The following is a 136,006-nucleotide window of genomic DNA, read 5'->3' as shown; positions in this document are numbered from 1 at the left end:
CTCTAAGGTGCCACAAGTACTCCTTTTCTTTTTGTGAATACAGACTAACACGGCTGCTACTCTGAATCCTTTCAAAACCTTTTCCTTCCTCAAACAAAGAAGTTTTGAAGAGTTTTCCTCCATTAAAAAGGAATTTCTGAAAGTTCCCATCCCTCAAAAAAAGTTCTCAGGTAAAAAAGTTCTGGGGGAGATAAATATTTGGTGGGAGTTGGATATTGTCTCACTGTTTCCTTGCACTCCCCTGTCGGTCTGTCTGAATCCATATTGTCTCTTCTCTTTTACTTACATTGAAAGCTCTTTGGCATCAGGGACTGTCTTTCTGTCCTGTTTCAGAGTAGCAGCCGTGTTAGTCTGTATTCACAAAAAGAAAAGGAGTACTTGTGGCACCTTACAGACTAACAAATTTATTTGAGCATAAGCTTTCGTGAGCTACAGCTCACTTCATCGGATGCATCGGTTGCATCTGATGAAGTGAGCTGTAGCTCACGAAAGCTTATGCTCAAATAAATTTGTTAGTCTCTAAGGTGCCACAAGTATTCCTTTTCTTTTTTCTGTCCTGTGTTTTGTATGATACCTAGCACAGTGGGATCTTGGTCCGTGACTAGGGCACCTAGATGTTACACCTATCTAAATAAAATAAAAAATAATTAATAATAAATTAAAAAAAAAAAACTGGAAGGGGAAAAAGTTTCGGAAACTTTTATTGTGCCGAGAGTAAGGTTTTAAAAACTTTTTTTTCCACAGGAAAAGTGGTTTAAACTCTTTTGGGGAGATGGGAAAAAATTTGAAACTGTTTTTTTGCAGAGGGAAATGTTTTTGAAATTTTTGTGGAAGAAGAAAAGGTTTTGGAGACTCTTCTTGGAAGGGTAAAGGGTTTTCAAAACTCGTAGTAAAGTTTCAGAAACTTTTTTTAAGAGGAAAAGTTTTGGAAACTCTTTTTGGAGGCAAAAAGCATTTGAAGCTTTCTTTCGAAGATGGAAAAAGTTTTCAAAACATTTGTTGAGCACGGAGAAAAGTTTCAGACACTGTTTGCAAAAAAAGGTTTTAAAACCATTTATTGGCAATGGAAAAAGTTTCAAAAACTTTTTTGGAAGGGGGAAAAGTTTTGAAAGTTTTCCCTTCCCCCTCCAAAAAAAGGTTTCTAAAACTTTTCACTCCCAATGTTGTTTCCTTCCTTCTAAAGTCTTTAAAACTTTTTAGACAGAGTCTGTTAGATCAAGAGGGCTTTGGGCCTGAGGCCAGCAGTAAAACTCCACTTTGATCCCAGTGCTACTGGCCCTGTAAGAAAGAGAACCATTAACACACACACACTTTGCCAGGCTGCACCTGGGACAGTCCATTTCCCAATTATGTGAGGGGGGCGATATTCCAACTCCTTTAAAAAGTTACTTTGGTTTCTCCCACCCCTTTCTCAAGGGTGTGCCCCGGGGCCAGTCCATTTTCATAAAGGGGGGAAGGTTACAATCCTTCCCCCGTTCTAAAGTTACTTTGGTTTCTCCCACAACTTGGTCTAGGGTGTGTCCCTGGGCCAAGTCATTGGCATAGAGGGGAGGGTAAAGCAACGAAGTTCACTCCCCATTTCCAAACTACAAATTGGTTTGCCCCAAGCACCCTCCTCTGGGTACCTGGGCCGGACCATTTTCAAACCCGGGAGGGGGAGGCAGGGAGACAGGTGAGATGTTCGTGTATTTTAAACCCCAGCTTTAAAGGGGAAGGGGGGGCAACCCCTGATTCAAAGACACGATGGAATCAGAGTTGACAGCCCACGCCTGAGGGGCTGCTGCGCAGGAGGGAGGGATTTCTCTTCTCCCCCCCCCCAACTGCCGCGAGGAAGTGGTACGTCCCGCCCCTTGGGCGAGGCTGCAGCACCTGAGCTGGAGACAGACGCGCGGAGCGGGCGGGCGAAGCTATCGGGAGTCGGACGCGGCCGAATCAAGCGGGTAGCGCCCCTCCCCCTTTGGCGGGAAGGGGGAGCCCGACGCGGGCGAATCAACCCGGCCCCGTGTTGCTTGGGGGAGGCGGGGATGGAGACCCAGGGACCCCAGCCGGCTCTGCGGACTCTGCTATGGCTCCTGGTCGGCGCATGGGTCTCAGGTAACGTCCCTGCCCGGAGAGCGAGCGGCGACACCGCCATCCCCCCTCGCCTCTCCACCCTCCTCTGAGGGGGAGTTGCGCTCTGCGGGGTCTCCTGCCCCGAGCTACAGGGGGCGGGAAGGGAGAAACTCGACGGCTGATTGGAGGGGAGAGGTGTGAGGGGGATTAGCTCCGCCCAGCTGTGCCTCCCTCAGGGTGGGGGCTGCTGTGCCCCCGTGGGGGAGGGGGTTGGTGGGGGTCCTTGAGCTGGTCCGCCCCTCCCCCCACCCCATCTGGGTGTGCTCTTAGCCCTACTAGTTGGAGTGGGGGAGTCTCTGGGCTGCCCCCTTAGTGGGTGTGGGCAGGGTTAGTGTGGGTCCCTGGGCTGCCCCTTGCCTGGGGCCCCACTAGTGGGCATGGGGGTTGGCATAGGGGTCTCCTTGTGCTACTGGGGCAGTTCAGGGTGCAGCTTGGGGGTCCCAGGTAGCAGGGTGGGGGAGTGGGATCAGAGACTTCATGCGTCCTTTCACCTCCCCCAATTCTGCCTAACTAGCCTGTCTCTCTCTCTCTGCGCTGTGTGTGTTTAACTTTTCCCTCCAAGGTAAACAGGTAGCACAAGAAGCTGCCAAATATAGCTCCCTCCTCGGCCCTCATCTTTCCCACAACCCTGGGTTTCATGCCCACTGGCCTGTTCTGCTTCCCATGCCAAGTGAGGTAACTGTGGGGTGTCCTGTGTCACATACATACAGCTCTCCCTGGCGCTGGGTGCACCCCAATCCAGAAACACAGGTGTGGCCTCTTTCCCAGAAGGGCATCCACCCTGTCTTGGTGAGCTCACATCTGTCGAAACTCCCTACTGGGTAATGTGCCTCGAAAGAGGGGCTTTCTGTTACCCATGGCTCTGCAGGGTGGTGTGAATGCAGAGTACTGGATCTCTCAGCAGAAGATAGATATAGCTGATATCTCTGGTCAGGATTTCCCCCCTTCCCCTGGAGTGTGGACCCCGGTGTCATGACCATGTTCCTGGTGTAATTGGCGACCAGGCTTTCCTCCTGCCCTTTAAGTGGAATGCATGCCGTACTGTGCACAGAGAACACTGTTGGCATCGTGACCTGGAAAGTGTTGGGGTCAGTGGTGTTGTGGGTGGTTTTAAAATGGCTGCTGTGGGGTCACAGTAGAGGAGGCTGCATTTCCTCACTGAGGGCTTGAGACCTGTTAAATCTGAAGAGTCCCAACTCTGTCTCCTGTGTTTTAGCCCTGGGTTTGGGTGGGGAGTGGGGTCTAGTGGTTACAGCTGGGAGCCAGGACTCCTGGTGTCTCTTCCTAGCTCGGGGAGGGGCGTGGGGTCTGGTGGGTTAGAGGAGGAGGAGTTGGGGGCCAGGACTCCTAAGTTCTATTCCCAGTTCTGCCACTCATCTTTACGATACCTGAGCTGTTTTTAGACATGAAGCTGTGTGGGTTAGTAACTGATGACTTTGAAAAGCACCAGGCTTTCCTGTTTTGAATGCAGTGAGGTCAGGGATTGTTGGGCTAGCAAGGGGCTGGGTGTGTCACAGAATGGCTTATGGGCCAGTGGAAGTGATGGTGATCCAAGCGATGATGAGTTCCTGATTTGCCCTGTAATAAGGAAACAATCCGGTGTTAACTCTTTAGGGGCTGCAGCGTAGTCCAAAAGCTTGGCAATTTACTTGAGACCTCTTACGCTTGACTCTTCAATGGCTGTTTACCCTCAAGGGGGCGGACAGAGAAGTTAGTCTAGTCATGTCTCTGAGTCAACCACTGTAATGGAAATCTGACTTCTAGAGTGACAGGACTGTGGCTTAGTAGTTAGAGCAGGGGGGCTGGGAGTCAGGATTCCTGGGTTCTGCTCCCAGTTCTTGGTGGGGAGTGGTGTCTAGTGGTTAGAGCGGCTAGAAGGCAGGACTCCTGGCTTCTTTTCTGGCTCTTTCACTTGCCTGGGGCATACCCTTTTCCCCATCTGTGATCCTCCTTGGCCCAGCTGACCTGACCTCCCAGTTGACCCTGCCCTTTCCCTGTTCCAGGCCCTGCCCATGGAATGCAAGTCACGGTGCTGAACCCTTTCAATGTGGTGATCCTCTTCCAGCCTGTTACCCTGCAGTGCAACTATCAGACCTCAGCCACCCAGCCGCCCATAGTCACCTGGAAGTATAAGTCCTACTGCCGGAGCCGCCTGGCCGATGCCTTCAACCCCAGCAGTCAGGAGAACCAGATCAACAACCAGCTGCAGCAGAACAACCCCGGATACAACCCCTATGTGGAGTGCCAGGACAACACTCGCACAGTGCGGGTGGTGGCTACAAAGCAGGGCAACGCCGTGACACTGGGGGACTTCTATCAGGGGCGTCGGATCACCATCACCAACAGTAAGTTCCAGGGGAAGGATGGAGGGTTTTTTTTTACAGATAGTTTATTAGATAGATTATAGGAGCATGCTGGGGGGCATTGTGCCAGGTGGATGGCTTGTTGTGGTAGCCCCTGCAACTCACTTATTAGGTGTGTGATGGTGTGGCTTTCTTATTAGATGGATTATGATAGCACAAGTAGAGGCATTGTACCAGGTGGAGGGCTTATTAGGTATATTATGGTAATACACTGTGTGCAGGGAACTACAACACTCTGTACTCTTGGGGGAATTCTGCGCCACTGTGCATGCACAGAATTTGTGTCCCCTTCAGATTTCTTTGCTTCTCTGCAGAAAAATGGCCTTCTGATGATGAAGGAAAGGGAAGCCACAAGAGCGGTCATATGACCCTCCCCAGCGGTATGTTTTGGGTGCCCAGGGCAGCTGGCAGAGAGGTAAATCACTGTGGCGCAGGGGGCGGGACTGGGGAAGACCCGGCTGGTGGCTCCTATCCTGCCCTGGGGATGACAGGACTTCCTCTTTCCTTGCACAGCATCTGGGGCTGTCAACCCACCCCCAGATTTCTCCTCTGGCTGTAGGAAGCTCTGCAAACTGCCTCTCTCTCTTCTCCCTCTGCCTTCCCCCCCCCCCCCCCCGCACTTTTGGCACCATCCCTCCCCCTGCAGCTGAGGAGCGATTGCTTTACAGGGAGCTGCTCCACCATCTGCCCAACCCCTGTGCATCCAGACTCTAATCTCCAGACCCTCCCGCTGAGCCTCCCGCACCCCTGACAAGCCTCACTCCCCCTTAACCTGGACCACCCCAGGGAGCCGTCTACATCCGGATCCCCACCCTACTGAGTCTGAACCAGCTGCATCTCTATCTCCGTCCCACTCCCCCAGCATCTGGACCTCCCCACATCCAGACTCTCCCGCGGAGCGGTATCACTCTGATACTGGACCCCCTGCTGAGCTCTGTCCCCCCGCGATCGTCATCTCCCCCCACCCCTCCCCCACGCACACCCAGACCCTCCCTGCTAAGCCCCAACCACTTTCACCTGGACACCCCTGCAGAGTTCCATTACCATTGCGCCCAGACCCCCCACAACAAGCCCCTCTGTATCCAGATCCCCATGCACCCAGATTGCCCCACACAGAACCCTGTCAACCCGCACCTGGATCCCCCCTAATTAAGTCCCTCCACACATGGATCCTGCCTTGCTGAGTCAGCCTGCCTGCCCACCCCTGGTGCACCTGGCAGGAGCAGGGCCCTGGGGTGTTTCTGGGGCAGGCAGAGTCCTTGTGCTGTGTCAGAGTTGGGTGCAGCCTCACTGTTGAGTCTGTGTCCCAGAGTGGGAGCTGTACAGCGATCTCTTCCGCCTCTGTGCAGCCAGTGGCCTGTGCTCCCAAATGCCATGCTGGAGCCTCCACATTTATTTGACCAAAAAATTAGCAGAATTTTTTGGTGCAAAAGGCCCTCAGGAATAACTGTGCTTGTTGTGCTGGTCATTTATTAGGTGTTCCATGGTACCCCCAACTCACTTATTAGGTGTATTACGGTAGCACTCAGGGGACTTCTATGAGTGGTACCTGATCACCATCACCCTCAGTATAAATGAGGCAGAGGGACTGCTGTGTGTTTGCTTATTAAGTGCATTCTGGTGGGGTCCCGCAACTGAGATGGGGATAACAGGAGGTGGGGGAGCAGAGCGTTTACACTGCTTGCTTATTAGGTGTTTTATGGTAGCAGCCAGAGAAATGGGGGCAGTACCTGCCGCAGCTGAGATTGGGGCTGTAGTGCCAGGTGCTGCACAGACACACACAGTGAGAGACAGTCCCTGCCCCACAGAGCTCAGTCTAAAGATACAGAGCGGGGATTATCATCCCCATTTTATAGTTGGGGAAAACTAAGGCACAGAGCGATGTAATATGTCCAAGCTCACTCAGGGTGCCTGTGGCAGGGCACCAACTGAACCCAGATCTCCCGAGTCCCAGTTCAGTGTCTTAACTCCAAGCCCGGATAATTCCTGTTTATGCTAGTGGCATGTCCGTTTCCAGACGGACAGAACTAATATAGCAGTGGCTTTGAAATTGAAGGGGGAGCTCTGAAAAGAAAGTGCTGCCATTAAGCTATTGGAAGAGAGTTCACCGCCACAGAAATGCAGCCACCTCTGGGGCGGAATGCTACAACTCCTTAATAGCCCTTTTGTGTCACTCACCCAGTGCTGAAATGCAGCCACCTCTGGGATTTGGCAAAACAAATATTTAACAGTGGACAATAACAGGGGAGAGTTTAGGGCAGGTAGCAAAGAATGCTGCGTATGACTGGAAGCAGGTGGAGAAGTTGAGAGAGGCAGAATTGAGCTCCCTCTAATAGCAGGAGCCTTGTGGCCAAACTCCAGCAATACTAGGGGATCTTTAACCATTGTGCAAACTGTCACAGCCTCTGTTACACATTTCACCATGCTAGGGCATTCGGGCCAGTGCTGACTGTGCAGGGAGAGCACCCCCACCCAGCTCTTTGCTGCATAGCACTGCTGGGGCATTGGGTTAGGGTGAGGGTGCGGAGTCCCCCATCTGTGACTAGAACTCCTGGGTCCTGTTCCAGCTCTAACCACTCATAGCCCTGCAGTGACCCACACCTGGGTATCAGAACAGCAGTATCTGGTTAAGGTTAAGCTGAGTGCTCTGGTGTCAGATGCTCTGAGCTCCATCAGGAAGGGGAGAGGGATGCTGTCCCTGTGGTTAAGGCATAGACTAGGACTCCAGGGTTCAATTCCCATCTCTGCCATGGACTCCTTGTATGACCTTGGAAAAGTCCTCTCCCCTCTGCCTCAGTTTCCCTATCCGGGGATAAAAAACCTGCCTTTGTGTAGTTTTATTGGAAGCTTTTTGGGACAGGGACTGTCTCTTGCTGTGTCTGGGCAACGCCCAGCATGATGAGGCCTGGATCTCAGCTGGGCCAGGGACTGCATCTCAGCAGTGCCTGGCATGATGGGGCCTGGATATCGGTTGGCTCTACTCCAATACAAATATTTTCAGGTTCTACTGCTTTTGCTGTAGCTTCACAATGTAAATCAACCGCATTGTATTATGGTAGGTCAAAAGTCCACAGCAAAACTCTTTGCCCTGCGATCATGTGTCTAAAATCAACTGGAGCTGTGCTTCAACTGTCTCCAGCCAAACTCTGTTAAATTATCATGCCTTTTCTTTTTGTGTTGTCTTACCCGGAGGCGTTTCTGTGATAACAGCAGCTTTGTTGTAACCTGGCTAAACTGGTGAATGATTCATGCAGCAAAAATCTTCAGTTTCTAACACTCATCTAGAGTCTTGCGCTTATAAACTGTGGATCACTTCCCCCTACCAAAATGCAGCCAGCTCAGGAATGGAACACTGCAACTGGCTAACAGCAGTACCCAACAGTTAAGTCATTACAGCTGATCACAATTCTAATGATTCCCTTACATAACACTTTCCATCCTTGCAGTGCTTTGCAATTACCATTAATTACAATTAATTACCATTTGGGTCGGGAAATGTCAGAGTCTAATTGAAACTGTGGCTGAAGATGCAGGTAAGCAGAATTGAACCAATTAGCTCAGGACTCTAGTGATGTCCTAGTTAGGCTGCTAGGTGTTGTGGTTGGATTTTATGATGATCGTTTGATGTCACAGATCCCAGATTTCAGCATCACTCAGTGAATTGGAACAGCGGGAGACACTGCTTGTTTATAAAATGTAAAAAGCTTGCTGGCTTTAGGGAGAGCGATACTGGAAGGCTGCGTCCAGCTCTGGGGTGCGCTTTTTATGAAGGATGTTGGAAAAACTGCAGAGGATGTATAGAAGAGCTGCAAAAATAATCCAAGGGCTGGAGAAAAGGCCTGAGAGTGAGAGAATGAAAAAGTTCGATCTCTTCAGTTTGTCCAAAAGAATATCAGTGGGTGATTTGATCTTTTTCATGGGGAGAAAATCCCAGGTACTAATGAGCTCTCCAGGCTAGTGGAGAATGGTAGAACAAGAACCAACATATGGAAGTTAAAGCCAGACACACTTCAAGTAGAAAAAAGAAAAGAAGTACTTGTGGCACCTTAGAGACTAACAAATTTATTAGAGCATAAGCTTTCGTGAGCTACAGCTCACTTCATCGGATGCTGTAGCTCACGAAAGCTTATGCTCTAATAAATTTGTTAGTCTCTAAGGTGCCACAAGTACTTCTTTTCTTTTTGCGAATACAGACTAACACGGCTGCTACTCTGAAACCTTCAAGTAGAAAGGAAGGGCAAATTTAACAGCCAGGGTGATTAACCGTTATGACTTCCTCAGAGAAGTGGTGGATTGTCCATCTCTTGGGGTCATTCAATCCAGACTGGAGGCTTTTCTGGAAGATCGTTTTGTCCAACACAATCTGTGGGTAACAGGGTGAAAGTCCCTGGCCTGTGTTATATAGGAGGCCAGGTGAGAGGAGACAACATACAAGATGATCTAATGGGCATGCAGCAAAATCCTAGACCAAGTTTGTCAAAACTCACTCATGGTTCAGGTCCTAAAACCAACGATACACAAGATCTTGGGCATAGAGAGGTGAAGTGGCATGTCTGAGGTCACATGGCAGGTCATTGGCAAGAGCTGGGGATAGAACCCCAGTGTCCTGACCCCGGTCTGATGCACTATCCACTACGCCATACAGCCAGACTAAGTTCCCTCTAAGCCATGTGGCCACACAGCAGGCTATCAAGGACTGCACAGGGGCAAGAGGTGCGTCTCCCCTGGCTCCGGGACTTCTGTGGCAGACGAGGTGCCTCTGCCTCGGGGTGGTGAAAGAGGGCTGCAGGGATTCCTCTCCGCCGCAGCCCTGGGGTAGCCTGGACCTCAAACCCCTCATCCCTGGCCACACCCCAGAGCCTGCACTCCCAGCTGGAATCCTCACGCCCTTGTACGCCAGCCCTCTGCCCCAGCCCTGAGCCACCTCCCACACTCCGAACCCCTCAACCCCACCCACGCCATACTTCACCTCCATATTGGTGCACATAAAATTCATTCCGCGTGTAAAAAATTAGAGGGAACATTGTACATTGGGCTGAAATGTTTCAGACGCAAACTAGTGATTTGCATGGGACTCCTTACAGAGACCTGACTTCTTCTTTTTTGGGAAGCTGAGGGTTGGCACGTTCTGAAAATCCAGTCCCAGAATCATTACCCACTTCTGAAAAATCTTGTCCCAAAGCTGTCCAGGCCGGGACTCTGGACACCTGGATTCCAGTCTCAGCTCTGCCACTGGGTTGCTGAGATCAAAAGGGCTTGTTCCCTGGCTTCCTGCTACTCCAGCCTGTTCCTGACAGCAGGGCATGGTGGCTTGTGTGCATACTTGAGGGTTTAGTGTTCATTTCGGTTTTCAAAGCCCTCAATTGGTGGAAGTGCCATTGTTCGAGATAAGCAGGTGGGGGCTGCAGCCGTTGAGCCCTGCGGGGAGTATTCCGCTTTTAATTTCTCTGCATAACTTGGCCCCACAAGCCCTGGATAATTCATAGATTTCCCCTCCTGCCCCCCACATCACAGAGGCCAGCAGGGATTATCATGCCCATCCAGTCTGCCTTCCTGCACAACCCAGGCCAGAGAGCTTCCCCCAGGGACCCCCTTCATTTTTGTGGCTGTTTCTCTAAACACTGTCCAGTTGGCTGGTATTTTTATCAATAATGTGAAGCCCTGACTTCCAGCCTCCCCAGTTCTAACCCAGTAGACCCCACTCCCCTCTGAGAGCTGGGGATAGAATCCAGGAGTCCTGGCTCTGTGCTCTAACCCCTGGACACCACCGCCTTTGCCTAGACTATGCTGAAAGGGCTTGTTGGTGCACTGGCTCTCCTGCTTGGAGACCCCTCCTGCATGTTAGCCTGTGACCCTGATTCTCTTGCCCTGGCTCTGGTGTCTCCAGCTTTGCCTTCATCTGTCTCCCCTGCAGATGCCGACCTCAGCATCGACCAGACCGCCTGGGGCGACAGCGGCGTGTACTACTGCACCGTCACCTCTTCACAAGACCTGCAGGGCAACAATGAGGCCTATGCGGAGCTCATCGTGCTGGGTAAGTGGCCAGGATTGGGACACAAACAGGTGGGGAGTGGGATGTTCTATTGGGCTTTGTGGGGTGCTGTCAGAGATGGGATGCCAGGCTAGATGGGGCCCATGGGTCTGATTGGGGTGGGTGCTAAGGGGCAGGATGCTGGGCTAGATGGGTCCATGGGCCTGATCTGGGGAGGAGGTGGGATGCCAGGCTAGATGGGCTCACCTCTCTGCTCCAGGGCAGCAGGGATTGGAGATTGGCGCATGGGGCTGGGCAGGGGCAGATATTGGGCCAGATAGGCAGCTACTTCCCTTTTCACACAGCACTCCTTCCCTTTCCTTTGGTAAATCTGTGTGTGCCATTCTCAGCCCTGTGCCCAACTTCCCCGAAGGTGGCTTTTGGACCAGAGTAACAGCAGCACCAATCAGAGGCATCAGCAGCATTTTGGGCTAGGAAGAGGGTAACCAGAAAGAGGAAGCGGTGACTCCTGCAGCCCATGCAGGGCACAGCTCCTGCCTCCTTTCCTCATCCCCGGGGCCTTTCCGATTCTGCCCCACGGCATCTTCCTCATATACCCTTTCCTCTCTGTGCTGCTTGCACTGCTCCGCAAACAGGAATTTCAGCCTCCCAGTCAGGTAAATAGCAGAGAGGACTGAAGTTAATACAAAGGGACTGTTGGAAAAACCTTCTTAGTTTCTGCTCCCTAATACAAAGAGACTTGGGGAGCAGAAACTAAGAAGGTTTTTCCAACAGTCCCTTTGTATTAACTTCTGTCTTCTCTGCTATTTTCAACTAACTCATTCCCATTCAGTGCCATCTGTGAGCTGGCATGTCTGTCCAGCACGGCTGGCCTAGCTTCTTAAAGAGCAATCACTTCAGTATTGACATTACAATAGTGCCAGCTGAGATTGGGGCCCCATTGCACTGGGCACCGCACGGACACATAGCAAGAGACAGTCCCTGCCCCAGCTGAGATTGGGGCCCCGTTGTGCCAGGTGCTACCCACACAGCGAGAGACAGTCCCTGCCCCCAAAGAATTTGCAACTAGACAAAGAGTGGAAGGGGTTGCTGATGCTTGCAGGCTAAGTGACTTGCCCATTTCACGCAGTAGGTCATTGGCAGAGGTTGGAATAGTACCCAGTTGTCCTGATTCCCAGTCACAGTGCCAGCCGTCATGCAGCACTACATAGCAACACTCGCAGCTGGTGTAAGATGTGACTTTCCACACGCCCCTCCCCCCAAATCTCCTGAAGCGACTCTTCTTCCCTGCTGACCATCTCATAAATTTACTGCCTCCCTCCTGGCCTGGTTGCTAACAGAAGGTATGGGAGTTGAAAGCTAGCTTACCTGCTGGAGCTAAAAGGGATTCTGTATTCTGCAGTGGGTTTTATCCCGGGTTCTGAAAGGGATACGGACTCTAGTGCATTAAAGGGGGCTGGGAGCCAGGACTCCTCATTTCCCGCCCCAAACCAGGCATAGAACCCAGGTGTAATGGATTTTTGGGGGGGGGGGGTTGGGTTGGGGGGTGGAATTGAGAGCCAGGACTCCTGGGCTCTATCCCTGCTTTGTGAGGGGATTGGGGTCTAATGGGTTAAAGTAAGGGGGCACCTTGGTTCTATGCCTGGCTGTTCTAGTTTGTTGGGAATCAGGAGCTTTTTGTGCTGATTGTGCTCTTCTCCCCAAATGTCCTGCCTGTTTCAACATTCAGAGAGCAGCCCTCTGGGCACTGGAACTCCACGACGTAATAGTAGTTAGTCCCGGAATTACTCTGATCCTGTTGCGTTTCTCCAGGGTTATGTCATTGATACCAATGTGTCACTCCCATGAGCAATGCCACAGCTCCCTGCCACTAGGGGACAGCAAAGGAGGCTGACACTCAGTTGTGTGGGTGTAGCAGTGCTGCACAGCTCATCTGTGGAGATCTGGTGGGCGGGGGCTGGGAGTCAGGACTCCTGGCTTGTATCTCAGCAGGCATCCCCCTCTCTCTGTGAAATGGAAATGCAGTGATGCAAAGGAGCTCAGTGGTGGGCAAAATATTGCCGTGTCTGGAGATGCTTTTCTGGCACCCTTACTGAGTAGCCTCCGTCCTGGGGGCCTTCCTCAGGACAGATGTGCCTGGTGAGCCCTGATCTGAAAGGAGTAGTCTTCTGTAACCTCCCATCACCCCACTTGGGTATCCCCCTGCAGTGTCCTGACTGCCCCAAACGTCCTTATCCTAGAGCCCACTTGCCCCTAGCAGTCTTGTGCTCATGGGTTGGGCCATTGTGGGGATAAGAGGTGTCTTGGCTGAATGGCTGTTCAGGTGCAGGTACCATCATCCCACCCCCTCCTGTGTGCCTTCGCCCAGCACCCCACCCAGAGCCACCATGGCACAATGGGAGGGGGTGGACTGCTTGGAAGGGAGAGGGGGTGCTGGCTAGATTGGAGACGGAGACCCTATGAGCCACAGGGAGAGGGGAGCAAGACTAGTTGGGGCAAAGGGATGGGTGCTGATGGGGGCCCGGAGGCTGAGGTCAGAGAGAGGCATTTGGAGGAGGAGGATGGAGTGGTCTCTGGTGCTCTGGATAATGTGCCATTGGTCCAAACTTTTATGGATCCTGTTATGGAGGCCCTGGAGAACATAGTGGATCTATAGCCAAATCCATTTTAGATTCAGCTGGAGGGTTCTGGAAAACAGGACCATGTGGATCTGTGGCCAAACCCACCCTGGCTTTGGTTCTCTTCTGGAGTATGTAGCATCTGGCTCGACTTCACCCCTGTAGGATACATGAGACTGCCTGGACGGCTGCGTCAAATCTTGCTGTGGCAAGAGTCAGACGCTGCAGCCGTGAAGTTTGAAAGCCTGGCTTGAGGATTTGTTGCTAGATAAGTGGAAAAAGAGGAGTTCAGTCTCTCCTCCATTCCGGGCACCAAATGCCCACGTGGTAGGGCCCAATCATTGATGATCTGCCTGACTGGCAGGGTTACTCAGCTGTAGCTACAGCCCAAATCTTTTTTTTTTTTTTAATTTCTTCCCTGTGTGAATGCGCTCTCTAAAGCATCAAGCACTTGGGTGCCAGTTTGAATGCCCACCTGGGCCAGTGCGCTGCTTACTATCCCCACCTCCACCCTTATAGCACAGTGGGCTTCAAATCGCTTGCCTTTATGGCGTTCACCTATATCTCTAGTAACTGTCTCTCTCTCTCTCTCTCTTTCTCTGTCCCATAGGCAAATCATCTGAAGTCTCGGAGCTTTTGCCAGGCTTTCTGATAGGGCACATGGAAGGTACTTGCCTTGCTAGATTTGGGGCAGGTAGGATGGGGAAATTATGCCACCACTTAACTTTTATGCAGTGCACATTACTGTTGGATCATGACTGAGGCAGAGCTAGGAGGATGTGAGCCAGTGGGAGAAGAGAAATAGCTAAAGGGGCTTTAATTTGCTCTTTGGGAGAGTCTTTGTTCCATGTCTGTACAGCCCCTGCACAAGGGAGTCCTGGCCCGAGACTGGGGCTCCTAACTACTATCAAAATAAACCTAATAGCGATAAAAATGTACAGTGCTCAGCATAGGGTTGCTGGGCGCTATCGTAATACTTAAGTAATTACTTCATAATAATTATCGATTTCTAGGTAATATCATCCAGCTCTGGTTTTGTCCCGCAGAGGGTGACAGTGCTGTGATTGCCCCATGGAATTCTTTGATAGCGCTGGTGGAAACTCATTTCCTGCAGAACGGAAATGGCAATATTCCGAATTCGGGGTGGGATCTGGACAGGCTCCGGTTTCCCCAAGTTGGGGGCAGAATGCCGAAAACACTGTCTCGAAGCACTTTGTTTCAGTGTTTATATTTCATTTGGTTGGGAGCCAGAGGCTTATATCACATGCTACAAGTCTGAACAGCAGGTACTTTACACGAGTTCGGTAGCTTCCTGCGAAACGCTTTGATTTCATCATTTTCTGATGGAAAACTGTCCTGATGGAATATTTTTGACCTGACTTTACTCCTTAGTGCAAGCCTCAAAGGGGCCAGGCTTAAGGTGACAGTCCCCCCAGAGCAAGGGTGGGCAAACTACAGCCCGCAGGCCGGCTCTGGCCCCTCAGGGCTTTGAGTCTGGCCCACGCGACTGCCTCCTGTGGTGCCACAGGCCCCACGCCGCTATCGGAAGTACTGGCACCACGTCCCTTGGGCCCGGGGGGGGCAGAGGGCTCTGTGCGTTGCCCTGGCCTCCAGACAGTGCCCCCGCAGCTCCCATTGGCCATGAACGGGGAACCGTGGCCAATGAGAGCTTCAGGGGAGGTATCTGGAGGTGCAGCAAGGACGGTGCGTGGAGACCTGTGGGGGGGGGGCCCTCGCCAGGGGCTGCGCAGGGATGTGGTTCCGGCCGCTGGCCAGGGCAGGCATGCAGGGAGCCTGCCCTGGCCCCGGTGCGCGCCGCTGCCACTCCGGAGCCCGAACCCCTCCGGTACCCTGTCCCCCAAGTCCCTGCCCTAAGCCCCCTGCCTGCACATCGCACCCCTCCTGCACCCAGCTCCCTGCCCTGGTTTCCTCCTACACTCCACCACTCCTCTGCCCCAATCCCTTGCCCTGAGCCCGCACCTCCACACCGCCCCCCACCCCCGGCCCTGCATACAATTTCCCCACCCAGATGTGGCCCTTAGCCCAAAAAGTTTGCCCATCCCTGCTCCAGAGCCTGAACTCTGCATCTCCTGGTCTGCTCATGTTTGAGTGTTTAGATTGCGCTCTCCTTGTGGTGGAGCGCAGAGCAGAGTTGAGTATATACCCTGCCTCCCAGCCCAGACCCTATTCCCCTTCCAGAGCCAGGGATAGAACCTAGGAGTCATGGCTCCTAGCCCTCCTCCCCGGCCCCTCCTTCGCTCTAACCCACTTGACCCCATCCTCCTTTCAGACTACAAGATATAAGCCTGATGGAGGGGTCAGACAGACCATGGTGGTGATCTGCTTGCCTGGCCTCCATCACTGTCGTATCTAAGCATCTCACACTCTTCAATGTATTTATCCCCATGCTATTTCAGGGATTTCCCCCACCTCCCCATAGATTCATAAATACTAAGGTCAGAAGGGACCATTATGATCATCTAGTCCCGACCTCCGGCACAACGCAGGACATAGAATCTCACCCACCCACTCCTGCGAAAAACCTCTCACCTATGTCTGAGCTATTGAAGTCCTCAAATTGTGGTTTAAAGACTTCAAGGAGCAGAGAATCCTCCAGCAAGTGACCTGTGCCTCATGCTACAGAGGAAGGCAAAAAACCTTCAGGGCAGATTGGAAGAGGCCCTGGAGGAAAATTTCTTCCCGACCCCAAATATGGCGATCAGCTAAACCCTGAGCTATGGGCAAGATTCACCAGCCAGATACCCAGGAAAAAATTTTCTGTAGTAACACAGATCCCAGGGACTCTGCCTGCCGTGACTCTCTTCCCCACCCCCCCAATGCCAGGAGCTAGTGTGTTCCCAACCATGCTGTCTGGAAGACTAGTCATGCAGGGTGTCTATATGTTAAACTGCATCTGGACACTGAGCTGGGGGCAGGGGAGTTATGCCTGAAGGTGTTAATGGCACCAGAAACTGGTTCCTTCATTTATAGACTATTGCAGAGCTGCTTGAAACTGTATTTTTGCTAATCAGATGCTAGGGCCTCTGGGGCCTCCGTTTTCCCCCTTCTGCACTTCTGATTTCTCCCCAAAATCAATAGGGTTCCATCCATGGATGCCTAAAACATTCCCTGGAGTTTTGGAGTGGATCGCATGCAGCATTCACACTTTTCTGTGTTAGACCAATGCTATCAAGGGCTTTGCCATGGTTGTCCAAACATCCACTCCCTCTTTGGATCTTACTAAATTCTTAGTCTCAACAGTACCTTGTGACAGTGAGTTCCGCAGGCTAATCACCCACTGACTGGCTCTGTTTTGTATACGCCACTTCTCCCAATTTCATTGTCTTTGTGTTGGGAGATGGGGGGGGGGCCGGGGAGGATGTTGGGTAGGGGGTTTCAAAAAGAGCCACAAGGACGATCGGCACTCTGTTAGTAGGAGACTCTGTGGAGTTTCTCCTAGAGAAGGTTCAGGGGTGACTTGATGCTAGTCTATCAGCACCTCCCTGGGGAGCTCTTTAACCTAGCATACAAAGGCGAGCGAGATCTGATGGCTGGGGGATGAAGTAAGACAAATCCAGAGTGGAAATAAGGGGCAGATTTTTCCCCGGGGGCAGAATTAACCCTGGGGACGACTGCCCCCGGGATGGGGCAGATTCTCCAGCCCTCGGAGTCTTTCCACTGAAATCAGGCATCTCTCTAAGCTCCTCTCTAGCTCAACTACCAGATCAGGGCTTGAAATCTACAAAAAGGGTGAAGTTAAGGGTGCTCTTGCTCAACCCCAGATCTAGGCTGCAGGCAGAAATTGCTGGCGGAGGTTCTCACCCTGGGCTATGCAGCAGGGCCGAAGGGTCCTGACTGAGCCTTGAAATCTATGCAAGTTCCCCTGGTGATTTTTCTGTATCTAACTCCAGATGCCTAATAATAATAATAATGCCTATCTCCTTCAGAGCACTCTTCGTCAGCCCATCTTTACGAAGTAGGTCAAGATCATAATCCCCCCTTTAGAGAAGGGGAAACTGAGGCACAGAGCCTTGATGTGTTCAAGTCACCCAGCAGGCCACTGGCAGAGTAGGAATAGAACTGGGTGTTTTCCACTCGGCCATGCTGTCTCCCAGCTGGTCTGGTTTGTTTCCCATGGGGCTCCTCTTAGGGTGTCTTGAACCCAAAGCCCCAGGTCAAACTTTGGCCTTGGTGTATGCCTCAGTGTCCCCAGGGCAGGGAGGCCCTGATGCCAATCTGCTGGGTGGGTTCTGTTGGCGACTGGGTCCATAATGAGAAACCTCTTCCTCTTCGCAGACTGGCTCTTTGTCATCCTGGTGGTGCTGGGATTCCTCCTCCTTCTCCTCCTCTTCGGTATCTGCTGGTGCCAGTGCTGCCCCCACACCTGCTGCTGCTATGTCCGGTGTCCCTGCTGCCCTGAGAAGTGCTGCTGCCCAGAAGCTCGTGAGTTCTCTCCCCTGTCTCGTACTGCACGGCAAACTTGCAAAAGGAGTGGGCGGGGGGGGGGGGAGACAACTCCTGGATTCTATCTGCAGCTCTGTGGGGGGAGTGGTGTCTAGTGGGGGGACCTGGGAGCCAAACTCCTGGGTTCTCTTCCTGGTGCTGGGAGGGCAGTTTGGGGAAGTCCTGCAATGGGGGCTATTTCTGCTGATCTGCATGTTCCGATCCCTCAAACTCCCCCTGCTTTCTCTTTTCAGTCTACACCGCTGGAAAAGCTGCCACTGCTGGCGTCCCCAGTGTTTATGCTCAGAGTGTCGGTGCCCCCAGTATCTACTCCCACCCAAACCCGATGAAGCTAGGTCCTCCTACTACCATGATCCCCATGTCGCCCATGTACAACGGTTATGGGGCAGAGTACGACAGAGCCAGCTCCGGTAACTTTGCATTCTGTGTCAATTATGTGTTCCCACAATAGGAACTGTGTTGGAGTCAGTGACCCCAGCTGGGGGTCTGCCAATTGGCTGCAGCTCCACTGGAGTCAGTGGGACAGATTCCCCCGCTGGTGTCAATTGGCCAGAGCACTGCTGGAGTCAGTGCTGATTTACATCACCCGTGGCTACCCTGAGGGTAGGATGTAAGCTAGATAGCAGCATGCCCAGTCCTAGTTACAATTACAGTGCTCAGCTGATTCATTTTCAGGGGCAGGGACTGTCTCGCTGTGTGTCTGGGCAGCACCTGGCACTACGGGGCCCCAGTCTCAGCTGGGGCAGGGACTGTGTCTCATGCATCTGGGCAGCACCTGGCACAATGGGTTCTACCAGATTATAAATAAATAATAGGGTTCCTGGTCACATGGTAGAACTATGGACCCTGATCCTGCAAACCTGCAGCGCTGGGACTTGCAGGACTAGGGCGCATAGATGGGGAAATCATGGCACCGAGCCACAAGGCTGAAACTGTTGATGTCCTTAATCTCTCTTGATTTCCTTGTAGTTGGTGGGAACAGCTCCCAGGTGCCCCTGCTCCGGGATACCGATAGTGGTGGGAACTCAGGTAAGGAGAAGCCAGGTTGTGACGCAGAGACTTGGCAGATGACAGTACAGCAGCGGGAGTTGGTGATGTGATACTGCTGCCCCCTGCTGGATGGAGTTGGCACGGCTCCCCTGTGTCTCATCGTGTCCCCTTCAGCTCAGGCAGCCAGGTATAGCACCTTCACCGCCTGAGCCATGCTGCTAAGCAGAGTGGACAGTGCTAGGATGGGAGACCTATGGTGTAGGGAGTCGCCAGAAGGGCGCCCTTGCCTTTTGGAGTCGGGCAGTGCTGGGGAGCGCCCTGCTGGGGGGAGGAGTGCTCTCCCCTTGCAGTTAGTGCTGGCCCCAGTGTGGCGGTAGGGGGCGCTGTGTGGAGAGAGGTGCTCGCCAATCAACATAAAGACTGCTTAGCATGTTGATTCTTAAAGGTCTGTAAGTGCCCCATATACCAAACGGCCAAACCCCACACCGGGCAATTCCATTCCACCCCCATTCACTTGGATCTGAGATTCTCCTTCTTTTGCTGTTGTGCAGCGTTATGTGCAGCTGTTCCCCAGCTGCCCCTTCCCAGAGATGGCTGCATCTCAGGCATTGCTATTAAGCTGTACCTGGCTGCCTTGCCTCAGAGGTGGCTGCATCTCACTGGTTGTACCTGCCCCTTCCAGACAGGATTGGCACTAAGGGGGTCTCTAACTCACTCCCCTCTCCCCAGCAGTGCGGAGTGGATACCGGATCCAGGCTAACCAGCAGGATGACTCCATGCGGGTCCTTTATTACATGGAGAAGGAGCTGGCCAATTTCGACCCTACACGGCCAGGCCAAGCCAATGGCAAGCTGGAGAAAAGTGAGTAGCCTCCTGGCTGTAGATTCCTCTTCTCCTTCCACCCAGCAAGAAACCCAGGGGATGCTCAGAGCTCCCTCCAGCACAGCTCCCCCTAGCGCTGCCCTGGGGCATGGGGCCAGCCCTGGCTGCTGAGGAGAACACAGAGGCCTGTTTAACCCTTTCTCTCCCCTCCCAGCCTCAGTGATGAGTGAGATCAGCTCCCTCCATGAAGACGACCGGCGCCAGGAGCTGCGCCAGGGGCTGGGGCGGCTGCGGACCCGGCCCATGTCACCCATCAGCGATGTGGGGGAGGGGGAGAGCGGGCGGGGCAGTGAGGCCCGGCACCACCTCCTCCCCCCTCCCCGGCGGGGCGAGCGCTACGAGGAGGAGCATTATGCCCGGCGGCCCCGCTCCCACTCTGTGGATGACCTGGACCGCGACTGGTCCCCACAGCCGGAGGGACGGGGCAGGGGGCGGGGCAGGCAGCGTCGGGACAGCTCCCCTGACTGGCGGGAGGAGGAATACTACGGCCACCGGCGCAGCCGCAGCAGGGACGACCTGCGGGACCTCGATAGGGGCCACTACGATGGTCGGCTCCTGCAGGAGGCGCTGCACAAGAAGGGGAGGGCCGGCAGCCGTGAGGACCTGGACGGGGGCAGCGGGTCCAGCGCGCGATCAGGGAACAGGAGGGACCGGGATGAAGATGGCTTCCCCCCACCGCCGCCACCCTACACAGAAACAGAGTCGGTCTCCTCCCGGGGCAAGAATGACCGCAAGCTCCGACGGGTAAGCGAATGGGATGCAGGGCCCTGCCCCTCTAGGGGGCACCAGCTGCCATCCCACTCCACAGTGTGGTGCTGGCTCGGGAGGGGGAGCAGGGCGTGGCAGTGAATGGGATATAGGGCGTTTCTCCTCTAGGGGATGCCAAGTTGCAAATCCATGGCAGCTGTGGCTCGCAGATCTAGCTGTGATCTAGGTTCATTGTTCCTCCATGTAAGGGTCTTTGACAGGATGTGTGGGGCAGGAAGCCTTTAACTGCAGGAGGATAAATCTCTGCTCAGGGGATAGAAGAGGGGCAGGCGGATGTACATGGGCCCACATAACTGAGAGCACTAGACTCCAAAACTCCTCCAAGCCAACCGGCAGCTCAGGGCTCTGCTGTCCTGTTCCTCTTTGACTCTGCCTTCCCCAGAAAGCCCCGGTGGCTGGCTGGTTGTTGAATTGGCTAGTGAACAGGTGTTGTGGCTGCCTGTTAGGGTTTCATCGCAAGTCTTCTAATGTTTGGTGTGGGGATCTTTTTTTTTTTTTTTTAAAGCAGTTTTCTTGTACTCATAGGGAGGGAAAGAGGGCTGGGGAGGCATTTTCCCTCACATCTTGGGGCATGTGCTGATTTTTCTCTCTTCCCCCCACCCACCCCTTTTGAGACTCTGGAACTAGACGGCAAAATAAGCACCCAAGATGATGTGGATGTTGGTTGGTTGGTTTGTTGGCTTTTTTTAAAGCCAGTCCCCTGGGGTTTTTTGAGTTCCTGGCCCATGCTGTCTGTGCACGTGTTGGTGAAGGAGGCAGGATTCCAATATATTCCATCACTCCCCTTGTCTCGCTAATATCCTGGGACTCTCATAGCTGTAATGCGAATGCCTTGGATTTTTTCCCAGTTAACGGCCTTTAGGACACCTCCCCGCCACTCCCTGAGGAAATCACCTCTTGATCTTTATGATCAGCTCAACGGGTGGTGTGCTCAGTCTCACTGGAAGGCATTTCAACTCGGGGGGGCCTGTGGCCAGGAGACAAGCCCTCTTTGCTGATCTGCCACATCTGTTTCCTTCCAGAACCACGACCTCAGCAGAGAGAGCTTGGTGGTTTAAATGCAATCCACTTTCCTTCCCGATCGCTTCCACCACCAGTGTGGGAGATGGAGGCCGTGGATCTGAGATGGTCGCGTCTTTCCTCGGAGGGCACACAGGACACTGGCTGGCCCGTTGCCATGAGGCTCAGCAAAGCAGTTCGAGCCTTGTCTACCTGGATGCTTTTATTTTGAATTGGATCAACGTGCAGCCTGAGACTTCTCAAGTCAGGCAAGGGACAGGGGCTCCGGATTGCCACAGAAAAGCAGGGCATTTCCTGGGAAATCTGGAGCCCTTGTCGGGGAAGAGGATGTGTCTAAATTTTAGCCTTAATTTTAATATAGCATTTGGTTGAAATATTTGGGCCAGCTCCTCAACTGGTCTAAATTGATCTCAGTTGAGCGACGTCCACTTGACACCAGCTGGAGACCTGGCCAATTATTTTGGCTCCAATTCCCACAGAACTGTAAATTTTGTTTCTCTGGATATTTTTAAATATTTTGAAGCTTTAAGACTAACTTTTTTTCAAAGCTGTCTTAAAATTACATACGTTTTTTAGCAGAGTTGTGGAATCCCAGATGCTGTACATACTTTTGCAAAAAGCTGTGCCGGTTTTTTATTGGTAGGCTTTTGAGATTTTTCTGATTGTTGTAGAAAATAAAAAATTCAGCTAAAAATGTGTGTGGGAGGGCATTAGGGGAATGGGACATGGGGTCTTTCCCCTCTAGGGGGCAACAGAGCCAGCCACAGTGAGGGGCTACAGACCCCAACATTGTGACTGTAGCTACCCTGATCCAGTGGGCGGGAATAGAATCGCATCAGCTATTGGCACCCACAGCTCAGGGGCAGAGAGTTGGATTGGCTCCAGACACAGAGCCCAGCCTACCCCACCTCGGTTGCTCCAGGGTGAGGCTGAGGCAAGTGGGTGGATTGAAGGGGGCATGTGCAATTCTTCCCTCTACAGGATGGAATCAGCACTGCACGCTGAGGGGGGAGCTTCCCTGAGTGTAACTGGTGCAGGACACTGCCTGAGTCTACAAAGCCTGGGCCAATTGCCCTGGGGGGGGGGGGGAGCTGCCCTTATTGTGAGCGATGCTGCTTCAGTCTGCAGTGACCCTGAGCCCATCGCTGGAAGAAGGGGGAGCTGCCCCAAGTGTGACCAATGCAAAAACACTGCCTGCAAGAGCCTGAGCCTCTTGCTGTGAAGTTCTGGCCGTTCGTCCCCCTGAATTGAGACCTCCATGCCCTGGGGGCAGTGGCTGGGCTTGATTTGTGCCCTCAGCTGGATGCCTGAAGGCTCCAGGGGTTAATTTTTACATCCTGGAGGAGACTGGGCAGGTGCCACAGAGAATGCTCCCCTTCTTTTCCCATCCTCTCAGGCCCCTAATCTGGTTGGGAATAGAGAAATCCAGGAGCTGCTCCGAAGTGGGCTGAGCAGCAGAGACTGGTCACCTGGGCCCAACCTTGTTTTCCTTGTTGGAAAAACAAGGGCTCTGCTGGGGGGCAAATAGAGGCAGGACTGTGCCTGTTTAAAAAGTATTAAAGGGGAAAAAATGGGCAGCAAAAATAGAAAAGCAGAAGCTGAAAGGCAGGAGTTTGAGACTTACTGGCTCTGCCTGGTGATGGCTGTGGGAGCTGCAAGCAGTTGGTAAGGAAACTGAGCAGCAGTGGGGTGATGGGGAAGGCCCTTTTCTGGGTCAGTAACTGGTCAAAAGACAGGAAGCAAAGGGTAGGAATAAATGGTCAGTTTTCACAGTGGAGAGAGAGGTAAATAGCAGGGACCCCCTGGCTCTGTGCTATTCAACATAGTCATAAATGATCTGAAAAAGGGGATGAACGGTGAAGTGGCAAAGTTTTCAGGTACAAAATTACTCAAGCTAGTGAAGTCGAAAGCTGACGCTGGAGGGGTCTCATAAAACTGGGTAACAAAAGGGCAGATGAAATTAAATGTTAAGTGCAAAGTAATGCATGTGGGGAAAACATAATCCCAACTCTATATACAAAATGATGGCATCTAAATAAGCTGCTATTGCTCAGCCAAGGGATCTTGGAGTCATTGGGGCTAGTTTTCTGAAAACAACAGCTCAATGTGCAGCAACAATCAAAAAAGCAAACCCAATGTTAGGAACCATTAAGAAAGGGATAAATAATACAAAATATCATAATGCCACTATATAAATCCATGATACACCCACACCTTGAATACGGCACAGCCTGTGGAATGTTGTGAAGGCCAAAAGTGTAACAAGATTCAAAAAAGAACTAAAGTTCCTGGAGGTTAGGTCCATCGATGGCTATTAGCTAAGATGGTCAGGGATGTAACCCCATGCTGTGGGTGTCCTAAACCTCTGGGTGCCAGAAGCTGGGACAGGATGACATGGGATGGATCAATTGATAATTGCCCTGTTCTGTTAATTCCCTCTCGAGCATCTGGCATTGGCCACTGTTAGAGCCAGGATCCTGGGCTAGCTGGATCATTGGTCTGACCCAGTATGGCTGTTCTTATGACTTCTGGATTATATTCCCAGCTCTGGGAGGGGACTGGGGTCTAGTGGGTTAAAGCAGGGTGAGGGGCTGGGAGGCAGGACTCCTGGGTTCTACTCCTTGCTCTGGCATATAACTGTGGATGTTCAGATTATGCATATAAACATCCCAATCTTTTTGTGAATCCTGCTGAGCTCTGTGCTCTTGTGTGGCCATGAGTAACACAGTCCAATAGAAACGTTCCTAGCCCCTGGTGTTTAGAGTGTCCCGGGAACTGCAACTTTTTACAAGTGTTCCAATTAGCCAGTGGAACTCCAACCCCCAAGGTATTACCCAGATGAAGAGCTCTGTAGGATCCAGGAGAGGATTTAAATTTAATTGGAGAAGGGGAGTCTCTATAAATAAATCAAAGATGCAGGTATAAAATGTAAGCTGTCTCACTTACAGAGGTGTTGATACGCAAACTCCTGCCATTCCAAAAGGCCCTGAGCTACTACAGCTGTTAAAATCCCTGGAGGGGAGTAAAACAACAGCATGCAAGTCTCAAGCTCCCTGGCGGAGGAAGGCTAGGGGCTACTACTGCTGTACAGGGGAGATGGCACTGCAGTAATGCAATGGACGTGCAGAAAGATGAAGGGAGACCTGGACATGCTTGCAGTGGGAGCCCTGGGTTTGCAGCTAGAGTCCAGTGTTGCAATGAAAGTTGCATGCAGGGTGATCATCATTTACAGTCTAGCTGGGCTAGGACTTCACCAAGGGAGCAGCTGCGACTACAGAGGCCAAAGCAGGGGCTGCTCTGCTAAAGGCGGTGAAATGGGCCCAGCTGGGGCTACTCTAATGGCAGCACCCTGCTGGACCCAGGGCTGCGCAGGCAAGATGTACCCACCCAGGTACCTTACCTCCTGCCATGTGGGCTTGCTGCCATCTCTGATTGCGCTGTGGGGGTGTCCCAGCTCTTTCCCCACCCTGCCTGCTGCTTTGTGTGTAGTGCCTGGAGCAATATGGCCCTGGTCTTGGCTGGCCCTTAGTTACCACAGTAATAAATGTGATTAGATCTCAGTGATTCCTGGGGCAGGGTCTGTGGCCTGGACTAGGCCAAGGGGGCAGTCTGCATCCCATCCGCCCTGAGAACCTAGGAGTATACAAAAGCGGAGGGTGGAAATCCAGGCCTGAGCTGTGGTGAAGCCACTTGCTGCAGTTAAGAGGACAGAGGAGAGAGAGGTGCTTGGTACAGAACGAGGGACTGGATCCCAGCGTCCACCACCTGCCGCATAGCAAGGGGGCTGGGCCCTGACTGGAGCACCTAGGTGCTACCGTAATCCACCTAATAAACAGTAATATACAGCACCTAGCACAATAGGGTCCTAAGCCATGATGGATGCCTTGGTGCTACCATAATAAACAACAATGAACAGTGCCTATGTAAGCAGGGGAATAGTCCCGCTCTTGTGGGGAACTTTCCTGGCTTCTGCACTACCCTGGTGAAGTGGGCTAGCGAAAGGATCTGAGTCCTCGCTCCCACTTCCTTTACCTAGTGGCCTCCCTGCCCTTGAGGACTCCCCTTCCATTCTCCTGTCTGGCAGAGTCCTCGTAACCCCAACAAGGCTGGGCCCAGGATTCCTGGGGGGGCTCAACCCCCAACCTTGCTGTGGTCACTTAGGGCAGAGGCTAGGGTGTCCCCACTCCGGGGTGCTCTCTCTGCACTGGGCACTTCTCTGACCCACTGATCATTACATACATGTTAAAGCAAATGCAAGTCATTTAATCAACAATTAATTTTAAAAAGAATAAGGAATCATGGGAAAGGTTAAAGAAAACACATCACGCCACTCTGTGGCAGGGAACATCACAAACAGTGTCTCTGGAACGTCCGGGCAGTTCACAGTCTGTTCCTTGTAAGTCCCAGGCCTTCTTCTCGGGCCCTGGCTGTGCTGCAGGGATGCTGTGGGTTGGACATTTGCTCTGGTGGTGGCCACACGCTCTACGGGGTAGGACCCTTCCCAGTATCGCCCCCGCCCTGTCGGGGTTACGATCCAAGCCTGGCCTGCAGAGCCTCTTGGCTGAGGCGTCTCCCTGTGCTGGGCCTGCTGCCCAGGGTCCCCCTCGCTCTTCCCAGCTGCTCACCGCATCCAGCTCTGGACTGCTCCAGCCCTAGCTCCACCACTCTGTCTCTGCACTGCTGCTGCTGCTCTGCCTCCCTGGGCTGCCTCTTTGGCCCTTCTGGGTCTGGTTGCTGCAGCTCTGCTCCCAGGACAGGTCTGCTCTGCAGGCTGCTTCTGTGACTCTGCTCCCAGCACTGACCTGCTCCCTGGGCTGCTTTTCTGGCCCCTCTGGCTCTGGTTGCTGCAGCTCTGCTCCCAGGGCAAGTCTGCTCTCTCTGGGCTGTGCCTCTGGCTTTGGGGCTGCAACTCTGCTCCCAGGACAGGGTCTGCTCTCTCTGGGCTGCTTTTCTGGTCCCTCTGGATCCGGCACAGCTCTGCCCCCCAGCTCAGCTTGGGCCCCTGCTTTCTCCTTAGCTCAGCCCCACTCTGTCTGACCCAGGCAATTCCAGCTCACATGGAGGACGGGACCTCCCTGGCCTCCTGACTCCCTGATTAGCCTGCTCGCCCTGTCATTCAAGCTGACCTGGAACATTGGCCTCTCCCCATTGTTCCTGGAGGCTGTCAGTCTCAGGGTCCTGATTCCCCATCGACTCTTCCCCATTTTTAGTACTGGGAGCTAGCAACCAAAACACAACTGAATGTTAGTAAGGGAGCAACAGTCCCCTTGCACCTAGCATAGTGGTGTCCTGGTCCAGGAATGGGTGCTACCATAATACACCTAATAAATAATAATGTGCAGCTCGTAGCACAATGGGGTCCTGGTAGGTGCTACTGTAATACATCTAATATACTACTACTACAGTAGACCCCCCGTTTATCTGCCGCTCCATTATCCAGCTCTCCATATTAACCAAACAACGAGCGCACACAGGTGCAGAAGCAGGCGATCTGTCATGTGGCTGCGAGACAGCACTGCAGCCTCGCACTTTCCTATTCTCCACATTACCCGAATGTTTTATTATCTGATCTGGTCCCGGTCCCAATTTGATGGGATAAACACGGTTCTGCTGTACTAGTCCTACTTCTAGTACTGCTAATAAACGTTGTCTCCTCCAGTGATCGAGATGAGGCCTCGTTGAAAAGCGAGGGGGAGCCCCTGCCAGAACCGGGAAGCGATGGCAAACTGTCAGTTGCTGTCTGTGCTGCGGCCCTGCTGGCTGGGAGACCAGGATTTCTGGAAAAGCTCTGCTCTAGCTCAAAACAGTTTCTTCAGGGCAGGTCTTGGGCCTGTGTGACACAGGACGTCAGAGCAGATGATCACAATGGTCCCTCGTGGCCTTGGAATCTATGAATCCGTGAGAGCCTGCGCTATGTAGCAACACGGCACCAGGTCTGGAGCACGGGGAGGGCAACTGGGCACGGGAAAAGGGACCCCAAGTGCAGCACCTCAGGTGCTTCCCCGCCTCTGATAGAAACCCCAATGGGCTCTGTCTTTTCCCTGTGCTTTGGCAGCACTTTGCACAGCTTGGCCTGCCCATAAAACAGCGCATTGAGTCCCTATAGTGTGTCAGCTTGCCAGCTCCCAGGCTGCCCAGCAGAGGGACACGTGTGCGCTCACATGCAGCACTGCGTGACCTGTCGCTGCACAAACAAGCCAGGACCAGGCAGCAGGACACACACACACACACAGTTTACGCCCCAGTTAATCTAGAGCTCACCAGCTCCGGCCTGCAGGAGAGGTGGGACTCTCCATTGGCTTTTAGCCATGCGGGGACATGGGCACACAGGAATAATTGTGATTCTAGCCAAAAGGGGAGTGGGAAGGTGTATTTGTGTGCGCAAACACACACAGACTACCATACGCACAAAGACCACACGCACACGCAGAGAGCAGGGTTCATCCGTTCCAGCAGGGGGCAGCAGGGATGTACACACATTCATTACAGTGACTATATATAATGCAAAATATTCCCAGTCAAAACATCCCTCTATCTATTCATCCATCCCCATACACACCCTTGTATCTATCTTCCATCTCCCTCTCTCTGGTATCACCTCCTTCTGTGTCTGTTATCCATGGACCATTTGATCTCCTCTGTCCATCTATCTTCCTAAAAGCAAAACTAGAACCCAGGAGTCCTGACTCCCAGGGCTTCTGAGAAATAACAGCTCACCCTATAATATCAGATGCAGAGCTAACAAACTGGGACAAGGGTTCACAATGGTGGGCGATCCAAGCCACAGACAACCTCAGCCTGGGGAATTATAGACCAGTCAGTCTAACTTTGATACCTGCAAAGATATACCAGAAGCAATGATTAAACAATCTATTTGTAAGCCCCTAGAGGATAATAGGGTTATAAGGAATAGCCAACATGGATTGGTCAAGAAGGAAACAAACCTAACTAAACTAATTTCCTCCTTTGAGAGGGTAACTGGCCTAGTGGATTGGCGGGAGAGCAGTAGATGTGATATATCTTGATTTTAGTAAGGCTTTTGAGACAGTCCCACATGAGATTCTCATAAGCAAACTATCCTACTACAAAAAGAAAAGGAGTACTTGTGGCACCTTAGAGACTAACAAATTTATTAGAGCATAAGCTTTCGTGAGCTACAGCTCACTTCTTCGGATGCTGTAGCTCACGAAAGCTTATGCTCTAATAAATTTGTTAGTCTCTAAGGTGCCACAAGTACTCCTTTTCTTTTTGCGAATACAGACTAACACGGCTGCTACTCTGAAACCTATCCTACTACACACACCTATCTATCTATCTATCTATCTATCTATCTATCGCCAACACAACTCTCTCTCTCTCTCTCTTTTCTCTTCCATCTCTCTGCATCTCTCTCTTTTCCTGCCCCCTTTCTCTCCCTGTCTCTCCCTCTCTCTCCAGTGAGGCCTGACGATTTATTTTTAGTCTCTTCTACACCGCCTGGGGCCCCACCGGCCTGTCTGCAGCCAAAGCTGCAAATGCAGGCAGTGTCAGAGCGGGGACAAGATAACCCAGGCAACCTCCGGTGAATCTATGTTGAGATGCAGAGAGGAAGGGGGGTTGTCAACCTCTGAGGGTGATCTGGGAAGAGTTCTGCATTTCCAAAGGCACATCCAGGACCAAAGGATGGGTGGCCTGAGTGAGGGACAGGTCATTGTCTCTGAGATGTAACCTCCCAAGGACAGACAGATACCTGGTCATGCTGGCAGTCCATGCTGGAGTTTGCATTAGTGCAGGTTATTGATTTGGAAGCTCGTTCCTCTCTCTTGCTCTGCTTATTGATTGGCTCATTATTTTAGTCTGGCGATGATCCTGAGGTGTCAGTTAGGCCGTTCCCTAACTCAGAGATGTTAAATGTATGTAGGATCTTAATGGTGGTGCCAGGCTTGTCCAACTGAGATCGGGGCCCCATTGTGCCGGGTGCGGTACAGCAAGAGACAGCCCCTGCCCTGGCTGAGATCAGAGCCCCATTGTGCCAGGGGCTGCCCAAACACAGTGAGAGACAGTCCCTGCCCCAGCTGAGATCGGGGCCCCGTTGTTCCAGGTGCTGCACAAACACACAGAGAAAGATGGCGGTCTTCCCCTAACCCCATTCACAAAAGTTGTTGGATTCTGGTCATGGGATGATTTTTTGATAATATTTTTGCCTTTCAGGTCAAACAATGTGGCAGAGGGGAGAGCTACTGCCGAACCCAGGAGTTCTGACTCTCAGCATCTCCTTCTAAAAGCCTTGATCCCATTCACTTCCCAGAGCTGGGGAAGAAAACCCATGAGTCCTAATGCCCGATCCCCTGATCTAACCACTGGACCCTGCTCCTCTCCCAGACCCAGGAATAGAACCCAGGAGCAGGCTCCTAATATTGTCACAAGACCTGGGGGCTTGTTTTTTTTCATTCCAATTCCCCCTCGTCATGCCTCAAACAGGAGGCACATGGGGTCCCGACTCCCATGGTCCTGGCCCATCTCTCTGGCCTAGTCTGGCCTAGCTGGGCCTAACCACCAGGCTAGAGTTGGGTGATCAGTGCTGAGTCATGGCCAGCCTCCTGTAGACCCACAATTCCTCTGGCCCATAGAGGGTTAACCCCCTCATTTAGGGGGGCAGCGTGGGGGTGGAGGCTGCAGCGAATGTATTGGGATGCCAGTGCTATGTGAGTGATGGGCCGGGGGTTGCCATGGCAACGGGATTCTCCTCCAGGCCTGGCCTTTTCAAAGGCTTCAGCCACAGTGGGTGAGAGCATCAGCTGCCCCCCCCCCCCCCGCCGGCTGTCGCCTGAATTATTAACAGCTCAATTGTGCTGGCTCATTTCTCCGGCTGATGTCAAGCGGGCGGCGGGCTCGCGCACGCACCACCCCACCGCCACTGGCGGGGGGGATGGGATGCCTCCGAGCAATTCCAGCATTGGAATAGGGAGCCAGCCGGCACGGGGACCCAGCTACAGTACCCAGATGTCCCTCTGCTTCAGCATCACCCCCATTCATACCCCTCATCGATCCATCCCCCCACACATCACTCATCTATCCATTCATCCCCCCATCTCTCTATCCATCCCCTCTTCTATCTATCCTCCCCCATATACACACCCTGATCTGTCTATCCATTCCCCATACACACCCCTCATCTGTTTACCCATCCCCTAAACACACCCCTTATCTGTCTATCCTCCCCTATACACACCCACTTCATGTCTATCCTCCCCCATACACACACCCCTCATCTATCCATCCCCATACACACACCCTGATCTGTCTATCCATTCCTACCATGTCTATCCAACCTCCATATACATACCCCTCATCTGTCTAGCCATCCCCACCTACCCCACCATCTATCTGTTTATGTATCTGTCCCCACACTACTCTATCTATTTACCTGTCTATCCCCATACATATCCATCCATCCATCCCCATACACACTCATCATCCATCTATCTATCGATTCCCATACATACCCCACCATCTATCTGCACCCATACCCCCTATCTAATCTATCTATCTATCTATCAAAGAATGGCCATACTGGGTCAGACCAAAGGTCCATCTAGCCCAGTATCCTGTTTTCCGACAGTGTCCAATGCCAGGTGCCCCAGAGGGAATGAACAGAACAGGGAATCATCCAGTGATCCACCCCCTGTCGCCCATTCCAGCTTCTGGCAAACAGAGGCGAGGTACACTATCCCTGCCCATCCTGGCTATTAGCTATTGATGGACTCATCCTCCAGGAACTTATCTAGTTCTTTTTTTAACTCTGTCATAGTTTTAGCCTTCACAACGTCCTCTGGCAAGGAGTTCCACAGGTTGGCTCTGCGTTGTGTGAAGAAATACTTCCTTTTCTTTGTTTTAAAGCTACTACCTATTAATTTCAGAGTAGCAGCCATGTTAATCTGTATTCGCAAAAAAGAAAAGGAGTACTTGTGGCACCTTAGAGACTAATAAATTTGTTAGTCTCTAAGGTGCCACAAGTACTCCTTTAATTTCATTGGGTGGCCCCTAGTTCTTGTGTTATGGGAAGGAGTAAATAACACTTCCTTATCTACTTTCTCCACACCCGTCAGGATTTTATAGACCTCCATCATATCTCCCCTTAACCATCTCTTTTCCAAGCTGAAAAGTCCCAGTTTTATTAATCTCCCCTCATAGGGAAGCTGTTCTGTACCCCTTAGCATTGTGTTGCCCTATCTCTCCATCCCTGTACCGCCCCTCTATCTATTTAATCTAACTGTCTATTCATTTCCTTACCCCACCCTCTCTCGTGTTTTGTGCAGTTCCCAGGGAGGTAGTGGCAGAACCCAAGAGTCCTGGCTCCCGCCCTTGCCCCACCAGGGATGCATTGCCAGCTCACATCAGGCAGGGAGCAGTCAGGAAAACTACAATCCCCAGAAGCCCTCGCGAGCAGCTGCGCAGCCGTAGGATGCTGAGGGGGAATCTGCGCATGCGCACGGAAATGGAAGTGGGCGGGGCGGGGGCGTGATCCTGGAGGAGGCGGGTGCCGCGTAGGTTGGTAACCGCTAGCGCGCCTCGCGACAAAGCCATAGCGCCTGCGCAGTAGAGGCCCCTAGCTTTTTCTCCCCTGGCTCCCGTTTCCCATCGCGACTGTTTGACCTGCACGCGCTGTGCGGTTACTAAGGCGCGCGCGGCGCGGAAGGGCGGGGCGGGGACAGCGCGCGCCAGACAGGGCGTGGCTTGGCTAGGGGGAGAGGGAGGCGTGGCAGGGGAGGGGGGAGTATATAAACGGGCGGTTGCGCGGTTGATGCTCTCGTTCGGTGCCATCCAGACCACAGACCGCCTGGTAGGTGGTGCGGGGCTGGGGCTGGGGCTCCAGGTGGGGAGAAGCTGTGGGGGATGCAGCAGGGCTGAGATTTGGGGTGAGGGTGGCTGGCTGTGGTGGGGAGGGGTTGGGTGCAAGGTGAAGTGGGGGGGGCGATGGGGTGGCTCTTGGTGGTTGTGCTAGTGTGTTTGGCTGTGGTGATGGGCAGAGTGGGGTGGGGGAGGGGTTGGTGGCTGCATGGGGTGGGGAGCGGGGGCTAGATGGGGGGTGATGTGGAGGAGGTCTGAGGGGCAGCATGTGGAGGAGTTGGGTGGGGGGGTTAGTAGTGGCAGAACTAGAGGGGCTGTGGAGAGCTGGGGGGTAGAGGAGGCTGGTGAGGGCATGGCTTAGGGCCCTATATATGTGCAGGGAGTTGTGAGGAGGGGTGTCTTGCCGAGGGGTAGGATGGGAGTGGAACGAGCATCTAGGGTGGAGTGTAAATGTTAGGGGGCCCAGGGGTGTATCAGGGAACTGGGGTGTTGGGGGATTCCCTGTCTGGTAAGGGAGGGATGCAGCTCTGAGGTGGGAGTAATTGGGGTGCCCTGGGGTGGGGAGGGGAGTGCAGAGACCTGCTTGGGGAGCAGTTGCATGTGTTTGAGGGGGTGACATCTGCAGGGGGGTTGGGGGGTGATGATGCAGACTGACCTGGTGGTGCCCTTGCACCATGGATCTCTCTAGAAACATGGAAATATCAGGGGAACTCCAATCAGACTCAACCTCCACTCCCCTGCCGGGCAGGGCCGGAGGGGGATTTACCTTCTAGTCACCCCCTGCAGCCATGCAAGAAATGAGTCTGTCCTCCTGTGGGGGATGGGCAGATGCAGTGCGCTTCCTTTGGACCATCCATCACTGCCCCATGTGGGAGATCAATGGGGAGAGTCTCCCTGCTGATCAGATCAAGTGGGTTCTGTGCTGCTTAATTAAAATAGAATCCACTCAAAATAGACTAACCCTGGGGCCACAGCCACATCTCCTGCTTGAGGTCTCATCCCTCCATGCCTCTCTTAAATGCCTGATTAGAGCTGGGTGGACCCCCCCAAACTCAGCCCAGAACACCTCCAGGGAATGTTCCACAGCTAGTGGCCCTCTGTTCTCCTTCCTGTGCCCTGCCCCCTCCGATATGGGAAGCGTTTTATTGCTAGCATGCTTGTCCTTACAGTCGCACCAGACAGCGGGTGCTGAAAATCCCCTGACCCTGGAGGGATTTAAACCGCTTCCTTCCTGACTCTAGTACTTCCAATGAGATTATATTGGTTCCCCCTCCCTCCATGTGATCTAGCTGGGAGTAACTGTTGACAGATAGGAGATGGCATGCTCCCCACAGCAAAATTGCACCTGCATTGGAGGACAGACTGCAATATTATTGCCCAGCCTCTGCTGTATTGCACCACTACCGATGTCATAAGCCCCTCCCCTCTGCAGATGAGGTGGTCTCTCCCTATTAATAATATATGGCAGCTATCTTAAAATCAGCCACTGGTAGCAGGACAAGAAGCATCTGTCTGTAATCCTGCTCAAGACTGATGGTTAAATTGCTGCTCTGTTGAAACCTAGTGTAGACAGTGGGGAGATAGTTATGTGCTCTATCCACTAGGTCCCGGTACTTTGGGCAAGTCACTTCCCCTCTCTTTAGCCCCCATTTCACAGATGGGGGGGGGGGGGGAAACTGAGGCAATTTCTGTAAAGTGCTTTGAGATGTACAGTTGTATTACCTAGCACTTTTAATGAGTACATCAGGCCCCAGAGACCCAAGTACATTTATAGCCCCTCTCCAGGGAGGCTCTCTTGCCTCTGTCAGCATCTGCAGCCAGCAAGCTGTGTTCTCTCCTGCCTCCCCTTTCAGAAGAAAAGGGGGGGTGTGCAGATAGAGCATATTTGTGAGCCTCAGCCATGGTGCTGAGTGAGTATCTAAATTGGGCAGACTTCCTGTCTTTGGTTGCTGGAAGTCTGCCAGAGGTGAAACTGGATCCAGCCTCTGGCGTGGGAAAACAGATCAGCTCTTGCACTTGAGGAAACATAGAGATCAGAACAAGTACCAAGGAGAGTGCCACTTGTCTTACAGAGGCAACACTTTCTAGTGGGAAAAGCAGAGGGAGTTGGGTGGCTTGTGTTCTATTCTGCTACCGACTCTTCCAAGGTCATCTAATCTCTAGCTCTCCACATCCATAAAATGATGCTTGTAAAGCCCCTGAGGTCTGATGCCGGATATCTGTGCCTGAGCAAAGGCTGCAGTGTCTGGCATTCTCGTCTGGTTTTGGCGTTCCGCGTCCTGACCTCTCAATGTCACTGCGGTAGAACACCTGCAGTGGGGTGGAAGTAGCCACATCCTGCCGCCCACCCCTCTGCGGCCAGTACAGACCAGCCAGCTTATCTTGAATCTATATCCAGGGGAGTTGGAGACTGTCAAGTACTGAAGTAACAGGATGACCGCAGTCATATGCCATTAGTTCTGTTAGAACCTTAGCTGGGCTGGTGCAGATGTATGCCTTTAAGATCCCTTGTATTCCTCTGTGCGTAGGCCCTAAAGCGTCACTATGTATTTGGCATTCAATTGGGGGCAACTGGGAAAGGGGCCATGGTGATGAACACCTAGCACAAGGGGGTCCTGCTCCATGAGAAGGAGTCCTAGTTGCTATGGTAAGACAAATCTCTGATAGATGATCAGAGTGCAAGGATACAGAAGGGGCTCTCATGAGTCATGCCAAAACACAGACCCACCTTTTATATGGCAAGCGTAGCTTTGCAGTGATGCTGTAGAAATGAGCAATCCAGTCATCTTGCCTCTAGAACAGTACGTCCTCTGCACCTTCCCTTCCTCGGACAGCACAGGTGTTGGGTCCAAAGCTGCAGCCGTATTAGGTGGTCCTTCTTGCTGCACTCTGCCTGTGTCTACACTAGCAAACTTACAGCGGGACAACTGTACTGATGCAGCTGCACCCCTGTAAGATTGCTTGTGTAGCTGTTTTATGCTGACAGGAGAGAGCTCTCCTGTTGACATAATAAAATAGCTTAAATGAGAAGCTCTCCTGCCACCCTAGTACTGTGCACCCAAGTTTCACTGGCATAAGCACTCATGATGTTCAGAGGGGTGGTTTTTTCACACCCCTGAGCAACATACGTTTTGCCAAATAAGTGATAGTGTAGACATGGTCTTAGATTTCAGGTTTGGTAGCTGTGAGTGAAAGAAAGCTGGCCATGGTCCCTCTGCTGGGAGTGGAAATGAGTCCACCACAATGCAAGTGGGTGTTAGGAGCTGATCCTCACGCAGTGCTGTGCAACAGAATCCATCTTGCAGAGCTGGCCATCTTGAAGCGAAATGCCATCTGCTGCCTCTAGCAGCTGCTGCCTCGATATTTTTTGTACAGCCTCTGATTCTGATGGGGTGGGGTGGGGGGGGCAAATTCTACAATAAATCCCACCCCAGCTTTGCAGTCGGAGGTCTGCAGTTCTGAATGCACCCTCACAAGTGGCTTTGTTCTTTGATGGTGGCTGGATATTTGCACCCCATCAGGACTCTGGGCCAAACCCTCTGCCTATCTGCACTGATCTGCTGCATCTGTGTTTATCTGTCTGCCTTGTTTGGTTTCAAAAAATTGTCTATCAGCAGGCTTGCCTGTAATATTTCTGGGTGTTTATCTTTGCCCTGCAGGACCCAGTCCCTACTGTGATTTATTTTTTTTTTGGGTTGGGGAGAGCTGTTGGCAACATGCAAGACCTAGGTGGTGCCTGTAGTGGTTTGGGTAGGCACTGAGGGTCAGGGCATCTGGACTGTATTCAGTCAGTGCTAGTGATTTGTGCCTTAGTTTCTTGGTTTGTGACTTAATTGATATCTGGGGGGAGTCTGAGACTCTCTAGTGCTGAAGTGACAGGATGACTCAGTCATATGCTATTAGCTCTGTTAAAACTTGGAGCCCAGTTAAAATGGGGAATTCACCCACTCTTGTACAGATAGGGAAACTGAGGCACAGACATGGCATGACCGTGTTCAAGGTCACACCTGTGAGCTAGTGGCAACTGGTACCAGAACCTGGGAGCCCTGACTTCCAATCCCATACAAGAACCCTTGTCACACTTCTGTATCTGAGGGAGGCTGGATAAAAGAGGCTGTCAAACCAAGGGTTGGGGATATGAGCTACTCAAATTGCTTGCCAAAAGCACTGGTCCTTGAAATGAAGTGGCCTGTGATGTACAAATCACTTGCTCTCCTGTTTTTCTTGAGGGGCAGACTCCAGAGGGATTTCTTGGGCTCTCAAAAGGCTCAGGCTCAGTGTAAACACAAAGCAGAGTGCTATCTTCTACCCCAGTGGGGCCTCATGCCAGATTCACCTTTGCCATTTGACCTCATAACTGATGTTGTGGAGAGGGGCCTCTAGAAGTCTTCTGGATGCTATATTCTGCTGATTCAGATGCAAGATGATGGATGGCAGCATCATACCAGGATGTATAGCTGATGGAAGCAGAGGGCTATGTAAATGGGCCTAGCAAAGTACTTGTACACACCAAGCCCTTGATAGCATTGTGTATTTCCACTACTTTAGTAGGCCTCATTCTGATACACCTGCCTAATGACCTGGCTGGGTTTTAGCTTCTACTTACATTGCTCTGGGTCATGAAAGTGCATGCCCCTAGCACAAGTGGCATGGCTGCATCTGAGTCTGCAGGGTAATATCCCAGGCCTCTCTGTGGGGCATTAACTCTGAAATCTCCAGCTCTGGAAAGGTCCTAGCTGGTTTGTCCAGTCAGAGGGCTGGGAGGGGTTGGGGGACTCATTGCTGCTACCCCATTATGGCTGGATTGGGTTGGGGTCTGTGGAAAGGGCCCCCACAGAATCCTCTGCTTAGTTAAAGGGGGTGAGACCTCCCTCAAGGATATCCCCAACCTGCCTGAAGACAGGGAACAGAGGGAAGGACTTGAGCCCTGAATTGTCTTAGAGTTGAAACTGCAATTGACTCTCAAGTCAATCTCACTGGCATTCTAGGTCTAGGCCTGCACTCAGTCCACAAGCCCTTCCCCTGCCTAGCCTCTGCTTGCAAAGCTCTGCTGGACTGACTTTGCACTGACAAAAGAGGCCTTCCCTGAAATATGGAATGCAAGGTCCAGTAGCCGATCTCTCCATGCTCCATCTGAATTTGCTTCATGCACATAAGCACGTGAGTAGCCGTTGCAGGAAAGGGGGCCCAAGTGCTCTGCAGGATCAGGGTTGGTGTCCCCATGATGGGACTAGACCAATGTCAAAGGAACAAAGTAAGAGTGACTTCACTGTCTGGGTCCTTTTTCTAAAAGACCCGCACTAACTGTTATAGCAACATAGATCTCAGTATAGTCAGTGGTTGTTAAAGATCAGTTTTAAAAAGCGTCTTGAACTCGCTGTTTTCAGTATCTCCAGTCAGTAGCTAGGGCAGCCAGCAAAATGCTGCAGCGTTGTAACTCTCCGTTGAACCAGGAGTCAATTGGATCATCTGTTAGTGTCAAAGTTTTCAGGTAAGCTCTGATTTAAGTGAATCTTAGTGGGAGCCTAAATACACATGGGCCTTACTTTGGCCTCCTGAGACTGTATATTTCTGGGACTTGCTGCTCTTTATAGCTGCATGTAGCGATAAGCAAATAACTGCAGCTTCCCTTTTAAACTCAGATTTGATCGGCCTTGGTAGGAGCAGATCTTGACAAATGGCAAATCAACAAAGTTCAGATAGTGAACTTTAAAGTGCAGATCTGCTCTGCATTTTGATCTCTCACAAATGACTTGATCCCAGGAGGTCAGATCCCAGGGTAAATTTGCAGGGCTATTCAGTAGATATTCTCTGTATTCTGTTAGCATCTAAGCCCTTGAAGCACTGGCCTCAAAGTCTCTGTCCCAATCTGGGTATGTCTACACAGCACTCAGAGGTGTGACTGTAATGCATATAGCGTTGATAGGGCCCTACCAAATTCATGGTCCACCTTGGTCAATTTGATCATAGCATTTAAAAATCAATTTAATGATTTCAGCTATTTAAATCTGAAATTTCAGTGTTGTAATTGTGGGGATCCTGACCCAAAAAAGTTGGGGGGCAGGGCAGCTTTGTCACAAGGTTATTGTAGGGTGGGTTGCGGTACTGTCACCTTACTTCTGCACTGCTGCCTGCAGAGCTGGGCCCTCAGTCAGCAGCCACTGTTCTCCAGCTGCCCAGCTCTGAAGGGAGTGCAAAAGTAAGGGTGGCAATACTGTGAACCCCCTAAAATAACCTTGCCACCCCCTTTTGGGTCAGGACCCCCAATTCTAGATACACCGGTCTTCCCTGTGAAATCCCTATAGTATAGGGTAAAAGCACACAAGACCAGATTTCATGGGGGGAGACTAGATTTCATAGTGCCTGATGCGTTTTTCATGTCTGACACCTCCGTGAGCTGGGATCCTGGGTACGGACTTGAGTGGCTAGTCTGTGCTGCGATAACTTTGCAGCTGCTGTTCATCACACTAGCTAGATCAGGTAGGCCTGCACATGCTGCAGTCACACCTCTGATTGCAGTGTAGCCACACCCAAAGTAAAGAAAGCATCTCCTGCAGTCCAAAGCAATGGACTCCTCCACTGGGGCTTCGTTACAAGTTCTGGTGCACGAGCTAGCATAGAATCCAGCTCATGCTTCCCTAGCTGGACCTGCAGGCTGAGTAGTGTAACTTTACCTTAGTGGGGAGGGCTGATAGCTGTGACTGATGGACACAAAGGAGGCAGCATCTTGACTACAGTGTCACTTTATTTATAGTCCGGTGCCTCATTGTGGATGCATCAACAGTGGGGAAAACTGACAGGGAGCTGTTCTGCAGAAGCTATTCTAGATTATCTCCCTGTGAAGCTACTCTGGAATGTGTCCCCCCAGGGAGCCATTCTGGAATAGCTCCCAGGCTTTAAATTCAAACCCTACCTTATTCTGCAACCACTTCCCCTGTCTGGACAAGTCTCGAGATTCCTGCTTAATACACAGTAGCCCCTGGGAAGCAAGTGGTAAGTTATAAGGAAAGGGATAGAACATTGAATTTTGTTGCAACTAAGGTCTGGGGCATGCAGGTTGGCACTCTGTCTCATGTGTCACACAATGTGGCCCTGGTTTTGGATTTGCCCAAGGCACTGCTGTAATAAACACTGTTTGTATAGTAGCATTGTTAGTTAGGTGCCCTTGACTGGATCCCTCAGATCTCAAAGGTTAGAGCAGAAACAGTGTGACCACAAGATGGGCAATGCAAATGAAAGGATCAGGACTGTCCCTTTTGAGGGGTGTCCAGTAATAAATGGAAAAGACTAGAATGGGTGCTGCTGTTCACCTTCTCCCCTATGCAAATAAGGGTGGCACTGAGTCTCAGGCTGCACACTGAGAACCGATCGAATGGTTTTGTTCCAAGTTTCTGGCCTGCGGAACTCAGTCCCACAAGAGGTCACTTTGACCAAGATCTTAGAGGGATTCAGAAAAGGCATAGAATAGCCCAAGTTGAGAGGGCTTCTTAAAATAGGATTTTGGAAGGGATCCAAACCCTCGACTTCAGGGCATAAGCCTCAATCTCTGAAGGAGGTCAGGAAGAAACCTCCTACCATGGGCAGGCTATTCCATCACCGCCCTTGAGGGGGCCTTTCTTGCACCTTCCTTTAACAAAATTAGGCCAGGCCATGGTGAGAGATGAGACACTGGTCTGGATGGACCCTCTGGACTGATATAGTTGGGCAAATCCCATGTTCCCAGTTGCTCTAAAGGAGCTGTGCTTTCCCTTGGAAAAAGGCCTGTTTGCTGGTATCTTGATACTGGCATCTGCTCCAGCCTCTGCTCTGATTCCTTTTTCCTTCCAGACTTGAGGTCTCCCAGCCCCGAAAACTGTCCATTCCGGAGAAAGAACCAGAGAAAGTCGAGGAACCGGCTCCAGTAGAGAAACCAGTAGAACCAGTCATGTCTGAGCTCACTGTTGGGATTAATGGGTAAGGTCCCAAACTCCCCCTTATGCTGCCCCCAGGGCTGGAGTTGTAGCCCATTGCTACGGTGGCACAGATGGGGCTGTCCAGTGCAGTGGGAGTGAAAAGTTCTGCTGTGTATAGTAAGAAGTGGTGGCCATAATTGGCAGCAACAGTAAAATCAACCGTGCAGTGCTTCCACTCATTTTGCAAGTCACTCAGTGACTCCCTGCTGCTCCAGTGGCTGGGGACACACCATGCAGTTGAAATAGAGTCTGGATCTTCACCCTTTTGGCCTCACCAGAACCACACTTACTGGCAGCTGTCTTCATTTCAAGGAAGAGCCAAGCTCATTCATAGCAGTGGTGGTGTTAAATGAATGACTGAGCCTGAAGATGCTGTTCTTGCTTTCTTAGTCAGAGGTGACTACAGGGGTCACCAGACTGTCACCTTGAAGCATTTAACTCCTCTACAGCTGCTGGATTGATGTCGGGGGGGGGGGGTGTTCATAGAGGAACTTGTTCCAAGGTGGTTAGGATGGCTGGCTTGAGCTCTTACTAGATCAGAGCTAGGGGGCACACTAGAATGTAAAGCTAAAGGGGTAGCTTAATGTCCTAGTGATTGGACAGTTGTGGGGAAGCCCTGCTGAGTGAGCTCCCATTGGCTATCCTACAAGTGTGTGTGTGTGGGGGGGGGGCAGCGGCTCTTGGTGACTAAGGAAGTTCAAAAGCCAGCATGGAAGGGATGTCCCTTCATAACTAGCTCCCTAGATGGGACTATGGCTACAGTAGGAGGAACCTATCTAACTACTAACATTCCTGTTCCAGATTTGGCCGTATCGGGCGTCTGGTCCTCAGAGCCTGCCTGGAGAAGGGACTCAAAGTGGTGGCCATCAATGACCCCTTCATTGACCTCAACTACATGGTAACCCTCAATCCAATGGCCAATCTAACCTGCCTACAACACTTCTTCATGTCTCGGAAGCTTAGGCTCCCATAGTTAGTTCTCAGTGTCCCTGGACATCTCCTGCCTCACAACCCTATGTAGATGGTGATTGCAGCATGAGTGAGCTTGACCAGCTGGCAGATCAACATGTGACAGGAGCTGAGGACTGAGGGGCCTTGTTCAGTCCGTGACTGGCTTCCCTGGGGTGTGGCCTGGAACTGTGGTACCACTAACCTCTGACATACAAATCTGGGTCCCCTCTCACTGAGGCTGTGAAAAGCTGCAGCTCTTTCCCAATCCTGCACTCTCACAAACATCTACACAGGGAGGGACATGCCTAGCTGCAGTTACATGAATACTTCTCTCAGCCACTCATGAACAAGCAATAGAGAGGCTCCAGCCAACTTCCCCCAGTGCTGCAGCCTAGGACCCCACAGCTGTACTGTCTTGCCCTAATCAAAAGCCTGACCAGTATAAGTTTATTACCCAGTCTGCCCCTCTCTGTGTGGAGAGGACAATGCACCAGTTTTTGTTCGTGAGCAGATTCCCCAAACACTTCTAAAACAGTATTTTGCTATGTAAAAAAAACCCCAAGAGATTTATTAACTACATAGATTTTTTTGAGTGATTTTAGTGCTTGCAGACTACCTAAGAAATAAAACAAATGCAATCTAAGCTTTATAAACTAGATAGGATTTGAATCAAGGAGAGTCTTGCCGTGTTAGCTAGTATAAGCAGGTTATAGCTTTTGCATACACAGGCTGGAATTCTTCTGTCCTGCTTGGGACCCCCTTCCCCAGTTTTTCAATCTTTGTTCCTCTGGGGTTTTCAGGTGTTATCACTTCCCCTCTTTTATAGCTTCTTCCAGTTTGCTAGAAAGATCTTTGCTCATGATGTGGGGGTCAACCGCTTCTCCCTCAAGCATCCTCATTGCCTACCTGCTCCCTCTGGGAAGCCTCCCTTGTAAACAAATCCTGAGGTAGTCCCTGGGCATGTGTATTCCCTTTAATGGGGCCATTAGCACCATCTAGCTTCATTATCTTACCTGAAAGACTAGTTGTGAGTAATGCATCCGATGAAGTGAGCTGTAGCTCACAAAAGCTTATGCTCTAATAAATGTTAGTCTCTAAGGTGCCACAAGTACTCCTTTTCTTTTTGCAAATACAGACTAACACAGCTGCTACTCTGAAACCTGTAGTTGTGGGTGTTTCCAACTTCACAACAGAGCAAAGCTTCATAGCTCCCCATACAATGACAGCACATACAATCCAACAGGGTATTAATGTTCAACAGATCAAGCCTTTTAAACTGATGCCTCAAGGCAGACTTTGTACAAAACATGCCATAATGATATCACTGTAGTGACTGGGGTGCAGAGTGTCTCATAGCCGTGGCCAACTTTCCTCTGAGCTGCCTCACCCAGGACTTGATCCTTATGTTCCAGTCCAAGCCAGCCCCTGTGGTTTAGAAGCTGGGTGTGAGACTTGGGTTTTTCCCTTGGCCTTGCACATTCAGCAACCACTGGCTGCTAAGGAGCCATTGCATCTCTGATGCCCAGCTTTGTCCAGGACCCCTCCCACAGTCACGGTTGGGTTTGATTGCTCAGTGCTAGGACGCTAAGGACACCATACCCCTTAGCTTTCAGGGAGCTCGGCCCTTCTGCCCTCTGTGCTGATGCATGATCATTCAGTGTCCTCTAGATCTATTTGGAGGATAGTCTTAATGCTCGCTGCCCACAAAGCGAGAAGTTTGCTGCTGATCAGCCCCTATCTTGAAGAGAACTGGTCACCAGCTTCACCTTCTGCAGTTGATGGAAGCAGAGTTGATCCATTGGGGAGATTCCCCTGCTGAATGACAGCAGCTGCCTAGGGTAACTCCACAAAGGCTTGGGTTCTAGGCTGACACGCTCTCCCCTCTCAGGTGTACATGTTCAAGTATGACTCCACTCACGGGCGCTACAGCGGCGAGGTGAAGGCTGAAGATGGCAAGCTGGTGGTGGATGGCAGTGAGATCTCTGTGTTCCAGTGGTGAGTAGTGGGAGCTGAATGGACCTATCCTCCATGACCCATCAATGGCAGTTAGCCAGCATGGGTGGGGATGGTGTCCCTAGCCTCTGACTGCCAGAAGCTGGGAATGGGTGATGGGATGGATCACTTGGATTACAGGGTCTCTTCATTCCCTCTGGGGCACCTGGCATTGGCCACCATCGGAAGACAGGATACTGGGCTAGATGGACCCAGTATGGCCATTCTTACATAGCACAGGGTGTGGGCTGGCACCTCATCACTGGCATAGTGCTTGAGATCTTGCCAGCTAAGCAGGGCCAGTCTCCTCAATAGTAGGAGGGGAGACCTCTGAGCCCAGTGCATGGTGCTGTAGGAAGTGATGGTCCTTCAACAGTGGATCAGGGCTAATAGTTGCCAAATTGCTGGAGGGCTGTCTTCTGTTGGCTAGCTTGGGAAACTGAGGCACTGAGCATTGAGTCCTGACACCTTTCTGCACCATGGTGGCATCACTCCAGTGTTCTGATTTAGGCTAAAACTCCTTCCACAGTTTCAGCTGGCTGTAGTAAACTTCCTGTCCTAGACTCTAGCATTGGCATTAAATTAGCTGCCATGTGCCACTTCAGAGGTGGTAGCATTGCAGTGTGTACAGAGCAACTCCTGTACACCATATCCTTCAGCACTGTCTAGAGAAATAACTGCTTTCCCATATACCATGTCCAGCTACTTGACTCATACCAGTCTAGCAGAGCCCAGATGTGGCTTCCTAGTCTGCCTCCTGCATCAACAGACCTGCCTTCCTCCAGATCACCGAGTCTCCACTCATCTGTATCTCTAGGTCACTCTAAATGAGATGCTCAAAGGAAGAGTTGGGTGTCAAGGGGCTGGTATATCAGGGTCCTCAGAGGCTGGGGGTCCCACACCACTCCCTCAAGCTGTATAGAATGGGGACAGTCCTCATCTGGGCTCAGACATGTGCCTTGACCTCCTGAAAGTAGCTGGCCCTTGGGGCAGTAACCCTGGTCTGCTGTCTGTTACAGCATGAAGCCCAGTGAGATTCCCTGGGGTGACGCAGGAGCGCTCTACGTTGTCGAGTCCACCGGAGTCTTCCTCAGCGTTGACAAAGCCTCAGTGAGTGTCTGAGCTGCCTAGCTTGGTACAGGAGCTGCAGGGCCCAAGTCTGACTGGCATGTGGGGCTCAGACACCGGCTTCTCCTCCTTCATTGGGAGTTGGGTGAGAAACTGTGGCTAACAAGCTGAGCCACTACAGGGCTAGGACAGTCTGGCTTTGTCTGGGATGCCATTCTCCTGGGCAGCCTTTGTCCAAGACCTTAGTATGATGGAGTCTAGGCCTGCTAGTGCTTAACTCCTCCAGAAGTTGGCCTGGCCTCCTCCATAGCAGGATCCTCCATGATTAGCCTCCTCTTCCACAGGCCCATATACAAGGTGGAGCCAAGCGAGTGGTGGTGAGCGCCCCCTCCCCTGATGCTCCCATGTTTGTCATGGGTGTCAACGAGGACAAGTATGACCCATCCAGCATGACAATTGTCAGGTAAGACCTGCCCCCCCACACATTGTGCTCAGGGGGAGTTGGACAGTAGGATGGGATGACTTTCTGAGTTGCTCCCCAGACTAGCTTGGGGTGATCTCCTGAGTCTGGCTGCCTTGTACATGGCCAAGGAGAGAGGAGGGCATGGATCTGCCATTCAGGGTCAGAGGGATGTTTGAGAGAGCCTCCATTTTGTGGACATGTGCCTGAGGAAAGGGCCCAAGACAAGAATTTAGCCACTTGTGCCATACAATTGGGAAGCAAGAGGCCTGTAGACAGCTTGGGCTGGAAGATTGTCCCCTCAAGAGGAGGGCAGGTGGACTTCCACTTTGACATGTGAGCAAAGACTATCCTAATTAGCATGGTTTCTATTGTCTCCCCTACACCAGGGAGAAATGGAGGTGGTGGTGGGAATGGGAACTCACCTGCTACTGGAGTGCCAGTAGCTGGCCTAGTTGTCTTCTAGACATCATTCTGTCTCCCTTCCCTCCCCCATGTAGCAATGCCTCCTGCACCACCAACTGCCTGGCGCCTCTGGCCAAGGTGATCCATGACAACTTTGGCATTGTGGAAGGACTCATGGTAAGTCTCCTGTGTGCTGTCAACCCCAGCAGCTCACCTGTGTGCAGGAACAGGTGACTGTCTCTCTAGCTTCTACCAGCTCATAACCATAATTCTCCTCTCAACCTTCAGACCACAGTGCATGCCTACACTGCCACACAGAAAACTGTGGATGGGCCCTCTGCCAAGGCCTGGCGCGATGGAAGAGGCGCCCACCAGAACATCATCCCAGCATCCACTGGTGCTGCCAAAGCAGTTGGCAAGGTCATCCCAGAGCTGAATGGGTATGGGCCATGTCTCTAAGCAGACAGCAGGAGAGGTCTCCACTTTAGGTGTTCCTGTAGCAATCCTATCCCAGGTGGCTGGGTGATGTCCCACAGGCCAGATAGTGACTAGGAGAGAAACTCTGGCTCCTAGAGGTGGCCATGGGGATGGGCAAACCACATCTGTGTGGAAGCTTGTACCATTCATGGTGGCTGACTAGCAGTGTTCACTAAGCAAAACCTGAAACGTCATCTCTCAGTTGGGAGTCTGGGGGTCTCCTTTCAGGGGTCCGATGCCAGAACCACAGACTGATCTTCTAGATCCATTGATGTCTTGCTTACAGGCAGTCCTAGTTGGTTCTCTCATTGGCTGAACTTCCTCCCCACAGGAAGCTCACTGGCATGGCGTTTCGTGTGCCCGTCTCTGATGTCTCTGTCGTGGACCTAACCTGCCGCCTTGCCAAGCCGGCAACCTATGCTGAAATCAAAGAGGCCATGAAGAAGGCTTCCGAGGGCCCCATGGCTGGGATCCTGGGATACACAGAAGATGAGGTGAGCAGGGAATGTATCCACAGAGCTGTATAGGGCCTGCTCACAAGGAAAGAACACTGGTACAAATTGGCCTGGCATGTTGCTACTGATTTCTTCCAGGCCTTCTGGGTACTCTCCATTCAGTACTTTAGCTGGTTACATGATGGAATCAAGAAGGAATTTTTGGATTAATTTGGACCTTCTCACTTTCCTCTGAAACATCAGCTGGGACCCCAGGCTGGTAGGCCAGAGAATCCCTTTTGAATGCCTGGCTGGTGTCTTCACGTGCTCAGGATCAGACTGATGGCCACATTTGGGTCAGGAAGAAATCTTCCCCTCCCCCTCAAGCCCATTAAATTGGCAGGGACTTGCATTTTTCACCTTCCTCCCCAGCATGGGGTATGGATCATCTCGACAGGTCTCACCAACCCGTTCCCTGCCATGGATGGGACCTCCTGCATTGGTGGCATCTCAGTCTCTCCTGTTCTCTGCTGGTGGCATGTAACAGTGGAGTCTCCTGGAGACTGAAATGCTGTAGTCTGTTTGAAGTCCTTGGGGATCACCGGTGACATTCTGTGGCTTGTGCTATACAAGTGGTCAGACTGACCTAATCTATTCAGGCATTCAGCTCTAAATCTTGAAGTGCAGGCTATGGCACAATCAAAGCTGCTTCTGGGGACCTCTGGCCAAGAGGCAGGTCTCCTACTGAACTGGCCCCTACACATTCCTCCCCCTCCTGCATCTCTCTAAAGCCAAATGCCTGCAGTAGCCAATTCTGATGCATGCCCCCCTTGCTTGCAGGTGGTCTCTTCTGACTTCATTGGTGACAGCCATTCCTCCATCTTTGACGCTGGAGCTGGGATCTCCCTCAATGATAACTTTGTGAAGCTCATCTCTTGGTAAGGCCCAGCAGAGGGATGCTGCCCTTAATCCTAAGCAAAGGGATAGGTCTGAAAACCAGCCTCTCCTAAAGGCTGGGGTGGAGGGGTCCAGCTTGCTCAGGAGTCCAGTGACCACTCTCCAGAGTGGATCAAGAACCAACAGGTTCCATCAATTGCATCTTGCTCACCTGGCAGGAGGTGTCTGGGTTCCCCTAGCTGTAGAGTATGCTTGGAACACCTTGGCCTAGTCCCATGCTCAAATGGCCCCCGTAACCCAGCTGAAGACTTCTGGGTGAATGACAGGCTAAATCTGAGGGTCCCAGTCCAGATCTAGTGAGGTTACTGGCCCTGGAGCTAAGCTCCAGGTGGAGAACAGGGATATGCCAGAGATCCCACAGGAAGAGTGAGGAACAAACCCAGATCTGAGTCCCAGTCAGTACCGTAAGCACAAGGTCCTCTACTACCTCTACCTTCTTCCAACCATCCTCAATTGGTCTAGAGACCTATGGGGATGGGGAAACCAAGAGCCCCCTAGAGGTCATGTGGAAACTCCCAGTTGTCTCCTTTTGTGGTCAGGGTTGTCCACTTGGTGTGTGAGGTGGCTGAGAGCTGAACTTATCCCTCTTCTCTTCCCATAGGTATGACAATGAATATGGCTACAGTAACCGGGTTGCAGACCTCTTGAGTCACATGTACACCAAGGAGAACTGAGCACCTGTCCACTTACATTCCAGGCCATCTGAAGAATCTGCCTCACCCCCTCTAGACATATTTGGCCACAAGATCATCCTATCTTAATGCTTCAACCACACAGCCCCAAATGCTGCACCTCATCTCTCCCCGTAAACCTTTGTGCGTGTCCATGTGCGTGTGTAAATCCTGCTCACAGTGGCCTGCGTGCACCTAACCAGAAAACTGCACCAACGCCTCCCTAGGGGGAAGGAGTCTAGCCCTGGGTTAGTAGTGGTCTGTGGCAGTAGTGTCAGATTTCATAAGTGTTGGAAATAAAAGCCACTTAAAGTTGCAGAAACATGGATGAAATTTTCCAGATTCTTTATTCCAACCTGCTTCTGAAGCCTGGGGCCCAATGAGATCATGGCTGCGGAGCTAGACTATTTGTGTAGTCCTAGAGGACTGCAAACATAGTGTAGCACCATCCCATCTGAAATGGTGCCATAGTGCCAGGTGCTGCACACACAATCCCTTCCCCAAAGAGCTACGCCTAAATACATGAGGAGGAAGGGAAACTGAGGGAAGGCCCAGTCAGTGCCTTAAACACAAAGTAGGTCCTGAAGAGGCTCTAACAGGGTCCTGATCTGCAAACCACATAGCTGCAGATTTTTCATGGGGCCACCTTTCTAATTGCCTGTTTCTCTGCTGAATGTTTGTCACCTGCCTGTAGACAACCAATGGTCCATGGACTGCCACTGAGCACCATCGGAGCAAGATCATCCCCAGCCAGAGTTGGGATCTGTAATGACAGCTGCTGTCTCATCTCTGTGCAAGGGGTTGGACCAGATCTTGGTGGCTAGGGCCACAGGTGTCCCTCCATGGTGGGGCAGAGAAATTAAAGCATTGCTGATAGTGCAGCATTCAGGGGCTTCATGATGACATCCTTATAGAGCCTGGAGGCAGTCGTTCCTACCTCCCCAGCAAGGGCTTGTCCACACCTGATTTCTGAATGGAGCCATTCAGGGCTTTGCCTCAGTTTGGCACCAGTTGTTGCAGATTCTCCATTGTGTCTAGCTTGGCATGTCACCATCTTGGCAAAGGGCCGTTCTCACCCAAAGCAGGATGTGGGGTTTTGGCAGCACCTGGGCCCTTTGCTCTTGGTCTGTGCTTTCCTAGCATGTCTCTTCCACAGAGGCTGGGGCATCCACATGCTGAAATGCCAGGTTTTTGCCTGGAAAACACCCCCTGCTTCTAACCTGTTCTGTCAGGTGTAGCTGAAGCACTGTTCCCAAAGGGAATTGAAAAAGGCAGCCTAGACTTGCAACCCGAGTCTTGATATCTCTGCCTTTCTTGACTGCTGGAGAAGAATTCTATTCTAGCAGCTGCAGCCAGGACCTCACTGGTAGGCACATCACAATCCTAAGAATGGTCATAGTGGGTCAGACCCATGGTCCGTCTAGCCCAGTGTCCTGTTCTCGGCCAAGGGCCAGTATCACAGGCTTCAGAGGGAATGAGCAGACCAAGGCAGGTCCAGAGTGATCCATCCCCATCCAGTCCTGGCTGCTGGCATTGAGCTTCAGGGACACCTAGAGCATGATGTTTTGTCCTGGGCCATCTTGGCTAAGAGCCATCAATGGACCTATCCTTCATGACATTAACTGGGCTCAAAAGAGAACTAGTTATAATTTTGGCCTTCCAACATCCCCTGGCAGTGAGTTCCACAGTCTGGCTGACTGTTGGGGGAGGGATGTATTCACACTTGTCTTACAGCTGCTGCCTGCTCTCTTCAGTGACCCCTAGGTCTCAGTGTTGTCCCCACACACAACTCTCCTCAACACTGTTCCTAGTTTTAGATTGTCATATTCCCCCCCCCTCAGTCACCTTCTTTCTAAGTCAAACAGTCCTGGGCTTCTCCGTCTCTGCACATGGAAGCTGTTTCATACCCCGAATCATTTTTGTTGCCCTTCTCTGTACCTTTTTCCATTTCTAATGTGTGTTTTTTGAAATGGGTGCAGAATTGCACCCAGTACTCAAGGTGGGAACATACCATGGATTTATACAGCAGTGGTATATTTTCTGTCTCTCCCTTTCCTAAGGGTTCCTAACATTTGTTGTTTTGACAGCTGCTGCACATTGAGCAGCTGTCCACAGAGAACTATCCAGAATACCCACCTGACCTTTCATGAGCAGTAACAGCAAGTTAGACTCCATCATTTTGTAGGTAGAGTGGGGATTGTTTTCCCCTGTGTGTTACTTTGCATTTATCAACATTGAATTTCACTAGGCCGTGTGTTACCTAGTTTAGCGATATCCCTTTGTAACTCTTCATCATCAGCTTTGGACTTCCCTAGCTTGAGTAACTCTGTCATGTTTACAAACTGGTCTTGGTACAGATCCTTAGGGCACCCCACTATTTACCTCTTGCCATGGTGAAAACTGACCATTTATTCCTAGGTTGGGGCTAAAAGATAGGAAACAGTTACTGCAATCTAACTATACAATAAACTACAGCTGGTAGAAGACAACAATGAGCCAGTAGCGACCCACAGTGGGTATGGCATCCCATGCACCCAGATAATGTGGCTCTGGGGCTGGCCTAGGGACTACCTGAGGCTCTGGTTTGAAAAATGTAACTAGTGGGTGATGGAGGCTGGTGGCAGAGAGGGGGTGACAGCTCACTGAGGGTTGGGGGCACACAACAGGCCAGGAACAGCCTTGGAAGAGAAGACAAGCAGCTGGTAGTTGAGGTGATAGAGAAGGGGAGCCAGGGGTGGGGTAGACAAAGCACCATAGCTCAGATCTATTACTCGTGTATGACAGAAGGGAAACTGAGTCACAGAAGGCAAAGGGCTTTTGAAGGATGGGAGTGATAGTGGGGCTTATAAGTTAGCTCTCCGAAAACCCCTTGTGCTGCTCCCCACACATTCTGTGCCCCGAAAACCCCTTGTGCTGCTCCCCACACATTCTGTGCCCCATAACCCCATCCTCCTTACCCACTGGCACTTGCTTTGAGTGCCTGCAACATCGATTTACTTTCCCTTAGAAGGGGAAGTAGCAGCTGTTCCTCTTGTGTTAGATCCTGTGAAACTCATGTGTAACCCAGCATGGCCCTGGACCTTCCCACTACCACCTTCTGTGGGAGGGGAAAACCCAGGCTGGGCTTAGCAGAGCTCTCCTACTCTAACCACTATACCCCACTCCCTTCCCACAAGTGGGACTAGAAGCTGGAGTCCTGGTGCCCAGCTCCAACGGCTAGACCACAACCCAGCTGTCCTATTTGCCTCTTAAAATCTAGGCCAGGTGAGCCGATTAAAATGGCAACCCTGGGCTGCCCCCCAGTGGCCAATGTGGCTATGACAGGGAGGAAGAGCCCCTTCTCCAGCAAGGTCACCCTGCAGGGCATCAGCCTTCAGCTCCCGGGCTGCGTGTGATCCGCTCAGGGGCTGACGTCAGCGGGAAGCGAGCCGAGGACACGAGCCGGGGCCTGTGGAGCAGCAGCGGGGACGCGGCCTGGGGACGTGCAGAGACAGCAGCGCGGGGCCCAGCCTCAGACCTCTCAGCTGGTTGGGAAGGGCTAATACCTGCCGCCAGCACTGTAGTGCCTGCATCAAGCTGCAGGGGGCGACCTGGCTGAGTCATCAGCAGCAGGAGCAGCTAGAGGCTGCAGATGAGATGCCAGCGGGATGGACACTGCCCAGACCCAGCTGAGATCAGGGCCCCGTCATGCCAGGCGCTGCCCAGACCCGGCCCGAGACAGGCCCTGCCCCAGCTGAGATCAGGGCCCTGTCGTGCCAGGCGCTGCCCAGACCTGGCCCGAGACAGGCCCTGCCCCAGCTGAGATCAGGGCCCCGTCGTGCCAAGCGCTGCCCAGACCCAGCCAGAGACAGGCCCTGCCCCAGCTAAGATCAGGGCCCCGTCGTGCCAGGCGCTGCCCAGACCCAGCCAGAGACAGGCCCTGCCCCAGCTGAGATCAGGGCCCCGTTGTGCCAGGTGCTGCCCAGACCCGGCAAGAGACAGTCCCTGCCCCAGCTGAGATCAGGGCCCCATTGTGCCAGGTGCTGCCCAGACCCGGCAAGAGACAGGCCCTGCCCCGCTGAGATCAGGGCCCTGTCGTGCCAGGTGCTGCCCAGATCCAGCCAGAGAGAGGCCCTGCCCCAGCTGAGATCAGGGCCCTGTTGTGCCAGGCGCTGCCCAGACCCGGCGAGAGACAGGCCCTGCCCCAGCTGAGATCAGGGCCCCGTCGTGCCAGCCGCTGCCCGGCCACACAGCGAGAGACAGGCCCTGCCCCAGCTGAGATCAGGGCCCCATCGTGCCAGGCGCTGCCCAGACACACAGCGAGAGACAGGCCCTGCCCCAGCTGAGATCAGGGCCCCATTGTGCCAGGTGCTGCCCAGACACAGCCAAAACCAGTCCCTGGCCCTAGATGTCACAATCTCCATAGAAAGGGATGGTTATGGTGCCCATTGTACTGACAGGCAAACTATGGCCCCAAGAGATGCAGTGACTCTCCTAAGGTCACAAAAGCAGCCTGTGGCAGAACTGAATATTGAGCCGAGATGTCTGAGTCCAGGGTCTTAACGCTAGCCCAATCCTGGCACCACACTGGGGGCACCAGGGCCAGCCAGCTGTCAGGGGAGAGCCCACATCCCCTGCAGCACAGCGCCCCCTTGAGCTGGGATATTAGGGGCAGTCCTGACTGCCAGGGCAGAGCCCCCCACCCTGCTCCCTGTAGCACAGCGCCCCCTAGTACTGTACTGGGATATCGGGGCAGCCTGACTCCAGCTGGGGATTTATGGCAGCCTGCTGGGAGGGATCTAATTGCAAAGAGTCAGGGTGTGGATCTAACCAGAGGGGCAGTGGCAGGGGACGGTGCCTCTGCCACCCTCCCATCCCAGCTCTGGATAAAGGGTTCAGAGAAAATCCCAGCCGCTTACGCAATGGGATTAGGCACAATGTCAGGGAAACCCTTAGAGCTGCTGGATGCAGCAGTGAGGACATCTGGCCAGGCTGCCCTGGATTGAGCCATTTATGGGGGAAGGGGAAATGATTGTTTAACCCACTATTGTCCCCTGGATCTGGCTTCCACAGACCACTTTAGCTTCAAGATGTGGAGTGTAGCCAGAATTCCACTCCACTTCCAGTGCCGGGGATGGAACCCAGGAGTCCTGGCTCCCAGCCCCTCAGCTCTAACCACCAGACCCCACTCCCCGCATAAAACCCAGGAATCCCAAGTCCTCTTCCCCTTCTCAAACCAACTACACCCTACCGTTATTAATGCCTCCCCATGCATGGTGGGGATCTTTAGACCTTATTGCGGTGGAAACTGGCTGGAAGACTACAGCTCCCATAGTGCACTGCTGCCAGCTTTTGCTGCATCACGGGAAATGTAGTCCAGGGAACGAATGACTACAACTCCCATTCTGCCCCGCTGGCCATGCTGGGTGCACACCGTAACCGTGTCTGATTCCCATAGTGCTTTGCTCCCAGACCATCTGGGTGTGCGTTGCATCATGGGTGTTGTAGTCCAATTACCCAGTTAGGCCAATGGAAAGCCTGGTCCAAGGGAAACTAGTAGCTACAGCTCCCAGAGTGCACTGGGGCAGGGCATGAGTCAATTCACCTTGCGGCTCATTGCGGCGCATGTGCGAGAGACTGGTGGGGTCTAGTGAGTGTCAGGGGTGGGGAGCTCGGACTCCTGGGTTCTCTCCCTGGGCCCGGGAGGGGTGAGGGATCTAGGGGGTTAGAGGAGGGGGTTCTGGGAGCCCGGACTCCTGGGTTCTCTCCCTGGGCCCGGGAGGGGTGTGGGATCTAGGGGGTTAGAGGAGGGGGTTCTGGGAGCCCGGACTCCTGGGTTCTCTCCCTGGGCCCGGGAGGGGTGAGGGATCTAGGGGGTTAGAGGAGGGGGTTCTGGGAGCCCGGACTCCTGGGTTCTCTCCCTGGCCCCGGGAGGGGTGAGGGATCTAGGGGGTTAGAGGAGGGGGTTCTGGGAGCCCGGACTCCTGGGTTCTCTCCCTGGCCCCGGGAGGGGTGAGGGATCTAGGGGGTTAGAGGAGGGGGTTCTATCCCTGTCATTCTCCTCAGGCAAGATCCGGGTGGTGCCAGACGGGCCCCCCACCCCCACACTGATCCTGGCGCCAGCGCAGCCATGACCCTCTTCCACTTTGGGAACTGTTTCGCTCTGGCCTATTTCCCCTACTTCATCACCTACAAGTGCAGTGGCCTGTGAGTGCTCGGTCTGGGCTCTGTACTTCTGGGCAGGGGCTCTGCCTAGCTGGGGAGGCAGGGTTTGGGGTGCAGTGATGCTCGGGGGGAGGGATGGGCTGGATATACTGCCTGAGGGGCGGGATACTGAGGTAGACGGGCCCCTGGGGCTGATCCTATTGTGAATCAAGGTCTTGGTGACATCTCCCCATTATTTGGGCTAGTGGATTCCTCAAACTGCCATGAACCTGCTTTTGCTCCTGGGACAACAGGGGTGGCTGTGGGGGGAGGGGTTGGATTGTCCTGGGTTGGGAGCAACACTGGGGGGCCCCTCCACATGCCCCCAGCTGATCTCTTCCCCCCTCTCCTGCAGGTCAGAGTATAACGCTTTCTGGAGATGCGTCCAGGCTGGGGCTACCTACCTCTTTGTCCAGCTCTGCAAGGTGAGGGGTGCGTCTGTCACCGACCTCAGGGCTGGGAGCCAGGACTCCTGGGTTCTATCCCCAGCTCTGGGAGGGGAGTGGGTGGGAAGTGGAATCGGAGACTACCTGGGCCTATTGATCTGACCTGGGGGTGCTGGGCCCATTGCCGTGATGTTGTCTCATCTCCCGTTGCTTTTTCATTCCAGATGCTGTTCCTGGCCACTTTCTTTCCCACCTGGGAGGGTGCAGCTGGGGCTTATGATTTTGTGGGGGTAAGTTCAACTCGGGGAAAGGGGGAGAGCCCAGGGCTGGGCTAGCAGGGGGCTATGGGTTGGGAGTTAGGGGCACTGTTTAACCCCTCGTATTCCCTAGGAGTTCATGAAGGCCACGGTAGACCTGGCTGACCTGGTGGGGCTGCACCTGGTGATGTCGAGGAACGCGGGGAAGGGCGAGTACAAGATCATGGTGGCAGCCATGGGATGGGCCACGGCTGAGCTCGTCATGTCCAGGTGGGACCCGCCCTCCCGCTAAGCCGGGCCAGGTGGGGTCAGGACTTGGATGGGAGACCTCCCCGGCAGCCGAGGCGCCCCCTTGTGGTGCTAGGGGGTGCTGTGCTGTGGTGGGCGGTGAGGGTCTAAGTTCCCTCTAAGCTGCACGGAGAGATGCCCCGGACCTGCCTCGGCGCCCCTCCCCTGATCCAGCCCCAGACCAGAGCTGTTGCAGGGGGGAGAGAGAGCTGGGGGGAGTCCTCTCTCCCCGCCGTAGCCCTGGGGCAGCCTGCACCCCAAACCCCTCATCCCCAGCCCCCCGCCTGAGCCCTCACCTGCCCCCACCCCAACCTTCTGCCCCAGCCCTGAGCCCCTCATCCCTGACCCCACCCTAGAGCCCGCACCCCCAGCTGGAACCCCCACACCCCAGGCCTGAGCTTCTCATCCCCAGCCCCACCCCAGAGCCTGCACCCCCAGCCGGAACCCTCCCCCCTTCCCCCACTTCCAACCCTCTACCCCAGCCCTGAGCCCCTCATCCCCAGCCCCATGCCAGAGCCCGCACGCCCAGCCAGAACCCTCACACCCCAGCCCTGAGCCCCTTATCCCTGATCCCATCTCAGAGCCTGCATCCCCAGCCAGAACCCTCACCCCCACACCCCAGCCCTGAACCCCTCATCTCTGACCCCACCCCAGAGCCTGCACCCCCAGCCAGAGCCCTCACTCCCCCCGCCTCTCAACTCGCTGCCCTAGCCCTGAGCCCCGTCCCACACTCCGAACCCCTCGGCCCCACCCCTGCCACATGAATTTTGTTACATGCACCAATATGGAGGTAACGTGTCTCACAACAGACTTCATTCCGCACATGGGTGGGAAAAATTAGAGGGAACACTGGTGAGGACAATCCTCTGACAGTCAGGACTGGCCCCGATACCCCAGGGCAGCACTAGGGGGCGCTGAGCCACAGGGGGGCAGGGTGTGGGGCTCTCCCCTGGCAGTCAGGTTTGGCCCCAATTACCTAGCACAGCACTAGGGGGCGTTATACCACAGTGAACAATCTCTGATTCCGGGTCCAATGGAGCGTCACTGGGACAAAGGATTCTCTTTCGCTTCCCATCCTGATGTTCTGTGCGGCTGTTCCCCAGCAGCCCCAGAGCTGGCTGCATCTCAGTGCTGGGCGAGCACTCCCTGCCTGTCCCAGCTGCGGTGTTCGAGCTGAGCAACCTCAGACCGTCCCTGTGTCTCTGTCAGGTGCATTCCTCTCTGGGTGGGAGCCCGCGGCATTGAGTTTGACTGGAAATATATCCAGATGAGCGTCGACTCCAACATCAGCCTGGTGAGAGCCCCTCTACTGCTGCCTGGGCCTTCTGCTGCAGACTTCCGTGGGACAGTGCCCCAGCCCCGAGGAAGGGGATGCTCTGGCGCTGTGAGCTTCCCTGGGACAGTGTCCTAGCCTCAAGGAATGGGACATGCCAGTGCTTTGAGCTTCCCTGGGACAGTGCCCCAGCCCCAGGGAAGGGGACGCTCTGGCGCTGTGAGCTTCCACAGGATCGTGCCCCAGACGACCTGGGTGGGGAGTGGACAGATCAGTGCTGTGATCTTCCCCCAAGCAGTGCCCCCGTTGTAGCGGGTGGGTCACTGGTGCTGCAATCTTCCCCAGGGCAGTGTCCTAGCCTCAAGGAATGGGACATGCCAGTGCTGTGAGCTTCCCCAGGACAGTGCCCCAGCCCCAAGGAAGGGGATGCTCTAGCACTGTGAGCTTCTCTGGGACAGTACCCCAGCCCCAAGGAATGGGACATGCCAGCGCTGTGAGCTTCCCCGGGACAGTGCCCCAGTCCCAAGGAAGGGGGATGTGCTGGCACTGTGAGTTTCCACAGGACCGTCCCCCAGATGACCTGGGGGGGAGTGGACAGATTGGTGCTGTGATCTTCCCCTGAGCAGTACCCCCGTTGTGGGGGGGGGGGAATGGGGCTGCGATCTTCCCCAGGGCAGTGCCCTGCCCTCTCTGACACACCCCTGCCCTGCGTTCCCTCCCCAGGTTCACTACATCGCCATGGCTGCCCTGGTGTGGATGTTCACCCGCTACGACCTGCCCAAGCACTACCGCCTGCCCCTCACCCTGCTGCTGGGCCTCAGTGTCTACAAGGCCTTCTTCATGGAGTGAGCAATGGGGGTGGAGCCTCTGGGGGCAGGGCACAGGGCTCCAGGGCAGTTGGGGGACCTGGCTGGAGTTGGGGACCTGGGGAAGGTGGCAGGGCCGGTCAGATTGGGAGGTGAGGGTCCCAGCTGGAGGGGGGACAGGGATCTAGGTGGGGTGCAGGGGCTGGCAAGCAGGCCCAGGTTCCTGCTGGACCTGGCTGGGGCCAGGGGGAGGATCTAGGGGCCGGGCAGGCTGGGGCTGTGGTGGGGGAGAGGATCTAGGGGCTGGGGCAGGAGGGGATGATCTGGGCCGAGGGCCCTGGCTGGGGGGTGGGGCTTGTCTTGGGACAGGTCTACCCAGAAAAGTTTTGGGCCCCTGACATCATGTGTGCCGGCATCCCCATCCCTCCCTTTTCATCAGTTACAGGGGATTTGGGTCCCCTGAGCTCGGAGACCCAGGACAATCGCAATCCCCCCCTTGTTGGCCCTGAGCAATTCGATTTCCTGCAGATGGCTGTGAACTACCCTGTCAAAAATCTTCCGCACCCTTGGGGGTCTCCATTGCGGCCCGCAGCGCCAGGCGCTGTACGTTCACAGAGCGCTCCCATTCCCTTTCGCTGATAGGGTGTGAGGACACTGCGGTGCTGTGAGCTTCCCCCGGGCAGTGCCCCAGCCTTGGAGTTCCTGCTAACTCCCGTCTCTCTCTCTCCCCTCTAGATCCTTCGTTCACGTCTTGCTGCTGGGCAGCTGGACGGCGCTGCTGGTCAAAGCTGTTATCACCGGCTTCCTGGCGCTCAGCTCCCTGGGTCTCTTTGTTACCTTGGTCCATGGAAACTAATCGCCCCCATCCCCACCCCGCCAGGGATACTCTCAGCTCTGCTACCTAGAGACCTTGGGGATGGCTAAACACCCGGTTTTGCTGCCTGCCGTGTTGCCAGATCCGATCCATGTTGGATCCACCATGACAAGGGTCAGAATAAATCACAGCTGTTGTGGTTTTTTTTATTTTCAACACTTTTTTGTGTGTGGTATTTCTGGTATGGAGGTGTCTTTGTGTTGCTGCTGCCCCCTGCTGGAGGAGATGAGCCCTGGTGTGCATGTCCCTGCCGCCCCCTGCTGGAGGGGACAAGCCCTGCTGTGTGTGTGTGAATGAGTATGAGGGACACCCTCTGTCTCTCAGGGTAGGAATCGACACAGGTCTGCCCAGCTCAGCAGGGGGGGCCGGATCCAGCACAGGATGGCGAACACCAAAGCAGGGATGATTATGGGGTAGGGTGGGAGGGCAACAGCTGGAGACAGCTCTTGGTGGGCACTGTCCCAGCACCGACTGGTCTGTGAGGCTGGGGACGATCCCACTCCCTTCCCGGGAGGAATATGCAGGAAATAGGCTCGGGTGGATTGATTTTAATCAGGATTCAAATCGATAACTGCGGGAACCCGGGACTGTAACCAGCCACATAAATCTGGCTTCCCAGTTGCGCTTTCTAGTGGAAACCCTGAGCCTCCTTGGCCAGTAACCATGAAAACCCATTCATCACAACGGCGTGGAAGGGACTCGGAGCCTACCCAGGCCAGACCTGCACTGAGGCAGGACCTAGTAACCCTAGCCCAGCCCTGACGGGGGGTTTGGCCAACTTAATCCTAAGAACCTCCAGTGGCAGGGATCCCACCGCCTCCCTTGGCCACTGATTCCAGAGCTGAACTCCCCAGGAGTTAGACAGTTTTTCTTAATATCCAACCTCCATCTCCCTGGCTGCAGGTTCAGCCCATTCCTCCTTGTCCTGCCTTTGTGGAGAACAATCGATCTCCGTCCTCCTTAGAAGGGCCCTAAACATGGTTGCAGCCTGTTCTCAGATCCTCACTCAGTTGTTTTCTCTCAAGACTAAACAAGCTCAGGGTTTTTATCCTTCCCTCCCAGCTCAGGTTTTCTGAATCTTTGCTCATTTTTGTCACTTTCCTCTGGACTCTCTCTGGTGTATCTCCATCGTTACCCCCTTCCCCAGTTCTGCACCTGAGACCCCACATGTTGATTCCCGGCCTTGATGCTAAATTTGGTGCTGCTTTTTGCTACCCGGGGGCAAAAGCCAAAATAAGGATCTGGCGAATGAGGAATGTGTCGTTCACTATTTTCTGACAAATCCAAAAACCATAAACATTAAGCCCCTGGATAAATGGCTGCCAAGCTGCAGAATTGCTGAAATAGCTATAAAATTTATTTAAGCAACTCTGTAGCCTAACAACTGTTTGTTCAGAGGCTGAATTTTTCAGAGCATTAGAAAACAGCAAATGACACATTCCTCATTTACATGATCGTTTTTTCTTCTCGTGATTCGTGTCAAGCTGCCGTTGAATGGAAATTGGAACTCAATTAAAAATGCACAAAACCAACCTTTTAAAAATGGTTCTTTATAATTAAATAAAATGACCTTAAATGTGCCAGCAACATGGACTTAACTTGGTCGTCTTCTGTTGCCAGCACATTTTAAGGTCATTTTGTTTAACTAATAAAAGCTATTTTAAAAGGCAGGTTTTGTGCCTTTTTGAAATGAATTCCCCCCTTTTAAAAGCAAACCATATTTTGATCAGACGAATGAGTAAGTTTATCAAAATATGGTTTGTGTTTAAGATGGGATTAATTTAAAAAAGGCACAAAACCAGCCTTTTAAAATTTGTTTTTATTGGTTCTATAGAACGACCTTGGCTGTGCTGGATGCATAAGAAGACTGAAAAATATGGTTTGCATTTTAAAAATGGGAATTCATTTAACAAGGCACAAAATCAGCGTTTTAAAATGGTTTTTATGAGTTCAATAAAATGACTTTTAATATGCTGGAGCCATAAGAAGGACAAGTAGGTTTATCAAAACAGAGTTTGCATTTAAAACTCATTTTAAATCAGACAAAAGAAAGGTTATCTGGAGTTACTGGTTGGAACTGGTTGGTTTTGGGCACCAAATCCTTCAAGATTTTAGCACTTGTAGATTTTGTGCATAGGGTTTTGTTCATACATTTGAAGAAGAAAATGAGCTTTTCTGCTCGCTCAGCTCTCCATCGCCTTCCTAACTTTGGAGCTGAATACAGCTGGAACTGAAGAACGTTTTCCCTCGGCAGCTGTTGTTGACAGCGGGGTTAGCCCTTCAGTGGACTCGGGGGCCTGCCACTGAGCTGGCGATTTCTCGGTGGCTTAATTTTCTGTACAATGTTGGCAGCAAATGTGGTCTGCTGGGTTATTTGGGTTGCGGTGAGTGGAGGCGGCCGGGATCTCAGAGTGGTTTGTTTTTTAGAAGAAAACTGGATTTGACGTCAATCAAAAAAATCCCATTTAAATTAAGTTAAATGATCTATTGGATATTTTTAGTTAATAATTAAAAAATAGTTGATTTTTATCTCTGGGGAGCAGTCTGACCTGCCCCTGCTGTTGCTGATTCCCAGGGCTGGGGTCACTGCTGTTAGTAGCTGGGTGGACAGGTGGCCCTAGTTTTTGGGAGGGGTGAGCTCCACCTGGGGGTCAGGCTGGAATCAAGGTCCCTGCCATGGGGCAGCCAGGTGCATTGTGGGAGCTATGCTCCTTCCCCTGAGGAATCCAGCACAGATCAGTGAGGGGGAGTGGGGCCTGGGGGTCTGAGCCAGGGTGGAGGCCAGATACTGGGCTAGAGGGGCCCATGGATCTGATCTGGGGGAGCAGGAACTCAGGCTAGATAGGTGATAGATGCTGGTGACAGGATATCAGGGTAGATGGGCCCAATCTAGGGCAGCAGGTGCTGCAGATGGGATACTGGGCTAGATGGGCAGATGCTCAGAGTGGCGGGGGAGGGCTGCAGTCCTGCTCTGTCCCCCAACCTCCTCTTGCTTGTTCTCCAAGCTGCCATCCCACTTAGGGGGGCAATGGAACCCCATTGGGCCGGCTCCCCTGGGAACACAGGGAGGCAGGATGCCCGTCTGTCAGCCCCCCATGGAGCATTTTCCTGTCCTGGGTCTGCGCGATGCAAGCGAGGGAGGTCTCCCAAATCTGAGTGAGCTGGGAATTGAAGCCAATTGCTTGATGTCTGTCCGGCCCCCTGTGTCCTATCGCTTCAGAGAGAGTCTGGCTGAAAGCCAACGCTACCTAGACACGCCTGCCGTGGGAACCGGGCGTCTGCTAAAGCTCCCCTACCTCAGCAAGAGGAGGGGTGAGCAGTGCCTGACCAGTGGGAAACTGAGCAATATAGAGAGAACCCAGGAGTCTTGCCTCCTAATCCCCCCTCTGCTCTAACCACTTGACACCACTCCCGTCCCACAGCCAGGGACAGAACCCAGGAGTCCTGGCTCCCAGCTGCCCTGCTCTAACCACTAGACCCCCACTCCCCTCCCAGAGCCAGGGGTAGAACCCAGGTGTCCTGCAGCCAACTACTCAAAAAGAGTCAACAAGGACTAGCTATGAACTGAAGTGAGTGGGCCAGTCTTGTTTCCTCCATGGCTGGTGCCCCTTGCCTGAGGGGTTTGCATTCTCCAGTAGTTTCCAGGTTGGTGAAGCAGGGACTGGGAACACGGCGTGGGTGTCTGTATCTTTTTTGCTGCACTGAGGGGGTGGGTGTAAGCCCTGAGATGCTGCAAGAGTCCGGGGGCAGCGGCAACTGTGGGGCAGAGCTTTGCTTTTAGTAGTAAAGTTCTTTGTCCCACCAGCCTGTGGAAAAGAAGAATGAATAATACGGTGAGATTGCTGGAGCTGTGGAGGATCCCAGCATTAGAGTGCGTCACTGGGACAGCGATGCAGCCATCTCTGGGGTGGGGCAGCTGGGGAACAGCTGCATATAATGCTGCATGGGTGTAGCTTGCCTGGCGCTGAGATGCAGCCACCTCTGGGGCAGGGCAGGTGGGGAATAGCCGCACAGCGATGCTGCATGGGGAGGGCTCTCCCGGTGCTGACGTGCAGCCACCTCTGGGGTGGGACAGCTGGTGAACAGCCGCACCTGATGCCAGACTGGGATAACTCACGGTGCAAGAATATGCCTCAACCCACACACTATTGTACGACAGTTTTTACGAGGCCTCGCGCGGTAGCACTGAAAAACTCAGGATTTGCTGGGCAATAACATGGTGGCAGATGGCCCGGAGGTGCAGCGCTAGCGGTGATGTTAGAAACACAAGCCGAGCTACCGCCTAAAAGGCTGTTTTCCAGAGAAATCTGGGGAGCGGTCAAACCAGTTCCTCCGTGACAAGGGGCAAGTAGCCACCTGAGCCTGCTGTGAACAAGGCTGATGGGCCATTAGCTGGTTCTTAGGACAGTGGGCGGCGCAAAAAAAAAAAAATCTATATTTTTAGCAAAGAGCCAGTATGGAGTTTCCTTTCTTCCCCAGCCGGCTGCCCCCTGGCTCCTCGCTGAAAGCGCTTTGCCGTATGGGTAGGGTGACCAGATGTCCCGAATTTATAGGGACAGTCCCGATTTTGGGGGCTTTTTCTTCTATAGGCACCTACTACCCCCCACCGCCTGTCCCAATTTTTTACACTTGCTATCTGCTCACCCTACATGCGCGGACTGGCCTATAAAACGAAGGGGCAGCTGCCCCATGGCACCCCATCTCTCGCCCTACCCTGCCCTCACTGCCCCAGGAGAGAGACAGGAAATCGGCTCTGGACTCGGGGTGGTCCCGGCCTGACAGCTGGTCAGCAATCTGCAGGGCAGGGAGCCCCCGACGCGGTGCAAGTTGCTCTTTCATGGGTCTCCTGTGGTTCTTTGGAGCACACGCTATTAAAACACCGTGCGATTGAATCTGCAGCACTGCAACCAATGATTCTGCTATCGTTGGGGCCATTTCTCATTTTTATGCCTCGTTAACATGTCCTCACTTAAAAGCGGTCTCTCTGGCTCGTGAATCAGCTGGTTTTCCTGGTTTAGCTAATCCCCCCAGTTTAAATGGAAGGGTTTGAATAACTGTGGGGAAAAAAGCTAGCATATGGGTCTCTTAAAGCAGGGGGTTTACAACTTTTTTTTTCCATTTGAAGAACCCTAAAAACATTTCGAATGGAGGTGTGGACCCCTTTGGAAATCTTAGATGCAGCCTGCGGACTCCTGTGGGGGGTGTGGCCCACAGGTTGAAAACCATTGTCTTACAGGAATAATGAATTTAAAAAAGAGTTTATACTGTCGAGGAGAGGACCAGGCAGGGCGGGATAGGCATTTCTGGGGGGGAATCTAAGACTGGGGCAGTGTTGGGGTCACCCCACCATATAACCCAGGTTGGGGAGAGCCACGGGGTAGCTGGCAGGCTGCTGTTACACGCAGAAATGCAGGTGTGGTTTGCACCCTGTTAGGTTGTTTGTGAGCAGCCCAGCTGGGAGCTACTTCAGCAAGGCATTAAAGGCACCCAGGGTTGCAGGGTAGGGGTGACACAGCAGTTCATTAGTCTGACTTGTACCCTGATAGGTTATATTTGCCTTGTGCAGAGATGCAGCCACCTCTGGGGCAGGGCAGCTGGGGAACAGCCACGCATAACACTGCATGGGGATGGCTCCCCTGGCCCTGAACTGCAGCCCCCTCTGGGGCGGGGCAGCTGGGGAACAGTTGCTCGTGTGATCTCTCAGTTACTCACTTCCAGGGTGCCTGCGGACTCCGAGCTTTCGGATTTCATCATAGACGAAGATGAGGATGCCGTAAGGCAATGGCACCAGCCACCACTGGAATCTGGATAGGAGCCGGGAGAGAGACCTTAGCCACAGAGAACGAGATGGCAGTACCTGCTCAGCCGCAGCGCTGAGCCCTTAGCAGTCGCTAAGCCAGGCTGAAGAACCAACACTGGTTTCTGGAGTGGCACAGTGCCCTCCAGGAGCATTGGGGCCAGCCCTGCCTGCCTGGGGAGAGCCCCACCCTGCCCCCTGCAGCGCAGCGCCCCCTAGTGCCACGCTGGGCACCGGGTCCAGCCCTCCCTGCCTGGGGAGAGCCCCACCCTGCCCCCTGCAGCGCAGCGCCCCCTAGTGCCATGCTGGGCACCGGGTCCAGCCCTCCCTGCCTGGGGAGAGCCCCCACCCTGCACCCTGCAGCACAGCGCCCCCTAGTGCCATGCTGGGGGAGTCAGATCCAGCCCTGCCTGCCAGGGGAGAGCCCCTGCCCCGCCCCCAGCCCCGCAGCGCCCCCTAGTGCCGGGCTGCACCAGCAGGCTGTAGCCCAGCTCTCACCGTATGGGCATGAAGTTGAAGATGTTCGGCATGCCGGGGCAGTAGCACAGAAAGCAGCCCAGACAGAGCTGGAACACGATGGCGATCACCAGGATTTTATTCCTGCCACAGAAGCAGACCGTGCGCTCGGGTGAGGCCAGAGAACGGCAGCTGCCCCGGGCTAACACACTCTCCGTGTGGCTGAATAGGCAGGGCCACCCAGCCACCAGTGACACAGGGACACCCGAGACCAAACCCCCATCCTGTAGCGTCTTACACCTGGGAGGATGCTAGCGAATGACTTGCTTGGCACTGAGATGCAGCCACCTCGGGGGCACTGCCTCTAGGGACCAGTTGCACAGTGGGTGCCACATGGGGATGGGTCACCCGGTGCTGAAATGCAGCTGATTCTGGGGTGGGGCAGCTGGGGAACATCTGCCCATAACCCTGCATAGAGATGGCTCATCCGGCGCTGAGATGCAGCCACCTGTGGGGCAGGGCAGCGGGGGAACAGCCGCACAATGACACCACATGGGGATGGTTCGGCGGGCGCTGAGATGCAGCTGACTCTGGGGGAAGGTAGGCAGCTGGGGAATGGAAGGAGCAAAACGGGCTGCCTGCACTCCTGGGTTCTCCCCAGTGGCCCACAGGCCCCCTGCTCACCTGAAGAAGCCCTGCTGGAAGACGGAGAGACGGCGAGTCTTGCGGATGAGGACATCTGAGATCTGACACATCTCGATGCTGATGAAGAAGACGGTGTAGCAGGTGTATTCCTGGTACAGGCGCTGCCCAAATGTCTGAGAGTGGGGACAGCGACCAGTCAGAGTCAACCTCCAGCTCCATCCACATGGGGAAAGGCCCCATGTCCCATTCCCCAATCCCCTGAGCCAACCAGTCCCCCAGGCCCTGAGGCCAGATCGGAGCCGGCGCCCCCTAGAGGGGAAAGGGCCCATGTCCCATTCCCTTGAGCCAGCCAGTCTCCTGCCCGTATACTGACATTCAAGAAGGAACCACCCTGGTATCCCAGCCCTTGCTAACAATCTTCCCACCCTGGGGCGAGGCATTGGACCCCCACACACTGAGATTCACAGTCCAGACTTCCACCACTGGAGCTAAAGTTAACAGAGGTCTCTCCAGTAGACTGGCAGCAGCAGTACAGCTGTTATCCTCTAGGTGGGGCTAATGGAGTTGCTCCATTCCCCAGCGGCAGCAGTACGGCTGTTATCCTCTAAATGGGTCTAGTTGCTTCATTTCCTGGCAGCAGCTGTTATCTCGGATGGTCCATCACTCACCCACTCCTGCCCGTAGCTGTCCTGCAGGTCCTGGAGGTGGTCATTCTCCCACTGGGCCCGCAGCCCCACGCAGAGCAGGGGGAACCAGCCCTCCTGGGCCATGGCCGTGAAGTAGTCCGTGAAGCCGGCGAAGGACTGGATGGCCCCTGGGCAGGTGGGGGGAGGGAGGAAAAGCCATAAGGGTGGGATGCCCCCGGCACCCTGGGAACTTGGTGCTGCCCCCTGCTGGCTCCCAACAGGGAGGGATGGGAGGCGAGGCCAGCTGTGTGTGGCTCCAGCCATGAGTTCTAACAGGGAGGTGGGATGAGCTCTGTTTGGCTCCGCCCCTGAAGTCCAGCCCAGCTGCTCACATGTCAGAGCCACCCCTTGCCCCCCAAATCTGACCCAATGTCAGTCCCTCAAAGAGGGTTAATTAATGTGGGGAAGCCACCAGAACTAGAGGTTAATAAATGGTGAGCTATGAAAAAGGGGGGACAGAGGGTTCAAACTGGATCCTTTGGCTCCCAGGCCCCCCCTGCTCTACCTATTAGGCCCCACTCCCATCCCAGAGCTGTGGCTAGAACCCAGGCATCCTGCGGGGGACACACCTATCTGGAAGTAGGAGTATACAGCCAGGGCTTCGTTCACCAGACGGTCGCGTCGCGGGTTCCGGGGCTTCAGGTGCATGATATCACTTTCAGCTTTCTCGTAGGCCAGGGACACCGAGGGGAACTAGCGGGGAGAACAAGAGAGACTCGCGGGGCTGAGCTGAGGAACCCAGGTGTCCGGGAGAGTGCCCCCATGCAGCTGCCTGCAGCACAGCGTACCCCTAGTACTGCATTGGGACATCAGGGCCAGCCCTGACTGCCAGGGGAGAGTCCCCACCCTGCTCCCTGAGGCATAGTGCCCCCTAACTCCATGCTGGGGCATCGGGGCCAGCCCTGACCACCAGGGGAGAGCCCCCGCCCCACTGCCTGCGGCCCAGCACCCGTACTCACAATATCAGTGCAGAGCTCGATGAAGAGGATGGTGATGCAGCCCAGGGGCAGGGGGACGCTGACCGTGATGTAGATCAGATACGGAGTCAGCTCCGGGATGTTCTTGGTCAGGGTGTATGCGATGGATTTCTTCAGGTTGTCAAAAATCAGGCGGCCTGGGCAGAAACACAGCTGTCAGAGCACCCCCTTCCCAGGGAGACATCCTAACCTCCCCCAGTACCCTCCGCCCCTGTCATGGAGAGAGCTTCCAACTGCTTGGGAGATGCTCCCAGCCCCTCTCGAGGTCCCAGCTGCATTGTCAGTGTCCCCCACACCCTATGGAGAGCGCCCCCTGTTGGCCCCCAGGCTGCCTGGCCTATTTGGGGTCTAAGCCCCCCACTCCATGAGCACCTTGCTCCACGCCGGTGACAATGGAGGCAAAATTGTCGTCCAGCAGGATCATGTCGGCCGCATTCTTGGCGGCATCAGAGCCAGCGATGCCCATGGCCACCCCGATATCAGCCTTCTTCAGAGCCGGGGAATCATTCACCCCGTCGCCTGTCACGGCCACAATGGCACCCTGTGGAGTGGGGACAGGCAGGTCATGGGGGTGGGGGACACGGCGGAAGGGAGGGAGAACACTGGGGAAGGGTGAAAGAAAGAAAGAAACAAAGAAAGAGCCATAACAACACAATAAAGTGAACAATAAAGAAAATATGTGAAAGCCAGAGAAAGCAAAGAAAAGAAAGAATATGAAAGAAAACGAAAAAGAAAGAAGGAACGTGAAAACCAGAGATGAAGGACTGAGCACAGGGTAATAGGCAGAGGGAGCAGGTGGGTTAGCTCCTGGGTGCCTCACCAGTTTCTGGCAGCTCTCTACAATGATCAGTTTCTGCTGGGGGGAGGTCCGGGCGAAGACCATCTCGGGGTGCATCTTCAGGATCTCAACCAGCTCCTCGGTTTCCATGTCCTTCAGCTGCCCCCCATTCACCACGCAGGCCCGGGCCTCCCTGGGGAGGGAGAGAGAGCATCCCCTGCTGAGCCACCCCACACAGTGACCCCTGGGGAGGCGTCAAGTTTTCTCGGCACCGGTGGGTACTTGCACCCCCTCTGCCCCGGCCCTGCCCCGACTCCACCCTTGCCCTCTCCCATTCCAACCCCTTTCCCAAAGTCCCCACCCCAACTCAGCCCGTTCCATGCCCCTATTGGACCCCTCCCCAAATCCCCACCCTGGCCCCACCTCCTTCCCTGAGTGTGCTACATTCCCCCTCCTCCCTCCCAGCACGGTGCAAGTGCTGGGAGCCGGGGAGAAGAGCAGGATGCGATGGCGAGCTCAGGGGAGGAGGCGGAGGTGAGCTGGGGCAGGGGGATGGGGAGCTGCAGAGCACCCACCAATTTTTTCCTGTGGATGCTCCAGCCCCAGAGCACCCATGGAGTCAGCGCCTGTGCCACCCACATAGCATCCCCTGCAGCACAGAGCCCCTTGCTGAGAAACCCCACACAACACCCTCTGCTGAGCCACTCTGCAGGACTCCTGGGTTCTATCCCTGGCTCTGGGAGGGGAGTGGGGTCTAGTGGTTAGAGCAGGGTGGGATGGGAGCCAGGACTCCTGGGTTCTCTCCCAGCTCGGGAGAAGGAATCTCACCATTTGTTGACCTGCTCCACGGGGATGCGCATCCTGGCGGCGATGTCCTCCACTGTCTCACTGCCCTCCGAGATGATGCCAACGCTGGCCGCAATCGCCTTGGCTGTGATGGGGTGATCTCCAGTCACCATGATAACCTGGGGGTGAGGGAAGGGCATCAGCGCTCCAGGTGGCAGCGTCGGGGAGGGGACTCTGGAGCTGTGAGCTTCCCCGGGACCGTGCCCCAGCTGGGGCGGGGGAGGGGACGCTGGAGCTGTGAGCTTCCCCGGGGCAGTGCCCCAGCCAGGGTGTGAGAGGGGACTCTGAAGCTGTGAGCTTCCCTGGGGTAGTGGCGCCGTACCCGGATTCCGGCAGTACGGCACTTCATGACGGCATCGGGCACGGTGGCGCGGGGCGGGTCGATCATGGAGATGAGGCCGGCAAAGCAGAGCCCACTGGTGGGGAAGTTCATCTCCTCTGTGTCGAAGGAGAAGCCGCGTGGGAACTGCCCTGGATCCAGGTACAGGTGGCAGAACCCTGCAGAGAACAGGGCCCATGAGGGGTGGGGCACCTGGGTTTCCCCCCCCCAGCACCGCATTTCCTCGTGCCCCATGCCCGGGGATCCTCTATCCCCCTTAGGACTGGGAATTCCCCCCAATCCACCCCCCTGCCTTCCACACCTTGGGGGGCCCTCCAGCCTTGGACCCATGAGTCCCATGCATAGAGCCCCCCACCTCAGTCCCACGTGCCCCACACCTGGGCACCTCCCACTCCCTAAGCTTCCCCCCGCATCCATGCCCCCCACCCCTTACCCAGCATGCCCTCCCCCAGCCCCCATCCATGCCCCCTTACCCAGCACACGCTCTCCCAGCCCCCCCAGGTCCATGTACGCCGTCTGGAATGCCTCCTTCCACTGCTCGTCCAGGGGCAGTTCCTGCCCCTTGATCATGATGGTGGCGCAGCGCTCCAGGATCCGCTCCGGGGCCCCCTTCATCACCAGCAGGTACCGGGGATCCCGTGGGTCCTCCAACTCATGGATGGACAGCTGTGCGGAGAGCAGGAGGATCAGGACTCCTGGGTTCTATCCCTAGCTCTGGGAGGGGGGTGGGGCCTAGTGGTTACAGCTGGGGGCTTGGAGTCAGGACACTTGGCTCCTGTCTCCCTCTCTGGGAGTCACTACATCCGCTGGTAGCAGTAGAAGGTTCTTATCCTCCTAACTGGAGCTGAAGGCCTAGCAGGACCAGGGCGCAAACCCCTGCTGACCTGGAATTTGTTGGTGGAGTTGAAGGGGATTTCACAGGCTTTCTTATAGCGCTCCCGGTACTCCATGACGTTCCCCAGCGTGATCTCGGAGAACTTCAACAGCGCCGTCTCTGAGGCGTCTCCAATCACGATCCTCTGGAGAAGGGAGAACAGGTGAGTGGAATCTGGACTCCCAAGCAGTGCTGAGATGCAGCCGCCTCTGAGGTGGGGAAACTGGGGAACAGCTGCACATAACACCACATGGAGATGACTCTCCCAGGCCTCAGCTGTAGCCACCTCTGGAGCAGGGCAGCTGGGGAACAGCCGCACAGCAACACTGCTGAACAGTTATGGCAGGGAAAATAATGCCACATCTAAATGAATGCTCAGGTCGGAGGCACAGTGGAATTATCCTGAGCTGGAGCAGCAAGAGAGAAACTGCCTGATTCTTGAGACTAGAGTCATGAGATCTTTTAATGACCAGCATGAGAGCGCCCCCTGCTGCGCCCCCTCCTCACTCCGCTCCCTGCAGCACAGCGCCTGCCAAGGGAGAGCGCCCCCTGCTGAGCCCATTTTGTATGTCAGATCTAAGTCCCCATTAAATGACATGTGGTCAAGCTGTCTATATTGCCAGTCTCGTCTCTCCTGCATACTGGGCCGTACCTTGGGCACCGGCACGTTATCCTGGCCTGATTTGAAGAAGGCTCGGTTGCAGAGAGACACAATCTTGCACAGAGCTCTCCATGTCTCCGATGACTGATCGAAACTCTGCCCTGAACAAGAGAGAGATTGATATAACAGCTGAGGAATTCCCTGTCCCGCTTCCGCCCTGAAATGTCCCAAAGCACCAGAGAAGCAGGGACGACTTGCCAGGTGCTGAGATGCAGCCATCACTGGGTGGGGCAGCTGTGGAACCACTGCACATAACACCGGATAGGGATGGCTTGCCTGGCACTGAGATGCAGTCACCTCTGGGGCGGGGCAGCTGGGGAACAGCCACACATAATGCTGCATGGGAAAAGCCTGTCTGGTGCCAAGATGCAGCCACCTCTGGAGTGGGACAGCTGGGGAACCACTGCACGTAACACCGGACAGGGACAGCTCGCCCGGCGCTGGGATGCAGCCACCTCAGGATGGCAGCAGCTGGTTGAACAGAGTCCCATACCTGACTGGTCCTCTGTGGTGTCAGCCGTGTGAATCTGGTTGTCGAACCAGAGATGGGAGACAGTCATGCGGTTCTGGGTCAGGGTACCCGTTTTGTCGGAGCAGATGACAGAGGTGGAGCCCAGAGTTTCCACTGCCTCTAGATTCTTCACCACACAGTTCTTTCGAGCCAGACGCTTGGCTGTGAGTGAGAGACAGACCTGCCAGGGGAGGAAGGGAGGGAGGGAAAGGAAGAAAGATCAGAGTCAGCATAAACAGCAAAGTATATCATATGTGAGACCAGATCACTCAGTCAGTAGGAATGCTGCACAAAATCTGGATTGAATCTAGTATAAAACTGGATCAGAGTCAATCTAAACACTGGTTTCAGAGTAGCAGCCGTGTTAGTCTGTATTTGCAAAAAGAAAAGGAGGACTTGTGGCACCTTAGAGACTAACAAATTTATTTGAGCATAAGCTTTCGTGAGCTACAGCTCACTTCATCGGATGCATTTCTAAATGCAATCTAAACACTGCACACAATCTGGACTGGATTCAATTTGAGACTAGAATCAGAGTTAGTGTAAACATCATTATGCAAAATCTATACTAGATGCAATAAGAGACTAGATCTGAGCTCATGTGAGCACTCAAAAACTCAAATTGGATTGGAGACCATCTAAACACATTGAAACCTGGAATGGAGTCAGGGTAAATCCCGATCGAATGCTGCACCCAGTCTAGATCAGGGTTCTCACAAGAAATTCTTGCTGGTGGCTGCACTGACAGTTTTTCTTAAAATACTTAATGAACTTGAGGAAAAATGACTAAATATGCACATAGACATGTCCAAATCATTGTCATTTATTTATTTATGTCAATAATAATGTCCAGTTCTCTATTCTTCACGGGACCTAAACACACTAGAAACACAAGTAAGGTGCTTTGCCCATTCTTGTCTTTTGTTGTTGTTTCTTGTGGTTTTGGTTGCCCTTTTAAAAAAGACTTGCTAGCTAAGTAAGTCGGCTGCTGTGAAAAGTGATATTTGTATGTTTGTTAATATCACTTTTCATGGCAGACTTGCTAGCTAGCTGGGAGGCTGTGAATGGTGATTTTAACAACTGTACAAATATCAATTTTTACAGGAGGTTTACTCAGCCCTGGCAAGCCAGGGGACAAATTAAGCCGTGGATGGGGAGGTGGGAAGGGAGCCAGGGGGTATTGGGGGAGGATGGTGGGCCAGGGAGAGAGTGGGAGCCAGGGGTAATGGGGGGGAGGATGGTGGGCCAGGGAGGGAGTGGGGGCCAGGGGCATTGGGGGGGCAGTGAGCCTAGGGTCCGGGGCCAGACCCCTAAGCCCTGTGGCTGTGGGCCGGAGCCCGCCACGCAGCCTGCTGCCGCATGGCTGGGTCCAGGGCCGGAGCCCGAGCCTGAAGTCCCACGACCAGAGCCTGCTGCCCGCTGCCCCATGGCTGAAGCCTGAAGCCCGAGCCTCACCACCCCCAGGAAGGTGGGGCCTCATTGGCCACCTGCTCCTCTGGCATTTGTGGTTCCAGAGGGGGGAAGGAACCAACCTCTTCTGGTGGCTCGGGGGAGAGGCACTGCTTTGAGCCCCCCCAGTCACTGCTCAGGAGGCTCTGGCCGCAAGAAAAGCCCCTGGTGGCCACATTTGAGAAACTCCATCCGATGCATCCGATGAAGTGAGCTGTAGCTCACAAAAGCTTATGCTCAAATAAATTTGTTAGTCTCTAAGGTGCCACAAGTCCTCTTTTTCTTTTTGCGAATACAGACTAACACAGCTGCTACTCTGAAATTTGAGAAACTGGATTAGGAGTTGGTCCAAATACTGCAAAATCCGGACTGGATCTGGTGTGAGACCAGACTGGAGTCCCTGAATACTGTCTGAAAGACTCTGAATCTGGATCCATTATTGGACCAATATGAAATGATCTTGGACTCAAACTATTTATAAAATCTGGACTGGAGTCACTATAAAACTGGATGAGAGCCAGTCTAAGTACTGTATATAACACAGAATCCAGTAAAAAGAAAAGGAGTACTTGTGGCACCTTAGAGACTAACAAATTTATTAGAGCATGAGCTTTCGTGAGCTACAGCTCACTTCATCGGATGCATCCAGTGTTACACCAGATCGGAGCTGGTCTAAACACCACAAAACCTGAACCGGATCCAGAATGAGGCCGAAGACCTAGACTGGATCCACACTGAGACTGGATCGGAATCAGCCTAAATGCTGCACAAAACCTGGAATGGATTTAGTACAAAACTGGTTCAAAGTCAGTCTAATCACTGCATTAAATCTGGTCTGGATTCGGTGTGAGGCCGGATTGGCATCAATGTGAAAACAACATAAAACATCGACTGGCACCAGTACAAAGCAAAATTGGAGGCAAACTATGTATAAAACCTGGACCGGATCTAGTGTGAGACTGGATTGGAGTCAAGATGAACCTGAAAGAAAATCCAGACTGGATTAATTGTGGGACTGGATTGGAGTCAGGGTGAAGCTGGCACAAAACCTGGACTGGGTCCCTTGTGAGACCAGCTCGGAGTCAGGACACTGCAACCGGCTGGTCAAGGGGGACTTACCGTGACGGTGGCCAGCAGCCCCTCGGGCACGTAGGCCACCACGATGGCCATGAAGAAGACCATGGCCTTGAGGAAGGGGTAGCCGATCACCATGGCAACGACAAAGAAGGTGCCCCCGAAGAAGATGGCCAGGCCGGCGATGATATCCACAAAGTGCTCGATCTCGATGGCGATGGGTGTCTTCTCGTTCTCCACGCCCGAGGCCAGGCTGGCGATGCGCCCGATGATGGTGCGGTCTCCAGTGTTAACGATGATGCCAGTGGCGGTGCCTGGGGGGGAGGGATGGAGCTGACACAATTGCACGATGACCGGCGTGGTCTCAGCCACAGAGGATCCAAAGGAAGGCTTTCCGGTGCTGAGATGCAGCCACCTCTGGAGTGGGGCAGCAGGGGAACAACCTCACAGCAACACGGCACAATGATTTAGGACAGGATGTGAAGGAGAATCTTGTATCCAGTTGAAACCACAGGAGGGAATTTAGAGAGAGCGCCTGCCACTGAGCCATCCCACACTCCACCCACGAATGGGGCCAGCCCTGATGGCCAGGGGAGAGCCCCCCACACCGCTCCCTGCAGCACAGCACCCCCTAGTGCCACGCTGGGGCATTGGGGCCAGCCCTGACTGCTAGGGGGAGAACCCCCCCTTTTGAGCCACCCCCAGCTGGGTCTCCCCTTCACGTGCCAATGGGACCCTTCCCTGCTGGCACCTTCCAGGCACATGGTGGAGAAGAAGGCGATGTTCCTGGTCTCCAGGGGACTCTCGTGGGTGCATTCGGGGGCTCTGGTCTGGGGCTCGGACTCCCCTGTCAGAGACGAGTTATCCACCTGCAAGAGAAAGCCCAGCTGGTCAGTGCCACCCTGAATCCTCCCCCCACCTTGCCCCAGCTTGGAGGCCTCTGGCATGGATGGCAGGCTGTGGGGTGGGGGGGGGGGGTGAGGGAGCAGGCCCTGGAGTGTGGGGGTAGATCAATGGGTGCCCAAGTGATCAGCTGGGCAGACGGATAGGAACCATCCAGCAGGGGGCAGCAAAACACACACTCTCTCTTTCACACACACACACACACACACACACACACACACAGAATGCACCCTGTGTTCCCCCACCCCCATGCCCAGCTAAGGCAGCCCCCCCGCACCTTGCAGCCCTGTGCTGTGATGATCCGGATGTCGGCCGGGACCCTGTCCCCGCCCTTGATCTCCACCAGGTCACCCACCACCAGCTGATTGGCGTTGATCTGGAATTTGTCCCCGTCCCGAATCACCGTGGCTTGCTAGGAGAGTGAGAAGAGTCAGCGTTAACCTTAGAGCTACAGCCACAAGGGGACGTCGCACTGTGACGGCTCGCCCAGCGCTGAGATGCAGCCACCTCTGGGGTGGGGCAGCTGGGGAACAGCAGCACGTAGGTATGGCTCTGCTTTAAGCACTCCCCTCTCAGAGCTAGGGATAGAACTCAGCAGTCCTGGCTCCCAGTACCCCCGCTCTAACCACTAGACCCCCACCCCCAGTGCAATAACTGGGGTATCCATGGCCTGGGTTCCCCTCCCAGCCCTACTGCTTACCTGTGGCACAAGATTCTTGAAGCTGGCGATGATATTGGTGCTCTTGAACTCCTGGTAGTAGCCAAAGCAGCCGGTCACGACCACCACAGCGATGAGCGCAATAGCCAGGTACAGCTGCCCAGGGGAGGGCACAGGGAGAAAGGTTATTACTCATCCCCTGGCTCAGTGGTGCCCCCTGCTTTGCCAAGCTGCCCGAGTCTGCAGAGAGCCTGGGACAACCCACTCCCCTCCCAGAGCTGGGGAGAGAACCCAGGAGTCCTGGCTCCCAGCTCCTCCCCCCACCCCCGCTCTAAACACAGGACCCCATTCCCTTCCTAGACTCAGGGATAGAACCCAGGAGTCCTGGCTCCCAGCCCCCGCCCTCCCCGGTCTAACCCACTAGACTCCACTGCCTTCCCGGAGCCAGGGATGGAACTCAGGTGTCCTGAACCCTCCCCTGAGCTCTAACCCACTAGATCCCACCCCCTCCCAGAGCCCGGGATGGAACCCAGGTGTCCTGACCCCTCCCCTACACCATGGGGTACCCACGTTATCCGCGCTGGTCAGGTCTCCTTGGCCGCACTGGATGCCGAAGGCTATGAGGCAGATGGCAGCAGCCACCCACATCAGGCACTGCAGCCCTCCGGCCAGCTGGCGGGCGAATTTGACATATTCGGGGGTCCCCTTTGGGGGTTTGAGCTCGTTGGGGCCATCCCGGAGCAGGATCTCTCCTGCCACTGTGCTGTTCATGCCCTGGATGCAGATAGAGAGTGTGTCCCATGTTAGCTGGAGCCACTCCTATGCTATGTGGGGGCGTGGCTATAATATGGGGTGGAGCTACTTCACAGGGGTGGGGCTATTAGGTGGGGGTGGGGCTTCAATAAAGGTGTGGGGCTATGAGAGTTTCTAGAATCTCCAGAATCGCCTTTGTCCACCCACTTTCCTGTCTGTAGCTTCTCCACCTTTTCTCAATTTCCTCTCCAGAGATCAACATGCACCCAAGGCCAGACGGAGAGCCAAGGCCCCAGCTCCTGGAGTCAGCTGAATGCTGCAGGATCTCAGCTTTCATTAAAAAAATTTAAGCCAGGTTCTAGCTCTTGTGGTGCGGGAGAAAATCTCTGAAATGTGCCTGATGCCTGTCTGAGTTTGCGGAGAGCCTGAGCTGATTGCTCAGCAACGGCTGAAAACAGCACTATATATGGCAGTTTTCCTCCCACTGTCTGCTGTCCCTCTCACCCCAACTGGGGCACTGCCCTCAGGAAGCTCATAGCTCTGGAGATGCCTTCTAAACCTGGCTGGGGCACTGCTTAAAGGAAGCTCACAGTCCTGGGGACAGATCACAGTCTGTCTGAATACATGGGGGATTGAAGGAGGATCCCCCAGCCCAAAAAGAAGTGGCTCTCAAAGCCCAATGGGGACGGGCTACCCTGTAGAGGGCATGGTCACCTTTGGAGGGGAGGGGGGGAGCACAGCCAGAGAAGGTGTGCTGTACTCTAGCCCCTGGGCTGTACTGGAGCAGGGCACCTGAAGTAAACGGCACCCAGGGCTGGGTTGAGAGGCACAGACCTACTTGGCCTCCATCTTGGGGGCCCTTACCTTGTTCACGTTGGTTTGGTACTTCAGCTCCAGGTCTTCCAGTGAGAGCTGATGATCATCCTGGAGGACAGAAGGGAGCCCAGAGAGGGTGAATGGGCTGCCCCAAGCATGACTGACGCTGCCTGGGTCTGCCGAGAGCCTGAACCCATCACCGGGAGAGGGGGAGCTGCCCCCCCGGTGTGACAGACACAGCGACACTGCCTGGGTCTGCTGAGAGCCTGAGCCTATTGCTCTGAGATGGGGGGTTGTCTACAGCTGCCTCTAGCTCCACACAGAAGCCAACAGTTCTACTACTACTGCCAGCGGCTTGAGCAACAGAGCTTTGTGCAAGGCCCATGTTTGAGTCTTGTGGCTGCCCCCAGTCCGGCTGCCCCTACTCACCACGTCCATCTCTTTCTTCATGCTCTCCAGCTTCTCCTTCTTCTTCACCGCCTTGTTCGTCTTCTTCTTCTTGATCTTCACGTCCATGGCACCATCGCCCTGCTTCTCCATCTCCACTGAGTACATCTCGTATTGGTCCTGTGGAGAGGAGAACAGCTCTACTGCTGTTGGCCTTTGGGGGAGTTGCTCCCTGAGCTTGACAAGTACAGGGCTGCTCTGAAGGGACCCAGTTGGGTGTCTGTGCAAGATAACAGCCCTACTACTGTTGCCGGTAGGTGATAAGGCATCTCGATGCCTGGGTATTCAGCTCAGCAGCCCCTGGGTTCTATGCCTGGCTCTGGGAGGGGAGTGGGGTCTGGTGGTTAGAGCAGGGGGAAATGGGAGCCAGGACTCCTGGGTCCTATAGCCCTGGTTCTGATGACTTCACATCCCTTTGTTCCTCCTCAGGCACTGCATCCCAGGGGTTTGCTGGGGCTCGTAACGGGCGCCCAAACGCGCGGAGTGGTGTGGTTCACTTCGTTCTCTCATTGACAGCTGTTCTCTAAGCCATCTAAAGACTGGTGTAGAAGGGAGAGCGCCCCCTATTGAGCCTCGGTCCCATAGCACAGCGACCCCTCGCGCCGCCCTGGGGCGTTGGGGCCAGCCCTGAGTGTCAGGAGTCCACTGATCCCTCTGCTGCAGATCCTCTGGCTGCGAAATGTCCAGCCATGTGGGAGTGTCACAGCTGGGCCGATTGTTCCTTGTGCGGCCCCTAGACGGCGCCGTTTATCTAACTCGATTACACCCTGGGCCACCTCCAATTGGAAAGTCAAATAACAAAACAGACGGGTGCTTGCTGTGAAATTAACCATCCCCACGTACCCCTCTATCCATCCATCCCCATACACACCATCTATCCATCCATCCCCACGTCCCCCCTCTATCCATCCCTCCCCACATACCCTCTCTATCCATCCCTCCCCATATACACCATCTATCCATCCATCCCCACGTACCCCCCTATCCATCTATCGCCACATACCCCCTCTATCCATCCCTCCCCATACAGACCATCTATCCATCCATCCCTATGTACCCCTTCTATCCATTCCTCCATCTCCATTCACGCCCTCTATCCATCCATCCCCATACACAGTCATCTCACTATTCATCCATCCAGCCCCACATACTCCCCTCTATCTATCCATCTATCTATCCATCCATCCATCCCCATATACCCTCTCTATCCACCTATCTATCTAGCCCCATACGCACTCTCTGTTTATCGAGTTATCCACAAGGAGACCCAGCACCCTGGCATCTGGCCCCTTCCCACTGCAGAGAATCAGAGCTCAGCTCTTACCGCTTTCCCCATCCTGGCTCTCTGGGCGCCCAGCAGGTGGGACACTCTGGGGACGGTGGCCGCGCTGGCAGAGGGACAGCAGCACAGCTAGTACTGGCAGTCCGGCCCGGGCAAGCACCCACGTCTGGCAGGGAGCCTTTTATACTGTCCCAGGGGACCTTCCCCACCCACTGTGGACGCTGTGGTGCCATGGCTAGACCTCCCTCGTGCGTGAGCCTTGAAGTCACAGCTCAGGAGCCGATAACCTTGGTGGGTGGAGAACAAAACAGTGCGATCACCTTGGGATTATCCCGCGGGGAACCAATGCGCCTGGCGCTGGTGAGGACCAGCAAGGTGACACCCCCCAGCTTGGGAGAAAGGGACACAGCCCTCCAGTTGTGGGAGCTGGGAGCCAGGACTCCTGGGTTCTCTCCCCAGCTCTGGGAAGGGGAGTGGTGTCTAGTGGTTAGAGCAGGGTGGGGCTAGAAGCCGGGACTCCTGGGTTCTACCCCTGGCTCTGGGAGGAGAGTGGGATCTAGTGGTTAGAGGGGGGTAGGGCTGGGAGCCAGGACTCCTGAGTTCTATTCCCAGCTCTGGGAGGGGAGTGCGGTCTAGTAGTTGGGGGGGGGGGGCAGGGCTGGGAGCCAGGACTCCTGGGTGCTCTCCCCAGCTCTGGGAGGGGAGTGGGGTCTAGTAGTGGGGGTGGGGGGCTGGGAGCCAGGACTCCTGGGTTCTATCCCCAGCTCTGGGAGAGGAGTGGGGTCTAGTGGTTGCGGGGGCAGGGCTGGGAGCCAGGACTCCTGGGTGCTCTCTCCAGCTCTGGGAGGGGAGTGGGGTCTAGTGGTTAGAGCAGGGTGGGGCTAGGAGCCAGGAGTCTTTCTACACTCCGTGGAGCACAGAATGTGGGGGAAGGGGCCTTGTTCTGGGGATAAATAAGAGTCAAGAGATTTTAAAAATCATAGTCAAGTTCAGATCATGAACAGGTGACGAGAGATCAGGGTCCCAGATCCAAGCTGGGGTCACTGGGTCACGGGCAGCACTGGCTTACTCCTGGTTTATGCAGTGGAGGATCCTGCTCGGTGTTCAGCAGAGCGGCTGGCACGTGACGTGACTTATCAGTTTTCTCTGGGCCGCTGACCTTAGGGACAAGCATTTCATTCTGCAGCGGAGAATATCAGGGGATGCTGGAGCAATGTGTAGGGGCGACCGGGGAACGGGGGCTGAGAGCCACTGAACCAAATGGAAAACCCTGTATCTGATGGAAACCACGTCAAGCCAGCGGGTGCAGCAGCAGCACCCCTAGTTCCAGCATCTCTGCAGAATGTGCCTCCAGAGGCAAAGTTGCCTAGTGGTTAAGGTGGGGGATAAATATTCAGGTTCAATGCCCAGGGCTGTCGTAGACTCGCTGGGTGACCTTGGACAAGTCACTGCAGAGCTCTGTGCCTCAGTTTCCCCACCTGTAAAGTGGGAAGAAGAATCCTGCCTGTGTTTAGTTACAGAGTGACCTGGGCAGGGATTGTCTCTCGCTGTGTGTCTGGGCAGCGCCCGGCATGACGGGGCCCTGATCCCAGCTGGGGTAGGGCCGGTCTCTGGCTGTGTCTGGAGAGCGCCTGGCACAGTGAGTGCCGGGACCAGTCTGTGCTATATATACCTACAGGTCTCTCTCTCCCTTGGGCAGCTCACAAGCACAAACAAGGTGGGTGTTTCCATTCCACTTCCTTCGTGTTGTCATCTACAGCTGGGCAGCTTGTGGAGCCAGCCAGAGCTGGCTCAGGAGCCTCAACGGATGCAGCCCTCCGTGGCACCCTCCAGAGCGGGCATCATACTGGTGCTGAGTTGGGCAGAGGGGGCATTTTGCTGGTGCTGGGTCCAGCCAGCTTCAGGGAAGGTGCAATGATATGTCTCAGCCCTTCCGCTGCAGGGCCTGACTCATGCTGCAGAGAAAAGGTGATAAAACAACTCCTGTGTTGTCCAAATGGGGAAACTGAGGCACGACAAGGGGAATGATTGTCCCAAGGGCAACGAGGATACAACCTAGGAGTCCTGGCTCCCTGTCCCCCCTTCTCTAACCACTAGCCCCCACTCCCGAGCTGGGATAGAACCCAGGAGTCCTGGCTCCCTGCCCCCCTGCTCTAACCACTAGCCCCCATGCCCCTCCCCGAGCTGGGGATCCTCCAGTGGTTCCGACACTCCCCGTGGCCCAGGCTGGCACTGGCTCGGCAGTTTCCCATCTCTGACCTTGCAGGGCCCTTGGCCTGATACAGCCACTTTGTCCCAGCTACGTGTGACTGTCTGGGCGCAAGGAGGCGATACCCCCCCCCAACCCTTATCACGGCTGGGTTATCGGGTGGGCGGGGAGATTGTGGGCAGGGGAGAGGGAGGGATGGACTGCAGGCTCCTCACAGACTGGCACGCACACACACCGACACACATGCCCAGTGACACATGCACATGCACCCCCCACCCTCCCCCCACACACAGACACACATGCACAGTGACACATGCACACACACTGACTCAAGGACATGCACTGATACACACATGCACATGCACACACTGACACGCACACACACACTGATGCATATACACATACTGAAATGCACATGCTGCGACACCCACAGAGATGACACACGCATGGAGACACACACATGCACATGCACTGACACACACACACACACACACACACACACAGAGATACTCAGAGACACACATAAACATGTACACACACTGACATGCACACACACTGATACACTCATATACAGGGACACACACATACACACTGACACATGCACCCTGACATATGCAGTCCAGAGCCCGTTGTCACACACAAGCACCCCACAAAGGTGGACATCACCCTAACTGGTGCCTGGAGGCTGACTCTGACGGCTAAGAGTCAAACCATTTTCAGGTGGAGGTGGTTGTTTGAAGACACTGTCCCTTTAAGCATGGCTGCACTGAGCTGGGGCGGTTCTCAGAGGCCTGGCAGCTCTGGGGATCAGGGTGCGGGCAGTGCTGCCCCCTGCTGGCCACGCTTCTATTCTGCTCTCTGGCTCCCTCCTGCCTTCCTCATTGAGCTGCCCTGAGAAATTTCTGGGTGCTGTGGGTGAGTTTGTAGGTACAGAGAGCCAGGACTCCTGGGTTCTCTCCCCAGCTCGAGGAGGGGAGTGGGGTCTAGTAATTAGAGCTGGGGGGCTGGGAGCCAGGTCTCCTGGGTTCTCTCCCCAGCTCTGGGAGAGGAGTGGGGTCTAGTTGTTAGAGTGGGGACGGGGGGCACTGGAAGCCAGGACTCCTAGGGTCTATCCCAGCTCTGGGAGGGGCGTGGGGGCTAGTGCTTAGAGCAGGGAGGGCTGGGAGCCTGGACTCCTGTGTTCTATCCCCAGTTCGGTGGCACACGTTTTCTTTAAACTGATGTGATTAGATAAAATCAAGAGCCACGTCCGGCCTGACGCTGCGGCTCCCTCCCTTTGACCTGAGCACACCAGGAAATGAGAAAATTTTTGCCTGACTTGTTGGAATTCCTGCCCTTGCCTGGCACTCCCTGCTGACTGTGCTATAGATAGCTTGTAGCTGACAGCAGGGAAAGCTCAGGCAATGGTCAGCCTGTGGGCCCTGGCATCCCTTCTGCACCCCCATCGCTGTTATAGAGCCACAGGCCCAGCTAGCCCAGTGGCCACCCTGTCCCTACAGCCCTGGATCTGACCCATGGCCCATCTAGCCCAGTATCCTGCCCCCTTCCAGATCAGACCCATGGGCACACAATGGCTGTGCCCCTGGCTTGTTCCCCGGCTGTGTCAGCCCATCTCCTGGGGACACATAACCTGATACTTTTCTTGCCCCAGCGGGCAGGGCTGTAAGGTGTGTGTGACACTCTGCACCCCAAAGCAACACCCTGGCACCCCCATATTTATCATGGTGATATAATCATGATACGTTTTGTACCAAGTCTGCTTTGTGAGGTACCAGGTTAAAAGGCTTGATCTGTTGAACATTAATATCCCGTTGGATTGGATGTGCTGTCATTGCATGGGGAGCTGTGATGTTTTGCTACATGTGTGTTACTGAAATAGACTGTGAGGTTGGGAACCCCCCAAAACTAGCCTTTCAGGTACAACAATGGAGGAGCCAGAAGTGAATCCACACTCCCAAGGACTATCACAGGAGCTGTAAACAATAACGGCTTTCCCAGAGAACATGTAGAAAATGGACACTGTTTGACTCACTGCATAGCAAAAGATCTTTCCAGCAAGCTGCAGGAACAAATAAGGGAAGGGAACTGACATCATCACTTGGCCTTTCTCCCCGGCATAACTCAACAGCTGGAAACACGTCTGGAGGACAAAGACTGAATGGGGCAGGTGGCCCCAGGCAGGAAAGGAGAGTCCCAGGAAGTGTATGAAGGAACAACAACAATACCATCAGGAAAAAGAAAAGGAGTACTTGTGGCACCTTAGAGACTAACAAATTTATTTGCGCATAAGCTTTTGTGAGCTACAGCTCACTTCATCCGATGAAGTGAGCTGAAGCTCACAAAAGCTTATGTGCAAATAAATTTGTTAGTCTCTAAGGTGCCACAAGTACTCCTTTTCTTTTTGCGAATACAGACTAACACGGCTGCTACTCTGAAATACCATCAGGGTGAGACACGGCTTGACTCAAATCCTGTCTAGATTTATAGGACTCAGATTGCGATTTTACTTGTATTTCTCATGTGACCAACTGTGATCTCTACACTCGCTACTTATAATCACTTCCAATTGGTCTGGAGTTAAATTGGTCTGTAGTTCACTATCAATTGGTCTCAGAGTAGCAGCCGTGTTAGTCTGTATTTGCAAAAAGAAAAGCAGTACTTGTGGCACCTTAGAGACTAACAAATTTATTAGAGCATAAGCTTTCGTGAGCTACAGCTCTGTAGTTCACTTCCAATTGGTCTGTTTTACCTAAAACAGTTGTGACAAAGTTCCTGCTCTACCTTGGTGGATCTTGTGCTTATTGGCGGATTTGTTTACCTTGGAGGTTCACAGCAGCTCTCAGCTTCGCTGTTTTTCTGAACCCACAATCCAGGTTGACTCCTCCCATGTCTGACCAGGAGTTGGGAGGATTTGGGGGGAACCCGGGCCCGCCCTCTACTCTGGGTTCCAGCCCAGGGCCCTGTGGAATGCAGCCTCCTGGAATAGCTGTGCGACAGCTACAACTCGCTGGGCTACTTCCCCATGGCCTCCTCCCAACACCTTCTTTATCCTCCCCACAGGACCTTCCTCCTGGTGTCTGATAATGCTTGTACTCCTCAGTCCTCCAACAGTTCTCGTTCTCGGCTCCTAGCGCCTCTTGCTCCCAGCTTCTCACACACACCACAAACTGAAGTGAGCTCCTTTTTAAAACCCAGGTGCCCTGATTAGCCTGACTTAATTGATTCTAACAGCTTCTTGATTGGCTGCAGATGTTCTAGTCAGTCTGTCTTAATTGTCTCCAGAAGGTTCCTGATTGTTCTGGAAACTTCCCTGTTCCCTTACCCAGGGAAAAGGGACCTGCTTAACTTGGGACCAATATCTCTCCCTTTGATTTCACTCCTGCATCCCTCTGGCCTGGAGGAAGAAGGAGGGAGAGGGCTGCTGCTGCTAGGCCCTGGGGTCTCCCAGCTGTGACTGCTGCTCCCCTGGCTGGCCAGGCAACACCCCTCCCCCTGTTCTCTGCTACCTGGTTGCTGGACCCCCCCCACCCTTGGGTGCTGCTACTGCTCCAACTGCAGCCCCTTGGGGGGGGCCTGCTGGCCCACTTCCCAGAAAGGGGGAGTGCAGGACCCCAGCCTTTGCTGCTGTGAACACCACCACCACCTCCTTTCTGCCTGCCTGGACCACCGCCTGGAGTTCCTGGAGCTGCTGCTGCTGCGGAGTCTGGTGCCTGGAGCTGTTGAAGCCCTGAGGAGGAGAAGAAGGGGACCATCTACCAGTGGGGGAGCACCTAGAGACTTTGCAGACCACCGTGGAGGGGGCCTTAAGACTGAGTAACTTTCAAACTGTGCTCTTGTGGTGGGGGTTTTGACTGTGTTTGTAGGGACACAGGGTGTGGCGTGGAGCTGCCCCCTGATCCATCTGTGTGTCCCCCCCAACCTCCACCACTACTACCTCCCTCACTGGCTGTATACCATCTGCCTCCGCTCCTGCCTCTGGACTCAGCTGCTTGCTTGGCTTGCCACGCCCTATTTCCAAGCTTTGGGCCAGAAGCAGCAACCAGCCTAAACAGACTGTGCAAGCGCACGTACCCCCCCCCGACTGCCCACCCCACACCTTTGCCCTTGTAACCTGCCCCATTTGCCACTTGCAGCTTTTGCCCCCACCTCTTTTGCCCCAGCCCACGATTACTAGCTTCAGTTTGTTTGCCTGCCCCACTCATTTCCTTCTGCAGCCTTTGTTTGTTTGCCCCGCCCCAGCCTCTGAAGCTAGCCCCTTGGTTTCCCTGCCCTAACTCCAGCCCGCTTAGCCCCTTGCTCCGTGTGCCCATTCCCCCTCCCATGCGCTTGTGCCACTCCCCATTTTAGTTTCAACCCTCTTCACTGCACCCCCAATATTGTTGTATCCCCCCCTCCCCTAGTGCAGCTAGAGGAGCTGGAATTCCACCGTGTCAGCGACTGACCCCAACCCCTGATTGCCCCCCGTCCAGCCCACCCCTTCTGGCACCCTCCTCCCCTGCCTGTAGCCTAGTGGGGAGGAGTGGTCGACCTGCTTCCCCTTTTCCCTCCTCCTTCTGGTGCCTCCCCTTCCCTACCCGCTCATGATGGTGGGGGACGAGACTGGTGGGGCCCCTCCAGCAGCCCGAGCTGCCCCTCCCCCGCCTGCCCCTCCGTCACCCCCCCAAGCTTCTACCTCTGCCGCCGAACCATCGGCCACCACCCCCGCTGGGGCGCCAGCAGCAATGGGCACCGGGGTGACCTCCATTGCTTCCACGTCTCTCCCCCACTCAGATTTGGAGGGAGCCCCCCCAGCCGGCGGGAAAGGCCCCACTAAAAATAACAGGCCCTCCATGGCAGGGGCTGCCCCCAATGCCCTGGCCCCACCACCAGCTGGGGCGTCCCTCCCCGCTGTTCCCTCCACCAGCTCTGTGGGTGTCCCTCCCCCGGCTCCCAGGGCGTACGCCCAGGTGGCAGCAGCCCCCCCGCCTGCTGCTTCATCATCTCTCCTGCCCACCGCCTCCACTACCATCTATAGCGGCCGGGGCCCCTTTCCCACCATGACCAGGAAGCACGGCGTCCGTTGCCTCCTGGTGCCAGCCTTGCCCCACGTGGAGACCTATGTGCGGGCGTTGGCGAGGGTGGTGGGGCCCACGGCCATTGTGGCGGCCTCCAAAATGTATGGCAAGGTCGTCTTCTTCTTAGCATCGGAGGCCGCCGCCCAGGAGACGGTGGAGAAGGGCCTGGCGGTGGGGGGCGTGTTCGTCCCCTTAGAGCTGCTAGAGGACCTGGGTGTCCGCCTGGTCCTGACCTCCGTCCCTCCCTTTCTCCCCAATGCCGCCCTGTTACCCGCCCTCTCTACCCTGGGGAAGCCCATCTCTGTCATCAGCCCTCTCCCGTTGGGCTGCAAAGACCCCACCCTCCGTCACGTCCTCTCGTTCCGCCGGCAAGTGCAGCTTCAACTTCACGGTGGCGCGTGACGGAGAGGCGCTGGAGGGGTCCTTCCTAGTTCCCTACCAGGGGGCCCGTTACCGGGTGCATTACTCCACGGGGGAGGCCCGGTGCTACCTCTGCCGGGCGATGGGGCACGTCCGGAGGGACTGCCCCTTGGCCTGGCAAGGAGGGGCATCTGGGACCCCCGAGCCCCGGCAGGGCACCGGCCCCGTCATCACCGGTGCCCCTGGCTGCCCAGCGCCCGAAACCGCCCCTCCTCCTTCCCAGACCACCATTGCTCCCACTCGGCCCCCAGGGGCACCTCCCCAACTATGCCCAAACGAGCGGGAGACCCCCGCCCCCGCTGCTTGCAATCTGGCGGGGCCTGTGGAGGAGGGTGCAGCAGGGACACCGCCGGGCATGGGAGAGGGCCCACCCCAAGGGGAATCTTCCCTCCCTTGTGCTGCCCCACCGTTACCCCCTCGAGTCCCTGAGCCATCGCCTCTGCCCCCTGACACAACCCCTGCTAGCCAGCCCCCGGATGATGCCATGGAGGGCTGGGCCCTAGTCCAGGGGAAGCGGGGCAAGCGGAAGGCTCGAGCTCCGCTCCTCCCATCTGATGCGGAGGCCCCCCGGAAGACCAGGAAGGGGGGCACCGATGCCGAGCCTTCCGCTTTACCCATGGGTGTGTTCCATCCACCGGTGCCGGCTGGGGAAGACGTGGCAGCACTGGAAGGCAGTATCTCCCCTCCACGGGAGTCCCTCCCCTCCAAGGCCCCAGAGGGAGCCCCCCCTGCCCTGGCGCCATCTGAAACCTCAGCGTGCCCCGAGGCGACCATCGCATCAGGTGCCGGCGGGGAGAATCCCAGGGTGGCGGAAAATGATTTCCCATCCATATATGAGGAGATCGAGGCCCTGGGTCTGACCCCGGTCACCCAGGGGGAGGACGACCCTATGCCAGTGGGCCTCGATCTGGGCAACTTCACTCCAGCCCCCCTTTCCCCATGCTCCCTCCCCCAACCGTTGCTTCCGCTCCCACCTCCAAAGAACCCCTAGACTCCTCCATCAACCCGGCTGCAGATGACACCCTGCTGAGGGCCACCGAGCCTGTTGAGGCGACGGCCAGTGCCATGCGGCCGGGAGCCGAGCCACCAGGGGCACCCCTTGTTGGTGAGGAGCATTTGATCTCCTTCCCGGGAGGGGGCCCTACAGAAGAGAATCCACCTCCTGATGCCTTGGCTGCCAAATCCATCATAGAGCCTGCGCCCAGCATCACTGAGAGCCCTCTCCCCGCCCAGACTCTCACCTCTAACCCTGCCCCTCCCCTGTCCCGTCCACCTCCCAAGATGTTATTGCCGCCCCTGGGGCTGTCTCCTTCCCTTTTCCAATAGATGACCCACAGGGAGCGGCCTTTGTGTTTACCCGTCCTGACCCACCAGAGGCTGCTATCCTCCCCCCACCGCCCCCTATCGCCCCAGGGTTCGAGGTGGGCCTAGTGGCGCCAACCCATCAGGAGCCCCGTCAGGGATCCACACCCTGTCTGCCCGTCTCGGTGGGCCACGGGGCTGTACCAAGGGCCCCGTCGGGGAATAACCAGGAGACTGTAACCCCACGCCCCCATGCGCTGCGAGAGGAGTTGCGGGAGTTTCTAGAAGACGTCCGTGGCTCCCGCAACAAAGTACAGCTTGCCCTCCAGCGATGGGGAGACTTTAATCCAATCCTCCGGGTTGCAAGGGCCCTCATGGAGGAGGGTAAAAGGACCGAGAGCAGGGTGCCGCGGCCTACCAGCAGGTCCGCCTCTTCCATGACTCCTTACTCACCTACGGGGTAGATCATGGACTGCTGCGCAGCCCATCAGGAGCTGCGAGCGTCCCTGCCGGTGAGGATCCCCCCCAGCCCTCCTCATGACACCTCTTACCATCGCAACATTGAACACCCGCGGCTGTAGGATGGGTTCCGCAGGTCCCAGGTGCTCTCCTTCCTTCGGGAGGGGAGGTACTCTGTGGTTTTCCTGCAGGAGACCCATACGAATCCGACTGCCCAAGACAGCTGGCGGCTGGATTTGAGGGACAGGGTCTACTTTAGCCACCTCACAGTTCGTACGGCTGGAGTGGCGACCCTGTTCTCCCCTGACCTATGGCCCGGGGTGCTGGGGGTTGCCGAGGCTGTGCTGGGCCGCCTGCCGCACCTCCGGGTCCGCATGGAGGGGCTCGTAGTCAACCTCGTCAACATCTATGCCCTGGCAGCGAGTCCGGAGCGGCTGCAATTCTATCAGCAGGCGTCCGCCTTCCTCGGCACCTTGGATCCTCATGAGTGCCTGGTCCTGGGAGGGGACTTTAACATCACCCTTGAGGAGCGGGACCGCTTGGGGATCGAGCAGAGCCCGGTCGCCATCGCCGTCCTCCAGGAGATAGTCAAACACCACTCCCCGGTGGACGTCTGGCGCGACCACCACCCAGATGACACTTCCACGTTCACCTGTGTCCGGGTGGAGGCCCATCGGTCGCGCCACTCCCGGTTGGACCGCATTTATTTATCACGCTTCCATCTTTCAAGAGCCAGCATCCGGCCGGCCCCATTTTCTGACCATCATTTGGCCACCGTGACAGCCTCCCTCTGTGCGTAGAGGCCGGGGCCGGCCTATTGGCATTTCAACAACAGCTTGCTGGAGGATGCGGGCTTCGTGGCATCCTTCCGGGAGTTCTGGCTGGCCTGGCGAGGGCAGCGGCTTGCCTTTCCCTCGACGCAACGGTGGTGGGACCTAGGGAAGGTGCGCGCCCGGCTCTTCTGCCGTGACTACACCCAGGGCGCCAGCCGACGGAGGGATGCGTTGATAGAGCAGTTGGAACGGGAGGTCTTAGAGCTGGAGAGGCGTCTGGCCACCAGCCCCGAGGATCCACCCCTCTGCGGAGCGTGCCGGGAGAAGTGGGAGGAGCTCTGGGCCCTTGAGGAGCATCGGGCCCGGGGTTCCTTTGTTCGATCCCGCATCTGTCTCCTTCGGGAGATGGATTGTGGCTCCCGCTTCTTCTACGTCCTGGAGAAAAAGAGGGGTGCCAAGAAACATGTCATCTGCCTTCTGGCAGAAGACGGCACCCCCCTCATGGATCCAGTGGAGATGTGCGGGAGGGCGAGAGCCTTCTACGCAAGCCTTTTCTCCCTGGATCCGACCAATCCTAACGCTTGCAGAGTGCTCTGGGAGGAGCTCCCGACGGTCAGCGCGGGTGACCGAGACCGGCTAGAGCTGCCTGTCACTCTGGCCGAGTTCTCGGAAGCCCTCCGTCGCATGCCCACCAATAAACCTCCGGGCATGGACAGGCTGACCGTGGAGTTCTACCGTGTGTTCTGGGACGTCCTCGGCCCAGACCTAGTCACCGTCTGGGCCGAGTCTTTGCAGAGCGGGGTCCTCCCTCTTTTGTGCAGGCGAGCCATGCTGGCCTTATTGCTGAAGAAGGGGGACCTCTGCAATTTACGAAATTGGCGTCCTGTCTCACTGCTCAGCAAGGACTACAAAGTCGTGGCAAAAGCAATCTCGCTGTGCCTAGGGTCCGTGCTGGCGGAAGTGGTCCACCCAGACCAGACCTACACCGTCCCGGGCCGCAGCATCTTCGACAACCTATATCTGGTCCGGGACCTTTTGGAACTTGGGTGTAGGGATGGTCTGTCGTTCGCCCTCCTGTCCTTAGATCAGGAGAAGGCGTTCGACAGGGTGGATCACGGGTATCTCCTGAGCACTCTGCAAGCGTTTGGCTTTGGACCCCAGTTTGTGGGTTTTCTCCGGGTGCTGTACGCCTCCACAGAGTGTCTGGTCAGGCTCAACTGGACCCTGACCGAACTGGTCAGCTTTGGGCGAGGAGTACGGCAGGGGTTTCCCCTGTCAGGCCAGCTGTACGCTCTGGTGATCGAGCCCTTCCTGTGTCTCCTCCGAAGGAGGTTGACAGGGTTGGTGCTGCGGGAGCTGGAGCTGCGGCTGGTCCTGTCGGCATACGCTGATGACGTGTTCCTCGTGGTCCAGGACCCGGGCAACTTGGCATGGGTGGAGGCTTGCCAGGCCATCTATTTGGCAGCCTCCTCTGCGCGGGTCAACTGGGTCAAGAGCTCTGGCTTGGTGGTAGGGGACTGGTGGCAGGCAAGCTCCCTCCCACCCGCGCTTCAGGCCATCCGGTGGAGCACGGGTCCGCTGCTCTATCTCAGCGTTTACCTTTCTGCCACACATCCCTCTCCGCCGGAGAACTGGCAGAATTTAGAGGGCGGGGTGACAGAGTGGCTCCAGAAATGGACAGGACTATTTCGGTGCCTCTCCCTTCGAGGGAGAGCACTGGTGCTTAATCAACGAGTCCTGTCCATGCTCTGGACAGGCTCAACACCCTGGCTCAACACTCTAGTCCCGGCTCAACCGGCTCAACACTCTGGTCCCGGCCCTGGATTTCCTGGCCAACCTCCAGACATCGATTCTGGAGTTCTTTTGGTCAGGACTGCACTGGGTCCCTGCAGGGGTTCTTCATCTACCCCTGGAGGAGGGAGGGCAGGGCCTGAAATGTCTGCTTACTCAGGTCCATGTCTTCCGCCTCCAGGCCCTGCAAAGGCTCCTTTATGGTGCAGGTAGTCCAGCGTGGAGCATACTGGCGTACGCCTTCCTGCGCCACTTCCGAGGGCTCTGATACGACTGGCAGCTCCTTTATCTCCATCCGAGAGGTCTTCTGCGAGACCTCTCTGGGCTGCCGGTCTTCTACTAGGACCTTCTCCGGACCTGGAAACTCTTTTCAACGACCAGGTCCGTGGCGGCCACCGAGGGGGCAGATCTCCTCACGGAGCCCCTGCTACACAACCTCCAGCTCCATGTGCAGGTGGCGGAGTCCCACTCGGTGCGCCAGAGGTTGGTCCTGGCAGAGGTCACAAGAGTCAGAGACCTCCTGGACTATGACCGGGGAGACTGGCTGGATCCCCTGATGCTCGCTCAGCGCATGGGGCTCTCCAGACCTTGTACTCCCCGGCGCATACTTCAGGAGGTGAAGGCCGCTTTGCTGCCTGCTGCTCGGATTTATCTCGACCGGGTCCTGCACAAAGGCATGCCCCGCCCACCCTCTACCCCAGGCCTGCCGGACCTTTTAATTGGACCCCTGCCCCGTGGACCCAACCGACCCCTTCACTGGAAGCCGGCTGCACGAGATGCAGCCGGTCTGCTTTCAAACCGCACCAAGAAAACATCTATACATGCTCATGCTCCACACCCTCACCCTCGTGCCCCGCCCCAATACAAAATGGCGGGACCTCCTGCCACCTTTGGAGGGTGAGGAGCCCCGGTGGGCCAGCCTATATTCCACCTTAGTCCCGAGGCCTGCCGGGGATGTCAGTTGGCGGCTCCTTCACGGAGCCGTGAGCACGGGCGTGTTCTTGGCGTGGTTCACTTCAATCCCAGACACCTGCCCCTTTTGCAGCGTGAGGGAAACCCTGGCACATATATACCTGGAGTGTGGCAGGCTGCAGCCCCTATTCCGGCTCCTCAACAATATTTTATTACGCTTTTGGTTGCACTTTTCCCCTCACCCTCTTATCTATGCACTCCCTATCCATGGCCCCACAAAGTCACAGGATCTCCTGGTCAGCCTCCTCCTGGCCCTAGCTAAAATGGCCATCTACAAAACCAGAGTGAGGAGGTTGGCCGATGGAGTCTCCTGTGACTGTGGGGCCTATTTCTGATCCTCGGTCCGTTCACGTATCCGGGCAGAGTTCCTCTGGGCAGCGTCCTCTGACTCCCTTGAAACCTTTGAGGAGCAGTGGGTGCTGTCCGGGGTTCTCTGCTTGGTGTCCCTGTCCGGTTCCCTTCCTTTGACCCTTTGACCACACTCCTGTCCCTGTTATTTCATTAGCTGTCCTCCGGAATTTTTTGGCATCTAGGTCCTGTGGATCCCCCTTTTAGGCCGGGGGGGATCCTTTAGCAGTGGACAGGCTTCGCCCACCCACTTCCCAGATCCCAATAGGATTACTCTCTTATAGCCATCTGGCCCGACCCTATCACACAGTGCATTGCTCCAAGTGTCGGAGGAATCTGCTCAGGAACAAGAGCTGGTGCATGTCCAATTTCCTTTGTAGAAGTGGAGGACTGGATAATAAACTTACACTGGTCAGGGTCTGGCCAGGGCCGGACGGTGCAGCCCTGGGATCCTAGGCTGGGGAATGGGGGGAATTGGCTGGAGCCTCTCTATTGTTGGTTCGTGAGTGGCTAGGAGAAGTATTCATTTAACTGAGTTGGGTGTGTCCCTGCTATGCATCTATGCATCTATGCCTGTGGATGTCTGTGTAAATGCAGGACCTGGAGGGGTTTGCAGCTTGTCACAATATCACAGTGTGAGAGGGAGCCCAGGTTGGTAAGCCAGAGGGCTCAGCGGTACCCCAGTTCCAGGTTGCACCCCAGGGAACCCGTCAGAGTGTGTCACCGCCAACACAGTTCCCCAGGGCTGGTCACTGAATTGCCCAGCAGAAGACCTCATCATATATGAGCTGGGAGGGAAGGGGAGTCTAATGGTTTGAGCAGGAGAGCTGGGAGTCAGGACACCTGGGTTCTGTCCCTCTACTTGGCTCTGGGAAGGTCTAGTGGTTAGAACAGGGAGGGGACTGGGAGTAAGGACTCCTCGGTTATTTTCGTGGCTCTGGGAGGGGAGGTGGGTCTAGTGGGCTAGAGTGCAGTGTGAGAAAGGTAAGTTATCAAACACACATTGGTTAAATAATTTAATGAGCCATTTCCCTCTGCTAGGTTTCTGGCGGTTCTTTGGATCTGTGATCCTTACAGCACCAACTGGAGCATGAGCACAATCAGTTTTTTATTAGCCAAAAATAACTTTGAAAACAGGCGAGAGTTTGCAGAAAGCAAAGGAAAGCTGGTTAAACGAGCAGCAGAAACTGAACTCCATGCATGATGCTACAATTTCAGAGTGCTCAGCCCATGCAAGTGAAGATCTTGTCCCAGTCTTGCTACACAGCAAACATTTATCCTCCGTCTCTACTCCTTTGCTGGGGGAATTTGGTATCGCCATGGAGCCTGAAATTGAGACCTTTGTTTATCCCTAAAGGAGCTTGGCTGTCCATGGAATTAGCGGATCTTGCTTCTAAAGTCAAGCAAATGATTCTCAAGTGGGATTGAAGAAGGGAGACAAGCTACTGATCTAGCCAAGAACGGCAATTCAATTCAAAATGACCTCACCTGGGCAATACTCCATAGCCAGGCCGTCCGAGGCACGACTCTGTACCCAAAGGTAATACACGGGGGATAACGCTGAACCCATCCGAACTCTTCTGGAGCGCCCGATGCCCCTTTAACCAAAGTCACGTAAGAATCCTACCTAGCTCTTGGCAGCACTGTCCATCAGTAGCTTCGTCGACCACAGGGTCAGAAAGGATCACGACAAAGCCTGAACGCTTCCCTGAATGAACCCGTTTGCACAAGAGCAGATTTTTTAGAAAACCATCCCAGCATTCCCCTCCTTGTTGGGCACGGACCCCTCGTTTCCAGCCTGAATGCGTCTAGCTTCCGCTGAGCATTAAAGTCACAAGTGTGTCCAGCCTCAGTGGTGTCAGCTGATCGATGGCAAAGGCTGGTGGGTGAAACATTGGTGCAACCGCCTGCGCTTTGAGGCCTTCAGAGGCTGTCGTTTCAGAGTAACCCGGGACTGTTGTTCCCGAGGTGCAGGTGGCATCGGGAGTGTGCCATCTCCGGGGCAAACAGCACCTGTGTACAAGAGGCTTTTTGCTGCTTATCGGTGCAGCTGGCAGGGGGTGGCTTTCCCAGCCGGGCGTTAGCAGCTGGTTTCTCGAGGCAGACAGACGTTCGTTCTGGGGACCCACTGGAGGCATGAGGACAGCTGCGCGCTCTCTTTCTGGATTTGCCGCCATCTTCTTAGACAGGATGTTAAAACTCAGGGTGACTAAGATGCTGATCAGGGACCAAACTTCTGGGGTTACCCAGCAGGGAGTGCTCCTGCTGGTCAGGCCATGACAGGCCCTGCTCACAGTCCTTCAGCCATTAACCAGCAGTGGTAGTAGACTTATCTTCCAGACGGCACTAAAGGAGTTGCTCCTAGCCAGCTGCGGTAGTCGAGCTGGTATCTTCTAGATGGCATTAAAGGAGTCTCTCCACCAGCCAGCAGGAATAGTAGAGCTCTTATCCTCTAACACAACAAAGGGGGGACGACATGTGAGAACCTTAGCCAGCCAATGGGCTGGTCAGTCCCATCTTTCCCAGAAGCCAATGGTGTGGCCCATAACGGACCCCAGATGGGGGGTGGTGGTGGTGAGCCAGGAGGTAAGGCCAGATTGAGGGAGGGCAGCAGGACATTTGGGTCCACTCTCCTCTTAGCCCCCCTTGCCGTGTCTGAATCATCTCAGACCCCGTCTGAAGTCCCATCCAGTCCCAGTGTCTCACAGAGTCCTTTGCGCCCTCATTGGACCAGGCACCCTGGGGGGGAGGGGAGTGGTACTTGGCCTACTTGGGGGGTATGGGGTGTGTGAGTCCTGATGGCTGGCAGAGTGGGCTCATTCTCTTTGGGTCCCATGGAGGCTGACAAGGGGGGGATGTTGTGTGCGGGGGGCACAGACTGGCTGTTTTGTGAGTGTGTGGGTGGGCTGAGGAGATGGTTGTGTTGTGGTGCATGCGGGGTCTGTGTGTATGGATTCAAGGAGGTGTTCAAAACCGCTGCCCCCTATTGGAGAGCTCGGCTTAGAGCTGGGGGGGGGCGAGGCTGGGTGGAAGGATCAGTCGCTCAGGGGTTGGATGAAAAGGTTGACAAGCTGATGGCAATCACAATGGTGACCCACACAATCAGCACCACAATCCCCACCCCCAGGGCTGTGTTGTTGAAAATCCAGGCCATCCGGGAACTCCGCTGTGCCTGGGCAGTGTTCCCGGTTCCGTTGGCATCCCGGGTCTGTGGAGAGACAGAGAGACCGGAACAATTAACCACACAGCAACGCTGCATGGGTATGTTCACCCGGTGCTGAGATGCAGCCACCTCTGGGACGGGGCAGCTGGGGAACAGCCGCACATAACACTGTACAGGGATGTCTCACTGGGGGCTCAGATGCAGCTGCCTCCAAGATGGAGCAGCTGGGGAACGGCCGCACAGTGATGTTGCATGGGAATGGCTCACAGGGGGCTGAGATGCAGCCACCTCTGGGGTGGGTCTGCTGAGTAACAACCATGAATAGCACCTCTACCACACCCCTCTTATTATCTCCATGTGGCTGTTCCCCAGTGCCTCTAACCAGTCCCCAGCTCTTTCCCCCACCCCGTAGTCCCAATGGATCCTTTCCATGGATGAAAAGCAGGTGGCTAGAATCAAGCCTAGGGAATCAGATGTCAACACCTGCCTTCCCCTTAGACCCTGGTTCAATGCCAAACACTTATCCAGCTGTGCGGATCCAGGCTATTACTACCCTGAAACCAAAGGGACAAGGAATGGCCCAGGTGGCACAGAGCGGAGCAGCCCATGTCACCAGCCATCTGGGCACTCAACCCCAGACCCTCCTAGCCTTACACAGTCTCCCCACTCAGTAGAGAGCTTGCTTTGTTGTCCTCCTACCGATCCCTGAGGAATGATGTCGCCTGCTCCAGTGACAGGATCCCAGAAGAAGAAGCTGTGGGAAGGGTGCGGACTGTGGAACTCATTGCCACAAGGGAGAGCCCACTGTGCCCTGCAGCACAGCGCCCCCAAGTGGTGCAATGCGATCAGCACTGATTGCCTGACCTGGAAAGAGCACCCCACACCTGGTTCCCTGCAGCACAGCGCCCCCTAGCGCCAGCCCTGACTGCCAGGGGAGAGTATCCCCCACCCTGCAGCACAGCGCCCCCTAGTGGCCATGCTGGGTCAGTGGGTTCAGGGGAGAGTATCCCCCACCCGGCTCCCTGCAGCACAGCGCCCCCTAGTGGCCATTCTGGGTCAGTGGGGCCAGGGGAGAGTATCCCCCACCCGGCTCCCTGCAGCACAGCGCCCCCTAGTGGCCATGCTGGGTCAGTGGGGCCAGGGGAGGGTGCACCCTAGGGACTCACCTGGATGGAATACACCAGCGCCACGATGCCCAGGGGCAGGCAGCAGCAGAGGAGGGTGAAGATGGAGTAGCCCAGATAGTCCTTCTCCCTGGCAGGAGGTGGGGAGACCAGGATGACCTGCTGCGGGGCGCAGCCCATTGGGCCCCAATTGGGGTCCTCGTTGTACGGAGGGTAATAGCCCTGTTGGTTGGGAAGCCTTACGGGGGCTGCCCCATAGCTTGGGGTGGGGAACTGCCCGCCTGAGGGCAGTAGCGGAGGAGGGGCCCCATAAGGCGGCAAGTTGGAGTATGGGGGCGCCGGAGCAGGGGTGCAGAGCTCGGGGCCTTTATCATAGCCCGGGTAGCTCATGGTGCCGCGCTCCTCCTGGGAGCCTTTGCCGGTCTGCCCCTCCCTCGGGGCGTGTCTCCAAGTCCCCTAATTTCCGGGCCTCCCCTCTGCTCCCCGGGCCGTTCTCCTGCTCCTCTGGCACCGACTTGCTGTATTTCCCGAGTTGACTTGGGGCGTTCTCCCCTCCGAGGGGCCTTTCTCGCTCCCCTTTTCCACCCGCTACTGCCTCAGGGCCCTGGGGTCCACTGGGCAAATTCCGGGTGTTTGCTCTCCTCCGCTCTGCCCCTCACGTCCTTCTGCTCGGCTGAGCAAACCCGCAATGGTCCCTCTTTGCTTTCTGCCTTTCACCTTCCTCCTTCCCTCGCTGAGAATCAGAGCCCTGCCCCCCGGCTCTCTCCCTCCTTTCCACCTTTCACCGTCTTCCTCCCCTGAGAAACAGACGCTCCAGGATCCTCTGCTCCTCCGCTCTGCCTTTCCCCTTCTCTTCTTCTTTGCAGATCCAAGGCCCTTTATTCACCACCGGCCAGAGCCGGCCCCCAGGCCCGCCCCCAAGCTGCAGAGAGGAATAGGACAAGAACCAGCCTAGATGCATCTCCAGATGCAGCCACGCCATGGAGAGCAAATGTGAGTCATGAGAAGGGATCCTGCAATAAACTGCCCATATCGTTCCCCACCAACTTCCCACGTCCCTGCCTAGTGGCCCATTAAAAGTCAGCATGACACTCCCATCTGGGCTGCCAGGAAAAGAGAATTTGCTCCAGGGATGGGCTTTCCATCTCTAACCACTAGCTCCCACTCCCCTCCCAGAGCTAGGGATAGAACACAGGCTTCCTGGCTCCCAGTTACCCTGGCTTTAACCACTTGACCCCACTCCCCTCCTGACCCATTACAGGGGAGAGAACCCAGGAGTCCTGACTCCCTGCCCTCCCAATCACTAGACATCCTTCCTGTGCAGCTGTATGATTAAAAACCATTTATATCATTGATATTATCACTGTTATACAATTACTCTTAGTTTCCGATTTCACCCTACTTTTGTATCATTCAAATATATAAAAAAGCCTACCTTGCTTGTCACCATGAAAGGTTTTCCTCCTTTCCCCCCACTGCTGCTGGTGATGGCTTATTTTAAGTGATCACTCTCCTTACAGTGTGTATGATAAACCCATTGTTTCATGTTCTCTGTGTGTGTATATCAATCTCCCCTCTGTTTTTTCCACCAAATGCATCCGATGAAGTGAGCTGTAGCTCACGAAAGCTTATGCTCAAATACATTTGTTAGTCTCTAAGGTGCCACAAGTACTCCTTTTCTTTTTGCGAATACAGACTAACACGGCTGCTACTCTGAAACCCATAAAAAAGAACTTGTTTTATTAGGAAAATACAATGCATTGCATGAGAGATACGGATTAGGATAGTACATTAATCTGTGTGTATATGCAAAGCTGCCTGTTAAAGTAAGGCTCTGTATTAGTCTGGAAGATACACACAATAAACAAACAGGCCCACACGCAAGCGCGGAAGTGTGTACATCTGAACGTATTGATGAATCTCATGCCCTCCATGGGCACATTGAACGGTTTAAAGATCTGACGCGGTGAAATGGGAAGAAAACGAAAATATGTCTCAGAACACGGTTCAGAGCACAAGGGCGCATTCAAAAGTTTAAAAACAACCAAAAAACAGGAGAAAAGGATGAAGTTGAGAGTATCTGCTGCAAATGGTGGGGCCCAATTATTAAACATTAATATTTATAGGCTTAATCGTTCTACGTCTACAACAGTAAACTGTTTATTCAAATGAAAGCTTTATGTGGGGATTAGAGATACATTGTTCTCTTAACTGCCAAGGTGGCATCGCATTTTGAGTTGTGTGTTTGTTCTGCAGCAAACCACACGGAATTCCGTTCATCAAAGTGTTAATCCACGGAGCACTTTCCCCCCCATCCGCCAGAATAAACCCTGAGATTTACCCCGAAAAATTACCAATAGTTTTTGGCACCGATTTTCACCTGTTTTTGTTGTGGTGGTTAATAAACATCCGGGAAAAATTAAATCAAATCAAATCCGAAACCGAAGGGCCTTACCTATCAAGGGCACTCCACTCTCACAATGGGCCATCGGAGAAACCCATCCCATCCAAATAGCTTTTCCTGAGGATGCTTCAGACAGCGAGGAGCCAACGTGGCCACCCCCTGTGGTTCAACAAATCACCTAAGGGCATGTGATAGCTCACGTGACCCTAGGATCCATCTTGGGCCAGTAATTTTCCATGCACTGGAGCTGGGGGCTTTCTTTGGGACAGTACATTTCCATGCCCACGGCAGAGAAGATATAAACTGCAGTTGCAATGCCTCCATTTTGCCTGCCCCAATTCTCTGGACTGTGGATTTACAATTAACAGGAGCAACTTGAACTCTGGACTGAGGACCTTTCAATCCTTTGGAAGTTACCAGAGAGACTTTGTCAAGCCCATTGTCTGTCCCAGCAAACTGATCTAAGGACTTTGCAATCACTTGTCTGTATAGGATTTATTACCCATTTATAACTCTCTCCTTTTATTATGAAATCTCTAGTTAGTTTACTAAGGATTGGCTGACATCGTGCTAAAATCTGAGATTATATTGACCTGGGATAGGGTGACCAGATAGCAACTGTGAAAAAACGGGACAGGGGATAGGGGGTAATAGGCCCCTATATAAGAAAAAGTCCCAAAAACCGGGACTGTCCCTATAAAAACGGGACATCTGGTCACCCTAACCTGGGGGGAAGTGTCTGATCCCTTGGGATTGGAACGAGCCTCACATTTGGTGAATTGGGTTTCCAGTAAGCTCTCACTATATTAGATCTATTTGTCTGGATGGGAGCCAAGGGCTGGAATGCCTAAAGGGGACAGTGTCTGGCTTCTGGTTAACCAGTGTGGTGCTGCAGAAGCTCTTTTGTTACTGGTTTGGTGCATCCAATGCTAGAGAAAACCACCAGCTCTGGGGATTGTCTGCCCGGTTTCTTGCAGTCTGCCCTGAGCATGGCATTCGCACTGTGGGCCACCCTGGGCACCCGGTCACAGCTCCCCTCCCAGCTCATACGTGGCAAGGGCATGTGCTGGGTAAGTCAATGTCTTGCCCTGGGGAGGTGTATTGGCAGTGACACACCTTACAACCCTGCCCGCTGGGGCAAGAAAAGCACCAGGTCGTGTGTCCCCAGGAGATGCCTGATGCAGGTCGGGAACAAGCCAGGGCCATGGTATGCCCAGGGGTCTGATCCAGGTGGGGGCAGGGAACTGGGCTAGATGGGCCCATGGGTCAGATCTGGGGTAACAAGTAGGGGGTGGGAACTGGGCTAGATGGGCCCGTGGCTCTATATTAATGATGGGGGTGCAGGTGGGATGCCAGGCTAGATGGGCCCACAGGCTCAGATCTAAATATAGGACAGCCAGCAGGAAGTGCTGGGCAAGGGGAGGAATTCCAACTTGTCAAGTGAAATTGTTTTCATTTCCTGGTGCGCTCAGGTCACAGGCAATGGGATATGGCTCTTGGTTTTATACAATCACAGGAGTTTAAACAAACGTGCTACTGAACTGGGAATAGAACCCAGGAGTCCTGGCTCCCAGCCCTGCCCCCCCCCGCTCTCACCCATTAGACCCCACTCCCCTCCCAGAGCCACGGATAGAATCCAGGCACCCCCCCCAACCACTATACTCCACTTCCCTCCTCAAGGCAGGGGGAGAACTCAGAAGTCCTGGCTCCCAGCTCCCCCCCGCTCTAACCAGTAGCCCCCACCCCCCCATCCCCGAGGTGGGGATAGAACCCAGGTGTCCTGACTCCCATTGCTGTACTATAGTCATGTGACCCTTTCGCCTCCTCTTTTCCATTTCAATTCAATAAGACTGAAGCACCTGGGCTGGTCTCCCAGGCCTATTTTTGCCACCTCTGCGAAAACATGCCCTTTGGAGGGATATTTTTCCTGCTTGGCCCCAGTGAACTCCACTACCCCATTCTTATGTTCACCCCCTATGGAGTCTCCTCTGCCCCACTCCCTCCAGCACAGCGCCCCCTGATGCCGCTCTGGGACATCGGGGCCAGCCCTGACTGCCAGAGAAGTCAGTGGTGGTTTGGACTGGTTCACCTACTTCCTTGTTGAATGTAAATAAGAAATGTTCTGGTTTGCTCAGGGTGGCTCCCTCTGTATCTGGAAACCACTGACTCCAGTAACTACCCCCGAAAGGTCTAGGTGAGCTGTCCCCTTGTGGCCGTTCTCCAGCTGCTCCCACCCCAGAGGTGGCTGCGTCTCAGTGCTGGGTGAGCTGTCCCATGTGGCATTATGTGTGGCTGTTCCCCAGCTGCCCTGCCCCAGAGGTGGCTGCATCTCCACCCCAGACAAACCGTCCCCATGCGGCGTTGTTGTGCAGCTGTTCCCCAACTTCCCCACCTGAGAAGTGGCTGCATTGCCTACTTTTCTCTCTCTTCCCCTGCCCCTCCCCAGGGCTGGTGAAACCCGAGGAGGTAGGGTGAGGTTGCACCCTCGCCTGGCAACACTGGCATGCAGAAGTCTGTGACCGTGGATGCCTGGCGACAGGATGAGACGCAGCCGGGTGGGGAGTCTGACATGGCATCAGCTGGCATGGGTAAGGCTTCCTGAGCTCCCCTCCCCCCTGGTCCCACTACTGGGGGTGGGGGGCATTCTAGTGCCCCAGCTATTTCAGGCCTGGAGGTTGTCTCCCAGCCAGCATCCCTGGAGTGGCCAAGAGCTAGAAATAGAACCCAGGAGTCCCGACTCCCTGCCCGTCCCTTCCCACCAACTACTAAACTCCCCTCCCAGTCCTGGGACTAGAACCCAGGAGACCTAACTCCAAGTCCGCCCTGGTCTAACCCACTAGACCCCACTCCCCTCCCAAAGGTGGGGATAGAACCCAGGCACCCTGATGCTGGACTGGGGGACAACGAGTTAGTACAGGAAGACCTGGGGCTTGTCACAGCTTGTCTGTTGCTCTCAGGAAGGGAGGAAGGGAGGAAGGGGCTGCAGAATAAACAGATCAGACAAAGACACTGCCCTCGCTCTGGCATCCCAACATGGCCAACTCCCCCACTGCCAGGGTCCCTCCCTGATCTCCCGCCCGCAGACCTATGCCTCTGGGTTGGTTTAAACTTGGCCCGAAACTGGTGGCTGAAAGAGCCCCTTTTCATTATTGAGACACATAAAGAACAATTAAACTCCTCTATAGAACCAGGTATAAGACAAATATCATGACCTTTAATATTGCCTCACTGTCACCAGTATGGATAGAGGATCATAGAGTCATAGAAGATTAGGGTTGGAAGAGACCTCAGGAGGTATCTAGTCCAACTCTCTACTCAAAGCAGGACCAACCCCAACTAAATCATCCCAGCCAGGGCCTTGTCAAACCGGGCCTTAGAAACCTCTAAGGATGGAGATTCCGCCACCTCCCTAGGTAACCCATTCCAGTGCTTCACCACCCTCTGCGTGAAATAGTGTTTCCTAATATCCAACGTAGACCTCCCCCACTGCAACTTGAGACCATTGCTTCTTGATCTGTCATCTGCGACCACTGAGAACAGTCTAGATCCATCCTTTTTGGAACCCCCCTTCAGGTAGTTGAAGGCAGCTATCAAATCCCCCCTCTTCTCTTCTGCAGACTAAACAATCCCAGTTCCCTCAGCCTCTCCTCATAAGTCATGTGCTCCAGCTCCCTAATCATTTTCATTGCCCTCCGCTGGACTCTTTCCAATTTGTCCACATCCCTTCTGTAATGGGGGCTCAAAACTGGACACAATACTCCAGGTGTGGTCTCACCAGTGCCAAATAGAGGGGAATAATCACTTCCCTCAATCTGCTGGCAACACTCCTACTAATACAGCCCAATATGCTGTTGGCCTTCTTGGCAACAAGGGCACACTGCTGACTCATATCCAGCTTCTCGTCCACTCTAATCCCCAGGTCCTTTTCTGCAGAACTGCTGCTTAGCTAGTCGGTCCCCAGCCTGTAGCAGTGCATGGAATTCTTCCGTCCTAAGTGCAGGACTCTGCACTTGTCCTTGTTGAACCTCATCAGATTTCATGTCCAAACTGTCTTCATTCCTTATAACCTGCCTCAGAAAAATCTTCTGTTTCTTTTGGCCCAGAACAATCTCAAACCAAGATCTATTGGCGGATTAATGATTTTGCTGCCCTTAGGCCCTGAAATAATTGCCGCCCCCATATGAACTTGTTTTTAGTTATTTTACAAATTCGCGCCGTCACTGGTGGTTTCAATACATGCTATGATTGGTAGAATCATGGCATCCATAGATGCCGACTCCGTGGGAGCTCCGGGGCTGGAGCGCCCACTGAGAAAAGTTGGTGGGTGCAGAGCATCCACTGGCATCTGCCCCCCCGCCCCACCACCCCAGCTCACCTCCGCTCTGATTCCGCCTCCTCCCCTGAGCGCGCCGCCGGGTCCTGCTTCTTCCCACTCCCTGCCAGCGCTTGTGCGTGAAACAGCTTTGTGCAGCTGGGAGGGAGGAGGGATGAGGGGGGAACGCCGTGCGCTCAGGGGAGGAGGCGGGGCCATAGCGGGGATTTGGGAAGGGGACCAACAGGGGCAGGGAGGAGGTGGAGTTGGGGTGGGGACTTTGGGGAAGGGGTTGGAATGGGGGCGGGGAAGGGGTGGAGTTGGGGCAGGGGCCACGAGCACCCACTGGCGCTGGGGGAAGTTGGCGCCTCTGGCTGCTATTATAAATTTGCTGCCCCTGCAAATTTGCCACCCTAGACCTAGGCCTTGCCGGCCTAGGCAACAATATGCCGCTGATTGACACAGTGCAGCCAAGAGGATCTGAGCACCATCATTGCCAGGAGGCGTTGGAGATGGATTGGCCATGTGCTTCGGATGGAACTTGATTCCATCACCAGAGCAACAATAAGATGGACATCAGAAGGCAAGCGAAAATGAGGCTGCCCAAAAACAACATGGTGAAGAGCTGTGGAAGCCGAGCTGAAAAACCTGGGACAGAGCTGGGGAACCATGGAAAGACTCGCCAGACACAGGCAGGAGCGGAGGAGCTTCATCACTGCCCTAAACACCAGAGGTGTAATAGGAACATGATGATGATGATGATGATAGAACCAGATAGATGAAACCATCGCAGCCGCCACTCAGAACAAGGGCACACCTGGGCAGAGGAGTTTCACTGCCTTCTCTTTGATGAAAGGGGTGTCTCTGTGGCAAGCAGCAGCAGAAAGCCAAGGAGGCATCCAGAACAAGCACTGGGAATGTGGCCCTCAGAAAGGCCAACAGAGAGAGAGAGAGAGAGAGCAAGAGCGAGATCTATTGGGCACAGTGCTGGCTGGAAGGGGGCTTGGGACTGCAAGCAAAGAAACTTTCTCCAGCTCTTTGATTGCTGCTGTATTCAGGGAAACAGGCCCTTGTGCGTGGACAGGATCCTCTAGACTCTGAATAGTGGTGAACCAGTCTGGTCAAAAAGGAGTAAAGTTGATGTGAGCAAGGGGTCTACTTTCCAAGGAGAGAAAATTGTGAGCTGGGATTCCTGTGGCACCAAGATGGAGCAAATAACGAAGGCATTGCAGAAATTACAGCCTGCCGAGAAGAAGCAAAACAAGACACGAAGCAGCTGGAGACTTTGCAGATGGAAGTAAACCAAGACCTATAACAGCAGGGGCTGGAAGAGTGAATGGGAGTGTTCATTGTCTTGCTCACTAGGGGGTACTGCGCACAGTGATAAAACTCAGGAGACCTGCCTCCCTGGCCCTCCACCCCAGCCACTAGACACTTCTCCTCTCCCCTCCCCTACCCTCCCCAAGCTGGGATAGAACCCAGGAGTCCTGTCTCCCAGCCCCGCTCCTCCTCCAACCCGCTAGGCCCCACTCCCTTCAGAGTTAGGGATAGGACCCAAGAATCCTGGCTCCCAGCTCCGCATTTCTCTCTGTGGGTTTGGGCGTCCCTAACATCCAGGGGTGTTTGATCCCTCCCCAGTCACCCAGTGACTCTGCCCGGCGTCAGTGCTAATGGTGCAGGGATGGCCAATCTGCTGGTTGTGTGACGTGAAAGACAAACAGCACTTCCCAGTTTCCAAGAATGGATCTAAAGACTGCTAGGGGCCAATGTGCAGAAAAATAGGAAAACTGTAAAAAACATCCTTCCCTAAGAGGTTTGGAGAGCTGGAGTCTGGGGCAGAAAAGCAGCCGGTGTTTACACAACATGCTAAAGGCGGATCAAAGGAAACAGATTTGCCACTCAGCAAATAATTAACCCATGGGACTCCCCACCATTGGATACTAGCAGGATTAAGGATCCAGGTCCTGCTATGCCAGGTGCTGCCCAGACACACAGCAAGAGATCAGTGCCCTGTTGTGCGAACCTCACTCTGGAATCAATCAGCTACAGACCCCTTTACAGCTGAGCCTGTCCTCACTAGTCAGCTGTGGTTAAGTGCTGTAAATAACTACCGAGAGAATATGAGCCATCTGATTCCATGGTCCCTAGCTAAACACATCCCGGGCAGTAGGGAGAGAGACGGGGATTCCTACCTACGCCAACCGCAGGCACAGCTGAGAGCCGAATAATGCCAGGCCCTCAGCTGAGCTAGTGAGACACACGTGCGGCGGGTCAGTACTGAAGTGCTCGAGTCTGCGAACCCTTGAAATCACTGACATTTTTGTGCATCTCGCCCATGCCCTCACGGAGCATTTTGGCCCATTCCAGAGCCCGGCCCCTGCCCCGGTGCTGTGATTGCCCCGAAACAGGGGAAAACCAGGACCACTGAGACCACCTAAAAAGCCCTGTCATAGGTTTCCTGGGATACAACCTGGAACTGGGGTACTGCTGAACTCTCTGGTTTAGCAACCTGGGTTCCCTCTCACACTGTCATGCTGTGACAAGCTGCAAACCTCTGTCAGGTCCTGCACTTACACAGCCCATCCCCAGGGAGGGACACACCCAACAGAGTCACATGAAAGATCTCCCACCCCCTAATGAATCAACAATATAGATGCTCCAGCCACTTCCCCTCAGCTTTCCACCTAGGACCCCAGGGATGTACCGTCCTGCTCTGGTCAGAAGTCTGGACAGTGTAAATTTATTACCCAGTCCACTCCTCCCTCAATGTGGAGAGGATAATGCACCAGCTCTTGCTCCTGATCAGATTTCCCAAATACTTCAAGCAAAACTCACTGTTTTAGGTAAAATATAAAACAGATTTATTAATTACAGAAATGTGGATTTTAAGTGATTATAAGTAGTGAGTGTAGAGATCAAAGTTGGTTAGCTGAGAAACAAAAAGTGAAATCTCAGTCTGAGTTCTACAAACTAGACAAGATTTGAGTTGTTGGGTCATATTAAAGAAGTTCTGTATTAAAAATCACAAATGAGTTTGATTCCCCATAGTTTAAATTCCAGGGTATTACTAATTAAGAGGTCTCTTGGTTTTTGGTACTGTTTCTCTCCCTCTCTGTGTGAAACTTGCAAGCTGCTAATTATGTTAGTACATTCTAAGACAGAGTCTGTTCTCAAAGCAATACTTTGTAACAACAACCACTCACACAGAGAGAGACTCAAAGCAATACTCTGTAACAACAGAAACAGCACACAGAGACTCCCCACCCTTTTGTTGTATTTATCTCGCTTTGTTAACAATTGTGATTAAAATAGAGCTAGAGGATGTATGTGGATGGATACTTGGTGTGGATAATGATTGAATGATCAGGGAGGTGCCAGCCTAAGAATCCAGTGTCCATCAGCTGAAGAAGGCGTCAAGTGGAAACAATCAGAGGACCCCCGGAGGGCAGACTGGAACCCACCTAACAGCCTCAAGGATGGGAGAACCAAAGAACAAGATAACATCTGTCAGCAACAGCATGATGAAGCAATTCCCATAGACTGGCATAGGAAGAAATTCCTATAAAAATGGACTCTTGAAAGTGAGAACTTTGGGATCTGATTCTGCAAACCAACTTCCAGGAGCATCAGATGAGCATCTGACAAGGCCCTTCTCCCTCCTCATGTCCAGGCCACCTGGCCAGTGGCTTGGCATGAGCAACTCTAAGGCTGGTGACTATGATAACAACCTTGCAGAACCTGTGTCTGTGTGTATGAATGAATGTGTGAATAAATATGAAATTGAATGGAATGTTATAGCTATAACTAACTGCTTACTAAGATTCTTTCTGTATTCACAATAAATGTGGCATTTTGCCTTTTCACCTTTAATAAGATCCTGTTGGTTTTTATTTTATTGGTATAACAGAGTCAAGCCGTGTCTCACCCTGATGGTGGTGATGGTGTTCCTTAATACACAAGCTGGGACCACCTGCCTCATTCAGTCTATGTTCTCCAGACATGTTTCCAGGTGTTGGATTGTGGGAGGAGTGAGGCCAAGCAGTGATGTCACTTCTCCCTTTTATAGCTTCTCCAGCTTGCTGAAAAGCTCTTTTGCTATCATGTGAGTCAAGCAGCCTCTATTGTCTATGTCAGGGGTTCTCAAAATGGGGGTCAGGACTCCTCAGGGAGTCGTGAGGTTATTAGATGAGGGGCCGTGAGCTGTCAACCTCCACCCCAACCCCAATTTGCCTCCAGCATTTATAGTGGTGTTAAATATATAAAAAAGTGTTTTTAATTTATAAAGGGGGTTGCACTTAAAGGCTTGCTATGTGAAAGGGGTCACCAGTAAAGAAGTTTGAGAACCACTGGTCTACGTGCGCCCTCTGAGAAGTCTCCCCTGTGTACGGTTCCTTTAATGGGCCATTAGCACATCTGGCTGCTCCATTGTTGTACCTGAAAGGCTGGTTGTGGAGGTTCCCAACCTCCCAACGTATTTTCAGTAACACACACATAACAAAACATCACAGCTCCTCACACAATGACAGCACATCCAATCCAACAGGGTATTAATGGTCAACAGATCAAGCCTTTTAAAATGATACCTCACAAGGTAGACTTTGTACACAACACATCATCATTATATCACCATGGCAAAAATGGGGGTTCCATGGTGTTGCTTTGGGGTACAGAGTGTCTCAAACCCCAAAAGGTCAGCTCTGAAGGCAGCTCTGTCCTGCTCTGGAGGAAGCCAGTGTTCTGGGAAACCCGCCATTCAGGCCTGAGGGGTCAGGCAACAGCTCCTGAATGCCAGTCGCTACAGGCCCTGGAGAAGGGGGTATGCAAGGCCCATCAGCCCCTAAAATCCACAAACTCAAGTGCCCCTTAAAGAACCTGGGGGTTATACTCTACAAACACCAGCCCTTGGGTTAGTCAGAGCAGGCAGCTAATGCGGAACTATATTCCTCGCTGGCTGTGGCAATATTCCCAGGCATGTGAGTGGCAGGTGGCTCCAAAGAGGGAAAGAAACTGTGACAAAGCCTTCCTGGCTCATAAAGGCCACACACTTGCTATGTAGGTGGCAATGAGGTCCAGTAGTTAGAGTGACTAGGAGTCAGGACTCCTGGGTTCTTTCCCCAGCTGTGGGAGAGGAGTAGGGGCTAGTGGGTTGGAGCAGGGGGCCTGGCAGTCAGGACTCCTGGGTTCTATCCTTATTTCTAGGAAGTGAGTGGGGTCTAGTGGATTAGAGTGGGAGGGGCTAGGAGCCAGGATTCCTGGGTTCTCACCACATCGAGGGGAGGGGAGTAGGGGAGCTGGGAGTCCTGGGTTCTATCCCCATCTCTGACAGGGGAGTGGGGTCAGGACTCCTGGGGTCTATTCTTGGTTCTACCACTTTAGAGACCCTCTTCTCGCTCTGAGGGCTAAGTGGCTCGTCTGATGCTTTGAGATCCCAGCTGGCCAATGCTAGAACAGGGCCTTCACTGGGGTCTCAGAGCCACGGGTGTCGTGGTCCTTCTAACTCTGACCCAGCAGGCCCATTTGGCCTGTGGCTGGGGAGTTTCCAGTGGTGAAGAGGTGAATGAGAACAGACACCAATCGGCTTCCTGTTTTCCAGGGAAAGTGGAAGTTTCTCTGTTGTGGTTGGAAAAGAAAGTGGAAGGCTCCAGTGGTATAAAATGTGGACAGAGCCAGGGACAGAACCCAGGAGTCCTGGCTCCCAGCGCCCCCCCCCCCACTCTAACCACTAGACCCCACTCCCCTCCCAGAGCCAATGCAAGAACCCAGGAGTCCTGACTCCCAGCCCCCCTACTCTAACCACTAGACCCCACTCCCCTCCCAGAGCCAATGAGAGAACCCAGGAGTCCTGGCTCCCAGCGCCCCCCTACTCTAACCACTAGACCCCATTCCCCTCCCAGAGCCAATGAGAGAACTCAGGAGTCCTGACTCCCAGCCCTACTCTAACCTTCTTATCAGTGGACTTTCCCCTCATCTGAACAGAAGATTTGTTGTCTCCTGGCTTCTTTTCCTCCCTGAGCACTGATGCAAGTCTGGGCTGCAGCTCCAGAATGGTATGAGTGCATCTTTATTGTTTATCTGCCAGAACTGCCTTGATTAGTGTCAGCAGTGGGATCAGACCAGGCCCCCAGCCTAGGTAAGAGCTGCTGTTTTCAGAGCTTCCCATCCTCGCAGCATCCCTTGTTTTCTGCCCCGTTTCCCCCAACAGTGACAGCCATGACTCTCAGCTGCTGGGATGAAAGGCAGTATGAAAAAGCAGTGCCCCACAACTCCCAACACTCCCCCAGCAGTGATCCGTTTTTTTACCCCTGAGAATATCTTCTTCCACGTAACTAGTCACTGCCTAGCAGCTCAAAGTGCAATGGGGTAAAAAAGGGACCAAGGCGGTCCTTGGACGTGTAAACAGGGGAGTCCTCAGTAGAGGTGGGGAGGGGTTTTTCACCTCTATATAAGGCACCGGTGAGAGTGATGCTGGGAAGCTGCATCCAGCTCTGGTGCGCGTGTCTTTAAAAGGATGTTGAACAGCTGCAGAGGGGGCAAAGAGCAGCAAAAAGGGCCTGAGAGAGACAGACCTGACAGAGCTCCATCTGCTGAGCTGGTCAAAGAGATGAGCTAGAGGTAACTTAAGGAGGGTGGATAAGGACCTTCCCGGACGGGAAACCCCGGGTCGTCAAGAGCTCTTGAATCTCATGGAGAACAGCAGAAACAAGATCCAGCAGCTGGACGCCCAAGCCAGGCTCATTCCAGTTAGAAATCAGATACACTCCCCAGAGCGGTGGTGAGTTCTCTGTCTTTTTGTGTTTTCAGATCTAGAATGCCAGCCTTGCGGGAATATGTTTATTGGGTTTAATGCAGGGGGAGCTGGGAGTCAGGGCACTCAGCTTGAATCCCCAGCACTGGGAGGGGCGTGGGGTCTAGTGGATTAGAGCAGAAGGGAGCTGGGTGTCAGGACTCCTGGGTTCAATGATCAGGCGGTTTCTCTTGCTCAGCGTCGCTCAGCAACATTGGAGCTGGCTGATGGGGTGGGGATTGTGGGCTGTGAGAAGGAAATAAAACTTAGGATGTGCAGCAGGGTCTGTTGCACATAATAGACACCTTTCTCCGGGGCACCCACCTGTCTCGTGGAGTCAGCAGGGGAGCCGATCTGGGCTGGAATTAGTCCTTCGAGGGAGGAGGTGAAGCAGAGAACAGGTGAGGGCTAATTTAAGTAGCTATTTATACACCTCTATCTAGCCATCCCCTTACACCCCCCTCTATCTACCTTGTCTAGCTATCATCTCTCTCTCTATCCCCAGACACACCCACTCAATCTATGTATTATAGCAAGGTGCCAACTATACTAAAGTTAACAGCCGCTTTCTGTTTTCAGGCCATTCCTTCTAAGTGCTCTAAAATCCCCATGCTCTCTCTGATTGCCTTGCCAATTTGCTGTTCTTCATGGAGGAGAGTTAATGATTTACATGTGGGGTCATTGGCACTAGTTTGCTGAGATACAGCCCCTGGCACTCCCCAACCAACTTCTTCAAGTTCAGAGATTCTCCCAATGGGTTTTTTGTGCATACTTGACTTCTAAAGATGTGATGGCTTAATGGAGTTATGAAGGGGAGAGAGAGCTGGAGATGGTGGTGGGAAGGGGGCTACATATAGCAGGGGATGGGGGAAGGAGAGGAATACATCAGCCTTTCTCACAAGCTTAAAGTTCCTGTAACCATCATATACTAAAACTGCCCTGTTTCTGGGGCACAGACCTGGTCAGAGATTTTTGTTTCCAGCCTTGTGGGCAATGACGTTGCAGGTGGTTCAAAGCATGGCCATTCACCCCATTCCACTGCCATGAAGCATGCGGCGCAGCCACCCGTAGGGTTGCCAACTTCCTGACCGAACAAACCGAACACCCTTGCCCTGCCCCTTCTCTGAGGTTCCACCCCAGTCCCTTCCTCCCTCTGTCATTTGCTTTCCCCCACCCTCACTCGCTCACTCACTCATTTTACACCAGGCTGAGGAGGGTCCCGTTTCAACCAGGTATTCGGTTGAAAACTGGACACCTGGCAACCCAGTGCTTAGCAATCACATGGTGGCCATGTGGCCTTGTGGAGAGAACAGCGGATTGGAGCTTGGAAAACCAGGCCCATATTCCCAGCTGCCATTGTGATAATCTAATCAGGCCTTCTAGATAACACAGACCTGAGAACTGCCCCCAAAATAATTCCTGGAGGAAATCTTTTAGAAAAATATCCCATCTTGATTTAGAAATTGTCAGCAATAGAGAATCCACCATGAGTCTTGGTAAATTGTTCCAGTGGTTGTACCCTCCCTGTTAAAAATTGACGCCTTATTTCCAGTCCGAATTGGTCTTGCTTCAACTTCCAGTCATTGGCTCTTGCTAGTCCTTTGTCTGCTGCATTGAAGAGCCCCATTATTAAACATTTGTTCCCTATGTTGGTGCTGATAGACTGGGATCAAGTTGCCCCTTCACCTTTCTCCTTGTTAAGCTGTGCCTGGCTCTGTTTCATGACTCTGCTTCCAGTCTAAAACTCATACATCCCCCCCTCAAGATGGCCGTGCAGGATCGTCAGCTGCTTCAGAGAGCAGGGATTTGCCGGATATGCTTTTGTCCTCGCTCCTGGCAGGTGCTCAGTGAGCTCCTTGCACTGGACTCAGTCCGCTTGATGGGCACATCTGCCAGCCTCTTTGAGATCTTTTCATATTGAATGGAAAAAACATTGGTTAACGCAGGGTTATGGATGCCCAGGGGTATCTTGTGCCCTTGCAGAGCATCAAGTTCAGCCAAACTCAGTCCTCTGCAAGCCAGCAAATGCAGAGGGAAGATAAATGCCCAGACAACCTTATCTTTGCCCCTGGGGCTATCAGTAGCCATGGGGAATTATTGGTATGCAGCCCAGCTGCATTTCAGGGTGGAGGGATTAGATGGAGCATCTTGACAGAGCTGTGGTTGTGATCTGGGGTGGTCTGGGGTAATCTGGAGGTGTATATGGGCCCCTCTCACTGCCCTCACCCCCCACGCGTGTGATCCAAGGAAAGAGGGGAACGCATACCTTGAGAGACCCAGTATGTCCAATCTTGGCAGAATTCGATTTCTATTTTTTAAATACTTTTGATAGACAATATCAATGTTTATTTTTAAGCATTTCCCCCTACTTTCATAAATTTAAATGTTCCCCATTGCACACAGTTATGGGGTTTAAGCCTTTTTTCCCCAATTTTTATTTACTTAAATGTTCATAGTTGTGGGAAGTTATAGCAGGGGTGGAATCAGACAATAGGGGAGGGTCGGACAATAATTATTTAATGTCAGTTCCACTATATACTTCCAGTTCTTGTCACCCCATCTCAGAAAGGAGATAGTGGATCTGGAAAAGGTTCAGACAAGGGCAACAAAGATGCGCAAGAGTCTGGAACAGTTTGCAGACAAGGAGAAACTAAAAAGAGTAGGGTGGTTCAGCTTAGAAAAGGGGTGACTGAGGGGAGATATGATTGAGGGCTATAAAATCAGGAAGGGGGTGGAGTAAGTGACTAGAGAAGCGTTATTTACCCTTTCCCACAATACAAAAAAGCAGGAGTCACCTGGTGAAATGAACAGGCAGCATGGTCACTATAAACAAGAGGATGTGCTTTTTCATACAGCAAGGCTCTGTTAACTTGTGGAACTCATTGCCAGGGGATGTTGTAAAGTGTAACTGAGTTAAAAAAAAAAGAACTGGATAAATTCCTGGAGGATAGGTCCATTGATGGCTATTAGCCAAGATGATCAGGGATGCAGCCTCTAAATCTCTGACTGCCAGAAGCTGGGAGGGGAAGTAGGGGTGGATCTCTCCAAAATTACCTTGTTCTGTGCACACACCCCGGAAGCCTGCTCATTGCTGGTCATTGTTGGAGACAAGATACTGGGCTAGATGGACCATTGGTCTGCCCCGAGATGGCAGCTGTTATGTTCTTATGACGGTAGATGCTGTGATTCAGAAAGTGAAACTTTCCCACCCTTAAAACTCAAACTTGCAGCTTTGCATGTCAACATACATCCAGCAAATACCTTGAAATCAAACTCCAATTGTGCCCAGGGCAGCTTTCCTCTTACTTTGTCTATTGGTCAATTTTGATCATCATAGATGGAAATGTCGGTTCACGGTTCGGTGGGTGTGACGTGATCCTCAGAGTACAACCGGGAACTGTGCCCACTTAACTTTCCAGCCTGGGCTGTCTCTCACAAAGCTGTGCCGGTCACAAGCAGCAATCCCCTCCAAGCACTGCAATCACTCAGCCACCAGCAGATGGAGCCCCACAACCAGCTAAATTGCATGAAGGCTTCCTGAGCCACTCATGAATCACACAGAGAGAGGCACCAGCCATTCACCTCAGCCCCAAGCCTTGCACCCCAGAATATACCATCTGATACTGCTCATGAGTACCTTGGACAGTGAAAGCTCACTAATTAGTTCACCACTTTGTCAAAGGGTAGGGGACGTGCAGCAGCCCTTGTTAACCTGAGCTAAGATTCCCCGAGCAGTTCCACCAAAACACACTGTTTTAGGTAAAATATAAAACAGATTTATCACTACAGAGACCTGGATTTTAAGTGATCATAAGTACCAGGCCTAGAGGTCAGAGATGGTTATGTAGAAATAAAAATAAATTCGCCGTCTAAATTCTGCAGACTAAGCAAGATTTGGATCAAGCAGTTTCTCAGCCAAATAGATGTTACAGGCAGCTCACAGTTCTTGATACACAGGCTGGATTCCCTCTCAGCCTGGGACCAATCTCCTCAGTTCCCAAGTCTTTGTTTTTGAGACGATCTTCCAGGTGTTGAGATGGGGGAGGGGAGATGCCAAGTGGTGATGTCACCGACCCTCATTTATCCTTCCCTCCAGCTGCTAGAAAGATCCTTGCTATGACATAGGGGTCAGGCAGCTCCCCACTGCATATGTGCCCCCTCTGAGGAGTGTGGATTCTTCTTGATTGGCCATGATCTCCTGTCTGGCCAGTGATTGCTGCTCCTTTGTTGCCACTGAAAGGCCGGCGGTAGGCTCCCAACGTCACAATTTATTTCAATAACACACACGTAGCAAAACTTCATAGCTCCCCATACAAGGCTAGCACGCACAATCCAACAGGGTATTAATGTTCAACAGAGCAAGACTTTTTAAACAATATCTCATGTGGCATGCATTGTATAAAACCCATCTTAACTGCGCTGAACCAGGGGTTCCCGGGTGCTATTTCGAGGTATGCAGTGCCCTGGTGGATATGGGGAAATCGACGTCGATCGACAGCAGATGGAAACTGAACTCCTTGCATTGCGTAGTGTGTGTCCGTAGCAGGGTGTTGGCTTATCCTGCCATGGGGATTGGTAGCTGTGGGGCAGGAGAGGAACCTGGTCTGTAAGTTTAAAGAAGGGGAAGTGAAAGGTGAGTTAGATGGTGTTGGGAATATGAGGGGAAGGTGTTGAAAGAGCTGTAAAATGAAGCCGCCGGGCTGAGTTTCACAGCTTCTAAAATCTTTTTGCTACCAGGGACCGGCTTGCTGCCTTCCTAGACTGTGTTAGGGAGATCTCAGGGACCGGTCATTGGGAGAGACTGGGATACTTGACTGTAGGAGGGGGCAGGCAGCTCCTGTTAAATACATGGCACAGGTGAGGAGGGAGGTTGTGTTATGGGTGAAGGGGGCATGGCACAAAAAGACAGCGTGAAGGTGGCACACAGGCGTGGACCCAAGTGCTGTATTTCCTGGTCTGCAGAGGTTGGTTGATCTTGGCATTTGGGAAGGGCCCGAGATCCCGCCCCCAGGCAGCCTTAGCTCTGCGTCAGTAAACTGTTTTGAGGCTGAATCAGGCTAATTGCAGGTTCTCTCTATCCGTGGACTGGGTGGGATCTCGCTAGGGTCGCTCCCCCCACTCTGGGACTGTCCCGGCGTCTCCAGGAATAATGAACCTTTAATGAACTATTGTTTCATGTGATGAAACCTCCAGGAATACGTCCCAGCCAAACTGGCAAGCCTAGATCTCGCTCTCTTTCCATCCCAGGTCTCCCTTCACTGCAGATGCTTATTCGTACCCTGCCTTCCCACCCCGGCCAGTGCGAAGGGACAACTGGGGTCATGCCTCCCCCCGCATCTTTCATTTCCTCCCTCTCTTGCTCTCTTGTTGGTTCTTTGCCTTCTCCCCTACCTGGGACGGAGAGGCTGGTCTGTGATCATCCCTATTTCCCATCTGGCTTTCCAGCAGCTCCCTCCCCCTGAGGATCAGGCTCCAGTGATCCCTCAGTGATGGTGCTTTTCCGGATCGCAAGCGTCATCCTGGCTCTGCTCAGTCTGGTGCTGCTGGTGGTGGCCCTGGTCTCAGACAACTGGGTGAAGGTTACTGAAGCAGAGGGGAGGCATTTTGGGCTGTGGAAGATCTGTGTGCAGCAGATTTGCATCTTGCATCTAACCAGAGTACCAGGTAAGGAAGCTGTGGGTCCTGTCCCCAGCTTTGGGAGGGGAGTGGGGTCTAGTGGTTAGAGAGGGGTGGAGGCTGGGAACCAGGACTCCTGGGTTTTCTCCCCAGCTCTGGGAGGGGAGTGGGGTCTAGGGGAGTGGGGTTTAGTGGGTTAGAGCGGGGTGGAGGCTGGGAACCAGGACTCCTGGGTTTTCTCCCCAGCTCTGGGAGGGGAGTGGGGTCTAGGGGAGTGGGGTCTAGTGGGTTAGAGAGCTGGGAGTCAGGACTCCTGGGTTCTGTGCAGTTACTGATTTAACCCCTTCCCCGCCCCACAGGTTTCTTCCACACCACCAGGTTTTTCATGATCCTGGCCATGTTCGCCGGGTTTCTCTCCTTCTTCGCTCTCATCGCCTCCTTCTTTTGCTCCCACTTTCGCTCTGTGTCCCTGATGCTGATCTCCACCGTGGGCAGCTTCAGTGCAGGTACTGCGCCCACAGGGTCCCCTCCTCGCTGGCCATTCCCTGCCCCCGGGTCCCACAGCTCTATGGATACTGTGGATCACTCCCAGCCAGCCCTGGGGAGAGGCCCCTCTCCCCTAGGATCCTGCCCTGGGCTCTAACAGATCCCCCGGTGGTGGGACGGGGCAGGGACCCTGGGACTGCGTGTGGGCCGCACTAAGGGGTGTCCATGCTGTTCCCTTTGGCCCTAGGTGTCTGTGCCATGATCGCGCTGGCCGTGTTCACCAGTGCTGATTGCCAGATTGTCATGTCAGGAATGCTCTCCTACAGTTGGTCCTACGGCCTGGGTTGGCTGTCCTTCTTCCTGTATCTTGGAACTGGTGAGCGCACCTAGGGCTCTGTGAGCTGAGATGCTGCCACCTCTCGGGGTGGGGCAGCTGGGGAACAGCCACACATAACACCACATGCGGATGGCTTGCCCACCACTGAGATGCAGCCACCTCTGGGGTGGGGCAGCTGGAGAACAGCCACACATAACGCCACATGGGGATGGCTTGCCCACCACTGAGATGCAGCCACCTCTGGGGTGGGGCAGCTGGAGAACAGCCACACATAACGCCACATGGGGATGGCTTCCCCACCACTGAGATGATGAAGCCACCTCTGGGGCGGGGCAGCTGGGGACCAGTGGATGATGCTTCCATTGGTTCCATCACGGTCCTGAGCCCATTTCTCTCCTCTGCCCCCGCCCCCCAGGTGCAGTAATGCTGCTCACCCCGGGATCCTCCTATAGCCGAGTGTGAGGCCCACACCGCCCCCTAGGGATAGAGCTGGGAGCTGGAAGGGCTGGATGGAGCCTGCAGCATCGTGGGGGTGTGAACTTGTGTGTGTGTGTCCATCTGTCCGATTGCCCTCTGCTGGAGGGGATGAGCCTTGCTGTGTGTATATGTCACTCTGGGCTCCCACAAACCCCCATTGCATCAATTGCCCCCCCTCCACACAGACCCTCCTCTCTCCTCCACGGGGCCCCTGGCTGAACCCCACTTCTTCCATGGAGATTAAAGGGCCTGTCCTCCAAGCCTTCCATCTGGTGATTTCTGGCCCCTCAACAACACCCTCCATTCCCCCCCCCCCCCGCTCCCCTGGGGTGAGTGTCAAAGACAGGCAGGACTCCTGGGTTCTCTCCCCAGCTCAGGGAGTGGAGTGGGGTCTAGTGGGTCAGAGCAGGGAAGGGGGGGGTCAGGATTCCTGGGTTCTATTCCTAGTGCTGGGAGGAGGGGGAGATGACCAATTAGAGCAGGGGAGTCGGTTCTGATCACATCAGCTGTGGGAGCTCACGCTCCATTTCTGGGGGTGTTGGGGCTGCAGTGCTATAAAACGCTCCCTGCCCAAAGTTGCTTCGTCGCTGACCCTCACCAGGCTCCAGTGGGCTGAGGCTGCTCAGCCGCTGACATTTGCAATGTCAGAGATGGAAGGGGTGGGCAGGGGGGTGACTCAAACGGGGCACGCCGGGGAAAGAGATGGGCAGGTAACCAGGGTAAATCAAGGACTGAGTAGACAGAGGGTTTTTTCCTTCGTTAGATGCTAGTTTCTGAAATGATGTGGAAAATATCCCCCCAAATTCTTGCTTTTACTTCTTGATCCATCTCTGAAATCATCCACATTTAGCCTTTTTAAAATTTCAGTCATTCCCATATTCACAGCAGAGATTTCACAGGGGTGGAAAAAGGCAACAGGCCGGCAAAAAAAATAATATTTGGAGATCAGTAACTGCTAGCAATTGGTGAATGTGAGCGGGAGCAGAGATTCCACTTGGAAACCCCTGCCATGGAAAGCAGCTTAGAGCTAAGCAGGGAAGGATTAGATTTTTACTGGTAAATGTCGGTAAAGTTTTATCTAATCCTTTCACGCCGATCTGTAAGCTGCTTTCAACAACAGTGTTTTAAGGCCAATTTCACTGTTCACACACAAACAGACGAGAAAGTATTTCCTCATTGGTAATAATAAAAGTTTACAGCCAGGCAAAGGAAGAAAAATGCTGACAAAGAATTTCTTTGAGTCAAAATCAGTTGATCTGGACTTTTGGACGAGGCCTATTAGAAATGGAACAGGTGGGTCTGATTTGTTGCACGATGGTTGTGTCCTTTGTGTATTTTGCCATGTAACGTTGACAATGGATGTTGTAAAGAGTTATAAAGCTGTAGCTTCTTGAACCCCAAGATCGACTGCCTTCAACGAAAACCACCGACTAACCGCCCTGCAATGTCACACGACTGCACACTTACAGGGGGGAGGGATAGCTCAGTGGTTTGAGCATTGGCCTGCTAAACCCAGAGTTGTGAGCTCAATCCTTGAGGGGGCCATTTAGGGATCTGGGGCAAAAATTGGGGATTGGTCCTGCTTCTCCTGAGGTCCCTTCCAACCCTAACCTTCTATGATACAGAGAGAAAGACATTTTAAAAAACGCTTAAAGAGAAACACTGTAAATTATCTGATGAAATTTAAAAAGAAGTAAACATGAAGTTCTGCCAAACACACTTATCTCTAGGCTTGGCAGAGAGGCATTTTTATTGGTAAACGTCGATTTCAAGGAGCGGAAAAATATCTCCCTTGATACTAACTGACATTTACAGAGGAAGACGAACGCTGCTTGAGAATGTCTCGGCGTTTGATTTCAGGATATTGACTTTGCATACGTGCACTGGTGACATTTGTGTTTTAAGGGTTAGAAAGCATCAACTTTAGTATCTCAACCACTGCTGCCACGAAGTCATTCTTGGCTGACCCTGCTGTTCTTGGCTCCTCCCAAGGAAATCGATAAAAATCAGGAAAAAATGGTGAAAATTTCCAAGGTTAAGAATTGAAAAAAAATGCTTGAAAATAAACATTGATCTTGTCTGTTGAAATGATCAAGAAACAAATACTGAATTCTGCAGACCCTGGCTGTGATTCTATCTGTGCCCGTATGGGGGGACATAGGCGTAGGGCTGGAGAAGGACGGGGTCGAGGGCACTGCAGTTAGAGGTGTGATCATATATTCCACCCCACCGCCAGGCCCAGGGCGTGATCGCCCCCTACTGTCTGTGCCCCAGGCCGATCGCAGGTCTGGACTCAGATATACTGTGCAATTAGTGACCATTCTATATCCCATGGCACAGCGCCCCCTAGTGCTGCCCTAAGGCATTAGGGCCAGCCCTGACTGCCAAGGGAGAGCCCCCCACCCCGCTCCCTGCTTGTCTCCCATCCATGCCCGGATCGTGCCCGGCCCTGCTTAGCCAGAGACAGGAAAGTGAAAGGACTCAGACATTGCTAAGTAACCCCCTGCACCTGCAGCGAAAGGGGGAAGTTTGGATTGCCCTTTGAGGTGCTCTGGGGCCCAACCCCCCCATCCCCAGGGGGACCCACAGAAATCTCACCCCCGCCCCGCCCGTTGCCACTTCCCCTTTCGCCCTCCAAAGCCGCCAGACTGATCGCTCAGCTCCCCCCGTGGCCAGATCGGCTGCCGGAGCAGGGGCTGCAGGATGTGTGATAAGGTAATTGCACCTTCCCCTTCTGATGGGAGTTGGGGCTAGTGGTTAGAGCGGGGGCTGGGAGCCAGGACTCCTGGGTTCTAGCCACACTTTGGGAGGGAACTGGGTTACAGTGCGGGGCTGGGAGCTGGAGCTCGTGTAGGCTGGCTCTCCACTGCTAAGGGGGAAGAAGGGGGCCTGTTTAATGCTTGGAGGGGAGCCCTACAGGGAAACACACACAGTGCTTGAAGGGGCAGGGTGGGGGTGCTAGGGGGCGCTGTGCTGAAGTGAGCAGGGTGAGACACATTCTCCCTGGGCAGTGAAGGCTGACCCCACGCCCCAGTATGGCTCTTGGGGACGGGATGGGGGTGCTAGGGGGCACTGTGCAGCAGTGGGCGGGGCAGGGGCAGTCAATGCCAGTTCTCACACCCCGAGGCTGCTCTCCCTGGTCCTCCCCCTCACTTTGGTTTGCTCAAAGCCCAGAGGAAGTGGCAGCATCTCTGAGACAAAAATACTCTGGCCGAGGCCCAGGCACTGGCCCTTGACGGGGGGGGGGGGGAAACAGCTGCTCTGGCGACCTGCACTGCTCAGCAGTGGGGGAGGGGTGTTCTCAGGGGTCTTCAACCCCCATCCCCCAAGTGGGGGATCAAATGTGAGGAGGAGCCGGGGCTTTTCACTCTGGACTGTGCTGTGCCTAGCCTGTGGCAATGCACACAGCCTGACAGTTGCTGCACAGCTGGAGAAACTGAGGCATGGGTGGGAGTGTGAATTGAAGAACTTACACACAAGTGGGCTCAGAGTTCTGGTCTCTTCTGCTGCTCTAACCACTAGACTCCGCTTCCCATCCAGAGCCAGGGATAGAACCCAGGAGTTCTGGCTTCCAGCCCCCGCCCCCTAACCGATTAGAGGCATCTGGTCTGAGCTCCCAGGGGATGTGGGCGGGGATGTACCAAGACCTGTAATAACAGAACCCTGCCCAGCGGGGTGTATAGCGGTTTCCCTGCATTTAGCTGCCTCCCCTATGTAAATGTGGTGCCCTTTGCACCGCGCCATGCGTGACAAACCCATCCGAAAGCTATTTCTTCTGCCTTTGGCAGGGGCCAGTGCATTAGAGGTGGGATCTGGAAGCCAGGACGCCTGGATTCTATCCCCAACTCTGGGAGGGGAGTGTGGTCTAGTGGTTAGAGTAGGTAGCGGGTTCCCTGCACTCTCCTCTCTAGCTGATCTCTCTCCGTTCCAAGTGGTTGATGTTGCTCTGGGTCATCGCAGGCACTGACCAGCCCTTCGCTCTTTCCTCTGCTCCCCCGGTGCCGCGGCTGCCCAGGGGTCACCATGAGGCATCTCATCTGGCTGCTGTTCCTCCCGGGTAAGGCCCCTTCTCCTCGCCCTGAAGGTCTGGGTGCTTCAGACACACAGAGCCCTGGGGGAAGGGGAAAAGGAAGGGGAGACCTGGCTGGGGGGGTCACAAGCTCAGAGGAAGGTTTTCCTCTGTGAGATTTATTCCCTTTACATGAGACTGATGTGATCTAGTGATTGGCGGTGGGTGGTGGGCTGGGAATCAGGACTCCTGGTTTCTATCCCTGGCTCTGGGAGGGGAGTGGGGTCTAGTGGTTTGGAGTGGGGGGCTGGGAATCAGGACTCTTGGGTTCTTCCCAGTGTGACAATGGGGAAACTGAGGCACAGAGCCACACCATGAACTTAACAGTTAGCGCTGGGAATCAGACCCTGATCTGAATCCCAGTTTGGCACTGGAAGCGCCCAGCCAGCCTGCCCCTCGCTGCCATCTCTGTCACTCTGCTACTTCTAGGTTTTGTGTGTCAATGTGTCCAGCCACCCGTCGAGGTCCCCGAGTCCCTGATCGCTTGGACGGGGGCCTGTCTGTCCATCCCGTGCCGCTATAAATCCTGCCTCCTGAATCCCAGAAGGATAAACAAAGTGACCATCAGCTCCCTGACCTGGTACCTGAACCCTGTGTATGACCCTGAGAAGAAAGATTTCTATGGCACCGTCCTCTATAAACACAACGCCTCCATCAGCCCGGCCTTCGCAGGGCGCGTGAGGTTCCTGGGGGACCTGGAGAGAGATTGCAGCCTGCAGCTGTCTGACCTGCGGGCCAGTGAGAACGGCACGTACGGGCTGAGACTGATCGTCTTGAAGCCCGGGAAGAAGCAAGGAGAGGAGAAGTGGATAACTAACATAGGTGTTAATGTGATTGGTAAGAGGGAAAGTCCTGGGCTTCCTTGTAGGAACAGACTGAAGACTCATAGCCCCCCCCAACCACTAGACCTCACTCCCCTCCCAGAGCTGGGGACAGAACCCAGGAGTCCTGGCTCCCAGCTCCCACACACACTAGACCCTGCTCTGGTAGCCGCCGTTACTGGGGACGCAGCTCAATGCGTCTGGGATGACATCCAGGCCGGTTGTTCCTATTTTCTCCACCTCTGTCCCACCCATTAAATGAGGTAACGACACTCGCTAAAGTCTGGGGCTACCTCCAGCCTTGAACTCCCCGTCTGCATGAGAACAGCACCAACCTCAAGGATGGGTCTGTACCTAGCGGAAGCAGTAGGTTGTTATCCTCCATGCTACTCAGCAGAGCCTCTAGCAAAATGGAACAACGGTTTGGGTGGAAAACTTCAAAGTTGTTTCCATTTTACGGTGTTTTTCCACATTTCTCCTGAAATATTTTACCCACAAATTTTGACTTTCATTTTTCCACTTGTTTTTTATTCCCTTTTCACCCCAAGTACAGCACAGGAAAGGATGTCAGGGGTTGGGTTTTGTTATTTCATGTTTTCCCTTTTCCCCCGGATGCCCCAGGGGACGTCGTTCCAGCTCTCTGTGCCTCAGTTTCCCCACCTGAAAATCAGGGAGAATAATCCTTTGCCTATTTCCACTGTGGTCTCTTTGGGGCAGGGCCTGTCTCTCGCAGCACCCGGCAAACAGGGCCCTGATCTCACCTGGGGCAGGGCCTGTCTCTCGCTGTGTCTGGGCAGCATGTGGCCCGACAGGTCCCCGATCTCACCTGGGGCAGGGACTCTACCATAATGCACCTAATGCAGTAGGAAGAGAGCCTGAGACATGAGCCCGTGTATCAGGGGCCTGGTATGAGGCAGGCCCTGCTCACAGAATGTAGCAAGAACAGGGCTGATCTTGCAGAAATGCACATTGCTCAGAAGTGCTGGGCACAGAGCACTCACGCAACCACAGCCCGATATTAAGTGGTACCAAGGAAGGTACAAAAACCTTCCGCCAGGATAACGGGAACACAATGACCCCTCCTAGCAGATAAGATCAGGCTGACAGTATGTAACTTGTTTATAGCAGGGTATAAAGATGTATCTAAGGCTTTGTCTACACTAAGCACCTTTCAATGACACAGCTGTGCCGGTACAGCCCTGCCACTAAAAGGCGTGCAGGGTAGCCGCTGTTTGTCAGCGGGAGAGAGCTCTCCTGCCGACAAAAAAATTCCACCCCCAATGAGCAGCAGCAGCTTTGTCGGCAGGATAGCACTCCTGCCCACAAAGCACTGTTCACACCACCACTTTTGTTGGTAAAACTTTGGTCGTTCGGGGTGTGTGAGTTTTTTAACACCCCTGAATGACAAAAGTTTTGCTGACGAAGTTCCAGTGTAGGCACAGCCTCAGAGGGAGAATCTTTGGCCAGCTAAGGGGGCAGTGGAAAGTCCCACCATGGACTGAGCTATGTCCATTAGCTATGTCTTAGTATCCTCATAGAGTCTGCCAGGTGGTACTACCGTGCTTCGTCAACAATAAACCTGGCCTGGTGCCTTTGTCCCTTAATGGATCTTGTGGTCATTGGGCAGTTCGCTCAAGGTCTGCTGTGCTGGCTGTGTGCGCAGAGCTGGGGCAGCACACAGAGAGAACACACACGCAACCGAACATGTAATACCACCTAATAATAAAGTGTTCTCCTTAATAACTTTTCCCTTTGTCCCCCTGACACAGATTCGCCTCCAGCTCCTCAAATCCAACCACCCAGTGAGCTCAGGGAGTCAGCCCTGGCCCATGTGGTTTGCTCCATAGGCTATCACTGCCCCGACTACCCCATAACCCTTACGTGGATCGGTTTGGGCCATGGGACCCCTGAGACCATCATGAGGACAGAGAGCGGAAGGACCGAGAACACACTGACTTTCACACCCACCTGGCAGGACCATGGGACAAATTTAACTTGCCGGCTCAGCACCCCGGCTGGGACACCGAACTCTGAGAGTAGCGTGGTGCTGGATGTGAAATGTGAGTGTGATGATTTGAACTGGGCGCCCCTGGGTCTGACAGCACCAGCCCCACCAGCAGCTCTGGCACTGACCCATAAAGCGCTGTACGGGCTTCAGTTCCTGGGGAGCACCAGGGAGGTGGACTGGAGTCCCGGTGGGTGGAAGCAGATTGGCCAATGGGGCGGAAGCTGGCAGTATTTTCAAGGAAGAGTGGGGCCATCCCACTGAGCAGGGATGGGCACGAGGGTCAGAGCCAGCGCCCCCTAGAGGGGAAAGGCCCAATGCCCCATTCCCCGTCCCCCTGAGCCAGCCAGTCACCTGCCCTAGATGGGAGCTGGCGCCTCCTAGAGGGGAAAGGCCCAGTGTCCCATTCCCTGCCCCATATCTGGACAGTATCCATATCTCAGCTGTTCACCCACATGTTGGTTTGCTCCAGATGCCCCTAAGGGAGTCCAGTTGAATGTGACACCCGGACAGACTATCCGAGAGGGAGACAGACTCGTGCTGATGTGCATGACCAATGGCAGTAACCCCCCCATCTTCATGTACAACTGGCGTAAGGACACACGGTACCTGCAGGGGCAAGAGCAGAAGTGGGAGTTTGACGCCAAGGGGGACGAGGATTCCGGCTCCTATCTCTGCGAAGCTGTCAATGAAATAAGCCTGGTCCGATCCCCAGAGCTTCAGATAGACGTCCAGTGTGAGTGTGGGGGCTGGGGCCAGATGGGAAGGCAGGGTCTGTGGAACTGCCTGAGACTAGATACCTCCGCTGAGCACAAGGAGGGAGACTAGGAGAGGATGTTATTGGGCTTCCCTAGACACTTGTGATGTGGACATAAGAGGAGGTGAAATAAGCAGGGCTTGTGGCATCAGAAAAGATGGGAACTGAAGTTAAAGAGGAATCTTCATTAGTTCTTAGTAGTATATGGCCTCTGACACACAGCATGGCAGTTCTGGTTCCAGCCAGCAGAGGGCAATGTGCCTAGTCTCACACACACAGAAGCAGATCTGACCTGTTCCTTCCAGCAGGGGGAGTGCTTACATGCACAGAGCCGGATTCAACCTGTCCAGAAGGGGGCAGCAGGGAGACGTGTGCACGCGCGCGCACACACACAGACACACACACTTGGGAGAAAAACACAAACAAATCGCAAAAGTTAGAACAATTTATTTTATTGCACTCAGGGGAAAAAAGGAGAAAAACAGAAAATTTGTCATTTCAAAAATGTGACATTTTCCCCGCCTCCAAATCGGCCCATTTTGAAGCAGAAGTGACTTGGTTGTTTTAAACATTTGAAAGTTTTTTCATCCTGTCACCTCTCGGGAGAGCCAGGGAGCGTCTTGTGCCTGAATGAATCTGGCGGGTCACGCTTGGTCCATGGCATATGCAGAAAACCACGTGTGATGCAAGAGGAACATTCGCTTTTGGGGTGAAATGTCTTGGATTTTGCTAAAAAAACCCACAGACAAAAACGCACTTTCCCTCCTCCCACCCCCACAACTTGTGGAGGTTTTTCCACAGACAGATAATTCGATTCACTGGACAATTGGTTTGGTTTTGTGGGGTGGAGATGGGGGCGTGGCCTGTTGAAAATCCAAACATATTTTTAGGTTTTTGTTTTTGATAAAAATCCCCCAAATATATCCAGGCTTTAGAACTTTCCCTGAGACTGTGTGACGGGGTTCAGTCACCAGAGCGATGCCTCTTCCTGGCTGTCTGGGGGATTAGCCCCCTCCTGGTAGTGTGTCGGCTGTCATCATCACCACCTGCAGACCTGCTGCGTCTCTTAATCTCAGTCTCTGATACTTGAATTCCCTGGGCCACTTCCCCGCGGCCCCAGCATCTCCTTCGCCCTCGTCTCAGGGCCTCCCAGCAACCCCATACTCTCTCCTTGGGCACCCAGCAGCACCTGACTCCCTCTGCGACTGCCCCTGCAGCTCCTTTTATATGAGCCCTCTGGGTCCTGGTTGGCTGCTCCGTTCAGCTGCTCTCTGATTGGCTGCTCCCTGCTCAGCCTCCTGAGGCTGCTTTTAACCCCTTACTTTCCAGTGTGGGGTGAACACCTCATCACAGACCAGAAAATGATTTCTTTCACAGGAAATATCTGGGAAGTTTTCATTGAAAACACAAACATTTCAGATGTAACCCCCCAAAACTTCCCGAGAGAAATAATGGCTATTTCCCCAAATCAGGGAGGGCTCTGCAATGACCCTGCCTCTGTTTCCTCACCCTATCTCTAGAGAAAGGATTGGCCTGTGCGTCAGGTGTTCATCGGGGAGCTAAGTTCAGTTTGTTCTCTGCCACTGGACTCCCAGAGTAACCTTGGTCAAGTCACTTAGGGTTTTCCATGGAATAGTCCATTTAAATCAGGGCCTTTTTATTCCCCAGATGCCCCAAAGGATGCTCATGTTGAACTACTGGTGGGCTTGCCGATCCAGGAAGGGACCATGGTTGTGCTCAGCTGCTCCTGTAGGGCTCATCCACCCGTCAGCAGCTACACATGGTACAGAAACAGCCAGCACATCCCAGCACAAACCCAGCAGACGCTGCGCTTCGACAAGATTCATGCTGACCAGTCCGGTTCCTACCATTGCAAGCCTCAGAACAGAGTCGGGATGTCGGAATCGCCAGCTATTACAGTTGATGTACAGTGTGAGTAGTCAGGGGATCGCAGGGGGTGCTGCAGCTGTGTGGGGTATCCAGGATCTGCACTCCAGCTTGGTATGGCAGAGCCTGCATGAATCCTGGAGGGGCAGGAGCCGTAGCCTCCCCCTAGGACCTCCTTCCTGCCTCTGAGGAGGCATTGCTGTGAGAGGTGGGATCCTGGTATTTACCTCAGCATTCAGGGTATCTGTGCCTGGGTGGGGTGCTCTACTCCTCCTGCTTCACAGAGCCCCTGATTGGGCACAGGGCCTCAGCGCAGCAGGGCTGAGAGTTAACACCCCTTTGGGATGGTTCCCCCGTTTCAGAGTGATGGGCTCAGGCTCTCTGCAGACTCAGGCAGTGTCAGTCACAGTCAGGGCAGCTCCCTCCTCTCCAAGCCACAGGCTCAGACTCTCTGCAGACCCAAGCAGTGTTGCTCTGCCAGTCGCACTTCAGGCAGCTCCCTCTGTGATGCGTTCCCCCTGGGGTGCCACTTGGAACTGGGTTACCACTGACCCTATCTGACCCACCGGCCTGGGCTCCCTTTACACTGTGGTGCTGTGATAAGTTGCCAAACTCTCCAAGCTTGCTCTTTCACCAGCCTACACACAGATAGGGACACACTGAGCTGCAACTTCACACACAGATGCTGAGATCAGCTCTGCATGGGTAGGCTCAGCTAAGGTACCCCTCATTTGCTAAGGCACGCACCCCCCTCTGGAGTGTAAACCCAACATTATGCCGTCTTGCGTCGCACAGGGAACTGTACAGCGTAAGCTCATGAAAGTCACCCCCCCCCCAGTGTGGAGAGAGATATGCAACAGCTTTCTGCCCCCAGTTATAATTTGCACATACTGGTTTTAGACAAAACCAAAATGAGTTTGTTAACTACAAAAGATTTTAAGTGATTATAAGTGATAGCAAACAGATCAAAGCAGATTACCTAGTAAATAAACAAAACTGCAAACTGAGCTTAATACACTAGATAAGTAGGATATGAATGAACAAATTCTCACCCTGAGTGATAAACAGGCTGGCAGATTCTTGAAGTACAAACTGCCTTTGCTTTCCCAAGTTTTCATACATTGGCTAAAAATCCCTCTAGCCTGGGACCATCACTTCCCACAGTTCAGTCCTTGCCCCTCAGGTGTTTCCAGGTGTGTTGTTGTAGGGAGAGTGAGGTACCATCATTTCCCCACTTTTATATCTTCTTCCCACTTGCTGGAAAGCTCTTTTGCTGTGACCTGGGTGAAACAGTTCCCATTGTGTAGCGCTATCTCTGAGAGGTTTCTATTGCACACAGTTCCTGGGGTAATCCTTGTGCTTGTGTGCATCTCCTCAGCAAACCGTTAACATTGTTTGGCCTTTTTACTGTTGTACCTGAAAGGCTGCTTGTGGGTGTGTTCAACCTCAGAACATGTTTCAGTAACACACACAGAGCCAAACTTCATAACTTCACCTACAACGGTAGCACACACAATCCAATGAAATATTAATGTCGAGCAGATCAAGACTTTTAGCATGATACCGCACAAGGAGTACTTTGTACAAAACATATCCTAATTACTTGACAGTGGTGACTATTGGGTTGCCAGGGTGTCACACTCTCCTCTCCCAGCAATGAGCTCAGCTCTCTGCAGACTCAGGCAGTCGTCGGCTACATTTGGGCAGTTCCCTCCTTTTTATTTCCTGCCTATAAACCTCTCCCCCAAACACTGAGACACACCCTGATCTTGATTCTTTTCCAGACCCCCCCAGGGAGGTACGAATCACCCTTGAAAACCCCCTGTGCATCCGGGAAGGCAACACAATGATGCTGAACTGCTCTGTGGGCAGCAGTAACCCCCCAGTGACCAAGTATACGTGGTACAAGGATAACAGCCAGTACTGGGAGACTGAAGAGAGCATCCTGACCTTCCCTGCTAAAAAAGAGCGGTCTGGTAACTACAGCTGTGAGGCTCAGAACGCGATTGGCTATGGACGGTCTCCGCCTGTCTCCATGGATGTGCAGTGTAAGTAATCGCTTCCTGGCTTCCCAGTCAATTTCCTCTTGGAATTTTCCACTGCAAAATTTTAATGAAAAAAATCATTTTGTTCCTCCGGCTCGATATTTTTATTCCATTGGTGCTTTTCGCGGAGCAAAAAAATACAGTTTTCTCCCCTTAGAAAAAACGGTCTTTGTCTCTCATTATTTAGCCTTTTACATTTTGTTCATGCTTTTCTAATAAGAAAAGTGACTTAGCCCCCCATTCCCCCCCTTTTGTTTTCTAACCGAAGAGTAGGGGTGAAAAGCAATACAAATTGTGCTTTGGTTGTATTGTGTAGCCTTTTCTCATTATTATTATTAAAAAGTCTTTTTCACATTTTCCAATGGGAAAGTGACTTTTTAAAAAAATTTCTGCTTGATTATCCACTGGAAAAGTGAGAAAAAATGTTTGAAAAGCGGTGTTTCTCTCACCACCCAGTCTTTACAAAAGCAGAAAAATCAGGTTTTCATGCTTTTTCATTGCTTTTCCCATTTTACTGTCACTGAAAAAGTGCGCAAAGAAGTTTTTAAAAGTGTTATTTATGTTCATTTAGCCTTTTATTTAAAAAAATATCTTTTTCATGGCTTAATTCACTTTATTTTTCACTGGAACAGTATCAGACAAGTTTTTAAAAGTGTTATTTTGTCTCACTATATAGTGGGTTTTATTAAAAAAACAAACCCTTTTCATACTTTCCATGGAGGAAAGTGACTTTTTGGACTTTGTTCCCCTGAAAAAATAGGGAAAAAAGTTTTTTTAAATGTTTAGAAATGACCAGACAGTGTTTCCTCCATAATTTCTCCCCCTCTTTTACCCCTTCTCAGCTTTGTCCAGTAAAGAACTCAACAATGGTGAGAACTTCACCACAATCTCACAACCAAAATTAGTCCAAAATCATAAAATAAATGATTCCCCTCTCCCCTCAGAATGTTATATTTAGAATATCTTTTTCCAACCAATTTTTTGTTGTCAGAAATGACTGTTGTTCCCTGTGAGACAAACCTTTTGGGGGTGAACCCCCAGTTTTCTGGCAAAAATAGATCTGCTGAAAAAAATCTTAGGCAGGTCTGGTTGTCATCTCAGGGGCTTTGGGGGGACCCCTGAATCTAAGTTGGGCTAGACACGCCTGGGTCACGGAGGGGAGACTGCTGCGGGAAGCAGAGTGCCAGAAGCAGCCCAGCTGGATTGGACTCTTGTCCTGTCGGCCTTAGGGTCGCACGGTACGTGGATCCGAGACCTTCCTGGGTGATGGAGATAGAGAACTGAAGGAGCAAAGCTCTGGAATTTTGTCCCACCTGTAAAGATAAGGAGGGAGAGGCTGGGTCAAGAAGCCATGTGATCTCTGGGTGACTAGGCTCCTGTTCTACCTCTGAAGCTCAGCAGAATCAGGTGGGCCAGTGGCTGGAAGGGAATCCAGGAGGGAAAATCCCTGCCTTCTATTGAAATAGAGTAACCAGAGGAGCGGTATGGGAGGCTGTAATGGTCTGGCCTTTAAAATCTAGATAGTGTCAGACCCCAGCTGGGATAAATGGGCCAGATCCCAGCCGGTGTCAATGGGCTGTCGCTCCATTGGGGTCAATGGGCCAGATCCCAGCTGGTGTCAATAGGCTGTTGCTCCATTGGAGTCAATGGGCAAGGTCCCAGCCGGGGTCAATGGGCTGTCGCTCCATTGGGGTCAATGGGCCAGCTCCCAGCCGGTGTCAATGGGCTGTTGCTCCATTGGAGTCAATGGGCAAGGTCCCAGCCGGGGTCAATGGGCTGTCGCTCCATTGGGGTCAATGGGCCAGATCCCAGCCGGGGTCAATGGGCTGTCACTCCATTGGGGTCAATGGGCCAGATCCCAGCCGGTGTCAATGGGCTGTTGCTCCATTGGAGTCAATGGGCAAGGTCCCAGCCGGGGTCAATGGGCTGTCGCTCCATTGGGGTCAATGGGCCAGATCCCAGCCGGAGTCAATGGGCTGTTGCTCTATTGGGGTCAATGGGCCAGATTCCAGCTGGGGTCAATGGGCCGGCTGCCTGAGGCTCTCAGGGTGCTGCGTGTCTCTCTGCAGATGCCCCCAAGCATGTTGCCGTGGTGCGGCAGCCATCGGGGTTCATTGAGGAGGGCGAGGCCGTGACCCTGGAGTGCTATGTAGGTAGCGCCAACCCCTCCGACCTGCACTACACCTGGTACAAGGATGAGGCGCTGCAGGGCGAGAACTCTGCCAGGCTGAAGCTGGTGGCCGTGGTGTCGGCTGATTCGGGCCAGTACCGGTGTGAGGCTCAGAATGACGTGGGCACCACCCCTGCTGAGCCTATCCCACTGGATGTCTGGTGTAAGTAACGAACCCCCAGAACTGGGGGGAGAACCCAGGAATCCTGGCTCTGAGACCTCCCCCTGCTCTAACTACTAGACCCCACTCCCCTGCTAGAGCTGGGGTGAGAACCCAGGAGTCCTGGCTCCCAGCCCTCCACTCTAACCACTGGCACTGGCTCTCTCCCCAGATGGCCCCCGGGATGTACAGCTGTCCGTGACCCCGCGGGGGCAGATTGTGGAGGGGATGGAGGTGATGCTGCGGTGCTGGGCCGATGCCCACCCGCCCATCCTGGGCTACGACTGGTACCGGGATGGCCAACTGCAGGCGCGCCAGAGCCAAGCTGTGCTGATCATCCTGGCCGTGAAGGTTGGGGCGTCTGGGCACTACCACTGTCGGGCCAGAAACCAGATCTCCTACGGGGACTCCTTGGCCATCCCCCTCACCGTCTACTGTAAGGGCCATGTGTGCCGGTGCCCCTCAATCCCAACCCACAGCCTCTGCTAGCCCAGCACTGGGATCATCCTACCCCCAGCTCTGCTGGTGCCCCTGAATCCTGAGCAGCTCTAACCATTGGCCCCCACTCCTGTGCCCCCCACCCCTTGCTCTGTGTTGTTTTGCAGCCAGCTCCATGACTATAGCCAAGAACTCAGCTCTAGGGGTCGGTGTGGTGGTAGCATTTATCCTCCTGCTGGTGGTGCTGGTCTTTTCCCTTAGGCGATGGTAAGCAGAAACCTCTCCTCACCCCCAACTCAGCCATCCCCAATCCCCAGGGATCAGCACCCATGGAGCCCGGGTAGCCTGACCTCTGTGACAGGCTCATGCAGCCAGGGAACTCCCCCACAACCCGCCCTAACCACTAGACCCCACTCCCCTCCCAGAGCCAGAGGTAGAACCCAAGAGTCCTGGAACTTTACCCTGCTCCACATTGTCATTGCAGGAGGAAGCGGCGTCTTCCCGAGCTGGTTGTGGAGCCTTTGGGCAGGCAAAGGAGATCATTCTTTGTGAGATATTTTTGATAGGGGGTGCTGTGCTGCAGGGGGTGGGGTGGGGGCTCTCCCCTCACAGGTTGGGTTGGCCCCAGTGCCCCAGGGCGGTGCTAGGGGGCTCTGTGCTGCAGGGCATTGCCCTATAGCAGATCAGAGTTGAATTTCTAGTCCTGAGCCCTTGGGGTCATTAAAGATTCCTGAGACCATTCCCTAAACTTCAGGACATCAAACCCAGTGCGTGGGTTAAACCCCAGTGTGGGAAGTTCTGTTCTGCCTCCACCAATCCCTCTCAGAAGTTACAAGAAGAAAGAGGATTTTTCTTCACTTCCCATCCTAAACTTGTGGCATCACCATGCGGCTGTTCCTTAACTGCCCTGCCCCAGAGGTGGCTGCATCTCAGTGCTGGCCAAGCCATCCCCATGTGGTGTTATGTGCAGCTATTCCCCAGATACCCTACCCCAGAGGTGGCTGCATCTCAGTTCTGGGCGAGTCATCCCCATACACTCAATGAATGTTTTGTCTCTCTCAGCCTAGGAGACGGGAACCTTTGAAAACCCAGCGGCCTGCCAGCTCAGTGGGGTGCCTGAATGGAGTTTCCTTAGATGCTGTCAATTATTCTACACTCCAGTTCCCACCCAGCCACCCCCAGGGGATGACCACCCCTGCCAGGTACAAAGGAAAGGAACTGGGGGAGTGGAAATGAGTTCCCCTGCCCCCAGTATGGAGCCCTGGCTCCTCTCAGAGCTGGAGAGAGAACCCAGGAGTCCTGGCTCCTCCCAGAGCCGGGGAGGGAACCCAAGAGCCCTGGCTCCTCCCACAGCCCAGGAGGGAACCCAGGAGTCCTGGCTGCCTCTCATCAGAGCTGTGGATTTCCTCCCAGGGTGCCAGGAAACTCGAGGCAGCGAGTGAAGCCAGGGGGCCTGGATGAAGCTGTTATTTACAGTGTGGTGAAGAAACCCAACCTGCAGCCCAAGGTACCAGCCTGGGGTTACCTTGGGTCCCCACAGAGCCCTGTCACTTCAGAGCCTGTGTCCCCCAGGCCCTTTAATTGTGATGCTTGGGCAATGCCCGTCTGTCACTGAGTGAGGGGCACTGGCAGGGCTAGTAGGGGCTGTGGGTCAGGAGTGAGGGGCACTGGCAGGGTGGGAGAGGAGCCCAGGGCTGGGATCGCAGGGGCTGTGGGATGGGAGTGAGGGGCACCCGCAGGGCTCGGGAGGAGACCAGGGCTGGGATCGCAGGGGTTATGGGACTGTATCATACTAGATGTACAAGTTGGAGGATTGGGCCAGAAGAAATCTGATGAGGTTCAATGGGAACAAGTGCAGAGTCCTGCACTTAGGAAGGAAGAAACCCATGCACTGCTACAGGCTGGGGACTGACTGGCTAAGCAGCAGTTCTGCAGAAAAGGACCTGGAGGTTACAGTGGACGAGGAGCTAGATATGAGTCAGCAGTGTGCCCTCATTGCCAAGAAGGCTAACAGCATTTTGGGCTGTATAAGTAGGGGCTTTGCCAGCAGGTCGAGGGACTTGATTGTTTCCCTCTATTTGACATTGGTGAGGCCTCATCTGGAGTACCATGTCCAGTTTTGGGCCCCACACTATAAGAAGGATGTGGAAAAATTGGAGAGAGTCCAGCGGAGGGCAATGAAAATGATTAGGGGGCTGGAGCACATGACTTATGAGGAGAGGCTGAGGGAACTGGGATTGTTTAGTCTGCGGAAGAGGAGAATGAGGGGGGGGTTGATAGCTGCTTTTAACTACCTGAAAGAGGGTTCCAAAGAGGATGGATCTAGACTGTTCTCAGTGGTGGCAGATGACAGAACGAGGAGCAATGGTCTCCAGTTGCAGTGGGGGAGGTTTAGGTTGGATATTAGGAAAAACTTTTTCACTAGGAGGGTGGTGAAGCACTGGAAGGGGTTCCCTAGGGAGGTGGTGGAATCTCCATCCTTAGAGGTTTTTACGGTCAGGCTTGACAAGGCCCTGGCTCGGATGATTTAGTTGGGGATTGGTCCTGCTTTGAGCAGGGGGTTGAACCTGGTGATCTCCTGAGGTCCCTTCCGACCCTGATCTTCTCTGAGTCTACGGTTCTATGGTGCGGTTAAGACTCCCAGGCATAGGAGGCTGGGCAGGTTGTTTTTCTGCCTCTAGTTCCCCTTTCCGTATCTCTCACATGACTTAAAATAAACTTTTGCTCTTGAAATAAGATCAAGACAATTGTCGAGATAAGATAAAAATACACTGCCCTTCCCCCGAGCAGCTGGAATCTAAACCAACCATGAACACCCCGGGGAGCCAGCAACGTACCCTATTACGCCTTGATGCATCTTCATTTAACATCAGACCTCCTCTGGTGGGGGAGTGGGGGTGGAGGGCAGGGCTGGGCTAGCAGTGGGTTGTGGGTCGGGAGTGAGGGGCACTGGCTGAGCTGGGTGTGGGGAGAGCCCAGGGCTGGGCGAGCAGGGGGCTGCGGGCTGGGAGCTGGGGGCGGAGGGTCCTCAGCAGGCAGTGCTGGGGGCTGGCATCTGTAGCTGTCCCTCTCTGACCCCCACCTGCCTCCCCAGGGCGAAGCAAAGGGCGACTATGAGAATGTGGGGACCCACCCGGAGGAGGAGGAGGAGCTGAACTACTGCACCCTGGTGCTGCCCGGCCCACGCCCCCGGGCCTCACACGGCCACTGGGAGTCCGAGTCGGACTCAGAGTCGGAGGAGAGTGTCCAGTATGCGGCCCTGAGGCACTGAGCCTTCCCCGGATGAGGCCAGCTCCCCACTGGCCCTGGAGACGTCTGTGGACCCATAGAACCCGGCCACAGACCCACGGAGCCCAGCCACGGACCCACGGAGACTGGCCACGGACCCATGGAGCCCGGCCATGGACCCACAGACCCAAAGAGCCTGGCCACAGACTCACAGAGTCCAGCCACAGACCCATGGAGACTGGCCATAGACCCACCGAGCCCAGCCATGGACCCACAGAGCCTGGCCACGGACCCATGGAGCCCAGCCATGGACCCACGAAGCCTGGCTACGGACCCACAGGGCTGCACCATGGACCCATGGAACCCAGCCACGGACTCACCGGATGGAGCCTGGCCCCAGCCACTCTGGACTCTCAGCTCCAGCTGAACTCTGGATACTGGGCCCCATCTAGAGACTCAGACCCTGGGCGAGGGGGCGGGGTCAGTGGCTCTAGTGCCGGATCTGGACAGGGGAGCAGAGCGGAGGCGGGGCGGGCAGAGCCTGTGCACCTAGAGATAAACACACGAGATGTGATGCAGGGCCAAGGGATGGGGTGTTCCAGCCAGCAGGGGGCAGCAGGGAGACACACACACACACACACACACAGAGCAAGGGATGGGGTATGGCAGCCAGCAGGGGGCAGCAGGGACACACACACACACACACACACACACACAGCAAGGGATGGGGTGTGGCAGCCAGCAGGGGGCAGCAGGGACACACACACACACACACACACACAGAGCAAGTGATGGGGTGTGCCAGCCAGCAGGGAGCAGCAGGGACACACACACACTTCCCCAACTGGCTGTAGTCACACCTGTCTGCAGCAGAGGCTCCACCCCCAGCTATCCCCATGACTCTCCAGGTGCTGCCACCTGAGGTTTAGCCCCCCAGCACTGTGACCCCCCCTCCCGAGGCCCACAGACTGTGGGTGATTCCCCTACAAGCTGAGCCTGGTTTGGCCAAGTCCCACTCTCCTACCACCCCCCCCCCCACATGTGATAGGGGACGCCCGGGGCAGGGGACCCCACAACTATCGCTCAAGAGCCAGATCAACCTGCTGTAGCTTTTCTAGCGTGCTATAGGACGGAGCATGGGGGCTGGGAGCTAGGACTCCTGGGTTCCAGCCCCAGCTCTGGGAGGGGAGTGGGATCTAATGGGGGGAGGATTTGCAATGCTCACTGAAATGTTTATAAGCGTAGTGTCTGTTTAACAGCCTCGCAGCAAGGCTGCGCGGGGACGGCTCATCCGGTGCTGGGATGCCAGCTCTGGGGTGGGGCAGCCAGGGCACAGCCACATGGAGTCAGTCAGTGCTTTCCTTTCTGATTAGTGAGTGCCTTCCCCCGCCCGCAGCTGGGCTAGCACGCGCCTGGCACGAGGAATCAGGGATGTAATTGGCATCTCTTCCCGCCGAAGGCTCAGCAATAAAAGTATTTTACAGCCTATTAACTGCAGCAGGAACTGGTCAAATAGCTAGTTCTGTAAACAGCTCTCAGCTCGAAAGCACCAGAGCGTTCGGCCCCCGCTGCCCAGCAAAATCGGCACAGCTGCCACTGCAGGAAAAGAAATAAGTTGATCCATGAGCATTTGCCAGGAGCTGTATTTATCTGGGAGATCTGCGTGTCCTGTACGAGGGGATGGAATGCCTCAGCGTGACACAGGGGGCGCTGTGCTGCAGGGTGTGTGGGGGGGGGGACGGGGGAGGTCTCCCCTGGCAGTCAGGGCTGGCCCCAAGGCCCCAGCGTGGCGCTAGGGGACGCTGTGCTGCAGGGAGGGGGCAATGTCTCTCCCCTGGCAGTCAGGGCTGGCCCTGGTGCCCTAGCACAATGCCAGCTTGCTGGGTTTAAAGCAGGGGAGGCTGGGAATCCGGACTCTTGGGTTCTCCTCCATTCTGTCCTTCCCTAACCTGTGCCTCAATTTCCTGCTATGGTGTGGGTGTGAGTGACTTAATGGCTGAAAGGGGTGGGGCAGGGGGGAATGCCTTGACGGACTCTGAGATGCAGGTGGGGCAGTTGGGGAACAGCTGCACACAACACAGCATAGGGAGGCCTAGCCTGCTGCTGAGATGCAGCCACTTCTGGGGCAGGGCAGCTGGGGAACATCCACACATAACACCACATGTGGACACCTTGACCAACTCCAAGATGCAGCCATCACTGGGGCAGGGCAGCTGGAGAACAGCTGCATAGAACACTGCATGGGGAGGCCTAGCGCTGAGATGCAGCCACTTCTGGGGCAAGGCAGATGGGGAACAGCTGCACATAACACCACATGGGATCAGCTCGCCGGGGCTGAGATGCAGCCAGCTCTGTCCTGAGATCCTGCTGGAGGTTTCCTGCAGCAATACTTCAGAGGGAGTGAATTGCTCTAGTGAGTTGACCCTGTCTTCCTGTGAGTCTCTAAAACCACCTTATCTCTCACAGTGGGGGGAGTTCACTCACTGAGCTTTGTATCAGCCATCGAAATAACAGGCCCTGAAACTGATGGGCTGACAGCAGGGGAGCTGGGAGCCAGGACTCCTGGGTTCTAGCCTTGGCTCTGGCGCTAGGAGAAGCTGCTACGTTGGCAGTTGGGTGGAAAGCACCTGTAGCACACATGAATGCATGATATGCTGCTTTTCATTAACAAGAGGTGGATCAGCTGCTTTTAAAGGAGTCCCCAAGAAATGTATCTGGCTCTGGGGCTGTGTAGCTGGGGAAGAGCTGCATGGCGATGGCTTATCCAGCACCAAGATGCAGCCACCTCTGGTGCGGGGCAGCTAGGAAACCGCTACACAGGGATGGATGAGCGGCAGCTGCCTCTGAAGTGGGGGAAATCTCCTCCCAGGAAGAGGGGGTGAGTCCCAGTTATCGGGGCCCATGGCAGGGCTGGGTCTCTGGCCTATTTTGGGGTCCCAGCTCTGGTACTTACAGAGGGACCCACTCCC

General features: G+C 54.0%; 7 protein-coding genes across 13 annotated transcripts; 5 read left to right on the top strand and 2 right to left on the bottom strand.

Moving 5' to 3' along the window:
- Positions 1-1,575: 1,575 nt before the first annotated feature.
- LSR (lipolysis stimulated lipoprotein receptor) lies at positions 1,576-21,903 on the top strand. 4 transcript variants are annotated; one of them, XM_038382818.2, is made up of 10 exons: positions 1,645-2,094; positions 4,116-4,457; positions 10,390-10,509; positions 13,696-13,752; positions 17,382-17,528; positions 17,783-17,959; positions 18,519-18,578; positions 19,272-19,400; positions 19,576-20,165; positions 21,212-21,903. In XM_038382818.2, the coding sequence occupies exons 1-10, from the start codon at positions 2,025-2,027 to the stop codon at positions 21,245-21,247; spliced, it is 1,728 nt and encodes a 575-aa protein (XP_038238746.1). In that variant the 5' UTR covers positions 1,645-2,024; the 3' UTR covers positions 21,248-21,903. The 4 variants fall into 4 exon arrangements, with proteins under 4 accessions (XP_038238749.1, XP_038238748.1, XP_038238746.1 ...); XM_038382817.2 differs by having other exon boundaries at positions 19,269-19,400; XM_038382821.2 differs by lacking the exon at positions 13,696-13,752 and having other exon boundaries at positions 1,576-2,094.
- Positions 21,904-31,951: 10,048 nt separating this feature from the next.
- Positions 31,952-47,728, top strand: LOC119847848 (glyceraldehyde-3-phosphate dehydrogenase 2). 2 transcript variants are annotated; one of them, XM_043501950.1, is made up of 12 exons: positions 31,978-32,031; positions 37,427-37,530; positions 39,867-39,992; positions 40,793-40,889; positions 42,831-42,937; positions 43,954-44,044; positions 44,347-44,465; positions 44,963-45,044; positions 45,156-45,307; positions 45,676-45,838; positions 46,619-46,716; positions 47,337-47,728. In XM_043501950.1, the coding sequence occupies exons 1-12, from the start codon at positions 31,993-31,995 to the stop codon at positions 47,407-47,409; spliced, it is 1,251 nt and encodes a 416-aa protein (XP_043357885.1). In that variant the 5' UTR covers positions 31,978-31,992; the 3' UTR covers positions 47,410-47,728. The 2 variants fall into 2 exon arrangements, with proteins under 2 accessions (XP_038238917.1, XP_043357885.1); XM_038382989.2 differs by lacking the exon at positions 37,427-37,530 and having other exon boundaries at positions 31,952-32,031.
- A 5,175-nt stretch (positions 47,729-52,903) lies between these two features.
- Positions 52,904-57,629, top strand: TMEM147 (transmembrane protein 147). 3 transcript variants are annotated; one of them, XM_038382927.2, is made up of 8 exons: positions 52,904-53,035; positions 53,452-53,592; positions 53,945-54,014; positions 54,200-54,265; positions 54,366-54,502; positions 55,730-55,814; positions 56,517-56,638; positions 57,335-57,629. In XM_038382927.2, exons 2-8 carry the CDS (start codon positions 53,516-53,518, stop codon positions 57,453-57,455), a joined length of 678 nt encoding a protein of 225 aa, XP_038238855.1. In that variant the 5' UTR covers positions 52,904-53,035; positions 53,452-53,515; the 3' UTR covers positions 57,456-57,629. The 3 variants fall into 3 exon arrangements, with proteins under 3 accessions (XP_038238855.1, XP_043357889.1, XP_043357890.1); XM_043501954.1 differs by having other exon boundaries at positions 52,938-53,025; XM_043501955.1 differs by lacking the exon at positions 52,904-53,035 and adding an exon at positions 53,098-53,145 and having other exon boundaries at positions 53,427-53,592.
- Positions 57,630-60,889: 3,260 nt separating this feature from the next.
- On the bottom strand, positions 60,890-77,480 carry ATP4A (ATPase H+/K+ transporting subunit alpha). The gene is made up of 23 exons (XM_038382627.2): positions 77,469-77,480; positions 76,127-76,264; positions 75,746-75,805; positions 74,699-74,902; positions 74,171-74,284; positions 73,748-73,882; positions 73,319-73,436; positions 72,613-72,881; positions 70,027-70,225; positions 69,525-69,634; positions 68,883-69,017; positions 68,472-68,664; positions 67,981-68,156; positions 67,641-67,777; positions 66,855-67,005; positions 66,407-66,575; positions 66,017-66,171; positions 65,627-65,750; positions 65,040-65,185; positions 64,411-64,544; positions 63,769-63,870; positions 63,186-63,277; positions 60,890-61,279 (listed from the first exon to the last, which is right to left on the bottom strand). The coding sequence occupies exons 1-23, from the start codon at positions 77,478-77,480 to the stop codon at positions 61,251-61,253; spliced, it is 3,102 nt and encodes a 1,033-aa protein (XP_038238555.1). The 3' UTR covers positions 60,890-61,250.
- Positions 77,481-93,285: 15,805 nt separating this feature from the next.
- LOC119847747 (proline rich transmembrane protein 1B-like) lies at positions 93,286-97,784 on the bottom strand. Its single transcript, XM_038382776.2, has 3 exons — positions 97,497-97,784; positions 95,084-95,963; positions 93,286-93,962 (listed from the first exon to the last, which is right to left on the bottom strand). Exons 2-3 carry the CDS (start codon positions 95,429-95,431, stop codon positions 93,798-93,800), a joined length of 513 nt encoding a protein of 170 aa, XP_038238704.1. The 5' UTR covers positions 95,432-95,963; positions 97,497-97,784; the 3' UTR covers positions 93,286-93,797.
- Positions 97,785-114,030: 16,246 nt separating this feature from the next.
- Positions 114,031-115,442, top strand: LOC119848149 (protein NKG7-like). Its single transcript, XM_038383562.2, has 4 exons — positions 114,031-114,205; positions 114,517-114,663; positions 114,891-115,019; positions 115,396-115,442. The coding sequence occupies exons 1-4, from the start codon at positions 114,031-114,033 to the stop codon at positions 115,440-115,442; spliced, it is 498 nt and encodes a 165-aa protein (XP_038239490.1).
- Positions 115,443-119,287: 3,845 nt separating this feature from the next.
- LOC119848157 (B-cell receptor CD22) lies at positions 119,288-133,762 on the top strand. The gene is given in 14 exon segments (XM_038383576.2): positions 119,288-119,449; positions 119,451-119,514; positions 119,956-120,363; positions 122,117-122,407; positions 122,825-123,088; positions 124,778-125,041; positions 126,781-127,044; positions 129,111-129,374; positions 129,544-129,807; positions 129,977-130,076; positions 130,294-130,357; positions 130,872-131,011; positions 131,223-131,316; positions 132,904-133,762. Coding segments are annotated over 14 exon segments (2,712 nt in total). The 5' UTR covers positions 119,288-119,395; the 3' UTR covers positions 133,081-133,762.
- Positions 133,763-136,006: the final 2,244 nt, after the last annotated feature.

The sequence above is a fragment of the Dermochelys coriacea genome, chromosome 24 (genome assembly GCF_009764565.3).
Source record: "Dermochelys coriacea isolate rDerCor1 chromosome 24, rDerCor1.pri.v4, whole genome shotgun sequence".
Taxonomy (NCBI): Eukaryota; Metazoa; Chordata; order Testudines; family Dermochelyidae; genus Dermochelys; species Dermochelys coriacea.
Note: the sequence above shows the minus strand (reverse complement) of the source record. Positions and strands in the feature narration are given on the sequence as shown.

Coding starts and splice junctions, on each gene's coding strand:
- LSR (XM_038382817.2), top strand. CDS start 2,025: ATGGAGACCCAGGGACCCCAGCCGGCTCTGCGGACTCTGCTATGGCTC. Junction 10,510..13,695: donor TGCGGAGCTCATCGTGCTGG/GTAAGTGGCCAG, acceptor TCTGTCCCATAG/GCAAATCATCTGAAGTCTCG. Junction 13,753..17,381: donor TCTGATAGGGCACATGGAAG/GTACTTGCCTTG, acceptor TCCTCTTCGCAG/ACTGGCTCTTTGTCATCCTG.
- LOC119847848 (XM_043501950.1), top strand. CDS start 31,993: ATGCTCTCGTTCGGTGCCATCCAGACCACAGACCGCCTG. Junction 39,993..40,792: donor CTCACTGTTGGGATTAATGG/GTAAGGTCCCAA, acceptor TTCCTGTTCCAG/ATTTGGCCGTATCGGGCGTC. Junction 40,890..42,830: donor TCATTGACCTCAACTACATG/GTAACCCTCAAT, acceptor CTCCCCTCTCAG/GTGTACATGTTCAAGTATGA.
- TMEM147 (XM_038382927.2), top strand. CDS start 53,516: ATGACCCTCTTCCACTTTGGGAACTGTTTCGCTCTGGCCTATTTCCCC. Junction 53,593..53,944: donor ACCTACAAGTGCAGTGGCCT/GTGAGTGCTCGG, acceptor CCTCTCCTGCAG/GTCAGAGTATAACGCTTTCT. Junction 56,639..57,334: donor TACAAGGCCTTCTTCATGGA/GTGAGCAATGGG, acceptor TCTCCCCTCTAG/ATCCTTCGTTCACGTCTTGC.
- ATP4A (XM_038382627.2), bottom strand. Junction 75,806..76,126: donor TGAAGAAAGAGATGGACGTG/GTGAGTAGGGGC, acceptor TCTGTCCTCCAG/GATGATCATCAGCTCTCACT. Junction 66,576..66,854: donor TAGAGAGCTGCCAGAAACTG/GTGAGGCACCCA, acceptor CCCACTCCACAG/GGTGCCATTGTGGCCGTGAC.
- LOC119847747 (XM_038382776.2), bottom strand. CDS start 95,431: ATGAGCTACCCGGGCTATGATAAAGGCCCCGAGCTCTGCACCCCTGCT. Junction 93,963..95,083: donor CGCTGGTGTATTCCATCCAG/GTGAGTCCCTAG, acceptor GTCTCTCCACAG/ACCCGGGATGCCAACGGAAC.
- LOC119848149 (XM_038383562.2), top strand. CDS start 114,031: ATGGTGCTTTTCCGGATCGCAAGCGTCATCCTGGCTCTGCTCAGTCTG. Junction 114,664..114,890: donor CGTGGGCAGCTTCAGTGCAG/GTACTGCGCCCA, acceptor CTTTGGCCCTAG/GTGTCTGTGCCATGATCGCG. Junction 115,020..115,395: donor CTTCCTGTATCTTGGAACTG/GTGAGCGCACCT, acceptor CCCGCCCCCCAG/GTGCAGTAATGCTGCTCACC.